The 140,805-nt window shown below is 51.5% G+C and overlaps 4 protein-coding genes, 2 long non-coding RNA genes, 1 other non-coding gene and 1 pseudogene across 22 annotated transcripts; 3 read left to right on the plus strand and 5 right to left on the minus strand.

Annotated features, from left to right (window-relative positions):
• Positions 1-2,709: 2,709 nt before the first annotated feature.
• Positions 2,710-15,359, minus strand: C19h16orf95 (similar to human chromosome 16 open reading frame 95). Of its 6 annotated transcripts, none has more exons than XM_039098137.2 (9): positions 15,240-15,359; positions 14,959-15,078; positions 13,163-13,214; positions 11,414-11,465; positions 10,718-10,858; positions 7,863-8,009; positions 7,175-7,211; positions 3,697-3,916; positions 2,710-2,976 (listed from the first exon to the last, which is right to left on the minus strand). In XM_039098137.2, the coding sequence occupies exons 2-9, from the start codon at positions 14,990-14,992 to the stop codon at positions 2,958-2,960; spliced, it is 702 nt and encodes a 233-aa protein (XP_038954065.1). In that variant the 5' UTR covers positions 14,993-15,078; positions 15,240-15,359; the 3' UTR covers positions 2,710-2,957. The 6 variants fall into 6 exon arrangements, with proteins under 6 accessions (XP_038954065.1, XP_038954064.1, XP_006255790.1 ...); XM_039098136.2 differs by having other exon boundaries at positions 14,959-15,111; positions 15,240-15,343; XM_006255728.5 differs by having other exon boundaries at positions 14,959-15,111; positions 15,236-15,298.
• On the plus strand, positions 15,310-19,775 carry LOC120098534 (uncharacterized). 6 transcript variants are annotated; one of them, XR_005496820.2, is made up of 3 exons: positions 15,310-15,431; positions 15,923-16,124; positions 19,353-19,775. It is a non-coding gene; the product is annotated as an uncharacterized LOC120098534 (long non-coding RNA). The 6 variants fall into 6 exon arrangements; XR_005496822.2 differs by having other exon boundaries at positions 15,347-15,447; XR_005496821.2 differs by having other exon boundaries at positions 15,350-15,517.
• A 988-nt stretch (positions 19,776-20,763) lies between these two features.
• Positions 20,764-20,846, minus strand: LOC120098740 (U4 spliceosomal RNA; annotated as a pseudogene).
• Positions 20,847-21,699: 853 nt separating this feature from the next.
• Positions 21,700-52,937, minus strand: Fbxo31 (F-box protein 31). 2 transcript variants are annotated; one of them, NM_001414926.1, is made up of 10 exons: positions 52,590-52,937; positions 39,278-39,349; positions 37,440-37,526; positions 33,406-33,482; positions 32,838-33,005; positions 31,563-31,637; positions 28,118-28,227; positions 27,347-27,500; positions 26,228-26,574; positions 21,700-24,999 (listed from the first exon to the last, which is right to left on the minus strand). In NM_001414926.1, the coding sequence occupies exons 1-10, from the start codon at positions 52,885-52,887 to the stop codon at positions 24,777-24,779; spliced, it is 1,611 nt and encodes a 536-aa protein (NP_001401855.1). In that variant the 5' UTR covers positions 52,888-52,937; the 3' UTR covers positions 21,700-24,776. The 2 variants fall into 2 exon arrangements, with proteins under 2 accessions (NP_001401855.1, NP_001037724.2); NM_001044259.3 differs by lacking the exon at positions 37,440-37,526.
• Positions 52,938-53,388: 451 nt separating this feature from the next.
• On the minus strand, positions 53,389-53,461 carry Trnam-cau13 (transfer RNA methionine (anticodon CAU) 13). The gene has a single exon. It is a non-coding gene; the product is annotated as a tRNA-Met (tRNA).
• Positions 53,462-59,893: 6,432 nt separating this feature from the next.
• Positions 59,894-70,533, plus strand: Map1lc3b (microtubule-associated protein 1 light chain 3 beta). Of its 3 annotated transcripts, none has more exons than XM_017601351.2 (5): positions 59,894-62,973; positions 66,243-66,298; positions 68,372-68,478; positions 69,064-69,234; positions 70,070-70,533. In XM_017601351.2, the coding sequence occupies exons 1-5, from the start codon at positions 62,934-62,936 to the stop codon at positions 70,122-70,124; spliced, it is 429 nt and encodes a 142-aa protein (XP_017456840.1). In that variant the 5' UTR covers positions 59,894-62,933; the 3' UTR covers positions 70,125-70,533. The 3 variants fall into 3 exon arrangements, with proteins under 3 accessions (XP_017456840.1, NP_074058.2, XP_063134342.1); XM_063278272.1 differs by adding an exon at positions 67,266-67,398 and having other exon boundaries at positions 62,862-62,973; positions 69,064-70,533; NM_022867.2 differs by having other exon boundaries at positions 62,858-62,973; positions 69,064-70,528.
• Positions 70,534-71,062: 529 nt separating this feature from the next.
• On the minus strand, positions 71,063-115,399 carry Zcchc14 (zinc finger CCHC-type containing 14). 3 transcript variants are annotated; one of them, NM_001427306.1, is made up of 13 exons: positions 114,224-115,399; positions 93,900-94,023; positions 88,502-88,575; positions 83,313-83,384; positions 82,025-82,134; positions 81,164-81,258; positions 80,908-80,962; positions 80,177-80,459; positions 78,843-78,934; positions 78,241-78,368; positions 77,216-77,356; positions 75,688-77,133; positions 71,063-74,632 (listed from the first exon to the last, which is right to left on the minus strand). In NM_001427306.1, exons 1-13 carry the CDS (start codon positions 114,809-114,811, stop codon positions 74,577-74,579), a joined length of 3,264 nt encoding a protein of 1,087 aa, NP_001414235.1. In that variant the 5' UTR covers positions 114,812-115,399; the 3' UTR covers positions 71,063-74,576. The 3 variants fall into 3 exon arrangements, with proteins under 3 accessions (NP_001414235.1, XP_006255794.1, XP_038954121.1); XM_006255732.3 differs by having other exon boundaries at positions 71,063-74,550; positions 114,224-114,880; XM_039098193.1 differs by lacking the exon at positions 83,313-83,384 and having other exon boundaries at positions 114,224-114,880.
• A 21,531-nt stretch (positions 115,400-136,930) lies between these two features.
• On the plus strand, positions 136,931-138,106 carry LOC134483656 (uncharacterized). Its single transcript, XR_010060503.1, has 2 exons — positions 136,931-137,335; positions 137,593-138,106. It is a non-coding gene; the product is annotated as an uncharacterized LOC134483656 (long non-coding RNA).
• Positions 138,107-140,805: the final 2,699 nt, after the last annotated feature.

Genomic DNA, 140,805 nt, shown 5'->3' on the forward strand with positions numbered 1-140,805 from the left:
GCCAGGGTGGTGCAGTCACACACTTCCATGAGTCTACTGGTAAGATTGTTAATATGGAATATACAATATATAATTATATATTATATGGAATATATAATATATTACAGAATATATAATTTATATTATGGAATATATAATATTTATGAAATATATAATATATAATGAATATATACTATTATATATTATAAATAATATACATATACATACATGTATACACACATGAATGAATGAATGAATGAATGAATGAATGTATGTTGGAATCCAGGTCCTGTGTAGTCACATTTGATGCGATCTGGAACTAGGAAGTCACCAGCTGTCAACCTTGGGATTCAGACGCTGTTTCTGACTCAGACCAGCTGTGCTCAGAGAACAAGCCAAGATCCTTCTATCTGCAGATTTCCTCCTTCCCTAAAGGAGATGAGGAGTCAGCAAGGCTCAGTGTCCAGGGTCCTCAGCTGTTCTGTCCTTAGCAGCACGGTGCAAGAGGACCTCCGAATGCTCCCAACCCCTCACTAAGGGCAGCCAGGGACCCAGGATTAAGGGTGTTTTCCAGGGGGCTGGAAAGATGGCTCAGTGGTTAAGAACACTGACTGCTCTTCCAGAGGTCCCGAGTTCAATTCCCAGCAACCACATGGTGACTCACAACCATCTGTAATGGGATCTGATGCCCTCTTCTAGTGTGCATGAAGATAGCTACAGTGTACTTATATTCATAAAATAAATTTAAAGATTGTTTTCCATAAGATGTCTGCATATAAATGCACTATTCAGAACTTAGAACATGGGCGACTAGGAGGGAGTACATCCAGAAGAATGATCACTACCATTCCGCAAAGCTGAGGTCGTGGTGACTCTGAGACCCAGGGAAGGTGGCCACTGGGCAAGTCCTGGGGAAGTTGTGGGTGAGCATCAAGCTCTGGGGAGATTCCCCCATGGGGAGCCTGTGGTGGCACTGCTTGCCTTTGAGCAGCAACTCTGCTATGTTGGGAGCTAGGCGCCATCGACTTGTGCAGTCAAGTACAGTCGGGTAGCATCTGGAGTCTGCGGGAGCCCAACAGCTGCAGACTTGGCAGCTCTTGACCGACCCTCTGCAGGAAGACGGCCCCACTCAAAGACTCCTTCAGCTCTTGGCCCGGAGAACTTTGTTGCCTTCAAGCACAAAAGCTGCCATTGACCTCTGGCCCTGCTGTCTCAGGACAGAAGTCTTACAGCTGCTGTGCACAGCACAGGCTTGGAGGCTGATGCTCCAACCAGCTGCCACCTGCTGAGAGGTAAGGCGGGTCCCCCCCACCCCCGCACACCCCTGATACCAGTGGGGCAGTTGTGTGAGGACCACGAGACGCTGGTATGGTGTGGAAATCTCACCCAGCAGGAAGGTTGGGATCTGGGGCCCTGAGGTCAAAGAGGATTGATTTCCCAGACTTCCGGGACTTTGGCTGGAAGGGGTCCTTGGGTTGAGCGTCTCTTGCAGGAAGCTATGGAACGGCCCCAGGGAGATGACTCGGAGAGGAAAGTGCTTGCATGCAAGCGCTGGGACCTAAGTTCAGATCCCAGCTTTCCCACAAACATTGTGGTACACCAGTGCATGATGGTAGCCACAGCGGTGGGGATGGTGATGGGTGGATCCCCAGAGCCAAATCCTGAGTCCGGGTTCAGTGGATGAATGAACTTTGAGATGCTGACTTTCACATCATGCAAATGATGTCCCCATCCAGATTTCTGTTCATGCATGGTCGGGTGTCATTCACCTGTAAATCCAGCACTTGGGAGGGGGAGGCAGGAGGATCAGGGTTTGAAGCCAGCCTGGTCTACATGCAAACTTTGTCTCAAAAACAAAACAAAAACAACAAAAAAAAATCCTCAAGAGGCTGGAGATGTGAGCAGTTAGAGCCCTGTACGACTCTTGCACATATTTTTTTAAATACACCTTTAATCCCAGCACTCAGAAATCAGAGGTTCAAGGCTAGCCTAGTCTACACAGTGAGTAGGACCCCAGGACAGCCAGGGTCATGTAGAAACCCTGTGTCAAAGATAGATAGATTGATAGATAGATAGATAGATAGATAGATAGATAGATAGATAGATAGATAGCTACATACATACATACATACATACATACATACATACATAGGTACATACATAGGTACATACATACATACGATAGCTAGATACATAGATGATAGATAGGTACATACATACATAAGATAGATAGATACATAGATAGATAGATGATAGATAGGTACATACATACATACATACATAAGATAGATAGATACATAGATACATAGATACATAGATAGATACATAGATACATAGATACATAGATACAGATACATAGATACATAGATAGAAAATAGATACGATAGGTGGGTGGATAGATAGATTGATTCAAATTAACAACAATAAAACTAAATAAAACCTTTTTAATCCTTGAGCAGAGAACAGAGATGTAGAAATGAGTCTCCTCCAGGGACACAGAGGGCAAGATCCTCTGAAAACCATGGGTCACCCTTTAAATGTGGCTACTTGGAGAACAGTGGTTAAGAGCACTGACTCCTCTTCCAAGAGGACCCAGGTTCAATTCCTAGCACCCACACGGTGGTTCACGACCATCTGTAACTCCAGTGCTTCTGGCCCCTGTGCAGCCAGGCATGCATACAGCGCACAGCCACGCAGGCAGGGCACAAAAGTGGTTCCGTAAGCGTCTGGTTTAGAGTTTCACAAATAACATTTATTGGCTGCATTCACAACAGACTCGTGCGGACATTCGTACCAGCCCCCCTTCAACTAGCAGTCACGTGACGGTTCCTAGCTCAGATTGGACCATAGGCGCAGATCTTATCTTGTGTGGAAACAGCAAGTGTCACAGATCCTCCCGAGCTGAGGGCTTCCCTTGAGGACCATGATTTGGACTGACGTTCTTGCGGAGGATCTTGACAGTAGCTGAAGACTTCAATTCAGTCCCAGAACAAATGACTAGAAGCCAAGAGGAAGGCAAGGTCTGAGAGCTATGTCCCAGGCTGAGCCCCTGCTGTGCCCCAGGCTGAGCCCTCACTGTCCCTGGCATGGGCTTGCCAGGAGCCTCCACAGTAAGGATGGCATACAGCAGGGTCAGGAGATTGAAGCTAACGGGCAGGAGGAGACCTCAGTCGTGGAGTCTCCCACTACACCCAGGAACTGAGCAAGTGGACCTGGGTCAGGGCTGCGTCCGATTCCCAGCCGTGAGACCTGGTGAGCCTCTGATGTTCAGTCCTCACTCTCAGGAAGGGAGGGAACACCTAGTTCTGTAGAGCTGCCTAGGCAGTGAAACTGGAGCTACACAGGACGCCAAGGCAAGCGCAGGATAATGGGGTTGGGGGAGGGCACTCCATTGCACCATCATCCCAGGGAAGGCTCTGAGCCGGACTCACTGCCAGCAAGTGTCCACTAGCCCAAAGGGGCAGCCAGGCTGTGATGAGAAGGTTCACGGGGCTTCCCACATCCCAGCTGGACATGGGGACTGGGCCAGCACTGCTGACCCAGAGCAAGCACTTCGAAGTCAGGGGCAGCTCTGGGAAGAGTGCTGCCACCATGGTGTCTAGGGCTTAATGGCCTTTCAGTAAAGGACATAAGACAAGTCTAGGGTAAGGTGCTGGTGGCAGGGACTCTAAGGTAATGAGTGAGTGCGGAGTCCAGGCTCCCCCCTCCTCAACTCACCGAATGGCCATGATGGCCCTCAGGACCGCCTGCAGCAGGGTCAGGAGATTGAAGCTAACGGGTAGGAGGAGACCTAAGCGGCCAGCGTGCGGCTCATCCACCTGAAGAGCAGGCAGCTCCTCTTGATAAAGGGCCTGGAGCCGCTGCCACTTGAGGAGCAGGTGCTGGTCCCCACAGACCCGCCAACAGCCATACCATCTGCTTGAGTCCTGGGGGCAATCTGGAAGCAAGAGGAACATTGAGGAGAGGGTGGGACACCAGCTGGCCCCCAGAGGGTTCTGATCAACAATTTCCTTCCTTCCTTCCTTCCTTCCTTCCTTCCTTCCTTCCTTCCTTCCTTCCTTCCTTCCTTTATTTTTGCAGGGGGGGATTTTGCAGGAGGTTCAAGACAGGGTTTCTCTGTGTACCCCCTGGCCGACCTGAAACTCGCTGTGTAGACCAGACTGGCCTCGAACTCACAGAGATCTGCCTGCATCTGCGTCCACACTACCGGGACTAAAGGCTTGGGCCACCGACACCAAACATCATCACCTAGTTTCTGAGTCTTTACTCTTCAAAGTGGATAACTGGGACATGCAGCCTCGTTTGTTTGTTTGTTAGTTAGTATTTGTCTAGAAAAGAGAGTCCAGTGGAGATGGGTCCTAATTGGGATACCCCAGTCGAGTTACGGGAGCATCGCTGAGTTAACGGTCTCCCCTCCTCCAGCATAGTAGTCAAGCATTGCTTAAGGACTTCCCTACCATGGCTGGAGAAGTGCTCAATGGCTGAGAATACTGGCTGTCCTTTGAGAGGACCTGGGTTCGACTCCCAAAGTGCGTGCGCGTGCGCGCGCGCGCGCACACACACACACACACACACACACACACACACACACACACACACACAGAGTAGCTAGCAAACAACCCTCTGTACAGCTCCAGGGTCTACACCTCCCCCTTGTGGCTCTCACAGGCACTGCAAGCACAAGGCAGACATACATGCTGGCAAAGCATCCCTGACACTGACACATGCGTACACACATGTACCCACACTCGGAACACTCACACACGTGTGTGCCACGCTCTGCCAGCAGTCTCCAGCATGCAGTGGAGCTTACTGTGCTCCTCCCCCATGCAGACTCGTCTCCTGATCTTTCTTTCTCCTGCCCTGGGAGCGCCCGCACCCTAGAGTACCACACTGTGGGACCTGAGCGTGCGCGTGGCTGGAACAGTGACTATCATGTAAGCCTACCACGCCACTCAGGCTGACTCTGAGCACCTTCTATAACAAAGGCTCCCAACGGGACTTCCTGAACCCCGTTAGTATCTCTCAGGTAAGCTTCAGTCAATGCTGGATCCCCTTGATGCATTTTCCCCACACTATGGATGCACTATTGAGAGAAATATGAGCCCTAATCATATCAATGTGAAAGACACTTAATACGTAGCATAATAAATACAGTTTCCTTCTGAAAAATCCCACCACCAAAGAATGGAATGGGAAAACATGGAAACATCTTTTGCAAGAAAAATGTAAGATCAAAAATGCGTCTGAGGTTGTAACCGGCATGCAAAAGGTACACTGAGCTGGAAGGGGACAGGGAAGGGGACAGAAGAGGGGACAAGCTGTCCTCCTGACCCTGTCTCTGGCCTCCTAGCACAAAGAGGTGAGAGTCTTGCCCAATGGATTCTGTAAGTCATCTGAATTGAGGGCCACAGTGAAGCACCAGCCGTCCCTACTACAGGGAGGCTGAGGAGGGCACAGTTTGAGCCTGAGAGTTCACGCACAGCCGGAGCAACACAGTAAGGTCTTATCTTGAAAACAAGACAAATAAATCAAATAAAACCTCAACTACAAAGGGGTTGGGGATTTAGCTCAGTGGTAGAGTGCTTGCCTAGCAAGCGCAAGGCCCTGGGTTCGGTCCCCAGCTCCGGGGGGGGGGGGGGAAGAACCAAAAAAAAACAAAAACAAGGGGTTGGGGATTTAGCTCAGTGGTAGAGCGCTTACCTAGGAAGCGCAAGGCCCTGGGTTCGGTCCCCAGCTCCGAAAAAAAGAACCAAAAAAAAAAAAAAAACAAAAAAAAAAAAAAAAAAAAAAAAAAAAACAAAAACCTCAACTACAGAGTATGATTGGAGGGGGTGGAGAGACAGCTCAGAGGCGCAAGAGGACCAGGGTTCGAATCTACACTCCAGGTAACAGTGCTGCTTCTGTGGGAATGGGGCATTTTTACGCATTTAAGAATATGTCCGTTGTTGGCTACCCATTTCCCAAGCACTTCTCATCCTTTCCCAGAAAGCCGTCCCCACAGGGGATTTTCTGTGCAGAGCAGGCACAGTGAGGCCCAGAAGAACCTGACACCAGACCAGAGCCTGGAAGCATCTTCAAGATCAAGCCCAGGACACTGGGTACAAAACCATAAGTAATGTAGGAAGTCTTATTCAGAAAATCTGAGCCACACACAGAGTGTGTGTGTGTGTGTGTGTGTGTGTGTATGTGTGTGTGTTTGTATCTGTGTGTGTGTATGTTTCTGTCTGTGTGTGTATGTGTGTGTGAGTGTGTGTGTGTATGTTTGTGTCTGTGTGTGTGTATGTGTCTCTGAGTGTGTGTGTGTGTGTATGTTTGTGTCTGTGTATGTGTGTGTATGTTTGTATCTGTGTGTGTGTATGTTTCTGTCTGTGTGTGTATGTGTATATGTATGTTTGTATCTGTGTGTGTATGTTTGTGTCTGTGTGTGTGTGTATGTGTATGTTTGTATCTGTGTGTGTGTATGTTTGTGTCTGTGTGTGTATGTGTATGTGTATGTTTGTATCTGTGTGTGTGTATGTTTGTGTCTGTGTGTGTATGTGTATGTGTATGTTTGTATCTGTGTGTGTATGTTTGTGTCTGTGCGTGTATGTGTGTGAGTGTGTGTGTGTCTGTATGTATGTGTGTGAGTGTGTGTGTATGTTTGTATCTGTGTGTGTGTATATTTGTGTCTGTGTGTGTATATTTGTGTATGTGTGTGTATGTGTGTCTGAGTGTGTGTGTGTGTGTGTATGTTTGTATCTGTGTGTGTGTGTGCTGCCTGACACGTATGTGCATACAATAAATACATGTTGTCCACCATGAATACAGGAATGCATACATACCAGGTCACATGCATGAGCATCTCAACATACTGTGCAGCACACACAAACACAGGATTGTATCGTATAATGCGCACACAGCAATCGCGTGTTGCAGGTTTATGATTCAGGAGCCATCACACCAGAAATACACACCAGTTCAGAAGTGAACACCTACGTACACCCCAGACTACAAATAACAGAAGCTCATAGCCTAAATAAAACCACTTTAGGTATCATCGGCCCCGGCTTGCCACTGCTAAGACTGGTGACTGGTCTGTCTGGGTCATTTGTAAAAAGGCAGCAGGCAGCTGGTGATGCCTGGCTGGGGGTGGGAGTGGCTGTGTCACCTGTGTGGCCTTGTCCCACCCCCTTCCCACATGGTGTGGAGTTACCTGGAGTGTCTTTCACATTCTCCAGCCTCTTCGCTACCTAGAAGATGACAAAGTAGGTCAGTATGTCACCTAAAAGATGACAAAGTGGGTCAATATGTCATCTAGTGACCCATGTCTGTCTGTGGTGTGTGTGTCTGTTGGGGAGTAATCAGGACTTGAGACCTCAGGGCAGGGGTGCTGTGGCTCCCAACTCAGGACAGAGTTCTTTGTGCTGGAGACAGCTTGCTGCTCAGGGATGGAGAACCCCAAAGTGGAAGGCAGGAGGAGGGGAAGACAAGACTTCTAACTAGTCCCAAACACTGGAAAGGTCCTCTAGGCTGCAAGAAGGCTGGATATGGACAATCCAGGCCTCCTGGTCTGGAACTACCACTGTGGGGATGCAGGTGGTTCTAGAGGAAGGAAACCCAGAGTCACAGCCCCTCTGAGACATCACTGAAGGACCGGACAGGGGCAGAGGAATGGGTACAGGGCATGAAAGAAAGAGGGAGGGAGGGACAGCAAGGAGGAAAAGATGCAGCACCCTGGGTACCAGATGCCTCTCACCCATCCTCAGAGAATGAGGCCCACACTTCCCAGCAGCCTCTAGGAGATACGACCCTCCACTGCCATCATGGTTGTCAGGGAAAAGGCTCTTGGATTCCTTCCCTCTCATTCAACCCTGTCTCTCACACACACACCCACTTCTTACCTTCTTCTGTGACCTCAGCCCCTGGGGCACCCAGTAGGGCATGACGGCCCTGTCCCTGGGCATTGGAAGGCGGCCCCCAAAGCAGTGGCAGGAACACCGGCACGACCTCATGGCTCTGGGGACATAACACCGCATCATCTTCGAGACCTACCAGTGGACAGTGGGAAAGGGTCGAGGGGGCACCAGGTGTGACAGCCCACACCCGTAGTTACAGGACTCGGAAGGCAGGTGGATCTTCGAGAGTTCAAGGACAACCTGGTCTACAAAGCAAGACTGAGTCTTTAGGTGTGTGGGGAAGGGGCGGCTATAGCCCAGCTATTGCAGTCCTGTCCTCGCACACACAAGGACCTGAGTTCTATCTCCAGCACCATCAGGCGTAGGGGCCAGCAGGATGGCTCAGCTGGTAGGGGCACCTGTTGCCTTGCCTGCATACCTGTGATCAAGCCCTGGGACTCACAGTGGAGAGAGAGAAACGACCCCTGTAAACGTTCCTCTCATTTCCACACATGCCCTTGACCTATGTGTGTGCACGCACACACACGCACACACACACACACACACATACACACATATGCACACATACACATACCCAGAAAGAAAGAAAGAAAGAAAGAAAGAAAGAAAGAAAGAAAGAGAGAGAGAGAGAAAGAGAGAGAGAAAGAAAAGAAAGAGAGAAAGAAAGAGATTTCAAAAGAAGCATGGTATTTGTGGTCGTTTGAATGAGAACAGTCTTTACAGGTTCTTCTGTTTGAATGCTTGGTCTGTAGCTGCTGGAACTCTTTGAGAAGAATTAAGGGATGTGTGATCTTTTCCCTTTCTTTCTTTATATTTTATTTGATTTTTTTTTTTGAGACAGAGTCTCTATGTCTCTATGGCTGGCCTTGACCTGCCTTGGCACATTGTCAGTGGTAGTGAACTGTCTAGGAGCCTGTGGCAAGGGTGACTGCCCTTGTTTGGCTCTTTCTGAGTTCCTGTTGCCTTGGAGGAGGAGGATGTGGGCTGATTCAAGGGTGTCAAGGCCCTGTCACTCGGCCAGCTGCTCCCGGTGACCATGATCCCCACAGGAGAGAGGCAGGTACAAGGGATCTTGGAGAACACTCCAGACTTAGCACACAGATCACATAAGTGAAACTCAAAAGACCTATGCAAGCCAAAGCAATGGTTTAGCAGGTCAGGGTACACAGCCACAAAGCCCGATGACATGAGTTTGAATACCTGGTCCTCATGGGATGGAGGGAGAACCAACCCCAGATGTGGTCTTCTGATGGTCACAACTATACTGTGGTACCGCATGTATACACACACATGTATACACACAAGCACACATGCATGCATTCACACACACATATACACACAGACACACATGCACACATGCACCAAAAAATATGTAGAAGAGGAAGGAGGAGGAGGAGGAGGAGGAAGAGGAGGGCAGGAAGAAGAAGAAGGAGCAGGAAGAGGAGGAGTAAGAGGAAGAGGAGGTGGAGGAAGAAGAAGAGGAAGAAGAGGAGGAGGAGGAGGTGGAGGAGGAAGAAGAGGAAGGAGAGGAGGAGGAGGTGGAGGAGGAGGAAGAGGAAGAGGAGGAGGAGGAAGAGGAAGAGGAGAGAGGAGCTAGGGAGCTGGTGGGTCGGTGGGTGAGAACACCTACTGTGTGCCTCTGAGGACCTGCGTTTGGATCCACAACAACCTCACGAAGACAGGCATGGCTGTCTGACTGTAAGCCCAGCATTGGGGTGGAGACCGGCAGGTCCCAGGAGCTTGCGGACAGCTAGCCTAGCAGGAACAGCAAACATCAGGTTCAGGGAGAGGCTGTCTTAAGGGAACAGGACAGAAGACACCTGACAACATGCTCGGCCTCCAGATCTATCTGTGTGGGTGCATGTGTTCCCCCAACACACACAAACAAGCATACAACACATACACTGTACATGAGCACACACACACTACACACACACACACATACTGCACACACACATACTGCACATACACATACACTGCACGCACACACACATACACACACCCTGCACACACATACTGCACACACACATACTGCACACACACATACTGCACACACACATACACATACTGCACACACATATACTGCACACACACATATACTGCACACACACATACACTGCATACACACATATACTGCACACACACACATACTGCACACACATATATATACTGCACATGCACATACTGCACACACACAAAGTGCACACATATATATATACTGCACATACACATACTGCACACACACAAAATGCACACACATATATATACTGCACATACACATACTGCACACCCACATATACATACTGCACACACACTGCACACACACATACACTGCACATACACACATACTGTACACACACATACACTGCACACACACATACTGCACACACACATACTGCACACACATACACATACTGCACACACACATATACTGCACACACACATACTGCACACACACATACTGCACACACATACTGCACACACACATAATGCGCACATACACACTGCACAAACACATATACACTGCATGCACACGCACGTGTGTGCACACACTTTAAAAGAAACAAAGGGGGGTAGAGAGAAGAGGAAGAACGTGGGCGGGGACTGTCACTCAGAGGAGAACACTTGCCTAGTTTGTTCAAGCCCCAGCATAAAATCAATCAATCAATAAAACCAAAACCATATCCCAGAAACGTGGTCATAGAGTGACTGTGACTTTGATGGGCTCTGGACCAGGCCAGAAACTTCAGTCATAGAGTGCCTGTGACTTCGATGGCTGTGGCTCTGGACTGGGACAAGTGTCCTGGCCCTAAGTGACGGCAGTCAAGTCGCTCACTCACCTGCTTTCGTGGTCTCAGGGACAGAGGCACCCAGTAGGGCAGCAGTGCATCAGCCCGGGGCACAGGCAGGTGGCCCCCAAACTTGGCATAGCATTGGCAGCACACGCACTCCTGGAGAACAGTGCGGAGGCCAGGGTACACCTGAGCAAGACACACAGAGTGCACAACTTAGCGGGGTACACCTGACCGAGACACAGACAGAGCAGAACTAAGCAGGGGCACCCGAGAAAGACAACTGAGTGTGACAGGAGTTGGGGGCAGCACCGAGAGGAAGGGGCAGGCACTCAGATCTGCCTGTGACTCAGACCTGTGGCTACACAGCTGTTTGCAGGCATGAATCTGCAAGCCAGGTTGCGGGCAATCCTGGCCACTCACTGTGAGCAAGTCTGTCTATGGAAGACTGAAGCACCTCGAGGCAGGGGGCATCTCCTCCCTGGCAAACCTGTGGTTTTCTGCACGGACCACGTGTTAGGACCACCACCCCCTCTAGGGGCAGAGGAAGATGCTGATGACCGGGGGCAAGTCACTGAAGGGGCTCCTGGAGGGACTAGTTGGGAAGATGTGAGACTACACAGATATCTGGGGACAGAGAAATGACCCATATAACCACATGCTTCTGGGCGGGACCCAGCCTGAGACTCTCCTCTCCCTCCTCTCACCCATAGGAGGGGCAAGAGGCTGAGGGCATTTCCTCACCGACTGACCCGTGATGCACACATCCTTCCCAAAGGTCTGAAACGAACTCTTCCTAGAAAAGACAAACGCGTGGCTGTGAAGGTTCTGAGCTCCGTGCAAACTGCAGGCTGGGCACTGCTGGCCCTTGGCACTACGCTCAGGGTGGAGAGGTCGTCCTTCTGAGCCCGGGAGGTGTTTCAGGGAGACAGAAGGGCAGGCTCGCACACATTATAACTTTCCAACTGACGTGGGACCCTGTGTTCCCAAGCCAACCTGTTTCTTTTTTTTTTTTTTTTTTTTAGGAGCTGGGGACCGAACCCAGGGCCTTGCGCTTGCTAGGCAAGCGCTCTACCACTGAGCTAAATCCCCAGCCCCTCCAACCTGTTTCAATACACTCCAGCTAGAGCCTGGCTTGGCTCTCAGGAGGGTACAAAGGCCTGAACCTCATTGGGTTCAAGGGCTCAAGCCTCAAGGGCTCCATTGATCCCCGTGAGGCTTTGTTGGTTATAGACAGACTTACTGCATTAAGAGGGAGCTCATGTCAAAACTGTCAAAAAAAAAAAAAAAAAAAAAAAACTCAGTAGACCTGGTGACTCTGCCTCAAGGAGGACAGGGCAAGACACAGGGGCACAGAGAATAGATTGGGGGGAGGGAGCGCAGCAAAATAAAGGGGGGCAGAGAGGGCAGAGTGGAACAAAAGGGGACAGAAACGGGGAGGGGGGGAGACACAGCAGGACAGTGTGCTCAGAGTGGCAGTTACTCTTCCCAGCCACATGCTGCCAGAATATTGGCTGTGTGAGAGTCTCTGACACGCAGATGTCAAATGCTGGGCAAAACAGACTTTCTGCAGCAGGTGCCAGTTTGCTCCACGTCAGAAAGTGCTGCCCCCTAGTGGTTTGATACAATAATCCCAATCATTATTGTCCACTTTGTTATCTTGAGGTAACCACAGCAATCCTCCTGCCTCATCCCCCTATGTGCGGGGATCCCAGGAGCGTGCTTGGTGTGCCTTTGCACTCAGTGCTCATGGCTGATAACTGAACATAAGTCAAGGGGGCTGATCGGCCCAACATCTGGTCTGCCCACAGTAGCCCAGCCTGGAGGTGAGGTCCAGCTGGTCTCCGAGTTTAGTCACTACAGTGTCAGAACCCTTGGAACTGCCTGCTGGGACTAGCGAGCGCAGTTGGTCTCCTTCTTTGCTGAAAGAGCTACCCTAGTTACCACAGGAAGTCTGGGTGGTCACCTGGCCTGGGAGAGAAGCCCCCACAAAGGAAAGGAGAGGGCTGAGGGAAACCCATCAGGGACCGCAGTTCGTGCACACCTGGATACAGCCATGCCTGAAGGCCTGCTCCTGACATTTCCAGGGATGGAAAGTGTAGGTCGCCACTGCGCTACCGCTGGACCTGGCAGCCTCGGGGCTCCGGGCACTCACAGGTGAACTCCGAGGTCACCTGTGCAGACTCTGGGATGACCTGATCTGTCATGATGCACTGTGCTGGGCATGTGCTATCCAGCCAGGTCGGACCAGAGCCAGGCGAGGTCCAAGGTCCTCCCTAAGACCGGAGGGTTGCGCTGCTTCCCAACAGCTTCCCGCTTGACCGGCTGATTGGCCCTCGATCAGCCAATCAGAAGCTGTCATATTTGGGTGTGCACTGAGCTGACAGCTGATTGGTTACTGATGGGGGCAGTAGGACAGAGAGGACATTTGTCTCGCGCTCCCTATCCTCTCATCGCCTGGGTGAACTTGAAGACCAGCCCGAGGGCACTCACCATTTCCTGTGGATGGGTCTGTGCGCGCGTGGGACAACCCGGTCCCGATCCCCTGAAAAGAGACAGAGGGAAGTGGGACAAAGCCTAAGGGGTCCCCATGGGCTAAATTCCTTCTGTGGGTCCCAGATACCACCCAGGATCCCCCAAGCCACTCGTTATCAAGTAAAGTAACAGCTTGGAGAACCTGAACGTTGCGCACACGCCTGTCAGACGTGCATGAGTTGTAACTTTAAAAGAAAGGTTTCCATCCAAGACTTTGGTCAGACTAGACTTAGTGTTTGGGGCCCGGTGAGACGGCTTAGCAGGAGAGTGCTTCTGCTGCCTAGCCTGACAACATGAGTTCGATCCCAGGACCCACATGGTGGAAGGCGAGTACTCCCACATATCTCACCTAGCAGTTCCGGAAACAGCCCTCAGCATGGGAGAAAATCCAGCCATACTTCAGGCAGGGGATTAAATTCCGAATTTACAGAGAACTGTGAAAGTTGACTACCAAGGGAACACAGCTGCCAATCAACAAACGGGCTGGTGAAGGGAACAGACTTCTTTCTGCCTCATCCTGGGACTGCCCTTAGCAGAGGAGGGGGATGTGGATACCTGCCCCTGCCATGGCAACACTCCAGATCACATCCCTAGGGCATACCTTCTCATCTGTTTCCTAAGTCACCTCCCTGTGACTACTTTGGATTCCTGTCTTGGGGTCTGCCCCTGGAGGATCCTAAATTGAGGCAAGTTCTTTCCATCACCCCGCTGACAGTCAACACCCACCAAGGGGAACCCCTCTCCCCAGTCCCTGGACCTCATGCAGTTGCAGCTGTGCATGGACAGCAACGGCTCAGAGACCTGGTGGGCTGGGGCGGGCACACCAGTCCCCCTGCACGCAGGGGTGGTGGCTGATGTGGCAGGGTGCTGGACCCCTACTAATAAACAACAGGAACAACTCAATAAATGGAAAGACGAAGAATTGCCACCATGGCCGTGCTGGGAAGCACAGCAAGCCCGCAGCTGAGGTGTCCGCGCTGCAGGAAAGATGCATTCTGGCTGAGCACGGAAACCATTTCAGAGCATAAGGATTGTCAAGACGTCCAGGCCAGCCTAGACTACAGAGTAACCCTGACTCAAAACGCAAAAATAAAATAAAATAAAAAAATAATAAGGGGCTGGAGAGATGGCTCAGCAGTTAAGAGCACTGGCTGCCCTTCTAGAGGTCATGAGTTCAATTCCCAGCAACCACATGGTGGCTCACAACCATCTGTGATGGGATCTGATGCCCTCTTCTGGTGTGTCCGAAGACAGCTACAGTGTACTTAGATAAATAAATCTTTAAAAGAAATAAAAATATAAAATAAAAAAATCAGGCAGGCAGGGGTGGCACAACGCCTTTAGTCCCAGCACTCAGAGAGGCAGAGGCAGGTGGATCTCTTTGAGTTGGAGGTCAGCCTGGTCTACAGGGTATGGTCCAAGGTGGACCAGGCTACACGGAAAAAACATGTCTTGAACAACAACAAAACACACACACACACACACACACACACACACACACACAAACAAACAAACAAAAAAGGAAATTAAAATGCTAAGAACATATTCCCTCCTGGGGACACTTCCCAGGTCTGTCTATCAGACTGGATGTTGGAGGGTTCTAGGACAAGGTCACCCCAGTTACTCCAACTAGAGCCAGTTACATCTCATTCCCTGATTCCCTGGCTACAGGGCTCTTAGCATCTTGCCCAACGGTGGTATTGTGAGCGTCCCCGGGGTAGGCACTCTGTGTGCTCTACCAACTTAGCCGTTACCTTTTCCTCGTAGGCTCGCCGGTATCATGGCCATCCCTTCCCTCTGCCTCCAATGGTGGCACGCCCCAGTTCTTCCTCAGTGGTTGTGCCTGGTCTTCCTTCACTCTGCCCTCCAGGGTGCTGTGGGAGACGGTGTCACCATCATCATCCTCACTGACATCAGAGCGGGAAAGGGAGAAGGCCCACACGGATTCTAATGGCTTGCTACTCCCCAAACGCCTCTGTCAGCCCGCTTCCCCATGGTCCTAGGGCTCCCTGCAAGGAAGCAGCCACCTACTTGCCTGTGCACCGTCTGTGTCCCCCACAACCATGGTACTCCGTGAGAGCCGGACTTCCAATGGAACTATGGAATGCTGGGAACAGAAGCTCCACGGTGATGGTGGGACAGCCATCCCTCTCAGGCAGCCCTTGTCCCCTGCTGGCTCCAGAAGGGTAGCATAGGCCCAGGAGCTGCAGACATGGACAGAAACGAGGTCCACCGGGCTCAGGGTGTGGGAAGCTCTGTGGTAACTTCCTGAGTGGTTGTCTTCAAATGGCCCAGGAAGCGCAGGATCCCAGTGTATGCAGCAGCTGTCCCGACCTGGTGTCCAGAGTGACCCAGCAGCTCCATGCAGCAGGCTCCAGAGTTTAGCCACAGAGTTTAGACCGGTGGGCCCCAGGCAGCGGTTGCATCAGCCTCACTGGTGCACAGGCAAATGGAGTCAGACCCAACACCCAACTGTTCTCTCAGCTCCGCCCCACCTCTGACCCTCCCTAGCTCCTCATCCGTACCTAGACACCCAGGAACCCACATCTTCAACCCTCACAGCAGCTGTTTCAACGCCCTGTAGGCCATTCTTAGCAAGGCAGCCCAAGTATATCCTTGGTCCCTTCAGGAGCTTCTGTGACACTCAGAGAACCACAGTCCTTATCACGGCCTCTGGGGCAGTACTTAATGTGGGCCTGTGTGTCCTTGTCCAAACAGACACACTGACAGACTCCATCCACTCTGCGAGTCAGCCTCCTTCCCTGACACGATGCTCCTTGCTGCTCCACAGTGCCATGTGCTTCCTTTATTAAGCCACCTGTGCCCTCCACCCATAATGCCCTGCCGTCACCAGCCACCCGTAGGCTTCACTACTTGGGTCCACAGAACAGGCTGTACTAAGCAGACTGAGCAAGGCAAGGTGAGTTTCAGATGACAAGATGATACCAGCTAAGCCAGGGTTTGGCAGTGCCGGACTCATGTACTTTCAGCATTTCTTTCCACAGTCACCTCTTCAGGTGACACTGGGGGACAGAGACTTGTAGTCAGGTACGTGAGCTCTCAGCACTCAGGAAGTCCAGCCAGGGACCCATCTGAGGGACCGAGTTTGTGACCAGGTTACTGGGTACATTCTCTGCAGAATGGCAGGGCAATAACCAGCTCTGGCCAGCCACTGGCCCAGATGGACTCGTCCCCAGTCTCCAGCCCAGGTGTCCCCTCCCCAGACGGCTGCTCGTGTCCTTTCTCCCTCCCACGTTTCTCCCCTGGCATTTTCTGCAGGGACAGTGCAGAGACCTTGCACATCTTGTTGTGCATGGCCAGCATCCCGGCGTGCAGACAGAAAGAGGCCACCCTGGCCATTAAGGAGTGGGCATCACTGTGGCCTGTAAGGATGGATGGCTAGGGTAGATATGCCCCGGGACAATGAGGGGCTTCCAGCATACTCTTCATCCTGCGCAGGGGGGAAAGCAAGACGGGGCAGCCACTGTCAAGCCTAAGCAGGGCTGGGTTTGCGTGTTTATGAGTACACGTGTTTGCCTGCATGCTGGGTTTGTGCAGAACATCTGTACAGCACCCACAGTGCCAGAAGAGGGCTCCGGAGCCCCTGTGACTGGAGTTGTAAGATGGTTGTGAGCTGTCGCATGGGCTCTGGAAACAAAACCCAAGTCCTCTGGAAGAGCAGCCAGTTCTCCTACCCAGTGAGTCGTCTCGCCAGCCCCGGGCAGGTTCTAAAGGCCCAGCACACACACACACACACACACACACACACACACACACACACACACACACACACACACACACGGCGTCTCTCTGTACTCTAAAGACCCCATCCACACACAAGATATGCCAGGGTGTGTAGAACTACTCACAAGGCGCCCAACCGCAAACAATCCAAGATCTAGTAGCAGGAGAGAGACGAGCACTAGCCAGCCAGCCAGCCATGCAGGAGTGTGACTGACAGGTGCTGAGGGGTGGGGGAGCCCCAGCATGGGCAGACACATAGTCTCAACAGGGAAATGACCCCCATGGATGGCTGGCTCTATGTGAGCAGCCCAAGTTTGAAGTATAAAACGCAGACGGAAAACAGCAATGTACTATGAGATTCTTTTTTTTTTTTTTTTTTCCAGAGCTGGGGACCGAACCCAGGGCCTTGCACTTGCTAGGCAAGCGCTCTACCACTGAGCTAAATCCCCAACCCCACTATGAGATTCTTGTAGGGTGTGCAGCTGTAGTACCCCCAGCTTGTAATCCCAACACTTGAGAGCCTGAAGCAGCAGGAGCAGGGGCTTCAAGCCAGCCTCATCTAGTTAGAGATACTCAGTCTCTCTTTCTCTCATGTGTGCATGTGCGTGTGCGTGTGCATAATGTATGATGTGTGTGATACGTGTGTGTTGTGTGTGCTGTGTGTTTGTGTGATATGTATGATATGCATATGTGTGTGATGTGTGCATGTGTGTGATGTGTGTGTCATGTATGATATGTGATGTGTGTGTTTGTGTGTGCTTGTGTGATGCATGTGTCATGTATGTGTGATATGTGTGATGGGTGTGTTTGTGTGATGTGTGTGTCACGTATGGTATGTGTGATATTTGTGATGTGTGAGACATGTGTGTGTTTGTGATGTGTGTGTGATGTATGATATGTTTGTGATGTGTGTGTGATGTATGATATGTTTGTGATGTGTGTGATGTGTGTGTGACATGTGTGTGATGCATGTGTGATGTGTACTTGTGATATGTGTGCGTGATGTGTATATATGTGTGATATGTGTGTGATGAGATGTGTGTATGTTTGTGATGTGTATATGATATGTGTGATGTGTGTATATGTGTGTGATGTGAGTGATGTGTGTATGTGTGAGTGTGTGGGATGTTTGTTTGTGTGTGTGTGTGTGTGTGTGTGTGTGTGTGATGAGTATGGGATGTATGTGAAAAGAAGCATTTGAAAAGAGTCTTGAAAGAGACAGTATGGAAACAAGTTGAGAAATGGTCTGAGCTCCCTACTGTGTGCACAGGCGGAACACTCTGGAAGGGGGAAAGGAGTGAACCGTGGGTCAGTTTAGAAAATCTGGAAGGGTGACATCATTCTGTCCCCACTGTGGGGCTTAAGTGGTCCTCAACCCAAAAAGTCCCATGCAGCCACTGGAAACAATACCTCAATGAGTGCCAAAACAGTTGCCCAGTATATTCAAGATCCTGGGTTCAATCCCCAGCACCGCCTGTAAATAAAGCCATTTCTAGCAGGGCAGAAGTGGTTGCACAATGCTGCACTCAAAAGGCAGCAGCAAGAAAGTAAGGAGTCTGGCTGGATGTGGGGGCCCACCACTTTAATCCTAGCACTTGGAAGGCAGAGGCAGGTGGCTCTCTGAGAGTTCAAGACTAGCCTGGTCTACAGAATGAGTACCAAGACAGTTGGGGTTGTTACACAGAAAAACAAATACAAAAAACAAAAAACCCTGTCTTTAAAACAAAAGTACTCACGAGCATGCAGATAATCTTACTATCCAAAAATGTCTGGTTTGACTTGTCTTTTTCTAAGTGTCTCTATCTCTATGGCCTTGGGCAAATGACTCATCCCCTGGGATTCTGCCTCCTCTTCTACCTATATCCACACCCCGCATTGTTAAAGGGGTTTCCTCTACCAAGGATGGGGCTGCAGGGGGGCCTCTCCCCTGGCCAGAGCAACTTCCAGGAGCCCACTGCTTGGAGGACTGCAGACAGACACACCGAGTTACCGGGCAGGAGGTGACAGCTAAGCCACAGGTTGTACCTTCACTTTCCAGATCAAGGAGAAGCAGGACAAGACAAGAGATCTTCCCTATTGGAAGAGCGTTTATGAAGGAATTGTGGGCTGCAGTAACCCTGAGTACCCACTAGAGGTCACACCACAACCTCTTTAAAAGGAATGGTTGGGTGGTCAGCTTGACAAGACTTGGAGACTGGAGGCTACATTGGGGCCAGGTGACAGATCATGACCCTTCCACCAGGCCCCATCTGTAATCTCAGCTCCAGAAAGCATTCACCCCGCCCTCATGGCTGGCTGGCTGCTGTTTCCCATGGGACGAAAAAAAAAAAAAAAAGCCCAAGTTCAGAAAGGAAAGGGAAAAATCTAGTGGGACCCCCTGATATTTTGCTTTAAAATATTTCAGGCCTGGAGCTGCACCTCAGAAGTACTCATCTGCCTGGTGCTGCCCCCAACCATGTGAAAATGAAACTGTCTCAGAGACCTGTGTGGAGACACATCAGTCCATCAGCAGACACACCTTCCCCCTCTGGACCCCAGTGTCTCAATCTGACAGGAAGCCAATGCGCCGCTGGCCACCCTGGGGGAGGGCAGAAGCCCAATGGCGGCCTCAAAGCCTCAGCGTTAACTGCATGCTTTTTAAGTTTTATGTGCTGCATCTGTGTGTGTGTGTGTGTGTGTGTGTGTGTGTGTGTGTGTGTCCCTGTGATGTATGCATGCATGGCTATACACGTTTGTGGAGGCCTGAGGTTGACACTGTCTTCTTCAATTGCTCCCCACTTTTTTTATTTAATAATATTATTAATAAATATTATTATTTGTAATAGTATTATAAATATTATTTTATTAATATGAGTACACTGCTGCTCTCTTCAGACACACCAGAAGAGGACATCGGATCCCATTACAGATGGTTGTGAGCCACCATGTGGTTGCTGGGAATTGAACTCAGGACCTCTGGAAGAACAGTTGGTGCTCTTAACCGCTGAGCCATCTCTCCAGCCTGCTCTCCACTTTTTAAAAAAAAAAAAAAAAAAAAAAAGATTTTGAAGACTACTTTGTACGTGTCACAACTGACACATGGTTAAAGGGTCAGATGGTCAGACAGCAGGCACCTTGGCTGAGTAGGTTCTTCCTTTCCACTGCACACGTGAGCTTCCGGCCGATTCTCCCATCAGATGCAATGCCGGGATTCGACTCAAACCATGGCATCTGGGTTTTAAGATGGATTCCAGGAATCAGAACTCAGGTCTCTGACTGCACCAGCCCCCCTATCCACTGAGCCGCCTTCCTGACCCTTCCGCATTACTTAAGTCACTTATCTTGTTGAGCTGACTCACTCACCAGAAGGCCCCTGGGACCGACCCTGCTATTGCCTCCCCAGTCCTGGCATTACCGGCACTTGAGTGCCAGGGATCTGAACTTAAGAGTCTCCTGCTTGCAAAGCAAGAAGCTTATGTGTGCATTGATCAAGTATAGCTCTTCTATTCTTACGTTTTACATAAACATAATACTGTACCTCTTCCAGCATCCCATGGTGCAACACTGATTCGTGCACATTGGCCCCGCTTGCCTGTGCCCTCACTGTAGCTGGACTGGGGCCCTCTGGGCTTCGCTGAGACCCCCAGATAGACATCCGAGTTCTCAAATCTGCCACCTTTGCTGTGGACACCTGGCAGAACGCACACCCATTTCTGTCCTATAGCTGCACAATTGCCCTCCAACACATTGCCATTGTCTCTCGGGGGTGCTGGATGGGGACAAGGACACAAGCCAACACTTTCTTGGGCACTAAGGAGTCACCTTGATCCCTCCTCAACATTTGGGAAAAGTTTTCAATTAGCAATAATAGTGCCTTGGATAAACTTCATTGGCTACGATACTGCAACTGCGCAAAGCTCTCATCCACACTGGGAAAAGCTGAAGGTTCTCTTTGGATCATACAAGGAATGGAGAGATTAGCTCTGCAGCTAAGAGTATGGCAGCTCTTGCAAAGGACCCGAATTTGGGTGCATCTGGAACTCCAGTGCCAGGGAATCTGACATCTTTTGAATTCTCCAGGCACTGGGCATATGTATATGATGCACACGTGCAAGCAAACATACATATAACATGTTAGGGGTGTATGTGGGGTGTGTGTGTGTGTGTGTGTGTGTGTGTGTGTGTGTGTGTGTAGTATGTGGTGTGTAGTGTATGTGTGTGTATATGTATGTGTGTATATGTGTATGTGTATGTACATGTATGTATGTGTGTATGTGTGGTGTGTGGGTGTGGTATGTGTGGTGTGTGTATGTGTGGTGTGTAGATGTGTGGGTGTAGTATGTGTGGTGTGTGTGGTGTGTATATGTGTGGTGTGTGGGTGTGTGGGTGTGGTATGTGTGGTGTATGGGTGTGTGGGTGTGTGGATGTGGTATGTGTGTGTGATGTGTTTGTGTGTGTGGTGTGTGTGTATATGTGTGTATGTGTGTGTATGTGTGTATATGTGTGTGTAGTGTGTGGTGTGTATGTGTGTGTATGTGTGTGTGTGTAGTGTGTGTGGTATGTATGTGTGTAGTGTGTGTGGTATGTATGTGTGTATATGTGTACATGTATGTGTGTATGTGTATATGTATATGTATGTGTGTATATGTGTGGTGTGTGTATGTGTGTATGTGTGTGTGCGCGCGTGTGTGTGTGTGAGACACACAGCCCCAGCCACGCATGCTGGGGACCCTATCTTCATCTTAAGAACATCAGAGAAACAAACCAACAACAAGGCTTCAAAAACAGGTTTACTGAGAACTGAAAGGAGAACCACACACGTCCTGGCGAGAGACACAGGTGACGTCAGGCACCAGGCAAACAGCAGCTACAGTTCCAGGGTCCTTCCCTGACCCTTGGGCAAAGCAGAGCTGACCTGAGAGAGCTTCTAAGAGCCACCCTCTTAAGGGGTTGGGGATTTAGCTCAGTGGTAGAGCGTTTGCCTAGGAAGCGCAAGGCCCTGGGTTCGGTCCCCAGCTCCGAAAAAAAGAACCAAAAAAAAAAAAAAAAAAAAAAAGAGCCACCCTCTGTCCAGAGTTGGGGGGTGGGAGGGCATGCTCCAGACAAACCCCATTCTCCCAACAGGCTCCCGAGCACAAGAAACAGGTTAGAAGAGCACATCTTGTCACTTCGTGCTGGTCTCCGTGCAAACGGAGGATCCAGCCACAGAGAAGCACCCAGCAGGTTCCTTCAGTGTCACTACCCCAGCATTAAACCCTTCTTGGGAGCTAGGCCGGGGGCTGCGACCGCCAGTGCCTCACAGAGTTCTAAACCGTGCCCTACTCCCACCCCATTTACAGTTTCTCCAGGGAGCTAGTCCACTCTCCCCCAGAACCAGACTTGGTCTTCCACAGCCAATGGGAGATGGTGACCTGGGGAGGTGGACCAGGTGAGGGTTACACAGGACACTTCCCCGTCAGGACAAAGGCGGGGAGCAGCGCAAGGGGTGCTGCACAGGCAGCTGTTCCGCCCAGCATCCCATTACAGGCCAAGTGCTTGGTGCTGTCTGCACCCCACTGTCTTGAGAAAAAGACAGTCCCAAACTAGGAAGTGTAGCTGTCCTGGGGTTCACGAAGTCCTGACAGCTGAGCGGGATAGGTCCGCGCCACTAATGGCCACAGGTACCGAAAGGTGAACATACACAAAGGCGGTACACCATTCACAGCGAGCCGGGCAGAGAGAACCGCTGGAGGGCTGGGGTAGGAGTCCCAGCTGGCCAGGCCACAGCATGCTCAGCTCCAAGTTCTCAGTGGAGGAAGAAGGCTAACAGGCGAGTGTACCACCACATGATGTGAGGGGGGCCTGACTGGTACAGCATCTGGACAGAAGCCACTGCCAAGCCCCCAGGTAGACATGCGGGGACAGGGAGGTCCCAAGGGGAAATATAAGAAATGTGCAGTGGGAACGGCCCAGAGTCTGAACTCACAACACAAGGAGCCAGACAGCTGATCTCTAAGGGACACAAGGTGAGTCGGGACCAAGACATGGAGTCCAGCTCTCCCACCACTGACAGACCGTTGATGTCTGAGGTCTGGGTAACAGCAGCCAATGGCCTGACGCGGCCAGGCCTAAACAAATCAGGACATAAACAGACATCAGCGATCACTCAAAAGAATTCAGTCCCCGCTAGAAACTTCCTGAGGCTTGCCTCTGACCTTACCCACACCATCTCCGCACACAGGGCAGGCCGAGTGTGCAAAGCCACAAGGCGCCTTCTCTCCAAAAATCCATGGGCTAGCTATGCAGCCTGAGGAGCAAAATGAGGACCAACCAACGGTGCTGACCTGGTGAGGCCCAGGGACAATGACGTCCACTTGCCTCAGTGGAGTAACAGGACCTAGCTGTTCTCTACACGAGGCCGCACTACATCCAACGGCGATGTTGGCCCTCATCAACCTGCGGCAAACGGGCCCCGTGTTTAGGAAAGCCGGTGTGTGTTTGGCTAATACGGAGTGACTGCCCTGACTTAACTGGCAGCGGCCGAGGACACTTAAGAAAACCCTGAACTAGATGGAGCCTCCCCAAAGCAAGGCTCCGCTTCTGAGTAACACATACTTTTGCTTTTCCCCAGTGACACCTGACGAGAGCCACCTGCGTGCCCAACTGCCTGGACTCCACTGGCCCTGTGGCTTCAGTCACACTCACCACTGTCCAAAGCCTCTCCTGACTAACAGGGGAAGTAACACAAGGCCTGGAGCCCAATTCTACAAAAGAAACTAGAAGTCAGGACCTGTCCTGGCAGCTCACAGCAGGTCTGTTACATACAGCTCCTGACAAATCCTAAAGCTTCCTACACCACACCACCTTTCCTGAGTCTACCAGCCCTTCCAGCTATCAGAATATAGCCATCCTCACATGCCTGTCATCTTCCTAAGGTCCCTCACCAGTAGGATGAGTTCTTAAAACCAGGGCTTGCCGAAGCCACAGAGGATGAACAGCCATAGGGAAAGGGCAGCCTAGAAGCCTGCTAACACTGGAAGCGCTGGCAGACACTCCGAAAGGTCTGAGCTCTTAGCCTCTGCCCTTAGAAGACACTAATGCTGGGCTCAGGTTTCCCAAACACAGATGCTAGCATGGCCCAGCCCTCAGGGTCTGCGAACAGGTAAGCCCTCAGTCAGTAATGCTCTGAATTAATAATGCACACAGAAGTGCAACCGTCTACAGGACTGTCTCTCATTCACCTCCGAAGGGCTTCACAGCGTCCTCCGCTGACACCGTCAACACTGTGGAAGGCACCAGCACAGCTATGAAAGAAAAGCATCAGGAACATGGTGTCCAGCAGGGCAGGCCCTCCAGATAAACACAGAGAGAGGACCAAGGGAGAGCATGTGGCTGCTGGGGACAAGCAAGTAGCTGGCCTCACAGCCTGGCTCTACTGCTAGCGGAGGTGTGGCCCAGAGACCACTAGGGGCCAGAGTAGAGACTCCCTTGCAGTCCTTGGTGGCCCCTAGCAACCAGAACCAGGTCATGGTCGAATGCCCTCGTAAAATCTAAGCAAGCCAGTGAGGAGATGGAAACCCATCAGGGTCCCTGAGCCCGACGCCACCATCCCACGCATCCGTTTGATTCTCTGTGCCACAGGCACCAACCATTCAGATTCATCCTTGCTCAACTCCGTTTATTTTCCCACAGTGCTTCACGTTCACCTTCATAGCTACCAACAAATCAAATGTACAAGAGTATGTTACACACTATACAAGGGCGTCTCAGGGCGACCAGGACCCCGGTGAGGAGGTGTGCGTTCATTTCTAAAGTGCATGCTTCCCCCACCCGGGCGCCGGCGCGGCCTCTCCGCCCGCCCACGAGGAGGTCAGGAGGTGAGAGACTGGATGTTCCTGAGCATCTCATCGAAGGCCTGTGGCGATGGTGCGTCGGCGTTCTGGAAGGTGGCCTGGACTCGGCTGTACAGACTGAAGGACTTCAGTTCCAGCCAGAGAAACCCAAAGCGGTCCTCATCGAACAGGACGAAGACGCCGGGGGTACGCTCGGGGCTCGTAAAGCCATGGCCAGCGATGAGGCCTGTGCCATAGAAACTACAGAGAAGAGAGAGAGCGCCATCAGAAGGGGCCCAGACAGACAGTGCAAGCCCACACCGTACAGGGAATACGCAGTGCACACATCCACAGTGCACGCAGCCATTTCTATAGCTCCCAGCCACACCACAGCAATTCGCAGGTAGGCAGCACCCCAGGAGGGCCTCACCTTACAGGGTCAGGGTTAGGCTCCAAGTTCCTGACTGAATTCGCTAACAAGCACACGGGAGCCCTGGACACAGGTCAGGGCCCTGAGCCACTTAGGTAGTCTGTGCACAGAGCCCAAGGGTTGCCTATCTGTGGCCGAGAAGATAATTGTGGCAACTGAGGTAGGCGTGACAGGCAGGCCCACCAGGGACACTCCCAGGACCCTCCCTGCACCCAGTCACGTATTCATCTATGCAGGACAGCCTGAATGTCAAAGGGAATGGCCAACATAGGCTGAAGGCAGTGGCCAGGGCTAAAGAGGCGAAGGTCAAAAGGGCATGAGCTGGCGCTCCGTATGTCTGGTTGCCCTCCACATGCAGGGGTGGACAGGGGAGGCAGATGGCACCTCTCCCTCAGCAGCCCCATGAACCAAACCCACCAGTGTGAGATGTGTACAGTGACGCCACCCACGGGACACCCAGGCACACTGTAGCACTGGAACCCTCCCCTGCTCCCCTTACTTGCCACATCTGTAGGGCAGTTTCCTTGTCTCTCTCTCTCACCTGGCTAACCAGGTGAGTTATCTGCCGAAGCTTTGCCATCTGCGCCACCTGAAGTGGCCAGTGTCCTGGAACTCCTGGAAATCCCACTGTAGGTCCATCTAGGACCGGGTGTTGTGTTTGGTCTGCAATGGTGTGTGCCCCGCCCCACCCACAGGCTCAGGGTTCGAATGCTGCTGGTACTGCTCTGGAAGACCGGAGCCCTTGGCAGGTGGGGCTGTGCAGCAGGAAGGCATTCACTGGGGACAGCCTCTCACGTGTTAGCTGCATCTGCCGCACACTTAAGGCAGGAGCACAGTCCAGCCCCCACCACCACCACAAAGAGCTGAAACCATGAGCCCAAAACAGACCTTGAGGCAGTGAGGTGGCCCAGTGGGTTAGGGTAACAGCTCTGTGACCTGCCGGCCGCCCTGAAACCAGGCCATGCATGCGCCCTCCTCCCTCCAGGGATCCCTCCACCCTCCTGGGAGTGCTGGAAACTGTGCTGGCTTAGAGCTGGTCCCCGCCCCCAGGGTCCTCACCATAACCGGCAGGTGCGGGGGTAATCCTCATTCCTCGAGCTGACACCCGCAGGAAGCACAAACGGCTGTCCCTGCCCAGACGTGGATGACTGCTCAGCGGCCTCAGCTCCAGGGCCGGCCTCTTTGCTGGCCTTAGCAGGTGGCCCTTCAGGGTCCTTGACTGCAGGCTCCCGGTGTGGAGCGGGGCCCTCGCCAGCCTCCTGCTCCTGCCGCACCTGCTCCCGGACCTCCAGGACGATCCTGGAGAGCTCATTGAAGTTTCGGAGGTTCTCCACGTCTGGCAGCTGGATGCGGCGCTGCAGGTCAATCTCCACAGTCTGCTGCCCCGCGGGGATGTTGGGGTCGCCCTGTGGAAAGGGCATTTGGCAAGAGTCAGGAGGGCCGGGAGACCACAGAGGCCCCCGTGGAGCATGCTCAGGTAGCAGCATCTCACAAGACACGAGAGTCTGAAGACTCTCTCCAGCTCCCAGGACTGGCCAGTGAGTGACAGGGGCGGCCGGCTGGAGCGCAGGCGCACACAGGTGCTCCTGTGCCTAGAGGCCCCCATTTGTGAAGTATGTGGGCCTCCCAGGGCCTGGCTGTTAGCAGCCCGGATGCTCAGCCCGTGCTGGTGGGGTGCTAAAACCCCAAGGGAGGGGCTAGGGGCTGTGCGGCCGCCACACAGCTGAGATCCTGATCTGGATCCTACCAGCATTGCGTGTGGAGGCTCTCCCAGAGCAGAGGGACGTGAAGCCCCGACAGAGACCTAAGACCCTCCTCTCAGAACTCAGTGATGGGAATATGGTGGCAAAGAGGCCTTGGCAAGGAGCAGCCACCTGTGTAGCCAGATACCCAGAGCTCGGAAGAGGGGCTTTATCTGAGGCTCGAGCCCAGCCCAGCCCGCAACAGTAGCCACACCATGAGACACTGCACAAGGGCGTTTGCCAGCCTTGGGCCCCTTAACCCATCCGCAGCTCAGCAGAATCTAGGAAGTCTGGGATATCGGCGCTGGAGAGGGCCTAAAAACCAGCACGCCCAGCAGGACAGGGTGGCTATCCGCTGAAGCCTGTGCCTTTGGAGCACGGTGGACTCATGCCTGCCCACCCACCGGGTGGCCACCGAGGGACTGGGATGGCTCACCGTGATCTTGGTGCCCCTGGCACGAGAGCCGTGGAAGCTAAGCATCACGATTTCCAGCCCATGGCTGCCGTAGGTGCCCTTAAAGAGGCCAGGCTTGATGAGGTCATCGGGGTGGCTGGGAGGGAGGTAGATCCGCCGGTAGGTCAGGCAGTTGCTGTGCGGGGAGGCAGAAGCAGCAAGGGGCTCAACCTGGCTGCACAGGCATCTTCCATGGCTGAGCAGGACTTGGCTAAACCGCTTGCCCCAGACCTTGGGCACAGCCCTCCCACACCCATGTGCATCCCCAGGGCCTAGGAGGGCAAGCCCATGAGCGCAGCACGGCTCAGCATGACCCTCAGAAACAGAGCCCGTTCCCATGGCACTGAGGGGGCACGGCTAGGCATGAAGCCAGAGGCTAAGAAGAGGGACACTTGGCTTCAGCACACACTGGCCACTTGATGGCTGTGCTGGGTGACAACTACCACAAGACAACTACCACAGCAGGGGTGAGAGATGGGGCTGTGCACACAGCACCCACAAAGGGGACCCACACCCACAAAACCCACACTTTCAGAAAGGGGGGACTAAGTCCACAGTACCCACACAGGAAAGGAAGAACGGCATCCAAAAAAGGGGCACAACTGTGTTCATGGTACCCAGAGAGGGGAAAACTGTATTCATAGTTCACATCACCCGGAGAATGGGGACAGCATGGTCCCATAGCCAGGCGTCACTCTCCCACAGAGAGGGGCTGTACTCACAGCTACAGTGAGGTGACCACTTGGCACTCACTCGTACTGACTGGTGTAGATGAACTTCATCAGAATCAGCTCCTGCATGTGCTCGTGGAAGATGTCTTCCAGCGTGCGGCCCCACTCCTCCCTCAGCCACGTCCGAAACTCCTTCAGAGAACAAGGGCATGGGAGTCACCAAGATGAAGGGCAGAGGTTGCTGTGCGGCGCTGAACAGACAAACACTTCCAAGCTGAACGAGCTTCCGGGTGGGCAGGCGTGAGCAGGAGCTGTGAGCCCTTGGGGTTTGGGTCTGAGGGCGGCCCAGCTGGGAAAAACCAGTCCCCCCACCAGGGCGCACAGCCTCAGACTCCCAAGAGGGCTTCTGTCAGGCAAGGCCAGGGCCAGAACCTCTGTCCCAGGCTGCAGCAAGTTGGCCTTGCTATGCCCATGTGGGAAGCAGTGATCCACACTGATCCAGCTCCACCCTGCACAGCCTAGGAGACCTCAGGTACCTGGAAGAGCTCAGGCACAGCAGGGCCCTGCCAACCTAGCCAGTGGGGCCAACCCAGCCAGTGGGGCCAACCCAGCCAGTGGGGCCAATGTCTGGGGCTGCCAATGAGGAACATAGTGGGACCTAGCCTGACAGATGGGTGGATCCTCCTTTCCCACAGCACTTACGAAGCCTGCTGAGCCCATTCAAGGAATATATATAGAGGAAGGGCCTTCGTGAACGCTGCATATGTGAGACACAGTAACTCATGTGTCCTATGCTGTCATGTCCTCAAAGTCCTGCTCACTCTGGACAGCCTCTGATCATGGAGAACAGGTTAATCTACTGATCAGGAACCCAGGAGCCATTGTGGGGGCCCAAAGGAAGCCAGAGAGAGTGCAGAGCAGAACGGGACACAAAATCTTGCAGATTTCTGTTTCCAGGAGCCTGAGAACACAGTGTGTACAGGGCCCACTACTGTGCGAGCCACAGAATGACCGGCGCTGGCTCAAGAAAGGGCATGAAGGGCTACAACCACATGAGTGCTCCACTCCGTAAAGACAAAGATCCTCTGCAAACTGACATGGAGGTCCAACGCCTCACACACACGCTCACCACACACCACATGGAGGAGAGCCCATGCTGGAATGCAGAGTCCAGACGTACGGGTGAAATGGGAAGACGCCACGAGCTCTCTCTACCAACCAGACGCGGTCAGACAGCCACGACGGGAGGACCAGCGGGTGGGTCCCTGGAGCCATAAGACGGACAAAACCAAGACCCGGCCCACTTTCAGCAAGGGTGCCCAAGCCCTGACTGAAGAGAGTCTCCAACCAACAGAGCCATCCCTTACTCACACAACACACACAGCCCACAGACATGACCATGAAGCAAAATCTTTTCTACCCCAATACTGAGGGGAGGAGTCAAGGCACTAACAGGAGACCACCACACCTCTGCTTAAAGGGGGAAGGGAAGGCAGTCTGCAAACTGGAGATGAGGCTTTATAAAACACAGAGTGACCCAAAAGAAAAATGTTTTTTTGTTTTAAAATTAGGCTCCAGGGGCTGGAGAGATGGCTCAGTGGTTAAGAGCACTGACTGCTCTTCTAAAGGTCCTGAGTTCAAATCCCAGCAACCACGTGGTGGCTCACAACCATCTGTAATGGGATCAGATGTCCTCTTCTGGTGTGTGACAGAGTGTGTGTGTGTGTATGTATGTATATATATATATATATATACATATATATATATATATATACACACACACACACATATACACACACACATATATATGGCTCACACACATACATATATACACACACACATATATAATCTTTAAAATAAATCTTTAAAAATAAATAAAATAAAATTAGGCTCTACTTATAAACCCCTCATGCTAACAAGATGGTTCAGTGGCTAAGAGTACTGCTCTTCAGATGACCTGAGTTCCATTCCCAGCATCCACATCTAGCAGCTCACAATGACCGTAACTCCAGCTCCAGGTGATTGGACTCCTCTGACAAATACTCACACAAACACACACACACACACACACACACACACACACACACACACGTATGGACGCATGCAAACACACGCGCACACACACACACATGCACACACACAATTTTAAAAAGGCAGAGGCAGGCATATCATCTGTCCTGGGGTCCAGCCTGATCTACACAGTCAGCTCCAGGACAGCAGCCAAGCCGGCCTAGTGAACTCCACCCCACCCTCAAAATTAGACCTTTCCCAACAGTGGCTGTTCTTGTGGAAGAACACAAGAGCATGTTTTTATTTTAAAAGAACATATTTTTATAAGACTCAAATAGGTAACAGGTGAAATGAAACCAATTGAGAGGGAGAAAGGAAGACTTCAGCATCACGCCGCCAAGCTAACTGGAGCTAACATCACCGGGAGGCTGCCCTGGGGGCGGGTATGTCATTAGGAAGTCTCCAGCAGACCCCTCAGAGTCAAGGTCTGAAGCATTGTAATCACCAGGGCGAGTCCCAGCTACATGAGGACAGCATCCTGGCCTGGAACCCAGCTCAGGAGTGACTTTCATGTCCATCCAGGGGACACACTGTGCCTGGCACTGGGCAACCACCATCATGCACTCCCTACAACCCTGGGAGACGGCCAGTGGTGAGGACAGGGCTGTGCTTCCTCTCCCCCCAACTTACTCCTAAGCAGACACCCAGTCCCCATGAAGTACCCGCTCCTCATTTCAGCCAGGAGCATGCTTCGTGTCAAAGCCCGACAGCCAGGAAGAATCCTCTATCACACCAGGCATCTCCGGAAACTGAGCCCAGGGCCTCCGTCTGAGGTCTAACAGCCGAGGGCCACGAAGGAAAGCCATGAGAACCTCACAGGGCACCAAGTGGAGACTGCAGGAAACCTAAGTTAAACGGCAGTGTCAGAGCCGGGACTCTGCCAGTGCAAGCGTTGTTCACCAGGACACTCCTGTGGGTCTCTCTACAGGCCCTGGAAACTGAGAACGTCGCTACAATGGGGCCATCATACGCAGCTCCCACAGACACCCACACTCGACAATTCCAAGTTCTTCTTCAGATGCTCACAAATCAGACCTCAAAGGCAACGTACTTGTGCAAATGGCCGGAGGCTCAGCACACCCTCATCCACTGTGCTGTCCTGTCCTTTCTAGGCCACCCAGGCCACCAGGTCCCCTGAGTGAAGAGAGCAGCTCTGAACACCCCTCAGAGGCCCCTGACTGCACATGGAGAAGCAGCTTCCCGAAGTTGGAGTGGGAAGGCCCCCAGCGGACAGTGCGGGAAAGCACAGTGCACAACGTCAGCCTGGTCGGAGAACTTAAGTGGTGGACGTTTCTGTAAGGTGGACGGCAGGCACACTGCAGAGACAGAGTTGGGGAGACAGTGCAGCGACTCCAAACGCTGGGCCCTCACAGGAGGCCAGGCCGGTGCCCATAAGAAAAGACAACCAGTCACGCAAATGTCTTTCCCCATCCTCCCTCCCAGACTCCGGGACTCACCTCCTGCCTCCCACCAGACATCCTGTGGTGATCTGTCTGGTTACACTTGGTGGAGAACTCATCCCTCTTCACAATCTTCAGTATGACCATGGAGGGAAAAGGACCAGAAGGAACAATGAGTCCCAGTGTCCACCAAACCCACTGAGACCCAAACGTGCCCAGTCTGGTGGTGCAGGCCTGCAATTCCAGCTACCTGGTGAGCCTCCCAGGACACCCCAGGTTCTGCCTGAGTAAGAGGGTGAACTCCAGGCCAGGCTAGGCAACCCAGTGAACTGCCTCAAAATAAAAGGAGGGCTGGGATACAGAACTCGGCCTCAGTGTTGACAGCACTGACATGCTTGTGGTGACCTGTAAGGACCTGAGTGGTAGTGTGGGGACGCAGGCTTGTGATCTCAGAGCTGGGGAAGTAAAGATGGGCAGATTCCTACGGCTCACTGGCCAGCCTAGCCTAACTGGCCAGCCCAGGTCACAGCAAGAGACCCCAACTCAGGACACAAGAGGATCATGGGTAACAAAGAACACCTGAGGCTGGCCCCACCTCCACGTGGATGCACACACAAACCCGCAAGTATCCAGACACAGGTGAATACATGCACACCTGCATCTTCAAGCAAGCATGCTCACACAGTGAATGCTCGCCCACAGGCACCCTCACAGGTGGGGGCACGCACACCTGCCCGCCCAAATAAATTTTTTTTTCTTTTTTCTTTTTTTTGGAGCTGGGGACTAAACCCAGGGCCTTGCGCTTGCTAGGCAAGCGCTCTACCACTGAGCTAAATCCCCAACCCCAATAAATTTTTTAAGGGGCCAGTAAGATGGCTTGGAAGGTTGAGGCACTTGTCACAATCAACCAAGCCTGAAGATGTGAATTTGATCCCCAAACCTGTCCAGCCAACGGGAAGGAAAGAAGCTACCCTGAGGGGAGAGCAGCAAAGCTCCGAGAGAGAGAGAGAGAGACAGAGAGACAGAGAGACAGAGAGAGAGAGAGAGACAGAGAGACAGAGAGACAGAGACAGAGACAGAGACAATGTTCCCGTGGGCTCTGGCAAACCCCATTTTCACACAGCCTCACACAGTGTGGGGAAGACCCTTCCTCCACCCCACTGAGCTGGACAACCCACAGCCTGCAGCCACAGGATCATGGGAGAGCTGTGACAGGCTGCTGCTGACGGTGCCTGGCACCCAGCAGGATGGCACTAGGGCTGTGACAGCCAAAGGGAGGCAGCCCTTCACCACACATGCACGTCACGCCACAGCGACCCAGCTTTCCTCTACCTGGATATGGCCATTGTGGGGCCCTTTGTGGCCGTACATACACTCCACCGTGGCCGACTTCCTCTCCATCAGATGGATCCTAAATAGGGGCTTGAATCGCATGGGGTCGCCAACGTGGGGGTCATGAGGAGGCAGGTACATCCACCCGATGATGAAGAGTCCATCCACCTGCAGCAGGGAGACAGCTGTCAGGTCAGGAAGGGTGCTCTCTCAGTCAACAAGTGTACATCAAAGCCTGTGTCCTCACACATGAGCCTGCAGCTTCTTCATACAGGAGCTGAGGGCCCCGTGGCTCTTAAACAGACCAGGGGCACAGACAGAAGCCCAGAAGCCTGCTTACAATAAATCTCTGTTCACTTGGAAAGTAATATCTGGCCCTGAAAGGAAACCCTGTCTCCACTGTGGGCACTTCCTTCCTACATAAGAACCACCTCGAGGGGTTGGGTATTTAGCTCAGTGGTAGAGCACTTGCCTAGCAAGCGCAAGGCCCTGGGTTCGGTCCCCAGCTCCAAAAAAAAAGAAAAAGAAAAAAAAAAAAAAAAAGAACCACCGTGAGGTTCCCACTCACCACGACGTTCAGCAATCCTCCATACGGCCCAATATCTGGCTGCCACAGCCCCAAAATGTGTCTGTACCGGTGAAGCACTGTTGGGAGAGGAGGGACACAGTTACCCAGCATGCTCCTGGGGCAGAGGAAACACTTCCACCATGAGCCTGACAGTCCAGCCTGTGCCTGTCACCACGGCCACTGTTTCTGTTTACAGAGTGGCAGATAGGTGAAGCAGGGTGCTCCTGAAGGCCGTGGGGTCACAGACAGGGGCTGAGCACAGCTCACACTCAGGTTAACGAGGCAGGACCACAGAGGGATAGGGACCAGAGGCCTAGGCGTGGGATTCAGGCAGAAGGACAGCACAGCCTTTGGAGACCCTTAAAGAACTGCCACCATCACCCCCAGGTCCAGCCAAAGACCATCACAGGGGTTCTAAAGACAAGGCGTGGGTCACCGGCTCAGGCACAGGCTCTCAGACTTTTAGACACAGTGAAACAGCCGTGACTGATGCTCACACCTGAGCTACTGACAAGCAGCTCGGGGACACGCACAGAACTCACACAGACGACAGCGTAGGGGAGGGCCAGGTGCAAGGAACGCTAATGTGGACATCTTACTCTGAATGCATCAGACACCAGTCACTTTCTCACAGCTCCAGTAAGTGTGGAGCTGGTTTAGCCTGTGATGCCACCAGCCGTTTCCAAAGAACTACAAGGACACACACACACACTGTAGGTGCACTGACCTCAGGGACCACAGCTTCTTAATGCCAGCAATTCCGGTTGAAAAATAATGTAAAAGAGAAACACTGGCGAAATCACCCATCTCAGAATCATTTGAGGAAAAAAAAAAAAACTGCAATCACAAACATTAGTGACTGAGTGTTTCGGGAAGAGGGATGACCTGTAGTGGACGACTCCATCTGGTGAGGCATTAAGTTACCCATAAACCCTGGGAGGAAGAAGCCAGCCCCCTCCCTTCAGCTCACACCAGTGAGAGAGCTAGACACCCAGACAAGAAACAAGCCGCTTCTCCCAGCAGTCAGTCTATAGCCTACAAAGTCCACTGAACCAACCTGCCTCCCAGGGCAAGTCCTGTGCTGTCCAGAGTGTCAGCCCGGGCTCACCCGGAACAAGGCCAGTTCAGCAATATTCAGAAAACCAGCACAACTCCAAAACACGGCTCCCACCCGTGATGGAAAAGACATGAGTTGGGCTGGAGGGATGGCTCAGTGGCTAAGAGCACTGACTGCTCTTCCAGAGGTCCTGAGTTCAATTCCCAGTAACCACATGGTGGCTCACAGCCATCTGTAATGAAATCCAGTGCCCTCTTTCTGGTGTGTCTGAAGATGGTTACAGTGTGCTCACGTTTAAAAAAAAAAAAAAGAACTGAGTGAGCTGTCTTCAGGTCTCTCTGCAGACCCTGGGCGAGCCTGGGAGTGGCCCCACGCTTCCCTCCTGTCCAAAGGAAAAATGTAACCAATAGTCCTGCCTTGTCCTAGTCACTGAGTGGCAGCCAGCAGTCCGTGGTGCACAGAGAGCTCACCCTGAGCGTCTGCAGGCGGCAGTGTTAGTGGCTCCTTGGGGGAGGGGAGGGTCTGGAGCTCTGTAGGGGATTCCCACCACACTCCAATGGGCAGCCCAGGGATCTCCGGGGCCATCACGTCCCATTACCGAGTCCCTCCCTGTCCTCCGTCCGGCCCCTGCCTCAGACCTCTGGAGCATCATCTGACACCCACAGTCACCCCAAGTGACCACAAGGAAGGACAGACAACAGCTCCATCCAAAGATAGAGGTGTCCCTGAATACTCTATTACACCGCCATTCCACAGACCTGTCCTACCCTGAGTCTGCCTGGGACACTCCTAACCTCAGGGCACGTCTCAGTTCTTTTCAACCCATCCAGCTCAGAGGTCTGGGGCCCATAGGCCTGTACGCACAAGTCCCACCTCAGGCAGCAGCCCCTGTGTGTGATGAGAACCCAGGTAGGGCCAGGTCCCAAAGCCTTCCTGTGGCAGGCTGGTGAGAGAGCTCACTGAAAGCCCAGATGCTGTGATGTGCCTGGAAGCCAGAGGTGAGAGGGCAAAGGTCAGGTGTGGGCCTTGTTTTCTTCTTTTCTGGCACGCCATGGGCTACCAGAGGCTCACCACCAGGGATGCCCCTACCACGTGCTTCGTGACTCAAATGTACTCAAACCTTGGCTGGACAGCCACTGCCACCCTGCCACTGACAAGTAACAGGGCCCGCCAAACAGGAGGCTGAAAATCCAGGCACTCGGCACACCTCCCAGTAATGAGGGAGAAGGCTCTACGATCTTCACAGACCCCTGAGAGGGCTGGGTGTCCAGGCAGTTCCAGAAGAATCCCGTGTGGCCCTGCGTGGGGCCCATTGTTCATGGGGCTGGCAGGACCTGCTGCTCTCTGCTCAGAAGGGAGAGCTGCTGCGCCCAGGACACGGTGTTCTAGAAACCCTGCCCAACACCGTGTAGGAAGTGCTCCACTCTGCAAACCACCAGCACTCCCAAGCTCAAGCCATGCCCGGGTCTTCCCGTACCCTGTCATGACCTTGGCAGTCAGTCCATCTGTGTGCCAGCCAGTGTAAGCAAAGGTGCGTGTTAGCAGTTACTCAGAGTGCCCACACACCGCCCTGGAGCACACCAGACAAAGGCAACATGTCACAAAGCTGGGACTGTCCCCATGGGGAGCTGAAACCTGGTGTCCAGACCTTGACAGCGCTCTGGGAAATGTCACGAGTTTGTCATTGCTTTTGTTGGACAGATAGGAAAAGGTCACTCACAACTTGTTTGTTTGGGGGTTGTGGGAAACAGGACTCGTCTCACACTTACGATATAGCCAAAGCCGGCCTTGAACGCAATTCTCCTGCCTCCACCAAGAGCTGGGACGGCAGGCAAGGCCATTCCAGCTCTGATCTTTCTTAACAGCTGAAATCCTCTCTCCCATCCTCACGGCATCAAAGAAAGCCTCTCACTGTCAGAGAGGGAAGGCAGGTGGCTTTTTAAAACTCCATTATTTTTTTACTTGTTTGTGTGCACACACGCCACAATCGGAACCTGGAGGGGACATGACTGGATGGAGTCAGTTCAGGTAACCAAGTGAGTGCAGCGTGGTCATCCACCCCTCATCTGACAGGGGGATGGGGAGGGGAGGCACGGCACACCACACAGGAATTTTCTGTGCGCTCACATAATGAACTGGCAAATGTAGAGATTGGTTTACATTTCTTCTGGGGGTCTTTTCTTGGGGGGGGGTAGATCTTTTTTTGTTTTTGACGGTAGTTCTACTCTATTCCTCAAGCTATCCCAGAACTCACAGCAATCCTCCTGCCTCAGCCTCTTGAGTGCTAGGCTGACAGGCACGTGGCACTGAACCCAGTCACGTGTCCTTTTAAATGGAGGAGCCTTAGAGGCCTCTGCACGGCCTTCTGCTCTCTGCTCTACCTGACTTTTACAGCAAATGCGCTGTGGTGAGAGAGAGAGCACCTTGCAGGTGATGTATGGATGCATCACCTGTCAATCAAAAACCCTACGGCCTAAGGCTTAGGCGGGAAATAAAACTGGAACATCCGGGAGGCAGAAAGGATTCTGGGATAGAGCCAGGCTGAGGAGATTTGTCCTGGAAGATGTGAAGAGACAGACACGCAGTACCTGAGCACAGGTAACCGGCCTCATGACAGAACACAGATCAAAATAAATGGGTTACCCTAAGTTATGATTCTAGTCACAGAAAAGCCTAGCTCTATGCCAAGGTATTTGAAAATATACTTTGAGTCTGGGTCTTATTTCTGGGAGCATGGGGCTGGGGGGCAGAAAGAGCCAGGCCTAACTTCTACAGTGTTGCCCAAGATCCTAGAAGCTACTGTGGAAACGCAGCCCACACACAGAGAGCCTAGGCTACCACTCAGCACGACCACCACAGCTGCAGCAGAGTAAAGAAAAGGCTGGGGACAGCACCTCCCAGGGCTGGGAAGCGAGCTTGCGCACGCTCGCCCATGCAGCGACAGCAGCAGCCATGGCGCAGGGCGTGAGGTACGTACGGCAGGTGTACACATCTCTGTACTCCATGTGTTCGTAATCAGGAAGAATTTTCATGAAGCGTCCTGACTTCACACGAGGGTTTATACCTGAATGGACACAGCAGGAAAGGCTGAGGGTCCCCTCACGTGTGAGCGGTTGCCATGTGACCCGCTGTCCTTGTCCTCCTCCTACTTCTGGGGTCAGCCTGCGCCGGACTGACCAAGGTGGCTGCAGAGCACACTGTGGGGCAAGTCTCCCTGTTTACTGCAGCCATAAACTCAGGTGGCCGCTGGGGCTCCCTCATTCCCTTGTCACAGCTCGCTGGGATCCAGAAGTAGGAAGGCAGTGTGGCTGACAGGCCCCTAGGGTCCTGCAGGGTTCTGTCCCTCCAGAGCCACGGCCTCATGATGTCTATTTTAAGGCATCACAGCTGTCACTGCTGACTTCAGATTGGCCGGCTCACCCACCTGTTCAGGGACTAAGGCTGACTCTCCTCGGCCATCAGTCCCAGGTTTAAGAGTGTTTGCAGACTTTCAAAATCTCAGCTCCCATACTTCAACGAGACTCACCACTGAGGTATGCTCTGGCCAATGCAAAACAAACACCCAGGTGCTAAGAAGCAGGTTCTGCAGCCGCAGCAGTCACAGAGCCAAACACAGAACTCCACTGCCCTCACCGGTCTGCCTCTACCACACGACACCGTCCCCAGGCACTGTAACCAGGGCGGTTCTCCCACAGGACGGAGGTGCACTATCCGTGTGTACTCCGTGAGCTGTCGCAGGACACCTGGCCAATGTCCACAGCTATGTCCCTGTGAGGACGAGGCTGCTGGCGCTCCTAAGGGGCAAGCTGTGCTGTTGGCTTGTAATGACAAGGGTCAGGCAGCCACCTGACCACAGGGTGGGACAATATGAGCCCCACAGGTTCTGGAGAGAGGCTAACAGGGACAAGGATTCTGAGTGCTTGGAGGACAAGACTCTGGGAAGTGAAGGAGCTAACGGGAACCAAGACCAGGGTTGACGATCACAGAAGAGGGAATGGGAACTGCAGAAGGATGGGGAGGGTAAGCAGAGGCAGCCACTCTGTGAACTGAGGGAGCTGATGGGAGAATTCAACCAACTTCTCCATTCCTGCAGGCCCAGCTCAACTCCAGAAGGTGGGCGTGTTCCTACCCAGCCCACACTCTCAGCTCGTCTCTGTAACAGGGGCCGGCTGCCAGTGGGCAGGAGTTACAGCACAGCAGACAACTGTTCACACTGACACAGAACCGCAAATGCTCCCAGCAGGATATAAATGTTTGGGGTAATGGATACGCCGTTCACCCTGACCTGGTCAGTGTACGTTGTGTACGTGTACTGAGGTTGTTGTGTCCCACAGATTCACACAATTGTCATATATGTTACAACAGAATATATGGGCTGGGATGTGGGTCACAAAGAGAGCATTTGCCTAGCACCGAATCCCCGGCAGCACCCAAGTAAAACAGAGGTTAAATAGAAATGCAGGCCCTGGATGCCTTTAACCATTATGAACTTAAAAGGAGCTGGAGAGATGGCTCAGTGGTTAAGAGCACTGACTGCTCTTCCAGAGGTCCTGAGTTCAATTCCCAGCAACCACATGGTGGCTCACACCCATCTTGTAATGGGACCCGATGCCCTCTTCTGGCACACAGGTGTACTTGCAGATACTCATATATTAAATTAAAAAGACAAACAAACAAACAAACTTTAAAGAATGAACTTGAAAGGAGTGTGTCCAGGACAGCAGCAAGCATCAGCCTCACCGACAGTCATGGCTGCTGCCACCTGCTGAGCCCTGGTACTAAGGCAAGGGTGCAGAAGACAGAGGACGGACTCACGCTTGGCATAGACGTCCCGGCAAGACACGCCTGTGATCTCCAGCTTCCGCAGGTTCTCACAAACGCCATACTCTGCAACAAGAAACACACTAGATGTACAACCAAGAAGTCACAAAGCAGCAGAGATGACGACTGTGACAGGTGGGGGACTCGCCGGGCTGACACACCCTCATCAGTAGGAGTCTGCCTCCACTGTGTGACCTCTCCGCTGGCTCACAAATGATGCCCCTACTGGGCTTCAGTGAGGGCCGCCCACCGCTCCCGTGCGCTCTGCTGTGGTCCAGCAACCTAACTGTACAATGAGATGAGGACTCGGAACTCTGGAGACGGTGCCCATTCACACCTTTATGAGGTCTGCGACACTGGTGTTAGGTCCCAGATGGCCAGAGGCCTACTTAATACCTAGTATGGCTGGACCTGTCCTTACCACAGACTCTGGAGAGCAGCCCCCAATGTCCCTCGTCCCACTGAGGGAAGTGCAAGTGGAATGCACTGTCCTTTCTGTCAGGGGGTTACAAAGGTCGTCCCATCTTCAGGGAACTCTGTAAAGAGGTATCTGGCAGAAATCCCTCCCCAGTCTGCACTTTGATCAAAGCAGAGCCAAGGCTGCAGAAGGGCCAGGGAAGGGTGTTCTGCTAATAGATGTCCCTTTAAGTTAGCCAATGGTGTGAGAGGGTGAGGCCGAGCTCTGACCACTCAGAGTGAGAGGTAGGATCTTTCTTTGACTTAGGAATAAAAGCCAAGTGCTACCTACAAACACTTCTGCAGAAGGGAATCTTCGTCCATCTCTGGGTACTTTGCACAATATGGTGATTTTCTTGACACTGAAGACCCATTTCTAACACCACATCCACACAAAGGCGCTTAGCACCCTCTTACCTCCTCCACCACCCCCAGCGGTCACCAACCCCCTGGTGCGTGTCACCTTCATCCAGTCACAGCCCCACCCCACACCCAACACACCTCAACCAAGTGCCAGCCAGCCCCCGGCCCCGGGTCTCAGGTTGGGGGAAAGGGGGACAACCAGCAGTTAACTGAAACAGCCCTCACCACTGAGCAGGCTCCATCCACAGTGCCATCCCAAGGGTGAGCCAGGACCCTCGGCCAGGACATCTTGGAAAACCCAAGTCCTCTCTGTTAGCACTGAGGCACAGAGGTCATGTGACCGGAACAAAGGACCATGAGCCAACAGTGGGACCCAGGACCAAAGCGAAGCCGGTGCCCCTTAGTAGTGAGCACAGGGTATAAGAAAGCCATGGAGGGCTGGAGAGATGGCTCAGTGGTTAAGAGCATTGTCTGCTCTTCCAGAGGTCCTGAGTTCAAATCCCAGCAACCACATGGGGGCTCACAACCCTCTGTAATGGGATCTGATGCCCTCTTCTGGTATGTTTGTGGACAGCTATAGTGTACTCATAAAAATAAATCTTTAAAAAAAAAAAAAAAAAAAAAGAAAGCCATGGACCCCGGAGACAGCTCTTGAGAGCTCACACTTCCAGTGTCCCGCCACAGGCAGGTTCATAGCACAACCTTATCAGATGTTCACAGTGACCTACCTCCCTGTCAGGACTCCAGCCTTGCCTTGAGGCAGGAAACTGGCTGCCTAGAACAGGAAGTGGTACAGTGGTGCACCGGAAAGGGGTCTCCAATACCAAACTCTCAGTTCTGAAATCCCGAGACTGGTCTTTCCCCCTCGGTCACAGATGCCCCTAGCCCCATGCTCTGGATGGAGGGATCCTGCTGGGACTCATGGGCTGTCTGAGGCTTGCATCCAGGAGGTTCTCTGGGCAGCTCTGGCGGAGACAGGGGCTCCACAAGCTTCCTCCCTCCACCCCAGGTCCCAGAGTGCAATACCACTAAGCATCCTCTCTCAGCTGTGTCTGGCCGTCCCCTCCAGGGGGAAGATTCAGGCAAGGTCCCAGCACTGGAGGGCGTGTGTGTGAATAAACTTGGAGACTGAGTCACACGGGGGTCACAGTCTGGCTCCAAAGCCACTCACCTTGGCACATGCCACCGGTGAGCTCATCTCTCCAGCACAGCACAGGGATTGGGCCGCTGTCTGTAAGGCCCGGCCTACTCAGCAGTTCCAACTGGAGGGAAGGATGCTTGTAGACCAATGTACAGGAGAGGCAGGAAGTGGCCCTGGGTCAGCAGGGTCAGGACATGGGCATCTCAGCCGTGTGTCTCTGGCTCACCACCTTCCGGACAGCCATCCTACCTCCACAGCCCAATTACAACCTCAGATGTGCTGAGCCAGCAGTCTACCCTTGTGATTGATTGCTGCAGCTGAGTGATTCCTGTTAAGTCAGCTGAGGAGGGAGGGACTGAGACGAAGGTTTCGACGTGGGTCCAGAGAAACCTGGAACTTGACTGCCTTGGAGGCGTCCTTGCCAACCGTGCCAGGAAGAACCGGAACTGACTACCAGACACAGCTGTGCTGGGTCTCGCTGCAAAGCAGGTTCGCACAGTGCGGGCAGCGCCAGTTCTTCACGCTGTCTAACCTGAGCCCCTGAAGCTGCCTGGGCTCAGTTCCTCAGGCCTACAACTTATCTGTAGGAACTGCCTTCCAAAGCCGGAGAGCTCCAATGTCCAAGCTACCCTATATGGGGTAACCACAGGCTGGGGGACATTTAGATGCCCACCTGATTATCACAGAGAAACACTATGTGACTCAGCCCTTTGTAAAGAAACGCCAACAGATTTGATCCAGGCACCAGCCAAACCTCAAAGAGGAAATCTGATCACTACCAACCATGATTTAAGTTTGCGAACTAAACGTAGGAAATCGTTATTGTGGGATGGCAGCAAGACTGTCCTATAAGATTGTGAAGCTCACAGTAATAGTTGAATACCCCTGGGAAAACGACACGAAAGACCTTTCTGCCAATCACCACTAAGCCAGAGCCCCAGGACACCAAACACTGTGACATTTGTTTTACTTTGTCCTTTATTTCTGTGAGATAGCCTCACTCTGTAGTAGACCAGGGCAGCCCCAGACACTTACATCCAGCTCTCTGCTTTTTACTGGTGCTTTCTTTACTCTCAAAAAAGTGTAATTTGTGCTAGGGATGTAGCTCAGTTAGAGGAGCCTGGCATATCCAAGGCCCAGGATTCAATTCCCAGCAGGGCACAAACCAAGCGATGTAGCTATCCCAGCACTTGGAAGACAAAGGCAAAAGGATCAGAAGTTCAAAGTCATCCTGAGCTGCATGCACATGGAGTCAGGGGCCAGCCTGGGCTAAAGAGTGAATTCCAAGCTAGCCTGGGCCACAGTATAAGATGTCTCAAAAATAAAAAGAAGCTAGGCTGAAACAGGAAAGTAGCCATCCCTAACTCAGCAAAAGCTGTAAGGGTAAAAATAACTGCCCATGCAGCCATCCCCCAAGCCTGGGGCAGCCAGACTGGGGGGTTGGGGTCCTGACCAATGGTGGTGGCTGTAGGGACTGGGAGTGGGTTCTGAGGCACACCACGCAGCGAGCAGGGCTGGATCAGAGCAGCATTTAGCAGCATGTGGGTCAGCTGGAGCATATCTAGACGAGAGGGCAGCACGCAGGCGGCCTGATGAATGCTCCCGGGTCTGCCCACCGCAGCGTTGCCTGGGTGACGTCATCTCGCGTGTTCTGAAGTTCTGAGCATGAGCAGCTGCCCCTCAGTAACACTGACTCTCAGACTGGGCCGAGCGTGGTCAAGCCCAGGCGAAGGCTACAACCAGAGCTCCCCATCCACCTTCAGAGACCCCAGGTCTGCTCCAGAGACCAGCGGGCTGGGACTGCTTTCCTCCTGCACCATCTGACTGATGCAGTTCCGCACCGTGCTCCCATCACAAGCAGTCTCTTCGTTCACGTCACTGAAGAGCAGTGACTCAGTCTGATTCTTCCACAGCCTAACCGCGTCAGAACTGAGAGCTGCCGGTCTGTGCTGCGCTACTGGAAGGCACTGAGCCACTGTGGGTTTTTCCTTCTTACCCACCGTCAGTGAAAAAGCGGAGTCATTCTGACCCCACCGCTCCTCCTGTCCACAGAGGGCGAAGAACAACCAATCCCACATCCTGGCACTGTTGTGCAACCTGCCCACAAATCATCAAAACAAGATGCCCTTAGCTTAGCTCCCGTACCAGACCCTGGACAGCAGCTAGGTGGTCCCCTCTCCCGCTTCCAGAAAAGCTAACAAGCGCTCGCTGTCGTTCTGAGTCAAGCTCAGCCAAGAGGGCTGAAGGTAGCACGCCAACCTGGTTTGGGTTTTTGTTTTTGCACGGAGCTAGGGATGGAACCCTGAGCCATCCCAGCCCCGTGCACAGTGCTCCTTAAGGAATGTATTTAGCACTGCAGGTTGGTGGTTTCTCTCGCTGTAGTGAAGTGGTATAAGTAATTCTCTTTGAGCAGCGCCTACCCCACAAATGGCAGCACAGCAAGGGACAAACCCCGAGAGGGTGTGTGCATGAGCGGAGAGCAGGCAAACTACAAACCTGCAGTGTGGCGGGCCCACAGGAAATTCAACTTAGACTCACCCTGGCCCAGCACTCTGCAGCCAGGCTCAGGCCCGGGGAACTGACAGCAGGATCTCCAGAGATGCCATGTTCCTTGTGTATATGCCCCTCACAGCAGCAGAACACTGAGGATCTGGATCTGTGAGAGGTCGGTAAATCCTGGCACAGACATGCAGAGAAATTTCTCTGACCTACACTACGTGGACAGTCTTTGAGGACCTGACACCGTGTAAACCGATGGGCTACAAACACCATGAGATTCTGCTTCTGAACCCTGGAGCATCACTTTCATAGACACGAGCAAAATGAGGGGGGGCTGCGGGGGCAACACTGAACACTCCCCCCCCACTGCCTGTGGTTTGCATTTGCTCCGCCCAGGGAGTGGCACTATTAGGAGGTGTGGCCTTGTTGGGGTGGGCGTGACCTTGTTGGGGTGGGTGTGGCCTTTGGGGTGGGTGTGTCTCTGTGGGCCTAGGCTTTAAGACCCTCCTCCTAGCTGCCTGGAAACCAGTATTCTGCTAGCAGCCTTCAGATGAAGATGTAGAACTCTCAGCTCCTCCTCAACCATACCTTCCCAGATGCTACCATGTTTCCGACAAAAGGCAACACAGCAAGAGACAAACCCTGGGAGGGTGTGTGCATGAGCTCTGGACTGAACCTCTGAACCTGTAAGCCAGTCCCCCATTAAATGTCCTTATAAGAGTTGCCTTGGTCATGGTGTCTGCTCACAGCAGTTAAACCCTAAGACACTGCCTCAGTTTGCAGGGACAGTTCTGGGGAGGACAAGCTGACAAATGTACTTCAAGGATGGGCCTGCCATCCCGGAACTGAGCGCAGACACCCAAGGGAAACTGGACTTAGAGATGAACATGTGTGGGTTTCTGGAGGCATGGCCTTACAATCAGCAGACTGGCCTCAAACCTCCGTCCCCTTAGCGTTCTGATCTCAAGAAGGTGCCTCCATGCCCAAGCTGTTACGTATATTTTTACTCCAATAAATAAAAAGCAAAGCAAAATAAAACCTGTCAGTTCACTTCAAATACTACAGAAAGTTTAAATGGTTAAAAAAAAATAGGGCTGGAGAGATGGCTCAGTGGTTAGGAGCACTGACTGCTCTTCCAGAGGTCCTGAGTTCAAATCCCAGCAACCACATGGTGGCTCACAACCATCGATAATGGGCTCCGATGCCCTCTTCTGGTGTGTGTTGGAAGACAGCTGCAATGTACTCATATAAATAAAATAAATAAATCTTTAAAAAAAGAAAAAGAAAAATTAAAAAAAAACAAAAACAAAAAGGCCAGGCAGTGGTGGCGCACACCTTTAATCCCAGTACTGTGGAGGCAGAGGCAGTCAGAGCTCTGTGAGTTCAAGGCCAGCCTGGTCTACAGAGCTAGGTCCAGGACAGCCAGGAATACACAAAAGAGAAGGCAGGCCAGGCCAGGTGTGATGGTGAACACCTTTGATCCCAGCCCTTGGGACAGAGACCAGAGAACAGAGCTCTATGAGCTTGAGGCCGGGGACAACCAGAAACACATGGCTGAGCCCTATTGGGGGGTGGGGGTAGGGACAGGAAAGAAAAGAGTTGCTAGGCAGGGAGCCAGTGGGTGGGAGAGCACCCTCACAGAAGCAGGGGTGGGGGGAAGGGATAGCGGGTTTCTGGAGGGGAAACTGGGAAAGGGGATAGCATTTGAAATGTAAATAAAAATATCCAATTTAAAAAAAAAAAGAAAAGAAAAGAGAGATGCTAGCACTGCTGTAATCCTAGTATGTTGGCTCTGAGGCAGGAGGATAACCTACAGATCCGAGGTCAACATACGGCTACATAGTGACTTAAGCAAGCCTGGGTTCGCCTACAAGAAAAAAGGGAGATACATCAAAGGGGGCTAGAGGTGTTAAGGGGGAAAAAGATTCCTCATATTTTAACAGGTGTGGCTGCTCACACCTTGGATTCCAGTACTCGGAAGACAGGGGCAAGTGACCCCTGTGAGTTCCAGGCCAGCCTGGTCTACAGAGCGAGTTCCAGGCCAGCCAGGACTACAGGCAATTCACTGGGTTCCACCCGTCACGGTTCTATCGCAGGGCTGTAGCCTCGGGTCACAGACTTCCACCCAGTAAGGCCAGCCTGCAACACAGCTGCTGGCTGCAGATGGCCCCATCTTGCAGCCACTGGGGACTTAGTGTCACTGTCCCCAAATGTCTCTCTCCCTTGATGTGTGTCCCAGAGGAAGTCCCACACAGACAGCAGAGTTGGCCCTGGGCACAGACAAGGGGCCAGCAAGTGAAACTGGACACCCACAAGGGCCTCAGGGGCAGATTCGTAGTCTAGTCACAGGACCAGGCCATGAGCTTGGTGATGACAGATGAACTCTGGACACTCAGGTCACCCCTCCACCCATGCACACGTGGTTTCAGATTCAGGCACAGACGCCTGTCTGTCCAGGCGGGCCCTGGACTCAGCCACTGCGGTGTGGTGACTGCAGGAAACACCTGTCTGCCCAACCCCCCTTTTTAGATTCATTTATTTTAATGTGTACAGTGTCTTGCCTGCATGTAGATCTGTGCACCATGACTGTGCCTGATGAGACCACACATTGGATCCCCTGAGACAGGAGCCGCTGAAGGTGGTGAGGCACCACGCGGGCACTGAGAATCAAGCCTGGGTTCTCAGCAAGAGCGAGCACTGCTCTTAGCTGTTAGGCCAGCTCTTGTTTCTTTTTTAAAACGTTTATTCATCTGCTTTTATGTCATGTTTACCAGTGTTTTGTTTGCTTGCATGTATGTGCATCATAAGCATGCAGTACAATGTGGGGGCCAGAAGAGGACACTGATCCCCTGGAACCGGGGTTACAGTTGGTTGTGCAGACCATGTGACAACAAGGAATTGAACCCAGAGCCTCTGGAAGAGCAGGCAGTTCTCTAACCACTGCGCCATCTCCCCATCCTGGACACTCAATCTCAGACACACCAGCTGAGATGCACGCATGATCGATATGGCGCCTCAAGCAGCCGGCAAGCAATCTTCAACTCCAGGAGTGTCTCTGGAAGCCCGTTCTACCCTCTAGTGAGTACTACTGGTAATCCCCAAGACACCGGCACAGCAGGGGCAGAGCCCCCATTCATCTGCAGTCTGAATCTGAGAGGAGGCTGCCCTGGACCCTTCAGAGGTTTGGGACATGGGACATTCCCGAACACCGGTGCCAGGCTCATGAGTCCCGGCCAGCCCTTCCCTCATCACTGGGGACAGCTGGGCAGCTGTCAGAAGACAGTGACTCACAGTGGCCCAGGCGTCTCTGAAGGGGGTGTGGGGGGAGTGTGAGCTTCAGGAGGCGACAGTCTCCTCTGCATAGCTGTTTACTCTTTGCCCAGAAGGAAGACACACCCAGTTCTTCCAATACCCTGTGGCCGGCTCAGACAGCCAATCGCCCAGGTCCACCCATTCACTGTGGCAAAGCCAGCCTTCCCTTATGCCTACAGAGGCAGACTCACACCCAGCCTGTTCTCCTACGGTGAAGCAGCCCTAAAAAGACCCCAGCGCACGGTCCTCCTGCCTCTGCAGCCAAGTGAAAGGCCACACAGGTTGTGTATGGAAGTTAACTTTTAAATGCCTCAACTGGGCTGTGATGGTTACCCCTGTCATCCCAGTTCAAATGGGGAGGTTCAAATCCAGCCTGGACGACCAAATGAGACCTGTCTCGAAAAATACAAAACAGGTTTAAATCTGACGTACACACAAGCACTGTGGAGGTCAAGGCCAACTAGGGCCACAAACCAAGAATTTGTCTCAAAAAAACAAAAAATAAATAAATAAATAAATAAAAAATCAAAAGCAATCAGTCAGGAAGAACTGGGAACCAAGCCCAAAGCCCGATGGGAGAGAACTCACCTACCAGGTACAAGGTCCGGGTTTGATCCTTAAGCGCCACCCACCAACAAAAACTTGAAGCTGGCCTGGTGGCTCACATCTGTAATCTCAACACCAAGGAAACTGAGGCAGGAGAATCTGTCCAAGTTCGAGGACACCCTAGACTACAGACTTCGTGGGATCATGCCTCACAAGAAACCAACTGAAAATGAAAACAGGAAAAAAAAAAAAAAAACCAACTCTGTGGGCTGGAGAGATGGCTCAGTGGTTAAGAGCACTGGCTGCTCTTCCAGAGGTCCTGAGTTCAATTCCCAGCAACCACACGGTGGGTGACTCACAGCGCTCATTCTGACAGTGAAGTTGGGAAGGGCAGGGGCATTTGCCTCTCTTCAGAGCGTGAGGGGCTCAACAAGCAAACCCATAGTAGACTCCCCAGTCACATGACCTAGAGGAGCTACGGGTGTCACACACCACCCTAGAGGAACTACGGGTGCCACACACCACCCTAGAGGAAGTACAGAACTACCGGTGTCACTGCAGTCAGGGGACAGCCTGCAGGACTCCCGCTGGGTGAGAGCCAGGGAGTGAACTCATCAGGTTTGTGCTATATTGACAGAGCCATCTTACCAGCCCCTCTATGAACAAGCAGTTTGATCTAGAATCAGAACCTGAGATGTCTAAACTCCATAGCCCTGCACTGGCTTTAAGGAAGCACACTCAGAGAACCAGATATGGATGTCTCCTGAGAGGTTCTGCCAGAGCCCAACCGATACAGATGAGGGTTCTTGCAGCTCACCATTGGACTGAACAAGAGGACCCCAATGGAGGAAAAGACTGAAGGAGCTGAAGGGGTTTGCAACCCCATAGGAAGAACAACAATATCAACCAACCAGACCTCACCAGAGCTCCCAGGGACTAAACCACCAACCAATGAGTACACATGGAGGGACCCATGACTCCAGCCACATCTGTGGCAGAGGATGGCATTGTCCAGCAACAATAGGAGGGAAAGCTCTTGGTCCTGTGAAGGCTCGTTTCCCCGATGTAGGGTAATGCCAGGGCAATGAAGTTAGAGAGGGTGGGAGTGGGAGCATCCTCATAGAAATAGGGGGAGGTTGGAGGGGGTATGGGAGAGGGGGGAAAGAGGATAACATTTGAAATGTAAATACATAAAATAACCAAGAAAAATAAAATTATAAAAAAAAAAAGGAAAAAAAGGAAGCACACTCACTCAGCCAGGAGGCACTGGAGCTGACCAGCAGCCAGTAGTAGCTCTGGGCGCAGCATTAACCAGTGTCCGGTCAGGCAAGGGCAGGTACCTGAGGCTCCTGCCCTCGCTGCTCTGGAGGGTAGGATATATTTACAGCCCTTCCTTCCCACAGGACACAAATATAGTTGGCTTTTGGCCAAGGGAGTGATGCATCCAAAAAGAAAAAAGAAAAAGTTTATGCCCAGGTGACTGGGTGCTAGGTCTGTCCCTCTCCTCTGGAGAGAGAATTACCACCTATGGCACAAGCCCCAGAGACAGGTCAGAATCACAGGCAGTCTTTGACCTGCCCAGAGAAAGTCTTCCATCACTGCTCAGCTGCCCCAAGTCCCTCGACATCCTGACCAGCAGAGCAGGGGGACCAAGGCAGCGACCGTCCATCCGCTCATGTCACTATTGGGACGCAGGTTCTGAGACTCTATCGGTAGTTTAACCGCTGATGACACCATCCCAGGGTCCTAGTGACTTCCCAGTCTGAGACCACGCTACCGGGTAGAAAGAACGGGTTTGCTACACCCAGGCTCCTTTCCCTATGAGATAAGAGCTAACCCTGAACTCATTCTATAGCCGGAGCCAGCCTTGAATTTTTAATCCCTCTGCCTCAGCTTCCTGAAAGCTGTATTAGAAACCTGGCCTCCAAGGCCCGCTTACAAACTTAATAAAGTAAAGCTGTCCACACCTTGATGGTCAGTCCTGGCCCAAGTCTCAGCAAGAATAAATCCCAGCGATAAACTCATAAGCACTTAAAGCAGCCTCACCTACTCCCCTAGGACACACCACAAACGGAGCCAACCCAACATCACAGCCCTGCCAGGAAACCGCAGACCGGCTCGAGGGGAGGGGCTGCGTGCTGTTTTTCACATAAATCTTGGAGTCCAAGAAAGAAGATGCGGGGGGGGGGGGGCTCAGAGAAATACGAGTGAGATTGTCTCACACGCAGCAATTCCTCAGGAAGTCAGGCACAAGGAGGCTGCCCCAGTGAGACCCACAAACCCCAGACCCCCAGTCAAGCTGCACCTGGCCCAATTAGAGTTCACACTTCCTGATTAGCCAGGTGGCCCGGCATGGCTGTGACCCAGTGTGAGGGTGGTCAAAACAGGAGAATGAAGAGTTCAAAGCCAGCCTCCTCAACATTGGGAGATCTTGTCTCACCAAGGGCTGCCAGGAACCCAGTCAGCACAGTCAGAGCCATGCTCAGCGTCTTAGGGTGCCCGAGAGAGACCAAGCGAGCACAAACTTCTAAGGCCAGTAACTACCACAAGAGTTCAAAAACAGGGGCTGGAGAGATGGCTCAGCGGTTAAGAGCACTGACTGCTCTTCCAGAGGTCCGGAGTTCAATTCCCAGCAACCACATGGTGGCTCACAACCATCTGTGATGAGATCTGGTGCCCTCTTCTGGCCTGCAGTCACATATGCAGGCAGAATGCTGTATAGAAAATAAATAAATCTTAAAAAAAAAAAAAAAAAAAGAGAGTTCAAAAAAAGGGGTTGGGGCGGTAGAGCACTTGCCTAGCAAGCTCAAGGCCCTGGGTTTGGTCCTCAGCTCCGAAAAAAAGAAAAGAAAAAAAAAAGAGTTCAAAAACAAGTGAGAACAAAAGAAATATCAAATGGAAATTCTTCCAGATTACCTGAATAAAAACCACAGACCAAAGGGAAGAATGCTGAGTGAGGGCTAAAGAGATTGCTCAGCAGTTAAGAGCATGAACTGATCTCTTCGGGGACCGAGTTTGGTTCCCAGCATCCTCGGGGTGGTCCACATGGGGGTGGTTCACAACCATTTGCAACTCTAGTTCTAGAGGATCTTATCCCTTCTTCTGGAGCCAGTAGGTACCTGCAATCACATGTGCGGGCATGCACGCACACACACACACACACACACACACACACACACACACACACACATGCACACATAAAAATAATAATAAATCTTTTCTATGCTAGGTGTGGCGGCTCACACCTATAACACCAATATTTGGCAGACTTGGTTCTTGAGCCTTTAATTTCTCAAAATTGGAATTCTGGTGGTGTTGGCGAGATGATTTACTCTGTACTCATGGCTCTGGAGTCCCACCAAACTGTGCAGATCTGTAGCAGTGGAAGTGGGGGCTAGAAGAGACCCCTTCAAGCTTCCCTCACCACTTTCTACACTGGCAAGGGGACTCTATACATTTCTGTTCACAACTCTGAGTGTGTCCCAAGCTCCAGTTCCGCTAGCATAGCCAGAGCACCCCTTTGAAATCTCTAGTTTCACAAAAGTCTGTGATCCTGGCCTTAGCAATGACCTACCCCGACCTCCCACAATTCCCCCAAGATCAGCACAAGCTCAGCCAGGCAATGGAGAGCACTTCTGGAGTGTCACAAGTGCACACACGAAGCATCGGGTGAACACCAGCCAGCTTGGCAGGTAAAAGAAAGCCCTTGTTGCACAGGCCAACAACCTGGGCTCCATCACCTGAACCCATAGAGGAGATTGAGTGAGCCTTTTACAGGGGATATCAAAGACCACTGGAAAACACAGATATTTACCTTACAATTCATAACAGTAGCAAAGTTACAGTTATGAAGTAGCAACAAAATAATTAATTGTATGGTTGGGATCAGCACAACATGTATTAAAGGGTTGTAGCATTAGGAAGTTTGAGGATCACTGCCATAGAAGAAGCAGATGTCTTCTAACCTCCACAGACATGCATGCCCCCCCCCCCCCCCGCACGCACACATATACACACACACAAGTCACACAGGTCACAGGGCAGTGCTCAGGGAGAAACTGAAACAAACTTCACCTATCCTGTGCGACTAAAGGTTACTTACTACTGAGAATCCTCACAAGAGAAAGTAAGACAAAAGACAAACAGGGCATAACATGGGCCAACAGATATGCCAAACAGCCATGTTCAGGACTGAGGGCTTTGCAAGCTTCTCCTTATAAAAGCCGGGACCCAAGTCGCCCCTCAGGAGGGGCATTGCCATCAAACGCTCCCACTCAGATTTGGGGTAAAATTACCCCAACTTCCCACATTGGCTAAGTGGAGACAAGCCAGATCTCTGATGTCAACCGTGAAATTACACAAGAACCCTGCTGCGGGGAGGACCTGGGAAACCCCACACAGCCTGCCATCCCACAATCCCACTTTGGGAAGTGCAGGACCACGAAGATCAACCACCTGAGATTTTCCAGAAGACGGACGTAAAACCCCTGGATTTCTACAAAATGCACAAAGCAGTCTCCGGTGTACTGTGGCGAGAAGACAGAAAATGCCGAAGTCCACAGTCCGGTCACTAGTCTGTGTGGCATGCAGACAGTGGAATCCCTGAAGTTCCCTTCACCAGCAAGGCTCCAGGACACACACACACACACCAACAAAACACTCAGGCTGAGTACCGTGCTGCGTGTACATGGACTTCCAAATGGGACTGTGACCGCTTTGCGTCCTCATTCTTGCTGCACCGGGAGGGTGGGCTGTAAGTTTGTGGGGTTTGTGGGGTTTGGGGGTGGGGTGGGGGGCTGGGATTTTTAAAGACAGGGTCTCTCACTCTGCAGCCCAAGCCTTTCGACTGGTTTTCTAAGACAGGGTCTCACGCTGCAGCCCAGGCCTGCTGGCTGTCTGGTTTTCTTACTCTGCAGCAGGCCTGGTTTGGAACTCGCACCATGCTCCTGCCTCGGCCGAGTGCCGGCGACATGGGATGCCCCCGCTCACCCTCGCGGCAGCGCCTTCTCCAGATGGTGTCGGTGTGCAGGATGCGACGGAACCTGCTGCAGACCTGCGCCAGGCTGGGCAGGTCGGTGCCGGGCAGCGACGCGAAGATCTCCACTAGCAGCTCGGGAGGCAGCTCCAGCAGGGAGCAACGCGCCGGCCCCGCCTCGATGCGCTCCTCCTCGGGGTCCGTGTCCGCCTCACTGTCCGCCGCCGCAGTCTCGGCCGGGCCGCGGCGCTGCTGGCGGCGGCGGCACCCACGCGCGGGGCCCACGCCGCAGAGCCGAGCACACACCGCCATGCCCGTCACTACCGCGGACGCGCGCACGCGAGCGAGCGCGCACGCACAGCGCTCTGCGCAGGCGGCGAGGCGGCCGCAGTCCGGCTGCAGGAGCCTCAAGCTCCACCCCAAAGCGTAACCACGCCCTCCGACTCCCCCTAGACCCCCACACCCACAAAGATTCCGCCCCAAGAGGAAAGTAGGCCCCGCCCCTAGACGCGCCCACACCCTTCAAGCCCCACCCAGATTCTTCGCACCGCCTCCCACATTAGCCCCGCCCTATGTGTGGGCGCGCCCTCTCTTAGGGCCACGCCCTTGCATGGCGCTGCAGCCTATTTCCAGGCTCCGCCCCTAGAACGTTGGACCGGAAATCTAGGTGTCCAGCTGCTCCCTAAAAGAGGGTTGATGAGTTCGGGTCCGGAAAGCCACGCCGCTAGCATGACCACACCCCTCCCACAAGTCCCACCTCTGACCCCGTTTGCTGCGAATGAAGTTTTGCCCTAAGCAAAAAGTAATGCAGGATGCCCCGTGTGAGGATCGAACTCACGACCTTCAGATTATGAGACTGACGCGCTACCTACTGCGCTAACGAGGCTCCTTAGCAACCACCCCGCGCCAGGGCCTTTGCACAGGTGGTGGCCCCGCCACGAACAAAATCTGGCAAGGGAAACCACAAACCAAAGCTACTGTTGCCTAGCAACACTACATCTAAACTAACTTGCCACGGTTGCTGCCTTGGTTGCAAAGGAAAGGTCTGGTGTTCAGTGAGGTGGGAGTTCTGGTGTCCCCAACCTGCTCTCCAGCTCACGTTTCCGGAGCAACACAAGGCATCTAGAAACTTCCCTCTCAGGAAAGGAGTAGTCTGGTATATTCTCCGCAGCTCTGCGCTTCATGACCCTATATAACAATATCTTTTATTATGATTATGATTATGATTATTCAAATTAGCCGTTTGAGTGCCGGTCTCTAATCTCAACTTGGGGCTGGGGGATCGAAGCAGGGGGATCAGAATTGCAAGGTCACTCTTGGCTACTTAGTGACTTCGTGACCAACCTGGGCTACATGAGACCCTGTGTCCCCTAGAAATCCACTCAGTAAATTCTCCCAACAGGCAAGCAGATATTACCTAATTCATTCGTTGATTGATCAACAATAACATTAAGCAAAGGCTCCACGGTGGCCTGAAATTCTAGACCTTAGGAAGATGAGTCAGGAAGATGGGGACTTTCAGGACAGCCTGAGCTACGCGGCAAGATTTCAAGTTTTTTTTTTTTAAAAAAAGGCTTAAATTACACGATAATATTACCATCCTATAAAAGTGTAGCAGAGCATACGCTGCCTCTTTTTCCCGTGTGTTAAGACGCTGGGGGAGGGTAAGCTCCTTGTGGGCATGCGGCTGTGTCCCTGGGCTGCTGTGCGCTCCAAGCTGAACCCCTCTGGTATGGGCTGTGTGTGTGTGTGTGTGTGTGTGTGTGTGTGTGTGTGTGTGTGTGTGTGTGTGTGTGTGTGTGTGTCTGCTGACGCTGGTCCTTTGCCTGGCAACGTAAACAAAATGCCGGCGAGTTCCTGCTGGAAGGTATCCCCGACCCCCTTGACCTCACTGACTCCTCCTGCCCAGGTCACATTCCTCACATTCTAGCCCTAGCTTCTGCCTCACCTCCATTCTAGTCCATCTCCTCACTGGCTTCCAGGGCGTGGGGAGGGAGTAGGGGTGTCCCCTGGAGTACACAGTTCCCAATCTATGGGGACTCCGCACCTTTCTCCCCAGCATCATAATCATGACCGCCCCTTCTATGCAGAGTCCCATGTTGTCCCTCAGAGGACACACTATTCCAGGGCAAAGGTTATGGTTTATTATTAACACCGTTCGGATGTGGCAAGCAGCACGCGGGGGTGGGGCGGGGTGTGTTTACTCTCCGAGTCTGTGAAATAAAAACAAACAAGGCGTCACGCGGAAGAACGAGGAACTTGAAGCTGAGAGGGAACGCAAGGGACTGGCGGCTGCATCAGCAGCAACCTCGACAGCTGCGGGCTAGGCTGGGCACTACTGCGCATGTTTCCATTCCAGAGAGTGACACTCGCTCTGTTTACATCTTGGTCTATCGCAAATCAAAAACAAAGCCGGCCGTGACCGCATGCTCCTGCAATCTCAGCCGCGGGGATGAAAGGCGGTTAACGCTACACTTAAAGGAGAGGCTTAACTCAGTTTGAAAGACCAAAAAGCAAAACTGTATAAGCCCCCAGCTTGCCCAGGCTCTGTATCCCAGCAGCTCACTTCCCTTAAATCCCCAGACACCGAACACTATTCTTTTTGTTTGGCTGGCCTGTTTGGGTTTTGTGTCAGGGTTTCTGTGGAGCTCCGGGCTGCCTTGGAACTTACTGTGTAGACCAGGCTGACCTGCAAGTCAGAGATCCACCTGCCTCTGACTCCAGAGTGCTGGGATCAAAGGCATGTGCCCCCACTGCCGGGGAAAGAGTATTCTTAAATTGTCTGCTCTTATAAAACATTCCTTTCCAGCAAGATAGTTGGTCATAGCCGGGTGTTGTGGCGCACGCCTTCAATCCCAGCACTCGGGAGGAAGAGGCAGGTGGATCTCTATGAGTTTGAAAATCTGGTCTACACAGTGAGTTACAGGACAGTCAGGGCTCTACACAGGGGGGGAAAAAAACCCTGCCTCAGAAAAATAACAAACAAGGGGGAGGGGGAGGTGATCAGAAAATATCCAATAAAAAAGAAAAAGAAAAAAACAAAAGACGCAAACAACAACAATGAAAACATAGTTGGTCATAATACTTAACAGCTGCTTCTGTTTTTGTAATCAAACTGGCTTACTCTGCTCAAAAGGAAGACTGCAAGACATATATGTTAGATTTACACCCTGTGTACACAAATACATGTAACTTATGGTGTTTGCCTCTATAAGCCTCAGGTTCAGACCCCAATCGGTCCAGATGCCAGAAATAAAAAGCCTCCTCCCATAATTTATTCATGGTTGTGGCTAATCTCTGAGTGACTCCAAACCAAACCAAAAACTTTGGCAACCAATTCCCTGGGATACAGGTCACAGCCTGCCTCAAAAAAGAACAAATCTGCCTGCCCATTGCCAAAATGTTGGGGAGGAAAGGGTTTATTCCGTTTGTACTTCCAGATCATAGTTCCTTATTGGAGGAAGTCAGGACAGGAACTCAAACGGGGTAGGATCCTGCAGGCAAGAGCTGACACAGAGGCCATGGAGAATGATGCTTTGGGCTTGATTTTTTTTTTTTTTTTTTTTTTATAGAATTCAGGACCAGTCATCTAAGGAATGGCATCACCCACTATGGGCTCTGTCCTCCCTCGATGATACTGAGAAAATGCCTTTACAGTTTGATGTCATGGAAACATTTTCTCAACTGAGGTTCTGTCCTCTCTGATGACTCTAGCTTGTATAAAGGTGACACACACAACCGGCCATTACACCCTGTTTTAAAAAGGAGGAGGAAGAGGAGGAAGAAGAGGAAGAGGAGGAGGAGGAGGAGGAAGAGAGAAAAAAAGGAGGAAAAATTACAAGGAAGAAAGAAGAATATATGCATATATAAAGAAGTAAAGTTACGGGGTTGGGGATTTAGCTCAGTGGTAGAGTTCTTGCCTAGGAAGCACAAGGCCCTGGGTTCGGTCCCCAGCTCCGAAAAAAAGAACCAAAAAAAAAAAAAAAAAAAGAAGTGAAGTTACCTAGGAGAAAAACACAGGAGGTAGAATGTCCTGGAAAGAGGAGGCAGGTAATTGCTAAGTACTAACTTAGCAAAATAAGCCGGTAGCAGACAATGGCATACACCAAATTTAGGGCAGCAAAGACCTGCCAGGAAGCAGGGACTGAGCAGGGAGAGAGGCTGGCTCAGGCCAGACGCAGAAGCCAGGAGCAGAAGATGAATCAGGAGACAGAGCCAGGACCTCGGAGGATGACGCAATCCTGAAAGTGGTGTTTTGGGAAGCCGACTCAGGCTTCCAGAGCAGCGTGGGATGCAGTTGAGTATGCACAAACACACTCCGATTAGGCCTAGCATTTGACACACAAAATGAAAACTAAATAGTACATAAAATGTATACATCTCTAGTGCCTGGATACCTCTACATAAAACCAAGTTTTCTCCAAACCTTCAGATAAAAATTGGGGTATTTGAAAGAAATGGTGGCACTCTGCACAGGGCTATTGGAAATGGAAATTAGATGCTATGGGAGTCAGTCTCTGAGTCCCTCAAAAATCTAAAAGCAGAACTATCTGTATGTAGCTACGACACTCCAGGATGCAGACCTGAGGACTCCTGAGTCCACAGGACACAGGGATAGATACTCACACACCACACCGAGTCCGGAACACCTCTGTTCACAACAGCCCCAAGAGGGAAACTGAGAAACAGGTGCAAAAAATGTGCGTGTACACAACGGAATTCTACTTAGCTATAACGAGTAATGGAATTACGGTGTCTGTGGGAAAATGATGGAACTGGAGGAAATTCTATTATGTGACGTAAGCCAGATTCAGAAAGATGAATACCACATATTTTCTCTCACATGTGGACCCTAGGTTTAAGTAGTGTGTGTGTGTGTGTGTGTGTGTGTGTGTGTGTGTGTGTAAGCAGAGAGGGACGCCTGAAAAAGAGACACCGAAAAGGAAAGGAGAGGGAAAAGGGAAAAGTAAGGGAAGTGCGAGCATGGGAAAAGTAGAACGCCGGCATGCAGGGTTGTGTACCAATGGGTCCTGGCTAGGGAGGAGAAGAGTAATGTAGACTCTTGGCACAGACTGTAGGGGGAAGCCAGGAGACCCCACCGGTGGCCACAGGTCCCCTCCAGATTGGTGCGTTGTTCTTACGATACTTTTTCAGCCTTGCACTCCTGCTAAAAGCAGAAAAATTACACGGAAGAGTTAACCAAGCTTACAACAGTGAGGTGTTAGTGACAGGAAATGGGAAAATAGGACTGTATTTTTCAGTGGGTTTCCTCTAAAGCTATCCAGAGCAGTATCAAGTAGTATTGTGTGTGTGTGGTAGCTGCAATCCCAACACTTGGAAGATGGGGACTGATGAATCAGGAGTTCACCCTTGGCTACACTGGAAGTTGAGCCTAGGGTGCTTAAAACCCAGGCTCAAAAACCAAGTAAGTGTTGATTTTGGATAATCGTGGTGGCTGAGGTAGCAGGAGAGAGGCGAGTTCGAGACCAACGTGATCTACAGTATGAGACCTTTGGAATAAAGAAAAACATAGTGAAAAGAAGCGTCTATTTGCCCACTTGTGTCAGATGCACAAGTGGAGTGGCACGAAGTGCGGGAAAGGCCCTGCACAAGGCTCCGGGATGGAATGAAGGTGCAGCCATCTTGCTAGCCTGAGGGGCCCCGCAGGGTGTATGGACCGGACAACGCCGAAGCCCCGACCCAGTGGCCCCGAGGCCGCCGTCCCCACGGGACAAGACGTCCCGCTCCCCACGACATCTTGAGCAATTCTTGTTTACTTGTTCTGAAGAGCAGGTGACGCGGAGATTGCCTGCACAGCTAGCCAATAGTTTCCAAGACAACAAAGCCGACTGTCTGTTTCTTCCAATCAAAAAGAGGCAGGGGCGGGGCGAGTCGTGCGCAGGCCCCCGCAGCCCTGAGCACGTTTGGGGGCCTACGTTCTCCATGTTGAGTGTGGCGCTCCGCTCTGCGCTGTGGCCGGAAGTGCCCGCCCGACTTCCGGCGTCCTGGCTTCCGGCTCTCGGCGTTCCGGAATGCCCAGGTTCCAGCCCGGGCTCTTTCCTGGGAATGAGCGTCGGATTTTAGGAGTCATCGTACGAACTAGCACTGGGGTGGGAACTTTTAAAGTGCCACTGCCTGGGCTCAAGAATGAGCAGTTTGGTTGATGTGCTTGTTTTTACTTGTTATTTACTTTTTAGACACAGGCGCATTATGTAGACCAGGATGGCAAGGAACTCAAAGAAACCCTCCAGCGTCTGCATCCAGAGTGCTTAGATGAACAGTGTGCCCACCACGCCCAGTCAGTAGCTAAATTTAAAAGCACCAGAAATTCTCTGAATAAACAGAATAAGTCTGTAGAAACGCTGCGTTCTCGCATTTCTACTACTGTAGATGAACTATCTAGGGGTGGGAGTGGGAATAATATCACTTACTAAAAAGAAGTTATACTATGGGGCTGAAGCGATGTCTTAGGGGTTATGATTGCCCAGAGGAGCTCGGTTCTGTTCCCAGAACCCCCATGGCAGCTCGTAGTCTGTAACTCCAGTTCCAGAGGACCCAATGTTCGCTTCTGTGGGCACTACACACATGGTGTACAGAAATGCATCCAGCAGAACCTCACAAACCATATTCATAAAACTGCATGTATCATTAAAAACCATGCATCTTTCATTCGGGTTTTGGTTGGGGATGGAGCTCGGGGTCTTTTGGAAACTGGGCAGGCACTCCACTACTGAGGGTGTTGGGACTGTTGATAAGACAGAGAAGCCTGGGATTCTGGGGTTGCCAGGTGAAGGCAAGTCTCCTCCTTCCCTTTCCCTACTTCCACAAAGCATGTCCACAAACACTGCCTTTCCTGCCTTTTGTACAATTCGACAACACAAAAAGCCCATTTATTTATTTATTTATTTATTTATTTATTTATTTATTTATTTATTTATTTATTTATTTTTCCTTTCTTCTTTTTCCTTCCTTTTTCTTTCTTTCCTTTATACTTTTTTCCTTCCTTTCTTTTTCTTTCTCTTCCTCTCTTCTCCTTTCCTCTCTCTCTCTCTCTCTCTCTCTCTCTCTCTCTCTCTCTCTCTCTCTCTCTCTCTCTCTCTCTCTCTCTCTCTCTCTTTTGGTTTGTCCAGACAAGGTTTCTCTGGGTTGCCCTGACTGTCCTGGAACTTACTCTGTAGACCAGGACCAGGCTGGACTTGAATTCAGAAACCATGTGCCTCCGAAGTGCTGGAATTAAAGTCAAATGTGAGACGAAACAAACAAAACAAACCAGAATCCTTGCACAGTAGCAGTTGCTAAGACTGTGAGCAGGCTCATCAGACCACCTGGAACAGCAAGTTGCTCCTTTGACTGTTGTTATAGACTAAAGCTACAACTTGAAAGGCTACACCTTTCTCTTGTTCCTTTTTAGGGCTCAAATCCTGAGTCTTTTTTTTTTTTTTTTTTTTTGGTTCTTTTTTTCCGGAGCTGGGGACCGAACCCAGGGCCTTGCCCTTCCTAGGCAAGCGCTCTACCACTGAGCTAAATCCCCAACCCAAATCCTGAGTCTTGCACAGACCAGGACCCCGCCATACCACTTGGCTACGTTCCCCGGGGGCCCTGAAGATTTTAATTGGCTTTAGTTTTTGTTCTGAGGTCAGGCAACAGTTCATCCCACACATCAGGACCGGGCTTTCCTGAGCCAGGTGCAGGAGGTGCGTACAGGACAGGAGAAAGGCATCAAAACCAAGCAAACATGACACTAGGCCAGCAGTGCTACACAGGACATTTCAAAGTCACTTTCCTTCCCAAGTGGGGACAGACATTAGAAAACCAACTGACAGGCATCAGACTATCTTGGAAACTGTTAAAGGTAAAAGAACCTTCTGTGCTAGCCGGAGCAGCCTGCTGAGTGACGTGGCTCTATACACCCTACTTTTGTCTGCCTGTCTGTCTGCCTGCCTGTCTGTCTGTCTGTCTGTCTGTCTGTCTGTCTGGGGTGGTGTTTTGTTTGAGACCTGTTACATAGGGTAAAACCCTGGCTATCCTGGAATTTACTATTTAGACTGGATCTGCCTGCTTCTGCATCCCAGGTGCTGGATTAAGGGTGTGGGCCACTACACCCAGCTTCTCCCAGTTTTCATTTATGCATGGACCATACATTTGAGAGTATCCATTCTTGGGGTTGGGGATTTGGGTCAGTGGTAGAGCGCGCTTGCCTAGCAACTGCAAGGCCCTGGGTTCGGTCCCCAGCTCCGAAAAAAAAAGAAAAAAAGAAAACGAAAAAAAAGAGAGTATCCATTCTTTTATCTTTTGAGATAAGGTTACAGTGGGTGTGGTGGCTTGGAGTTTTCATTCCAGCACTCTAGAGCCAGAGCAGGTCTACAGAGAGATCCAGGACAGTCCCAAAGAGAGACCCTATCTCAAAAGAAGGAATTATCATGTAGCTGAGGGTGACCTTGGACTTTTGTTGCCTTTTTTTTTTTAAGATTTTTATTTCATGTTTGAGTGTTTGCCTGTATGTGTACATATGTACTATGTGGGTGCCTGAAGGCCAGAAGAGGGTGTCAGATCCCTGGGAGCTAGAGTTCCAGTGGGTTCTGAGAACCAAATCCAGGTCCTCAACTAGAGCAGCCAGTGTTCTTAACCACTGGACCATCCCACCAGCACTTCCCCCCCCTCCCCCCACGACTCACTCCTCCCCTGCTTGAGACAGGTTCTTACAATGTAGGAATGTGCTGTACAGAACAGGCTGCCTCAGACTCAGACCAGACTGCCTCTCCCTTCTGGGCACTGAGATTAAAAGCCTAGGCACCGTGTCCCATTTGGCCTTGGACTTTTGATACTCCTGCTTCAGCCTCCAGTGTGCTAGGCTGACAGCCCTCGTGCGCCACCAGATCTGGCTTCCATTTTGACTTTTAGCCTGGTCTCTCGCCCCTCAGGCCAGAGGCTTCATACAAAACAATAGTCCTCAGGTCAATAAGAAAGCAAAGCAAGCAGGCCCTCTGTGGTTCCCTTCAGTAATATGTTTTGAACGTTTCCTGCTCACATAGGTGTATAAGGAGATAGATCTCTTGGACAAACATCATGTGAAGAATGTTGTTTCCAGTTAAAGGAGGAAGTCTGGGCTGTAGGGACAGTACAGTGTCAGTAAAAACACAAGGCTGGCTCAAATGTGCCATCACAGTGGGGGTGGGGGTGGCTGTTCCATACTGTCGGTTGGCTTGAACTTTAGACCTGTCACCTGCTCTTACAAACGGAAGGTGGGAGGCAGCATGGCCTCACAGGCAGCTTGGGTCTCAGAGAAAGTGTGAAAGGGTGGCTGATGGGACCTTGGTCTTGGCCTTGTCTGATGAGACTGAAACCTGTCCTAGGCTGTAATCAGCTAAGGCTGATGGAGTCGGGGGGCCTGCAGGAGTCAAAGTAGGGACATGCCTGTGGTAAAGCCACCCAGGGGTCAGCTGAGGTAGAAGGATCTGTCTGTGAAGGGACAGCTGAGATAAAGGTCTCCGGACAGAACTGTCCTCTGGGACTTTCCAAGGTGGATCCTGGATGGATCAGGCCTCTGCTGGAGTTCCTGGACAAAGTCTGATTGCCCACCCACCAAAAAATGTATGAGAGGTGGTGGGAAGTTAATGAGAATACATATGGGCTAGCACCCTGGGAAGTCTAGGTGAGCCTTGTCCCTCAGACTCCACAATCAGCAGCTCAGATACACTAAAGGGCTTTTATGGGGAGAGTGACAGGCTAGACACTTAAGTAGGACCCGTCATTGAACTTGCCCTCCGGGTCTGTAGTTCCTCAGACCTTGCTTCTCTTAGGGATACATACTCGTGATAGTGGCTGCACAAGACTCACAAGGAAGGCGCTGCAAGTTCAGATCCAACCATAAGTTTCCAGACGTCTTAGAGTCCATAAACGTAAGGATTTGGCAGACGAGAATCAAGTCAGTTTTTTGCTTTTAGATTTTTTTGGGGGGAAGACCGAGGCCTGAATTTAGGAATGTCAAATACATCAGCAAGGGGGCGGGCACTGGAACACCAGCTGGGCCATGCAAGGATTGAGGGGGAATAAGGTGTGCAGGGCTCCGCTGCACCAACACCCGACCAGGGGAAATGGCTAATAGATGCTCGACCAGCGAGTGCCCAGCGCAGCCGGCGCAGGCGCAGGCGCAGGCGCAGGACCAAGTCTTGGACGCTTGTACGCATGCGGGCCGCCGAGCTTCCGCCACGCCTGTCATGGCCTCTCTCCGGGCCGCTCTCGGCCCCACCCTCGCTGATGCGCCGTGAGTCACCTGACTCGGCTGCGGGTTGAGGAGACACACAAGGGAAGTGATCGTCGCGGGAACCAGATCGTCTGACCCAGGACCCCCGCGCGCCATGCCGTCCGAGAAGACCTTCAAACAGCGCCGGAGCTTCGGTGCGCGCCGCGGGCCCGGGAGTGGGAGATCTGGGTGCCGGGAGGGGTGGAGGAAGGGTCTCCCTGGTGGTGTCGTGCGGGGCTGGGACGCAGCGGGAGCGGGGGTCCGGAGGGGTCTGGGTCCCTGGCGGCTCAGTCCCCGGGGTAGCCCGGGCGCGCAGCGTCGCCCTGGCCGTCGGTCACCAGTGAGCTCGGCATTCCCTGCGGGACTGGAGACCCGACCCCACTGGCGGAGGACACCGCAGGCGGGGCGCGCTCGGCTGTGTCCTTAGTGGGTCCCAGGTCTGGGCGCCCTGCGATCCCCGGGGCAGCACCCAGCCCGCCTCTACTCCCGCAGTCGCCTGGGAACGTGTGTGTGGGAGAGGTGGCCTTTGTCTCATAACGGAAACTTAACAGCTGTTTTGTTTGTTTGTAGTGATCTTAAGTTATTCTGGAACAGTCTTCAAGAGAGGAGTGTGGGTGGGAAAAATAAGGCATGCACATTAGCTAGGACACGGGTCCCCAGAGTGGCCGGGGGTAATCTCTCCAAAGTTCCACCTGGCTTGCGATGTTTTTCCCTAGATTGCCTTTGCTCTCTCCCTACCCCAGCCATTCTGAAGAAAGCACCGGCGTCTGATGGCTGCTGCTTTCCTTGCTTCTGACTTTATTGGTCCTGACGGTGGGCACTGACAGTTTAGAGGTTTGCCACACAGGCGTTGTTTTAGCGGCCTCTTTGAGGAGGCCAAGGCTGGTTTTGCTCTTTTCCAGTGAGTTTGGAGTGATTTAGGTTGGAGCTCTGGAGTTTGCAATATCCAGATCGAGGGGATGCTGACTGGGTGGATGGATTTAGGGCTCACCCCCAAACCGACCCTTTGTAGCTGAAGCACCTGGGTGGGGCCTGGGGCGGTGAAGCTTAGGGTCCGCCTAGTGGCAGAGTCCCATTAGCTTTCTGTCATAAATTCTTATACTTCCAGTAAGTAGCAATCATCCCCAGTGATGGAAGGAGACTGAGGCAGCCAGGAGGCGTGTGGGTTTGCAGATTCTTAGTGCGGACTCTCTTGGCGTGTTTGCTCTCTGGACTCCTGGTTTCCAGAGGTTGAAGTGAAGGCATCTAAGCTCGGACACTGCTGGGCCCCTTCAGCGGGTCCCTGCCGTGTTGTGGCTTCTACTTGGTCGTTTGTCATCTTCTGTACAAGCCTGGGTGGGGGCTCTTGTGGGACGAGGAGATGCTGAAGCTGTCTCAGGTTGCTTGGCCCAGTGTGAGCAGAGAGACGATGAGTAAGTGTGCCATTCAGTTAGAGCTGGGCTTCAGTACAAGCTGTTGGCTCTGCACAGCTGTCTGCCCCGAGTGTCTCAGCTCTTGCAGGCCTCCTCCTGGTTCCCTGTCCCTGCGGCCAGCCAGGGCTGGCAGGTCCTATAGGCCACCAGTTTTGGCCGTTAGCTTTAGTAAAGACGACTATTCCTGCATTTCCCTTTGGGACAAATCAGAATGACATGGTAGTCTGTGGTGGTGGAGCCTTGCGGCCTGCATTTCTCCTCTTACCTGTGTTAACTGTTTCTGCCCTTAAAGCTCTGACCCTGCCCTCATCTCACTGTGTACCTAGGTTAAGGGTTTCTGCTGTCAGTGGTTGGTTGATTTAAACAGGGTCTCATTGTGTAGCCTGGGCTGGCCTTGAACCCTTGTGTCTTTCTCCTGAGCGCTGGGATTCAAGGTATGCTGCTGTGCCTGGCTTTTTGTTTGTCTGTGTTTTAAGACAGGGTTTTTCCATGTAGCCCCGATCAGGCTGGCCTCAGATTTGGATAGGGACCAGCCCGATGTGCAGGGATTAAATAAGGACCTGTGCCACACTGTTGCTCAAGCTGGCCTAGAACTTGCCAAGCGGGGCACCTTTTAAATTTTATTTTATCTGTGTGGGTCTTCGCCTACATATATGTCTGCACCATGTGCATGCCTTGTGCCCGTGGATGTCAGAAAAGGGAGTTACAGATGACTGTGAGTCCCTGAGGGTGGTGGGAGCTGAGCCCAGGTCCTCTTAGGGAGAGGCTGCTCTGAACTACTGAGCCCTCTCTGAAGCCTGAGGCGTAGAGCATGCCAGGTGCGTGCGTAGCTGTTTGTTTGCTAGAGTGAACTCAGTGCAGTGACTAAACCCTGGAGTAGTCAGTAGGCATACAGTGGAGGGTTGGTTCTTATGGAAAGTGGCCGGAAGCCGTGTGAAGAGATGGTGCCATCCCCTCTGTGGGGTGATGGAGAAATGGTGAGGAGAGATCAGCTAGTGCTTCAGAAGGGAGAAGGGCAAGTCCAGCTCCTGTGACATGGCTGGCTCCTTGCACCCTGCAGTGCAGAAAGCTTGGTACAGTGTTGAAAATGAAGATTAGACTGGCTGAAGAGCTCCCGACACGGGAGGAGTTCAAGGTCATCCTTAGCTGCCAAGCCGTGAGACAGGAGAGCCTGTCGCTAACAAGCAGTGGGAAGCAGGCGTTCTCAGAAGAACGCAGTGAGCTTTTTGGTGTTTTTTTTTGTTTGTTTGTTTGTTTGTTTGTTTGTTTTCTTTTCTTTTTTTCAGAGCTGGGGACTGAAACCAGGGCCTTGCGCTTGCTAGGCAAGCGCTCTACCACTGAACCAAATCCCCAACCCGCTTTTTGGTGTTTTGACTGGGGCAGTGTGTGTTTTGAGAGAGCGCCCCACACTAGCCCAGGCGCACGCTATAATTTCGGTACTGGGAAGATTCAGACATGAGGGTCTGAGTTGAGGCCAGCCCGGGACACATCGACCATCTCAGAAAATAAATAAAACCAGTCCTCCCCCCTTTTTAAGATTTACTTATTTATTATATATAAGTACACACCAGAAGAGGGCGTCAGATCCCATTACAGATGGTTGTGAGCCACCATGTGGGTGCTGGGAATTGAACTCAGGACCTCCAGAAGAGCAGTCAGCGCTCTTAACCACTGAGCCATCTCTCCACCCCAATCCTTCTTTTTCTTAGCTGGTGCTCAGCAAAAACTGCATTAGTCCTTGGTTTACCAGGACTGAAAAATTAACAAGACTTAACAGCAAAGGTAGAAATCGTCAGGGGCGACAATGAGATCGAGAGACCCCCACCTTCCCCGGGTGACACGGGAACCCTGTTCTGTGTGGCTGTCCATCTGGGTTTGCAGCCCCTGGCAATGAGGACTTTATCCCTTGGGCCATGTTGGAAGGTTCCACTGACTGCCCTGCCTCAACACAAGACAGTCACAGCAGACCGTGGCAGCATGGCCCCTGAAATCAATGTGTCTCTTTCTTGCAGAACAAAGAGTGGAAGATGTCCGGCTCATCCGGGAGCAGCACCCCACCAAGATCCCAGTAGGTTCTACAGCAATGGTGCTTCTGGGCAGAGGGGACCCCAGCCCCATTAGAGCCCCAGAAGCCCTTGGGCCTACAGACTTTGTGTGCCCACTAACCACTGCCTCTCAACCTGAGCTGCTCTTGGGATGTCAAAGGGGAAAGGGCAGGTGGGCCAGAGCGGTTTGCTTTTCCTCGGTGGTGCCAGGGATTGAACCCAGGGTCTGAGCTTTTGACTGACTGATAGTCTGCACTCCAGCTGTCACTAAGGAAGCAGTCGCACTCAGGGTGGCATGGCAGCCTTATAGGACATAAAGGACTGACTCTCAGCCCCTACTGTATCCCATATGCCCCAGTTCTAGACCTTACACAGTTGCATGCAGAGTCAGGCATGGGCAGGCCACTGCTTAAGATGCCTGTTCTCCAGCTAGTCCGCACATCCTGGGAGGGACTCTGGTATCGGGCCCCTTTCATAGTGGAAGTATGTCGGTTTTCCCAGGGTTAAAAAACCCCAGTGCCAAGTCCTGCACGTGTGTCCCTGTGCAGCCCTCTTCACAGCCTTGGAACCGTTCTGAAAGAGGAGCATTGATAAGGAGAGGCTGAGACTCCTGCATCAGGGTGGGGGTGTGGGCCTGCTGTTCTAGCTGGCTGGACACTTCCCAGGCTCTCCTCACCTAGGGGCCGGGCTTCCTGCGAGCTGTGGTCTCAGCACAGCCAGTGGCTTCTACAGTAGCTAGGGATCTCTGCAGAAACTCAGCTGCCATCTTCTGCGCATGACACCAAGCAAACATGAGAGCAAGGCTCTGTGCTGCCCCATTGAAAACAGGGTGGCCACGGTGGTGACCCCCAGTCCTTCCGGGCTGGAAACCTCAAAGACAGCCCATTTCAGTCCAGCCAATCCTTCTTCCCAAACTCGAGACTAGAGTAGAAGTTGGGGGGTGGGGAGGGAGCCAGGCATGTTCACATGAATGTGGGGCTTCCCAACAAGGGCTGGGACCTGCTCACAGCCTGTCTCAGGACAGCCCTCCAGTGTCCCCATGCTTCTGGTGTTGTGGAAGAATGCCTTGGACCTGCTAGCCTCCTTCTCTACTCCGTTCTCTCGAGAGTCCGCCTCGACCCAGGTGTGTAGTGCCTATAGCTGGCATCTCCTGTGGGTGCTTCAAGCTTCACTTGGAGCTTGGAGTTGCGGTGCTTGGAGACAAGCACTTTCCCTCCAGAAGTAGCACGTGGCGGTGTCCCCCTCTGGCATGCTGTGACTGGGCTTGAATCTCTGGTGTCCGGGTAAACGTCCATGGCGTCTAGACACCATGGTGGACTGTGACTCCAGCCCATCAATGCTCAGATCTTTTAGCAACGTTTCGGTTTGGTTTGATTTTTGAGGCTGGTCTTATCCAGGCTAGCCTTGAAGGCAGTTCACTCCTGAGCCTTCAGATACTGAGATTGTAAATGTGCTCTTATAGCCATGCCTGGCTTAACATTTATTTTGGTTAAGATTTATTTTTGGTGTAGGGTCCCACTATGTAGCTCTGGCTGTCTTGGAACTTGCTATGTAGACAGACTATCCTCAGACACAGATCTGCCTTCCAAGTGGTGGGATTGAAGGCATGCACCACCATACCAAGCTGCTTTTAACATTTCTTATTTTGGGGGCCAGAGAGATGGCTCAGTGGCTTAGAGCACTTGTTGCCCTCACAGAGGACCTGGGTTTGATTTCCAGCACCCACATGGCAGCTCACCACCATGTGGTCCATAAGAAACTTGGGTGGAATATATTGCTGGCTGTGAGGCTCACGTCTGTGATCCTAGCACAGGAGGCTGGTGCAGGTGGAGGGCCCTGATTAAGGACATCCTGGGCTACAGTGAAACAATAGCTGGGTGTGACGTGCATCTTTACTCCTAGCACAGTTCAGACAACAGAGGTGCCTGGTGGCCATGTCACGGTTTTGCCAGGGACAGTGGCAGAGCTGTGAACGAGCACTGGTCACAGCAGCACCGTGGGCAGCCAGGAGGGCTGGGTGAGACGACTGCATGGCATGTGCCAGGCTCAGCGTGGGGAGTGTTGTGTGCTGCTGAGTGTCTGGCCTCTCTCTGCAGGTGATTATAGAGCGATACAAGGGTGAGAAGCAGCTGCCCGTCCTGGACAAGACCAAGTTCCTTGTACCTGATCACGTGAATATGAGCGAACTCATCAAGATAATTAGGTATCTGGCCGCTTCTTGTCCTGTTTCCTTGAGTGTCCTTTAACCATCTCCGTGCCAGCCCTAGGTCCCTCCTGCTTCTTTTGTGTCCTTTTTTTTTTTTTTTTTTTTTTTCCGGAGCTGGGGACCGAACCCAGGGCCTTGCGCTTCCTAGGCAAGCGCTCTACCACTGAGCTAAATCCCCAACCCCTTTTGTGTCCTTCTAAGGCAGGCCGGTCTAGCTTTCAGCTGCGTGTATCTCAGGTCAGCCGTGGATGTGTGCTAGCATGAAGGCATCACATCTGAGGGACTAAGGGGAGGACATACCTCCTGGATGACGACTCTTTTAAGTGTGCTAGACGCAGTAGAGTGCTGCTGGCCCTAGTTCGAGATCCTCCCCTTCTAGTAAACTTAAGTTGCACAGGGGGCGTTCATAAGGTCTCAGCTGCAGCAGCCCAAAGGCCATGAACACTGATGGCCACGTGGATGCTAGTCCCTGATTAGCAGGGGCTGGGGACCAGGGCGTGCTTGGTCTTGTTGGTCAGTGTGCTTTTTCCGGGCCTAAGTTGTGGAGACCTCAACGAGCCCCCTTCTCTCTCCTCTCCACAGAAGGCGCCTGCAGCTCAATGCTAACCAAGCCTTCTTCCTCCTGGTGAATGGGCACAGCATGGTGAGTGTGTCCACACCCATCTCTGAAGTGTACGAGAGCGAGAGAGATGAAGACGGCTTCCTGTACATGGTCTATGCCTCCCAGGAGACGTTCGGGACAGCACTGGCTGTGTAAGACTAGAACAATACCTAATGTTTGTTAAGCCCCTACCAAGGCAAAAAGGGACGTTACCAGCGGAAGCTGGTCAGCTCACCACCCCACAGATCAGAACGTAGGCACCCACGTAGGGGATTAGAAACTATCTCAGCCAGAAACTGAGTGCCATGCAAGTGCATTTGGCTTGGAAACTCATCTAAACTAGACTATCCTGTGTTCAAACTTTAGTTTAAAAATAAAATACTTTGCATCCTAAGTTGCCAATAAAAAGACCAAGTTATTTTGACATTTTCTCCCTAGTAGGGACTTGAAATAGAAGAGCAGTGTCAGGGGCGGCCTCTTCCTGGGACCTGCTGCCTTCTCTAAAAGGGCTTCTACTCAGAGAAGTCCCTGGAAACAGTCCCTCGCCCAGGTTGCCTAGCAGAGGTCTCCAGAGGGCTCTGGCTTTGCCCGAAACAGGTCAGGTGTATAGGACATAGCTCTAAGGACCCACATGGGCCCTGGTCCTGAACCCCAGCCATTTCACCTCAGCAGTGTGGGACGCTCACCCGCTGCTGTGTAGACATTACCACATGCACCACTGCTCAGAGGCCAGTTCCAACCCTGTCCAGGGGTTGCTTGGTCCAGCTTCTTAAGAAACTGCAAGGTGTTTTTCTCCTGGTTTGGACTTCTCTGGTCCATGCCTGCTTCAGGTGTGCAATGCTGGCCTTCCCGTGCAGCTGTCCAGTGGAAGGCTGAAGTCCAAGTGCACTCGCCTTGTACGTGGTTCACACCTACTTGTCAGTGCACACCCACAGTCTTTGTAAGGGCGGTTCTGACAGCTGTTGGGGTTTCCCCATTTCATGCCAGTACATACATGTCAGCTCTGAAGGCAACAGCAACAGGAAGAGAGCCATGCTTGTGACAGACATACAGCCACTTCCAACTAAAGCAAGCCTCTGCTTCCTGCTACCTGCATGGAGCCCACTGTGACACTCAGACCATCCCCGGTCACTCACTCGTGTCTGAGAATCTCAGTGAGAGCTGCCTCTGTCACGGACGGAAGCCAACACAGCCACCTCTCGACCTGGCTCCCCACAGCACCCACCCTCCCTGCATGCAGCTGTCCCTGCTAACCCCCAATGTTATGTTACACTGTGTAAATCCCCACTGCTGCCGTGTGTGGGTTGTGTACGTCGTCATGTCCCTGGTTTATAACTATGGTGCGGTCGGGAAGGATTCCTGTAATGCTGCTCTAAGATGCTGCTCAGGCAGCCATTGTAGGACACCTGTACTCTGATGCACTAAGTCAATAAAGGCACAACTGGACCTGTCCTGAGTGTTCTCTCATGGTGTCAGCATGGGAGCCGCATCCTGCAGTATGCCCACACTGCTCTTGCTGGGGAGGGGAAGACAACCTTTCCTTGGTGAACGGCTTGCCGCCAGCTCCTGCCTTTAATTCTCTGAATAGCTGACTGACCTGCCATCCGTCAGGTGCACAGTGGTGCTGTGGGAACACATGGTGACCTTGCTACCAGAACACACACACCAAAGGACTTACTCCTGGGGACAGCTGCTGGTGCTTGGGGGACATTGTAATCAACTTCAGCTTAGAGCAGACGACAGGCTCTGCAAAGCTGTTGCAAGTCCCCTCAGCCCGGAAGCTGGGTGGTAGACGCCTGTGGGGTACAGCACTGCCTTGGCAGCGCTCAGTGAGAACATCATCCAGGTCCGTCTCCAGCAGTGCTGTTAGCAGGCCCTGTCCTGGAAGGGCGGGTGGGCAAGTAGGCCACATTCTAGAGCTCTAGGTGACAATGTTTACGAAGGACCTGCCTCACTGACAAAAGATCTAAGAAGGTTGAGTACTTTTGAGTTTTTTTAAATTTTTATTTTCCGTACATTAAATTTACTCATAAAAACAGTCTAAAAATGTACAATTTTTCCTTTTAACAAAGTATAATAAAACATAAAAACCCCAAAAACAATACTTGACATTTACAATTCAAAATCAAATTAGCAGAATATTAAATATTTACAAAACTATATCTTTTAAAAATATTTATAAAGTTACATGCAATTTTGTAGAATTGACAAAAGAATGGCTCAAAAATGGGAGAATTGTCCTTCATTCCTAACAAGAAAATATGCCCAATAGAATCTGAAGGTTTCAGTCCTGGTACCAACACCTGTGTGTGTGAGAACTGACCTGGAGGCGGGGCCACTGCCCCCTGTGGCAGCGCAGTGCCCTGGCCCTGGCCCTGGCCCTGCCAGTACAGTATGTGGTTTGCTGAAGTATTGCCAAGTGTAGACTACAGGTGCCTGCCTTTTCAGAGAAACCCTGGGACGGGTCAGCGGTCAGTCCCATCTCTGGACTGATGGTTTCTTGGGCCACCTGATTGGCTCTACAGGAGTCACCTGTACTTTGGAAAGGACAGCTGTCCCCCTGCTCAAGTTCCCCAAGACTCCTTGGGGATGAGGTTGAACAGATAGACCAAGTCCCTGCAACCTTTTAAGACTTCGGCAAGTGATGCCACCCATTAGCCGGCTGTAAAACTAGCTCGTCAGACCAAATGCCAGAAGCAGAGAAACGGGGACGGAGTGAGGAGGGTGAGACCCAATTCCCATTGGGCTGTCCTCACGGGACTGTCATGGCACACGTGCATGTGGTACAAGCGAGGCTGACCTGCAGAAATGACTGGAAGCCTAATGAGTCCCACACGGGAACTGCTGAGTACTGTGTAACAGGCCAGCTGCTGCCATCTTTAGAGATGAGTGTGCCTGCCGCTGGTTTCCGGATACCCAGCCACATACACTCAACAACTTGTCTTCACTGCGAGCGCTAGATCCCATCCCCCGGTGCCCTTCAGCAGTTAGGAGTTTTCAGCATTAAAACACTTTCCAATTTTCACTACTGACCGTGAAATAAAAACTGGAAAGGAAGGTAAAAAACGGAGTATTTTGCTACAACAACAAAAAGGTCACATAGCTGTTTTGTCCCAACATTGTGCCCTCCTTCCTGTCTGAATATCCCACTTTGTACCCGAGATGTTAACACAGGGCTAGAATCCGACATGAGTCTGGGGCCGTCGCACCTGGGCACCACTGCCACCTGACTGAGCAGTTTTAGAGAAATGACAGGAAAGGGCTGGTCTGTTAGGTGTGTAACGATGAAGTCTGGTGAGGAGGTGCCTGCTGGCCAGGCTGCACGCGCTCCTCGCTCCTCCTCACCAGCCGGCTTCACAGAGATGCCACACCACACAAGCGCTTCCAAAGGCAGCCGGCGGCTTCCAGACACAGACATCTGCTGCCTGGACAGCTGCAATGAATGGTGCTGGAGCTCGCTCACCTCCTCAATGCCACAAGGTAACGTGGAATTGCCACAGCAGATCAACAGCCGTAAGACACTGCATTCCCTATACTGACCACAGAACAGAAAACTTAAATATGATTTTTTCTTTTGTTATGAGACAGTTTTCAACAACAACTGTGTTGAAATAGGATTTATTTAAAATATTTCTTTGTTTAAAAAAAACCAAAAAATTTAAAAGTTTGGCTTTCAGCACATACCCAGGCCACTGTGATGGCCTTCAGAAATATTAAAATCGTAAACATCAGTGAACACTCTAGGTCTTCCTTATTAACACAATGCGACCAATCCCAGTCTGGTGCTCTTTAAGGCAAAGTTGTGTCAGTTCTTGTGTTGACATTTGTAGTGTTTCTGAGTGAGAGATCAACAGAGCATCCCCTAGTGCCTCATCACCATCACCTCAGAACAGAGGATACTGTGTGCCATGGACAGAACAGAGGTCTATCGGTCCTGCATTGCATAGAATCCACACCACTCAAGCCTTCCGTGGGTCTCCACAGACACAAAGCCCATCTGAGAGCATGAAGCCTTATGTCACAACGCCTCCAGTTCTAGGGTATTTAGATTTACACTAATTCTGCATAAGGGTGATTGTCCCATCTGAAGAATGGTTTAAGTACTGTGATTCTTCTTCTCTGTAAATAGGAAGCTGGAAAATCCTTGGCAAGATCTTACCATCGATTTTTAATACCGAAGGCTTTAGCATTATAAATAATGTTATCTGAGCATAAAATTCCCTTTAACCTCGGAGGTCTAAGTCCCTTATGCCTCCGCTGTGTGGGTTGAAACGTTCACGCCCTGTTGAGGAGTGAGGACCCACCCCCACCCCTGGTCTGGTAGGTAACTGGTGAGCGGTTTCGAGGAGTCTTGCGTCTCTCTACTGAAGTTTTCCAGGCAATTTTAACGGAATTAACAATCAACACACAGCCTATACAAAAGAAGCCGACAGTTTCCAGTCTTTGTTCATGAAATCACAGAACTGTATTACTGCTGGATGTCTGTGTCAAGTGTGAATTCATCAGCAGTGAGCTCTGGGGCTGGGGTCCTGGGAAAGCCATCTGAGACACACATAGCTTGCTAGCTTCCTGAAGAATGAGGCGCGGCAGTCACACCCAACTCACAAAGCAGAGTCATTCCCATGTCCTTGAGAGTTGGTTCTTGTTTGGAGAGAGCAGGCTCAAAGCCTCCAATGGGAGGGCTGGTCTCAGGCCTCGGTGACTGGATTCCCTGGGACTTGGACCCTTCGGAATGAAGCTGTCGAGAGTGAGCTACGTCTTATTTACTAATATAGTGTAAATCTGTTTACAGAAAAAAAATATTAAAAACCTGGAACTGCTCCAAGTGTCTACAGAACACCCTGCGATCGGTTTCTGGGTGTACCTGGCGGAGCAGCCTGCTGGTGCCAACCCCAATGCCCACCGATGGAGCTCCTACATGGCCCGTCCCAGCAGAGGCTGCCTCCCAGACTGCAGAGGCCCTCGTCAGGTAGTGCAATCCTCAAGAAGCCAGACACGAGGCTCCCACTCTAGGAAACAGCAAAGTCCAGCTGGCTCTTCCTAGCCCAAAAAGGGGTCCTGGATCCGACTGGGGAACTTGAGAGAACTCTGACCTGCAGTCTTGACTCAGGTCGTGCATAGCTGCCCTGGAATTACGTGTGAGCCTAGAAGGACCATCGATCTTCAGGAGACAGGTCTTCATGCTGCAGCAATGGTATGACGGCCATGTTACTGCCAAAGCGATGTCCACTAGGCAATCCTTGGATCAAGCTCCAAAACTAGGAATTTGGCAATGAAATCGAGTTTGACGTACTTGTACGCTAGATTCTCTATCCAGTATAGTGAAGTAAAGCACCTTTGGGTTAAAAATATTAAGCGCCACAGCAACTCGACTTCCGCTCTCTATGTGGTTTTCCTTAGGTCTCCATGGTTCCACAGCAACTTGACTTCAGTTCTCTATGTGATTTTTCATGGCTTAATAAAATGTTCTGTTGCCAAAAAAAAAAAAAAAGGATCAGTCCGTGGAGTCCAGACTTTCTGCTGGAGGGGCGTATTTCAACCTAAAAGTTCCTGGAGAGAAAGAGAGAGAGAGAAGGAGAGAGAGAGAAAGAGAGAGAGAGGAGAGGGTGAAGCCTGAGTCAGTTATAGAAGTGCACACACCACCCACCTGCTCTGAGATGCCACTCAGGACTGACCGCACCCATGCACAGCCGCAGTCATGCGCAAAAGAGCACCACCGCCCATGTCTCAGTGCCTTGGGTCTTTCTCTGGGCATGGGACTTACACTCAAACCGGCTGCACACATGGGCAGGGAAGGCCTGGACTGAGCAGACGCAGGACAGCTCTGGGAAGGGAGGTGGCACCCTGCACACTACTGCCTTTCTCGAGCCACAGGTATTGACTAGGCTTCAAAAAGTTCTGCAGGTGGTGAGGATCAATGGAAACTGCACACCAGAGATGGAGGTGCTGGGGACCCAGAGCTGGATAAAGTGGGACCAATTTTCCTAACAATACTGAAATTTTCCCAAAACAAATAGGAGTGAACCTTGGTGAGCCTGGCATGTGTTAATCATCCCAGCATTCTGGAGGCTGAGAGCAGACAGGACACCAAAAGACTAAACCTGGCATATTGCAGTAGACACTTCGATGTGAAGAACACAGATAACAGGAAATAAACAACGGGGAGGAGGGAGGCAGCTGCCACACAGCTGCACCGAGCAGACAGACCAGCAGAGGGGGCTACGGGGGCAAGGGACTCCTTAAGTGACTGCTCAGTCCTTCATTTTTACAACTCTCCCAGGAGGTGGCAGCAACCCCTGGCTGCACATCCAGCTCATTCTGTTAAGGTAAAAAGGCTCTGAGGTTCTTGTTGCTTTGGGGCAGGGATGTGTGTAGGTGTGTTCATGTGTACAAGTGACAACAGAGGCCAGAAGAGGGGAGTGGACTCCCTAGATCTGAAATCACAGGCAGTTGTGAAGGGCCCAGGAACTAGCCTGGGTTTCATTAAATACACTGCCTCTAAAAACAAGTTTACTGTTTTCAACAAGCCAAGCAGCCATGGGCACTTGTCCCAGGAGCCACAAGCAACAGAGCAAGGAGGCCGAGGCTCCTCCTGGTGTGTTTACCTTGCCGGTTGAAGTCCATGGACGGTTGCTTGCAGTCCTGTGCACGGTGGCCAGTGGCCCCACAGTTGTAACAGGACAAATTCCCACTCTTTTTGTGACTGGAGCCATTGCTGCTGCCCACTAGGCCTTGGGCTTGGTGCACCCCCGCTGTCCCCGTCATGAAGTGCTGCATGGGTGGCACTGCGAACGTGGACTGCCCACCTAGGACAGGGTCTGGAGTCACACTGCCATTGTAGGCTGTGTGTACCACAGGGAAGGCAGAGCCACCACCGTACTGCTGGGTACTGACATAGCCATTGCCACACATGGGACTGAAGGGCAGGAAAGGGAAGGTGAACATGGACGGCCCCGAGAATGGGTGCTGGAAGTAGTTGGCGTAGCTGACCGTCAGGCCGTTGGAGCCACAGCTGCCGCTGCACCCACAGGACGTGCAGACAATGCAGCCAGGTGGGGGGGGTGCGGGGGGCTGCTGATGGTGGTGGTGGTGGTGGTGGCTCTGACTGGAGGCAGGAATGTTTCCTGGGGAGCTGCTGCCAGCACCGCCACTGTAGAAGCTGCTCTCTGGGACAGAAGAGAGGGCAGGGCTGGAGCTGGGGGCTGGGCAGCTGGGTAGAGTGGCCATGCTGGCAAAAGAGGTGGAGGGGTGGCTGCTGGGGGAGGCAGTGTTGCTATTGGCGCAGAAGCTGCCCTGCAGTGGGCCCACGGGCACACTGCTCACTGCAGAGAAGGCAACTTTGGTGTTGGCTGTGTACAGAGCATTCCGGGGGTTCAGTATTGCAGGGGGCACGCTGATCTGCCCGTTGTTGGGACAAGAAGTCTGCCCAGAGATGGCGGTGTCAGCAGGAACAGAAGACGACAGCAGCAGCTTGATGGGCGGCCGGGCCACATGCAGGACGGTGCTCGGTGTCCCTGTGGCGGCTGAGCTGGTCTCCACAGTCAAGGCCGGCTGCTGTGCTGTCTTCAGCACCCTGTCCAGTGTGGCTGCATGCACAACTTTGGCCCGGGGACCAAAGGAGACATTGGGTGACACAGAGGTGTTCTCTACCAGGCCCGAGAGGCCCTGCACTGGCGGGTGAGGTGCTGCTGAGGGCAGTGTGTCCAGCACAGCCCCGCCGAAACTCTTGTCCACTTTCGTGCCACTTCTAGGAGCAGGTCCCTTTCCCCTCTCCTCCAGAGACAGAAGGGAGTGGACAGAAGACGAGAGGAGCTTCACGTCCGTGCTGCCTCTGTCTGACTTGTGCACCGAGTTCAGCATGCGGACAGGCGCCAGGTGTGGAGCTGCAGGCATGAGCTGTGCGGGCAGAGGGTGGTGGCCCGCAGGGCTGGAGCCGGTCTCGTTCTGCACAGGCAGAACCTGGGCTGTGGGTCTTGCTGAGCTGGATGGGAAGTGAGCCAGAAGCATCACGGGCTTCTCCTTCTCAGTACCCTCAACATGGATGTCCACACCTGAGGACGGGGAAGACCATTAGCAGGGTAACTGCAGGCTTGGTAGGTGGGGAGGACACAGATCACAACACAGGAGTCTTACGTCTATCGCTCTCCTCGGCGCTGTCCGAGCTCTCCTCTCGAGCCTGCACACCCATGGGGCTAGAGGAGGAACTGGAATACTCGGAGGAGCTGCCTTCTCGGGGCAGCTGGTGAGCCGGTGGCTCCACCTCCACCCGCAGCTCTGTGGAGAAGGCAGGTAGAGGTCAACAGCTGCGTAGCCCGTGCCCACAGGCAGAAGAATCCCGCCTGCCATGACACCAGGAAGCAGGGCTCCAGCCAAAGTCAGACCAAGCTCCAAGAATCTTGAAAACTGCACCAAGCACTCAAGGCCGTATGTTAGGTGACACATCAAAGGGGGGTAGTGCTTCTTTTTAAATATATTTTCATTTCACTCACATTTGTTTTTCCTACATTTACACCTGTTCAAGGACACTGGATCCTCTGGAGCTGGAGTCACAGGCAGTTGTAAGCTGCCATGTGGGTGCTGGGAATTGAACCTGGGTCCTCTGGAAGAGCAGCCAGTGCTCTAACCATTGAACCATCTCTCCAGCACCAAAGGGGAACTTGTGACTCAGGCTAATACACTCAGTGTGGAGGGCCAGTGTGGGGGCACCCTGTTCCATGCTGTAGAGGAGAGAGCACGGCCCCCCTAGGGTCCAAGGCACTGTCCAGTGCAAACTGACTCCTTCCCAGTTTGCACTGCACTGCTCATCTCACGGCGCTTCCTGCATGGCACTTACGGCTCACGCAAGGTGGGCGCCTGCCCAGTGGAGGGGAGCCATTCCTCTCTCTGGACTGAATCTCGCTCCCCCTACAGGATAAGCGTTCAGATCTAACACTGCTACCCAAATAGCCTTCAGCCAAGCACCGTGTCTGGTGTCCAGGGCCACCTACGCAGTTACTCGCCTGTACTAGACACTACTGAGTCAGAATAAAGAAAGTTACCTTTTGAAACCTGTAAATATAAAACAAGAGTGACCGGAAGCCTAAATTCTTCCAAGGTCAAAACGCACGACATCACGCCTGTACACATGCCACACACCTCAATTACAAGGTCTCACACACCTGAAGCGTGGCTGCTCCGCCCAGGCTGCACAGGCCCCACATGGCTGGTGGGGGTGACTCGAGCCACTCCACTGCTGGTGACCAAGGATGGGGCTGAGGAGTTGAGGCACCGTCTCTCTGACTTCTCCCTGTAAACGACAAGCACAGTGGTGTCCAGACAGGTGCACCCTTGTGATGCTGACTCTCACCCGAGAACTGGGGAAGGAGTAAGGTAACCTGGACACCGATGTTTTAAAACCTGCAGGTGCTAACACCGCTTGGCACACGAGAAACTAAAATGAACACAGTTCGTTCTGTGTTGATTTGATGATTTGAGACACAGTCTCACTATGTAGCCTAGGCTACCTCAAATCCAATCCCCAAGCTCCAGCCTAAGTACTAGGATTGCACTGTGGCCACGCCCAGCAAAGCACACATCAAAGGATTTCTTTCTTTCTTCCTTTTTTTGTTTTTCAAGACAGGGTTTCTCTGTATAGTCCAGGCTATCCTAAAACTCACTCTGTAGACCAGGCTGACCTCAAACAAGAGATCCGCTTCCTCCTGAGTGCTGGGATAAAGGTGTTCACCCCACCCCAACATACGTCAAATGACATCATGCTTACTTCTCCAGCTCCAACTGAGTCTTGAGCTTTTTCTTTGCTCCCATGGTGAGGGACTCAAATTTATTCAGATCTTCTTCAGTAAGGCTCAGAAACTTGCATAAGAGAAACAAAAAGGCAGTTACGGAGATGACCACAAGAACTCTGGAAATGGCGGGAAGCTGAGAGAGTAACAGACTAAAGGGATAGCAAACAGAAGCCTGAGGCCCTGACAGCACTTCCCAAGGCTCTCAGAGTATAGCTAACAGGCACCCTGCAGCCCAGTCACTAGGCAGGGACACACAGCTTTAACCTCTAAACATTTACAACTCAAGGCTGCCCCTGCCCTCTGCAGATGGTCTTGCTGGCATCTAGTCTCTGGGTGGCTGATACACTCGGTGTGGAGGACAGCCAGAGTGGGGCACCCTGCTCCATGCTGCACACTGGAACAGAGTACAGTTACTTGGCCTAAGCTGGAAGATTTTTTTCCCCCAGCAAATCCCAGGATCGTGGTGAGGATCCAAGAAATCTAGAAACAGGGCACTCTCCAGATGAAATGATCTCACAGGCCTGACGCCCTAGGACAAGGCCATACACCTGGCTTACCACATCAGAGCCTGCGTGGGGTCCAGTCCCCTCACAGTAACTCTGAGTAGAAAATCCAAACTGATTCGGACAAATGGTAGGAAAGTCTTCTGTCCTTAAGATTTATGGACCCTCAGCAGCAGCATCACAGGCACAGATGCTGCGCTTTCCACTGTCCACAAAGCTCCATCTCCAGGGTTAACAAGTGGAGTTTGAGACGGGTGGAACTGTTAAGAGTCATCCTGTCCAGCAGGGGGAGTGAGACCTCAAATACCTTGTGCAGGAATCATTTGACTTAGAAAACGTGAAAACGCCAACACACATGCATCCTGACAAAACTGTCCACCACAGCATGGCTCCTGAGCAGCTGCTCTGCCACACCCTCAGGGCCGACCACTAAATGTGGCCTTGGCTGCCTGACCCCACTGTTGTGTCCCTGTAGGCAGGCCACACTGACACGAGCTGTATTGGAGCTGCTTTAAAGAGGTGGGAACGGTATCTGAATGAGCCCTGGCCTACAGCACCTTGAGGGAGGGAGCCATTTCAACTCGGAGTTCCTGGTTTGTCAAGACCTGAAACACCTAGAAAAGCTGCTTGTTTGTTCTGCTTTGCTTTGTTCTGGCTGCAGTCTGGGAGTGAAATGCTGGTCCTCTCTGCCGTCACCTCCATGTCCTTCCATGCTATGGAGTCTAAAGCCTACTTGACCCACTGGGAATAAGGACGGGGCACAGGCTACTAGAGTCACACCACACACATCGGAGTAGCCATCTTACCTTCTCCATGGTGAGCTGTTTAAAGACGGGGTAATACTTGTGCAAACGCAGTTTCCTAAGCCAGTCTAAAATCCCATTCTGCTCCTGGGGCTGGGGGGCCTGCAGACCAGAGGGCATCAGGATGGTGGGCGAGTTGTCCACTTGGGTCCGGTACGCCAGCGCTGGGCCTGCACCTCCTGTGTGGGAGCAGTGGGGCAGGGAAGCGGAAGAACTGGCCGAGTGTTGCAGGTGGTGCTGGGTGCTGCTCTGCGAGGATGGGATGCCAGCCACGCCACACACAGGCCTGCAGGACAGGGAACAGTGGAGTGCAGGCGCTGCTTTACAAAGCTGCCGGGTGGCAACCAGGAGGTTAGAGGACTCCCACACTGGCACCTGGTGTTCAGCTCACAGTACACCCCGGGTCCTGTCCCACCACCACCACCACGACGTCCGTCCCTCCTCACAGCACAGAGCCCACAGGGACACTCCTGTGCCTGTCTGCTGTGTGTGTTTGTGTGCACCAGAGACCCAACTGAGCTACCTGGTTCTGCCACCTCCAAGGAACAAAATGAAATCAGTAGACTGTGAGTTAAAACAAGCTACTTGGTAGGCAATGAGAAAACTGTAAAACCGGGAAGCCAAACACTGGATCCCTGCTACCCAATTCCTCTCCTGGCGTTAATCGAGATGTAGGTCAAGCAGCTCCAGGAGCAGCTGCTCACACACAATGCCGGCTAAAGAGGGCCACTAACCTTCCAGACACGCCCATCATGGCGCCCACTTTAGGAGGGGAGGGGTTGCCAGGACCTACAAAGTAGAAGGAAAGAATCACAGAAACTTACAGACAATAATAATGTAACTTTATTTACTTTTTTTTTTTTTTTTTGGTTCTTTTTTTCGGAGCTGGGGACCGAACCCAGGGCCTTGCGCTTCCTAGGTAAGCGCTCTACCACTGAGCTAAATCCCCAGCCCCGTATTTACTTATTTTTAACCATTCCACAAACTTACTTGGACTTTGGAGCTGTTGGGAGGGAGATGAAGCACTGAAGAACTTCCTGACGTGGTCGTGCTTCAGTGTGTGGGCCGGGATTGAAGCCAAGAACCTGGAGAGCAGCACAGCAGCGTCAGCAATGAAATGACACCCGAAACACCAAACAATCAACACTGAGAGACTGAAAACTTCATGCAAGAGAATGAGATATTACAGAAAGACAAGTCCCACAGCCTGGCACTTCTTGCTTTCATTCAATTTGAAAAGTTCTTCTCGTGTCCCTTTGCTGCCTTCTGTAGTGAGTGACAAGCACTGGAACCTTAGAGTCCCTGAGTCTGCTGGAACCAAGTCACAACATGAAGACATTGGTGACAGAGCCCAGACAGGACCATGGCTACTTAAATACAAGAGAACCAGCCCAGGCCACAGCTGTGACGTGGGTGGCAGAATGTTTATCCAATATACACAGCCCCAGGTTCCACCCTAATACAGCATAAACGAAGTGAGCACACCTGTGACCCCAGCCTTGGGAGACAGAAGCAAGGTTACAAATGCAAGGCCTTCCTCAGTCTCAAAAAACTCCAACGAAACAGAACCAGAGAATCTCAGCACGGCATGTGCCACTGTGTGGGGCATGGTGAAGACCCAGGGAGCCTCTCTTCACTCTGACACAGAACAGCGTTTAACCCTTCAACACAGCTGACTGCATACATCTCACAGAAAGGCTCCACAACATGCACGGCATTTGATTCCGTCACCCCATCCTCAGCTTACTCTAAGGTTGTCCACATCCTTCAAACCCTCATGACAGATAGTCTGGGGTAGGGGACGGGCCCACACCAAAGAGCCGCAGCCGCCTGGCCAAGAGCCTTCTGTACCTTAGGCCTGCTTCCAAATCAACGTGGTTGCGCTCCACATAGAAGGAATCTGGGCCAGCCAAGCAAGGAATGAGTTTGTCCAAGTTCTCTTCAGGGCAGAGTTGGGATAACTGAAAGGAAGGACAAGGGAGGTTAGTTTCTGCAGCACACCAGCAGCAGCCTGCCTTGTTTCAAGAGGCATGGCAATGGGCCTCAGGAACATCTGTAGCAGGACAGTTTGGACCTTTTCAGCTGGTTCTACATGCACCTTAGCATGCACGACACCCATCCCACCACAGGCAAGCGAAGCCCCACAGTCTACTCAACTTCCCCTGAGTCTAACATAATGTGAGTCACAGAGCCAGGTCCTGACCACAGTGTAAATAAGGACCAGGCCCCCAAGGAAAGCACAGGCTCTTCGATGCTGTGGTAGGCATAGACGGAGTAAGACGGATGTGTCCCCTGGGCCATAACGACCACCATACAGAGGCAGAGAGGGTGGCACAAGTACCTGGGGACAGATCTAAATTCCCAGGGCTTTGTCTCCAAGGCAAAGGTCCTTAACCTTTAGGGGAGACTATTCATGGCTCAGTGTATAAAAAAGGCCCCCGATTTCTTAGGCAGGCAATGCTCTGGAAGAGAAGAGTAAACATCTTCTGGCCCAGGAGCAAGGACACGGAACTCCCATGTATGCAGGACCCTTTATCACCAGGAAGGGGCTGGGGTTCTGACAAAGCCTCGTCTCCAAAACCCAGGCCTGACAGCCCTGTGTCTAGGACCACGAGCAGGACAGGATAGTGGAGAACCCTGCTCTGTCCCTTACCAAAAGTCTAGCACCAGGTAATGGGCACTGGTGACCATCAGAGAGGGGGCACAAATAGGAAGAAAGCCCTGTGCTTCCGGTACTGACACTGTTGAGAGCTGCGTGGTAAGCAAGGCTCTGCAAAGACCTCCAGTCGTTAGAGAATCAGGAAACAGCAGCCCTTCAGAGAAGAGGTCTCAGCACCAGCCATGCCTGCCTAGACTGACCCAAGGACCTCACCACTGGCCCAGGGGGAGAGGAGTTCCCACTGTAGACATGACCACCGTTTCCTCAGATTCTATCGCCTTCCAAAGATAATGCCTAAGATCCAATAAACACCTCAAAGACACGAGAAAATACAGGTCAGGGAGACAATTGCCAGTGTTGTGAGGAGACATCTACAGGTGGCTCATGCTTGTGACCCCAGAGCCTCTCTGCTGACAGTCATGGCTAGCAGGAGGGACAACACTGCACTTTTCACTGCTTGAGAGATCTTGATCACCTTACCTTTGAAATAAATTCTGTCACTTCTGAAGAAGACTTAGTTACTGAAGTTACTGAAGAATCAGACCATAAGACCTTAAAGACAAATAAACAAGCCTTAAAAAACAGATGCCACAGATTCAGAGTCTAAGTGTCCAGGGTTCACAGCTAGTACCTACTGCCTGGGGAAGGGTACAGTCACACTCCTGATGTGCTATGAAGACAACGCTCATATAACTCAAGTGGCCCCGGGGGTCACTCCTAGGATGTCACCAGCCATCTGGGTGGATGCCCATGTGCACTGAGTATGTGTTTTCCTCTTCATAGAGCATGTGATGCTGGACACAGCATCAAGTCACAGAAATCAGCCTCTTCATCTGAGCAGGTGTCTGTACCACACAGGTACTGTGTCTACATAAAAACCTGAGCCCAAGGCTGGCTTGGGCCCTCAGAGTCTGGGAGGTGAACAGGACTTAACGGCAGAAGCTGCACATGCCTGTGGACTTGGCACTTGCTCTAAGCCATGGCACTGTGGGCAGCATGGTCTTCTGACGTCATCCAGTTGCTGGCCCTGGCTGAGCTCTCCAGTCAATCCTGACTACAGCATGCCTATGTTCACAACAGTGCTATGCAGCCTGAATGAAGCTACTGCTGCAGGTGTGTGTGGGGTGGCGCTGGGGGTGGTCTGTGTAAAAAACCTGTATCCACTTAGAAAGGCAAGCACAGAAGGTTTGAGGAGCAGGCTGATTGGGAGATACAAAACACAAATTTTGCCTAAAAGCCACAAGTCACTGCCCAAAAGAGACATATCACATTCAACCTGGTACAGAAGCAAGAGCTCAAGATGCCAAGCCTCCAATCCCATCTCCTATGTATTCCTGAGACCTTCACCCCTGACCTAAGAGGGCCACAGTAAATGGAGAGAGACCCAGTGACTTCACAGGTGGAGGACTCCAGTCTGAGACAGTTGCTACCAGAAGCATGGCTTCTATCCTGACTCGTGTGCACTTGGTAGGAAGACCCCTCAGTGTGTCTTGTCCTCTAACAATCTACAAAGCTGGGGTCCCTGAGTGTGGCCCATATCCACCCTGAACATTCCAGATTTGAGGTGAAAACTTGAGCCACCCAAAGTCTTTTTTTTTTTTTTTTTTTTTTTTTTCGGAGCTGGGGACCGAACCCAGGGCCTTGCACTCAATAGGCAAGCGCTCTGCCACTGAGCTACATCCCCAACCCCGAGTCACCCAAAGTCTTAAGTTGAGACGATTGGCGACCTGTTTCTAGCAGGAGTCTTTTCTTCCACATCCATCCCACAGGATGCATCAAACCCGAGGAAAGCACAAAGCCTACAGGCAAACAAGGTCAGCAGGACAGCCATGCTGAAAGCGCACGACAACCTGCTGTGATACTGCTGTGCTGTGTGTGTTCTGGGCTCCTCACTGCAGCCAAGACACAGGCTGGAGTCCCAGGCAGGCCCAGAGACCCACTGGGGTTAATTTCCAAACTGCCCGACTTCAGTTGGCCAAGGACCAACACTGCTCTGGCCCCACACTCACGCTCCACCCACTCAACACAGGGGTTGAGGAAGACAGCCACACAGAGGCAGGAGACGTAAGAGGACCTATATGCAGTTCGCACCCAATCAGAGCTGGCATCTGCCATCCACCTCCTGGAACCCATCCCTCCCAATCCATCAGCAGGCGCTCCAGGAGGGTCGAGGCACACAGCACCGACTACTTCCTCCAAGAGCTGCAGAGTGGTGCTGAGACGGACTTGACTCTTTCGTCACTCAAGAAAGACAAAGCAAGCGACCACACGGGCGCAGGCCAGCCCCACATGCAGCTCCACCTGTCTGGAGCCACCAAAATGCCACGTGCTTCCTTCCATACCAGCAAGGTGCTGTGTGTGTGCTAGGCAGAAGGCCCCGGCCAGCCCACAAGGTACCTGGGAACAGGCACAGCCTAAGACCCCCTACTCTACCAACCTCCCAGACATCTTAATGAAAACGCAGCATGGAGGATGAAGGCTGCAGCCCACACTCTCAGGGGCTGATGCCAAGAGCACAAGGAAGCTGAGGCAATGGGGGCAGGTAATGGTCTGTCACAGAAGAGAGCACAGGCCCCAGTAAACCTCCAGACAGACAAACCAGAAAGCAGAAAAGCTGCGTAGAGACATGACAGCATACTCCTGTAATGCCAGCACGTGGGAGGCAGTGGTAAGAGGACTTCTGTGAGTTTAAGGCCAGCTGGTCTATGCAGAGACTTCCAGGACAGTTGACACAATAGAGACGCTGTCTCAGGAAGCATCAAATGGTACAGCCTGGCTAGCCCGTAAGACCCTGCCGGACACTGTTAAAAATGGATGACTTGCCAGGCACTGGCGGCACACACCAGTACTCACGAGGCAAAGGCAAGTAAGTGATCTCTGAGTTCAAGGCCAGCCTGGTCTAGGATGCAAGTTCCAAGGCTACACAGAGGAATCCTGTCTGGAGGGAGGATAGCACACAATGACAACAACTACAACCCTGGGAGGGCAGACCTGGATGATCCAGGAAGGCAGCCAGCTCAGCACTGGCTGCTGTTGTCAGTCACCCTACGGTCAGGTACAGGCTGCACCACCCTGCCTGGATACTTAGAAATGGCCTCAAGCTGGGACAGTGGTGACAAACACCTTTAACTGTCCTGAGTAAGAGGGGTGCCAAAACATCTGACCACACACTTGTGCGTCGACAGCTGAGCACATCACCTCTAGGCCCTCAGCAGACTCTCATCCTTTCCACAGAAGCTTCTGGTAAGCTCCTTCCCCATGTAGTGGTTTGCATTTTCTAGAGTTGTATGTAGAGTCTGAGCCACTGTGCCTCTCTGCACCCCTCCCTCCCTTGGGTAATGCCGTCAGGTTCCCAGGACAGATGCACATCATTCACCCTGCATCACACCTGAGCATCACAAATCTGCCGTGGAGCATATTAGCAAACAAGGCTCTGTAGCAGGCGTGGACTCAGAAGGTCTCACGGAGGAGTTTCTTTGCCTTTTGAAAGCTGTCAGTTGCTCACTATGCCTAAGTCACTCCCGACTCCCAGGAGCAAATGCACACAGAACTCCAGTTCTACAAAATCAAGTGTGGCCAGCCTTCTTCATAGCAGCTCTTTCCACGGCGAGAGCTCTTTAACACTGTGCACCAGCACTCAGGCTGCCGGCACACCTTTCCTTTCCACACATGCTCGCCGCCAGCCATGCCGCCTTCTTGGTATTGTCTATTCAAATCTTTTGCCCATTTTTTTCTTTTACATACCCCCCACCCTCCCGTTTTATCTGAGACAGTGTCTCACTATAGCCTTGGCTGGCCTGCAACTATGTAGGCCAGGCTAGCCTTGAATTCATATAGATCCACTGCAGCCTCCCCCTGCCCCCGACAAGGCTGGGACTAAAGGCGTGTGTTACTAAGTCTGGTCCTATTGTTGACCAAATGTTCTCATTACTGAGCTCTGAGAGCTCTTTGTAGACTTTGGATGTCAACTCTTCACTCTTTTCAGAGCCCTGGACAGCAGCAATGGTCCTGCCTACAAGCTGCAGCTTGGAGAAAGCACATTTGAGCACTGGACTCAGAAGCCTTTCACTGCTGGCTTCTCAAAGCTTTCTCAGCTCTCTTCTGGAAACCTTTCAGTATCTGACTCCCAGAGAAGTCTCTGGTCCTTTCCAAGTTAACACTTGTGAGCGAGATCTAGGGCAGATGTCTGTTCCCAGACAGCCTATCTTCCTTGATCCTCTGTCCTCTATGGAGCCGACCAGTTCAGTCCTCTGGAGCAGAAAGCATCTCTGTGGTCTTGTCCACTGGTCAGTCACCAACGGACACCAAGCATGTCTGCTCTGCAAGCTGCACTTCACCTCTGGGACCTCAGCTCACAGCAGCAGCTACTCCTGTCCTCTGTGCTGAGAGCTCCTCCTTCCAGAAGAGGTCAGGTGGCCACACTACACGGAGAGCTGTGGGCAGTCCTGGGCACCACGTTACCAAAGCCCAGACCCACTGCCACAGTAGCTGCCCTGAGGACCAGGGTAATCCAGGCCTGTGTCCGACTAGCAGAAGCAAGACCGCCTCCCAAGATGGCTCCACGGGCATTCTTATCTCTGCAAATAGTCCCTGCTGGGCTGAGAACATCTCTCTCAGATGTACCAGAGCAAAACAGGACAGATGGAAGCAATGACACAGATCACCTCTTCAAATACCACAAGACACCCAAGTTTCCAAATAGACTATGACCACAGCATGTCCCGGGTCCCTTAGAACCTGCTGCCCATACCACCTTCAACACTAGGGCTTGGCGGATTCATGGTGCTGCAGTGTTAGCACAGTCAACAGCCTCCAAAACCTGCACCAAGGGCTCTCCCTGGGTTCAGAATAGACCCATCTACAACACAACAGGTTCTACCACACCGCACCTCCTGAAAGATAGGTCTGGCTCACACACGGTCTGAACACTGAACAGGAGTCTCCTGTGTGCTCACCATTACTGCTGGGGCAGAGTCTCATGATCTGCCCACGTCTGAAGACAGGGTCTGAGAAATGTCTACCCTGCCATGCCAGGTAAGTAACAGAATCATGAATACAAGCAAGTGATACATTCCCAGCTTCCCATGCAGCTAAGTAAGACCAAAACACCGAATTCTTGTCAACAAAATGTAAGCAGAACTCTTGCGGTTGCTCCCGAGCACACGCTCCCCAGTAAGGACGGAAGTGCGAGCACTAGAGCCCCGGCTACCATCTCGGACCACAAGGCCATAACTGTACAGCCTGCAGCCACGCAGGGCTCTGACAGAGGCCTGGGCCTGCCTTCTTGAACTCCGTTGACAGGAAATAGAAGGAACTTTTGGACTGTCTCAGCCACGTCCATGGTGCACCACTTTGGAGCACATCCTCAGTGTCAGACCAAGGGCCATGGTCACACAACCCTCTCTCTCCTCCCCGGGAAGAAGGCCAGTTCAGCCACTGTCCCATACATGTGGCCAGGACTAAATTCATGGGCCCTAGAGCTCAGCCTCTCTATGAAAAGGTGGGTATCCTCTAACACCCTAGCCCATCCTAGAGACACCTGCCCCAGCCAGGCTCGAAGCCCACCTCAGCACCACTGCTATCCAGGAAGCATAGCTTTTACTGTGCTATGTGAAGTGACATGTGTGCCTCTAGATACCTCCAACGAGACGGGGAAAACAGCATCTTACCTCAAAGGAGCACTCAACGCCTCTGTCGCTTTTCGTGTGTGACAATCCCTTCAGGTCTATCTTTTCAACACTCACTGTAAAAACAAATACAGAAGTATAAGAAGGAAGGAAGCCTTTGAGATATACATGGGTGCTGGGCATGTAACACGTGGCTATCCCATACAAGACTGCCAGAACCAGGCCTGAGGAGTGCCTCCATCAGCCTTACAAGACCAAGGGATACCAATGAGATCCCAGGAAAGGAAGTGTAGGGGCTTGAGTGGGACCACTCGTTTGTGAGTCCTTTAAGATGGTCATGAACTGGGTCCACCTGGGAAGAGCATGACTGTGTCCTCCATGGTGAATGGGCTGTATGAAAAGCCCAGTGCTCTCTTTTAGAGGGTCTCTCTACAAGCCCGCCCACTGTTACCCAGCTTCGCTGCAAAGGCACACACATGAAAGCTCTGTACAGCAAGGTCTGGGAGGAATCACACTGCTTCCCACACAGCGTGGCATGATTACAAGGCTGGGAACAGACGATGCTTTAAAAAGTCTAAAGGAGACTTTCTGTCACCACAGAGTCCTGAAGTATCACTACTTCCTGTTCCAAATCCTTCTCTTCAGAAATGAAATGATGCTATTAAACTATAAGCACTGTTTCCAGGTAAGTTCAAATACACGCTCACAACCAAGCTTTCTGCCTGGGCACACTCTTCCTCCTCCAGACAAACACACGCTCGCAACCAAGCTGTCTACCTGGGCACACTCCTCCTCCTCCTCCAGACAACAGTCTTGCTGCTGGATCCACCCAGCGACTCAGCCTCTTCCAGGCAATCACTTTCCACAGGCTGACAGTCACACAACCCACTGTGTTAGGTAACCAGGAAGAGCACAGCCACCTCCTCCATATAGTGCAGATTTCAGCACCCCATGAGTCCTAGTAACACGTGGTGGAACTCGGCAGGCTTTATACCCCCTGCAGGTGCAGCCTTCTGGTCAGCAGAGCAGTGCCCTCCAGAATGCCAGTCGTGTATGATGCTGAGGGACAACTCACAAGTCTCACAGACAAAAGACCTAGAGGGGGAAAGGCCTCAGCAGTGAAACCTGCTCTGTGTGGCTGCACTGTGAGCGTTCCTGTCTGGACAGGCGCTGTACCACAGTAGAGCACTCAGCCCCAGGTCAGCTGCAGGGACCCACAGGGAAAAGAGCTGTGCCACTATCCTAATGGCCAGCGTGGTGCCCTGGCCATTCCAGCCCCTCCTTCAGCTAGAGACCGGCAGGAAACAACCCTCGGCACAGACTCGGTAACAGCAGTCTAAACCACCTCCTTCTTTAAGCAACTGCAGGACCCGGGCCTGCCCTACCCAGAGAATCAGTGTGAACCCAGTGTTCCCAGACCAAAGAGCATCAGGGTGCATGAGAAAGGAAAAAGGAAAAGCCCATCTGGACAAGGGAAGTGACTCAGAGCTGGACAGGAAATGGGCAAAGTAGATAAATACAATTTTGCTGTCTGAACATAAACGCATTCTGGAGCCAGCCAAGGACTCAGCCAGTGACTGACCATGAAATACGTTTTAAAGCTAAGTACGAATCTCATGCCCTACTGCTGGCAGCCTCGGCACCCGGCAGCCTCGGCACTATATTAGGGGCACAAAGTGCACAACATTTGAGACTGTGGTACATGTGGCAGCTCTGCACAGGGCATGCAGAGAACCACAGCAACTCTGAGCACTTCACTCGGAGCGTCTGCCACTGCCAGAATCATTAACGCTGCCACCTGAACTTTAGCACTGACCTCCACCTCAAGAGCTGGTAATGCACACACGGGTGTCAATCTTAGATTTATGCTTTTTAAAATTTACTTAATTTTATGTGTATGAATATTTTGTCTGCATTTATATATATATACCACATGTATGCCCGTTGTCCATAAAGGTCAGAGGAGAGCACAGTACTGCCTGCAGTTGGAATTAGGATGGTTTTGAGCCATCATCTGATGGGGGTTCTCCCAAAGAGCAGCCTTGGACTCTGGCCCCTGAGCCATCTTCCTAACCCAGACTCTTACACTGTGAAGTGGTGAGATGTTCGCTCAGAGTGGAGTCCAAAAAGTGAGAGGTGCACACTACCCGCCCTTGCACACGATGTGTACTCCGCTGACTCACCTACCTTCTATAGAAACTCTGAGGGGAGGGGTTGGGGATTTAGCTCAGTGGCAGAGCACTTGCCTAGCAAGCACAAGGCCCTGGGTTCAGTCCCCAGCTCCGAAAAAAAAAAAGAAAAAAGAAAAAGAAAAAAAAAAAAAAAAGAAAAGAAACTCTGAGGGGAATGTCCCTCAATCCCAAATCCCAGCCTCATGTTTTTTAGGGAAACTGAGGAAGCAGCCATTCAATTACTGTCGTATGTCCTATGGTTCAAAGGAGAATTGCTGAGGAAGGCTGAGACCAGCTAGCTCAGCAATGGGACAGCACTGACCTAAGAGACAATGTGCCCAGGGTTTGATCTCCAGCACCGCACAACAACAACTTAAAAGCCAAGCAGTGCAGTGACACAAGCCTGTGGGCCAGGCACAGGCACGCACTGCAAAGCTCTCGACCATGGCCTCTGTCCTCACACTGAGACTGAACACAGAACCAGGAGTGTCTGGAGCACTAAGACTTCTTATCCGTTCCACACTGTGGTCCCAGAGCAACTCAGGAGAGAACACCACTATGTGTCAGGAGTCAGCTTTCACCCTTAACTCCCTGCTTGTTAAAACTCATGCTTTTATTCCGCGTTTCATTTTTATTAAAAGCCCAAGACTCTCCTGGTTGGTTCAGTCTCTTAGCTGCTCTTCACCATGACATTATATAAGGAAGCTGTAAACCGAAGTGGTGCAGAACCAGACACTGCCCAGGCTGGGAGCCTCCTCTCTGTCTAATGGTGTACATTTCCTACAGACCTGATCCATGTAAACAAGCCCATCATTTTTAAGTGTACGAAGAACCTGAGTTCTGAGATATTGCAGATCTGCAGTTTAATCAAGGCAACAGAAGCAGCCTACCTTCACTCTTGTCAGAAACAGATGAGCTGGGGTTGGGGATTTAGCTCAGTGGTAGAGCGCTTGCCTAGCAAGCGCAAGGCCCTGGGTTCGATCCCCAGCTCCGAAAAAAAGAAAAAAAAAAAAAAAAAAAAAAAAAAAAAAAAAAAAAAGAAACAGATGAGCTACTCCTACCCTGTGCAGGTACACAGGCACAGAACCCGCCCCCACTGCCAGAAGTGAATCACCAGGGGTGTCTCCTTTTCCACCTGTACTTGGGTAGGCCCCTAACCCCTTGGTGCTTGTAACAACGGGCACAGGGACTGGGATCTGAGATGAGCTCTCTGTATAATGGTTCCCAACCATAGTCAGTGGGGAAAGAGGAATGGAGCTGGGAGGGAGGGAGGGCAACCACTGGCCAGGCCTGTACCTCTGCTCCTACACAGAAAGGTAAGAAATAGCACTGGGAGAGAGACTGCACTGCTACCATTAACCCTTCCTTCTCTTCATCTCGGCAGGCTCTCAGACACAGCTCATGTCTGTACCCCAGGAGCTTACCCGTGGCTTAAGTCTCATCTGCAAAGTGGGGTGTATTACTGCAGAGATAAGGGCTTCGGTTCCATGCTCCCAGGTTACTGAGAGCACTGAGAGACTGGGAACACAAGATGCTTTAGGAATGCTGCCCAATGCCTGACCATTCCCTGAGTTCCATCATACTGCTCTCAGACTCCTAGACAGCAGAGAAGCCCAGGACAGAGGACAGGACCATGAGAAAGGGACTGAGAACTGAGCTAGCTTGCCTGCCTATGCTGAACAGAAGAAACTCCTGGTGTTGGTTGATGATGGCTGATGCTAGGCTGGCTCCACTCTGGTCTTAGAGGACAGCCCGCAGTGTGCTCCACTCTGGTCTTAGAGGACGGCCCACAGTGTGCTCCACCACTGCTCAGTCTTCTCCTCCTTGGCATTTAAGCATGACAATCAGGGAGAAGTAGGTAACAGCCACATTTTAAATTATACCCAGAGGCTGGAGAGGTTTCTCAGTAGTTAGCACACAGACTGTTCTTCTAGAGGACCTGGGTTCAGTTCCCAGCCCCCCGTGTAAAGGGGTCTACACTCCAGTCCCAGGGTGCCAATGCCCTGTTCTCCACAAGCAGTACACATACACACATCACACAGGCACACATGCTGGCAAAATATGCATATCCATGAAATAAGATAAACCTTAAAGGAGAGAGGGTGAGACAGGGAGAGAGAAGAGAAGAGAGAAATCACACCTCCTTGGTTATGTCTCAAGAAAAAGCACTGTGTGTGGCACAGGTGGATGCCCTGCATGGTCTGGAGGGGACAGCACAGGGGAAGCAGCCTTCATGGCAAGGCAGCCCTGCACTCCAGGTGCAAACTCCATTCTGGGTTAGCAGTGCTGAGAAGACCTTGTGGGACAGAGGAATGCAGTCTCCTGGGAACCTGCACCATGTATACTGTCACCTTGCAGCCAGTGTTGGGTGGGAAAACGGCTTTACAGGACCTGTCACCCACTGCTCTCCACTGTGCCATGGTCTTAAGACACACGTGTGACACAGTGGCAAGAAGGCAAACTGCCCTGAGCTTTGACCGAGCCAAGTCGAGCAGAGACAGCACTGTACAGAGCGCAGGCCATTAGAACTGCAGCACAGGACACAGCTGTGAGATAGGAGACGGTGCCTGGGACACCAGCACTGGACCCTCCCACTCTGAGCTAGGAGTGAGTGAGGCTTCGGCATGGGCAGTCTCCCAGGAGTCTCAAAGTGTATGACCAGTCAGGACAGGCCTCCCTGACTAACTCTGCTAAGGTTTGGTCTCACCAATACTCTCATCCAGTTTAAATTATCCCCGGCTGCCCTGGTGCTTCCTGAGCCGATCTGGACATTAAGTTAGAAGGACCCGCGCCTGTCTGTGGTGAGACTCCGTCAGCTGCAGATCCACACTGAGCAGCCCACGTTCCAATTACGTTTTTTAAAAATGGGTTCAGCAGCATGGGCAGTGTGGGACTTCACTTCAGACGGTGGCAGGCACCGGGAGAGTGAGGACAAGAGTACCTGTCACCACATCAGCATGGAGGAAGACGTAGGAGCCCATTTGGTTGGGAAAGACGTGTTCTACGGCCCAGCTGCTTGTTTTACCTTGTTTTACCTTGTTCTGGTGTGAGGGGCGGAAGATATTTAAACCCTTTTTCCTCCCTTAATAAACACTAGAGTTTAAGTTCACATTGCTGACGTGTGATCACGAGTTCCTTGGGAGAATCAGAAGCACAGCCTGAGTGAGGACACCTGAAGACCCTGTCGCAACAGCGCACACCTTTGTGGAGTGCACGCCCCTGACCCCCCACCTGGGCTTTCCCACTACTGTCCAGCATAACTCACCCACCTTTGCCATGTTTTCCCAAAGGCCTTTTGGGCAGGGCCTCCTCCGTGGAATGTGCTGACGTATGCAATGCGTTCTCCAGACTGTTGCTGATGCTGCTGACGGGGGTCTCAGTTCTGGGAGCCATCTGAAGAGGTAAGAATATCATCTTCTTATTTTTTTTTCCTGAACAATTGTCTCTTGTTGAAAGTCACACACACAAACATGGCTCCAAGTTTCCCTACCATAACACGGCATACTTCCTGAGGAGGACAGGCTTCACAGCCTACTCCTCTCCCCACCCATCACAGATCTTGGGCTTCTGTCTACCTAGAGTCATTAACCATCCAGAATGGCAGTCCTTAGCCACGGTGGCATGCATCGAATGCTTTCATCTAAGGCAAAACCCTGTTTTTACAGCTTCAAATTAAATGTTTCCCTATGACAAATTCCACAGAGCTCTGAAAGCCACAGAAAAGCAGAGAATGGCACATGTGGCCAGATACAATTTGAACAGCTCAAAGAGAATTCCACAATTCCACTTCTAAGGACTGTTCTGTAATATCTTCCTCCTAGACTGAAACATTCCATCCTGAGAGGAAGCTCTTTGAACAGTAAGGTAAACAACTCAAGATAGCTTCAGGAAGTCCCTGAAACTGAGCAGATTTCACTAGACCCAGCCCTCTCTGCCAGAGTAAACAATAAGCTGAAAGTCCTTTTAGAAGGAAGAAAGCCAAGCAGGAAATTCTCTCAAAGGAGCAGACCATAGCAGTGAAGCTGGGCAGGAAAAACCGCTCTCAAGAGAACAAGTTGCAAAGACCCCCTAGACCAAGCTGCCTGGAAGAGGTTTAAACCAACTGAGTCACTTGGAAAGGACACTCCCCAGCCTTCTGAGCTGCCTGCAGGCCATGAAGTGTGCTCCAGGTTCCGAGGTTTGTGAGCTGTCACCTATGCTGGGGTGGGCCTTGGTGATGGAACTGTCTTTGAGTCATTTATGTTTCTGTAAGTGACCCCCAAAAAACTCAAGTTGGACTTGGTGGTATCTGTACTTGGTCTGTCATAAGCTGCCTATCTGGGGTGAGCAAATATGCTCCGCACTCCCCCCCCCCACCACGTTCTGTCATACAGGAGGATTCACCACATCAAAGCTTTACACAGGAAGAGAAACTGACACCGACAACTTCATTATCCCGACTGAGACCGGCCCCATGGCTGAACCTAAGGAGAAGTTTCTCATGTTCCACAAGCCCTGGTCAGCTGACTTGGGAAGGAGATGGACTGCAGTACCCTCAATCCCCCAACCCCCCATCAGTTTTGGAAAACTTTATAGCACAAATAGACTAGATGTAAAATATGAAAATAGCAGTGCTTTCATTCAGTCTTAAGGTCTCAAATTTTCTAATATTAGGAAAAGGCTCAACATTTTAAATCTTGGCAAAAGACTTGTAGGTTCCATGACTGAGTGACTATAGTGTGTGCACCATGGGTGTGTGGTGCCAGGTACTTCTCCTTGTGTGGTGCCAGGTACGGTACGGAGACCCATGCTGAGATAAGGACCACTTCACAAAGTATCAGTGTGCCCCCTGGGGACTCTAGTGACAACAACAGGAAGTACTTCCTGTGTCCATGCAGAGTCAGCCCAGAGCTGAGGGTGCTGTCCCCAGGCCAGCAGCACTTGGCCGGGCTGAGAGCTGCCTGATGAAAACACAGGCAGGGAAAAAATGCTTAAAAGTGAGGACTGGAGGCCAAGTGCCCGTCTGTCTGCCCGCCCTGTCTTCCTCCTCTCACTTCTTGCTTTTCTGTTTATACTGGATGCTGTCTTCCACTGTAATTCCCAGAAATGCTGTTTTAGGTTATTTTTGGTTAGGTTAATTTGTCCACATGACCCACAGTTCGACTCAGATGCTCTCTGACTCACTTCAGCAGAGTTCCAATGGCCCCATGTGCATAGGTCCCCCTCCCATTCTGTGCAAGGCCTGTAGACTAAGCCAAGGTACCCCCTTCTCCACCTCCTCCTGAGTTCAAATCCTCTCTGAGCAAACCTAACTTTACTTTCATGGAAAGGTCAGAGGTTCTGCTGTCTGGCTAACTCCTTTCATCATCATGGTTTAAACCAACAGGGCCTGCGGCACAGCCCAGAGACTCAGGCAGATACCCCAGCCCATTTACCTAGCCCTACTCCTCACCCCAGCCCAGTGGACACAGTCCCTTCTAGAGGACCTGGACTCTGCTCCTTGTCCACACGGCTCCTTCAGTGTCTTACCTCTATGGACCGTTCTGTTCATTGAAGGATCCCCTTCTTCCGCTTAGACATTAGATCTATCTGTATGATATCCAGCTACAGCCAGAGTTCCCATGGCCCCAGCGGCACTGATTTCCAGGTGATGAGCTGTACCCCCATCTTGCCTGGGTGGTATCACTAGCACCTCAGCTGCTCTGCTTGGGTGCCATGGCTACAGGCAGATCTGATGCTCAGCACCTACTCCAAGACCAGGACATACTCCTCTCCAGTGCTGCTGCCTGTTCAGAAGTGCCCTGCTGGAGTGCAGTTTAAGTGCCTGGTCCCAAGCAGCAGCATATCCCACTTCTTGAGGTATAACTTCCGGATATACAGATTCGAGCTAGTGCATCCAGACCAAATATGTAAAGACCTTTAGGTCTCATCTAGGGGCACAGGCATCTAACCTCAGAGAATCAGGAGACTACAAGAGGATGGACGCTTCAAACTAGAGACTAAGTTCAAGGCCAGCCTGGGTGACTTAGTGACAGCCAGCCAGTCTCAAAAAGTGAAAAGGGGCAGAGTGTCCCCAGTTCACTCAGAGCCTCACCTGGAACATGCAAGGCCTAGACTTGATGCCTAGGGCCATGTAAAACAAGACAAGAGTTTCTAGACCATGGTACGTGTGTGTTCTGACTCAGGTCCCAGGTAGACTCTGAGATTCTGCATTTCAAAATAAAGGATTACACTTGGGTCAGACCAAAGGCCTGCCTCATAAGAGGGGACGTGAACAGAAGCCTGGGGCATGTAGACAATCAGACCAATCAGCCATGTAACCCTTCTGGGTAAGTCATGGGGGTCATGTGGCTTCATGACCAATGTGGATTCCATCACAATAACTAATAATTGCTCCTCAGATTGTATGTCTATGAAAAACTTTACACAGGCTTTTTTAAAGCTGCATGTAATTCACTTTTAATAGTCATGGGTCAGGAACACAATTCTTAGAAATTTAATTTTTAAACACAATTCTACCTTCAAGGAGGACATGCTCATATACAATCAGACTTCTGGAAATAGAGCACAGACTGCTACAGACGAACCGACCAGAAGAAGCCTGGGCCTCCCATAGCCCAGCGCCATTGCTCCAAAAGGGAACGGTAGTGAGCTGCCAGAGTAGTCCACCATCAGCCCACAGAACAGATTAAGTTGCCCCCCCACTACAGATAAACCTCAAGCTCCCAACATTGTGTCTAGGGCCACATGCCCAGCTGGGAAGGAAAGAGTGGGACATGGCAGGCGCTGATGGCGAGGGACCAGTGGGCATGGGGCACACACATCTGTGATCCTAGCACTCAAGGAGGCTGAAGCAGGAGAGTCGCAAGTTCTAGGTCAGCCTGGGCTACATAAGGAGACCCTGTCTCAGGAGAGAAGGAAGGGAAGATGGAAGAAAAGAGTGTGCAGAGAACACGGCCATGGGTATAGCGCAGGCCTTGCTCACTGATGAGCCTGCTCAGGAGATTTCATGTTGTTCTATCCCAGCCTCTTTAGTCACAACATGGAAATGATAGCAGGGAGCTCCAGGGGCTTCAGTGGTATTTAAAATGCACTTACTGAGCTTACCAAGCTGGAAGACAGAAACTGGACACTCATGCTAACACTGTGGCACTCAGTGTGGCTGCTGAGGTACCCCAGTGGCCTACAGTGCTGCCATGGTCAGCACAGTGAAAAAACATGGCCACACAGAAAGACTGCACGGCGGGGGTTCTACAGAGCTTCCTGCCCTCTTGGGTATCCCCTTGGCACTGGACAGAATGTCTAACAGCCAGTCAACGTCCACATCCTGTGCTAGAATCCAGAGGATAACCAGGGGGGGTCTCTCCTCCTTCCATCATGACAGGCCATCACCTCTTCTGAAACTAGCAATGACAGTGTAAAAAGTCGTTTCATCATCTGAACTTCAGTAGAACAAAATCATCACTTCAAGACAAGCAGCAATCAGCCTCGGCTGGCAAGTGTCAACTAGTGTCAGTGCTGGACTGCCAGGAGGCAGAGCACAGCTATCCATGACACCTCTGCACCTTCTGAGTGTCTAAAGCTACCTGGAGGACTCAACAGATTCTAAAGCTGTCACCAACCAGTGACAAAGTCAAGGACTTGTATGCAGGAAGACACAACTCACCTTCACAGGGTGAAAACCAATGTCATCAACACACACCAAATTCACAAGTGACACAGACAAGTCACAGCCATCTGACTGAAGACCAAGAGTCCTTTAAACTGAATTGGAGGAAAACAATGTTCCTCCAGTATACAGAATGTTCACAGGTAGTGAAAAGAGGAAAGTGGGTCTACAAGCAGATAGGCACCAGAAAGAGAGAAGAAAAACTCAAAAGGAGTTTAAGGCATTTATATAGGTGACGACTACTACTGTGGCATTTATATAGGTGACGACTACTACTATGGCATTTATATAGGTGATGACTATTTGTTTAGCGAGGTTTAGATAGACTTTAATGTTATAAGGAGACTCCATCCAGCAGAGCCTATAAATGTGGTCTCAGTTGTCACCATGGAGACATCAAGATGTCATGATCCCAGGGAAGGCCAGTCATGACTACAGGAGACAGGATAAGGAAGAGCTGGCAAAGGTGTTCTGGTCACAGGACACTGGGAGAACAGTCCCACCTCTCTCCTGATTCTTGTAATTCTTCAGCCATGACAGGGTACCCAGCTCACAGGCAGGAGGCAACACAGGAGCAGGAAGTGAGCCCTACCTTCCAGGTGCTCCTGCAGCAGCCTGGAATGGAACTAACTGGGCATGAGCACCCCAGCCACAGGGTGGAGCTGGTCAAGCCCCTTAGTAGCAGTAGCATCAGAACAGATGTGACAGTGCGAAGAGGCCAGACTAGTTAAGGGCCTCAAATGCACAGTGAGCCTCCAGCCTCAGGATCCTCTTGAGTACTGAGGTTACAGGCACACACCAACCAACATGTCTGACTTTATTTTCCAGTTTTCCATTTTCCAACTTTTCTTCAAAGAGCAGACATTACTTTTTAGAAGAAGCTGAAGATACAGTAAATACAGATGTACCCCCCTACCAACTATGAGCAGCAGCTCAGGAAGGCACACAGAGCTGCGGTCTTTCTACTTCATCCCTACCCTCCACAAGCGAGGTCCCCAGGGCACTACCCAGAGCTGTGGGAGGGACAGACACCCAATCAAGACCCCAGAAGCCATTCCTCACTGGGAAGTTGACAACTTCAAGGTGATCAAGTGGAAAGGATGAGGTGGTGGTCCAGAAATCACCATGGGCCTAACTGGCTGGAAGAGCTTCCAAATCCTGGGAATGGGCCTTTAGGCATGACAGTGTGTAGAGCCAAAGCAACAAGAGCTGGCACTACAACCCAAACACAGTCTAGTCAGGCACAGCCAGGCCTAGCAGGAAAGAGTAACATCTGCTATATGCTTTCAAGTCAATGTAAAAAAAACAAAAGAAAAAGAAAACTGATTTGTAAGCACTTTACTAAAATAGTCATTATGTGTCTCTAAACCAGAACAAGAAAATAGTTTAATAGTGAAAGCTATTTGCTGACTCAGGCCAAATGAAAGCCAATGCTAACCAAAAACCACTTTCCACACCAAACATTGCTTTTACTAGATAGATAGAGAAAATGGAGACAGAGAGACAGATGAGAGAAAGAAGACACAGTCTGCTTAATTATGGCAGAGGTACTGCGAGGGATTCCTAAGGGGTCAGGAGAGCAGGTTTTTTCCACAGCCAGCAAGGTCTGCTAGGTAGGACATGCAGACACCCATCACAAACTGGTCCCACAGTGCAGCCAGCAAAAACTCCCAGGCCTGCTGGGAGAACCCTGCAGCACCAGACAGAGGCTGAACTGAGAGAGTAGGCTCCTCCTGGTGACCATGCACGGCTTTATGGTGCGCCACAGATGTAGGTGACTGACGACTGAGCTTGGTGCACAGACGATGCCCCTCAAAGTAATAACCTGCTTCTTGTCACCTTGCCTGTCACAGTCTGAGGCAGGTCCAAGGGACACCCCAGCTCTCTTATTGACTGGAGCTGGCTACTGCCTCATTGCTTCTGTGGCAACATCACTGCCCAGCACTCTCTCCCAGGTCTCCACAGTGAGCCCAGGCACTAGAGACAGAGATGAAGAAGGTGGTGGACCCCATCGACCTCCTATAGTCAAGGGCCATGGCCTGCACTCTTGCCCTGGGGAACTCACGCACTGGTTGTGCATTCAGCTGGAGGGCACAGGTAGCCTCTAACATCGTATGAACCTCAAGACTAAAGCTGCTGGCTCTCGGGAGCAGCCCAGAATGGGGCTGTCATACACAGTCCGTGAGCTGCCCTACAGCCCTACCAGAAGACATGGACAGGCACAGGGATTCTGAGTAGTACGCCTCAGTCCCAGGCTCTAGCTTCAGCGTCTGCTCTATGATGGTGGATGGTAAGGGCTGCCTGGCTAGGGTGGTGGAAGTAGGAAGCCGCAGCTGCCAAGAGAAAGAGCCACTGTTAATGAGCAGTGAGGTGATCATGGCCATGAAGGTGAGGGACCCGCAGCGGTCAAGTTTAGTTTTAAACTCTGTGTATGGGTGTGCACACAGAGTGCAGGTGCCTGCAGAGATCAGAGTCAGCTTTCTCCTGGAGTCGGTTACACATGGTTGGTGAACTGCTTGATGTGGGGCACTGCCAATCGAACTCAGATCCTCTGGAAGAACAGTACGTACTCCTAACTCCCGAGTCACCTCTCCAGACCATAAATTTTGTTGGTTATTGTTTGAAGCAAGGTCTCTCTATGTAGCCTTGGCTGGCCTAGAGCCTTCTGTGTGGACCAGACCAGGCCTTGAAATCACAGAGATCTACCTGCCGTTGCCTCCTAAGTGCTGGGATTAAAGGTGTGAATCACCATGCTTAGTGATTTATTATTTTTATTGTATTCATAAGTGTTTCATCTGTGTATAGACCTGTGGATCACATGTGTGCAAGGCCCCCAGAGCACAAGAGGTGTGAGATCTCCTGTAACTGGGATTACAGACATTTTGTGAGCTACTTATAGGTGCTGAAGTTCAAACCCAGGTCCTGGGTTCTCTGGAAGATCAGCCAGTGTTCCTAATTGATGAACCCTGGTACAAGAAGCTCATTCCAGTGCACCAATATCTGCCATCTAAAGTAAAGCAGCAAGCCATTACCTCAGTTCTCTCCCCTCGAAAACCCAATACCTAAACTCAAGCAGCACGTGTTGTCCCTCTGCTGGGCACCACAAGTGGGAGTCAGGTCCACGACCCCTCAACCAAGGGACAGGAGAGAGGCACTAGTTGTGAGTGTTTATGAAGGACTGCTGACATTGAAGACAAACCACACACATTCTGGCTAGGAATGTTTCCTTTAAACATGGGGAGGGGTCTTATAACCTTGTCCAGGCTGTCCCCAAGTCCCCCAAGTCTTGGGCTCAAGCAATGTTCCCACATCAGGCTCCCAGGTGGCTGGCTCAGAAGCATGTTTCCACCTTGGAGTTTTATGAGAAACTGGCTGAATCACAGTAAATCCACTAATGACTCAGCTGCCTAAGATGGACCCCCCGCAACAGACAGAGTGCTAAGGAAACTGCTGTGTAGCCTAGACATGGGCTCCACAGCATTAAAACTATGATCAGTAGCCAGCCCAAACCTTCTACAAACACTGATGAGCCGAACAGTGAGTGCCAAAGGCAGCAGATGAGTGAGACGATCATAGGACGAGGGGTAGGATTTTATCCTGTGAGCTGTGCTCTGTGCTCATCAGGGAAGGCCAGAGGGAACCCATGAGCTGATCCAGGGTGTAGTCTAGTGGTAGAGTTCCAGTACAGGGGACAGAGAACCCCTCCCCCCACACACACTGTAAGAGTCACACCTAAGCCCTACCTATCCATTGTGCCACACTTCAGAAAGAGTTCTGAGAAACCCAGGTATGGGGTTGGTTCTGCTCTGTGTCCTGATGTCAAAGCAAGCCCCTGGGTGTAACCAGCAAAGCCCTAGGGACTGCCAACAACCAAAAGTGGAGACCAAAAAGGCGCTGAAGAGCTCTAAGAACCAAAGCTCACATCAGATCAGAAGACACTGGTCTCCATCAGACCTCAACTCAACACACATGAGCCACGTACACTAGCAACAAGGACCCTTTCAGTGACCACACTGCCACCAGGACCTCCTGCCTCTGGCTTGGCTCTGACTTTAGTGATTATTGAATGTCCAGCACCCTAGGTGACCAGGATCAGCACAACCGAGAGCCTCTGTCACTCTCCGGGAGCACCTTATGCAGAGCCAGCTCCCACTCACCATCCTTTCTCCATAAGAAGATGTAAACAGTGGCTTACTGTGCACTGCTCATTCAGACCTGCGACTGGACCTGCTTGGACCACCTCTACCCAACCACCATGTGTGAACCTCCCTCTGATACTGGGGCCTGACTTAGAACCAGGTTGTCAGGTTATTAGGTTCCTTCCCTATCCCTGGTGAATGAACAACAAACCATGTGCATTTGAAAAAGACCCCTGACTGACAGACAACACAGCAGCAAGAATTGCTGAGATCACAGCTCATCATGGACTAAAAGGAGAAACATGTGGTCCTCCCAGCCACCCTGAGCACCCTCATTCTCCAGAACCAAATCCACAGTTCCTACAGTATCTCCCTCACAGAATTCAAGAAACAACCATAACCAACAGACATCAAGAAAAACAAAAATAGGACCATGGCAGAGTAAAAGGTTCCTGGCAAAGACCACGCTGGCTAAGAGTCTCAGGCAGAAACAGCAGGCAAGCATTACTAAGCAATACAACGGGGGAACAGAGTGAAGAACTACCAGCACCATGAGAAAACGACATAGTGGGAGAGGGTTTGGTTGTTTATTGGTTGGTTGGTTTTTTGAAGCAGGATCTCACTAACTCTAGTTGTCCTAGAACTTACAGAGATCCACTTGCCGCTGCAGTCGGAGTGCTGAGATGAAAGGTGTGTGCTTTGTACCAAACCCCTCAAGAAAAAGAAGCTTTAAAAGTGGAAATTTCATAACCAGAAGATGCTCTTTCTGAACTAAAAATCCATTGGAGGGCTTAGCATCAGGCTGGAGATGGCGACACGCTGTGGCTTTGAACATGGATCCGTGGAAAGTGTCCCCACAGCTGAAGAGGAGAGAGATCTGAGATGACATCTATGGGGAACAACAGGCGGCATGCCTGTGATTGCATCATAGGAAACACACGTGGCTGGAATGTGTTACTAAACCCCCAAATCCAGCAAAAGACATAGATTCACAGCTCCAAAATGTCCAGAGAACACCCAGCAGGCAAGCTCAGGAAAGCACACAGGCATACCATCAATACCACAAGAAAAGCCTGAGCCCAGCCAGAGGGTGACAAAGGAAGTGAGAACAGTCCATATGCTCTGCTTTTCAAAGCCAGAAGAGGAAAAAAGCTATCAGTCGAGGGTGCTGAACTCCGTGACAATGTCCTCTGATGAGACAGGTAAAAGCAAAGCTGTGTGCAGCACAGCACACACTGAAAGAATGTGGCACCAAGCTGGAGCTTCTATGGGAAGGAAAACCACAAAATGGTAAGAACATGGGCAAACGTAAAGGACTGTGCATGCACGCACGCACGCACGCACGCACGCACTCAGATGGTTTTGTTCTGGAGCCGAAGCCAGCCTTGAACTTGGGGCCTTCCTGCTTCAGTCTTCTAAATGTTGGGTTTACTGGTAAGTACCACCACTTCCTGCCTCCTCTTCTCTCCCTCCCCCTGTGTATTTGTATGCTGAACTAAGGTGTGAGGACCTTGTACACACTAGGCAAGCACTCTGCCCCTGAGCTTCAGACCAGCCTCTATCTTCATTTTGATTTTAAAATAGAACAAAAACTCCTCCCACTGAAGCAAACTACTACACTGTACTATGGGACTTCGGCCTCTGTTGTTGATATAAGAACCTGCTCGTGTGTGTGTGTGTGTGTGTGTATGTGTGTGTGTGTGTGTGTGTGTTCATGAAACCCCACAGTGGGAAGAAGACAGAGAAAACAGAAGTCTATGACTGGTTAAAAGAAGTCTTCAGATATACAAAACCAACCAGGGGAAGAAAAGTAGCAGCTAGAACAAAGATGACAGGCAGAAAGACATGAGGAGGTCAGGAGATGAAGGTAGCAATGGAGAAGAAGAGCCCCTATATACCAGGACGGGCTTAGACTGCGTGGGCTCACACAGCTCACACAGTCCAAACAGCACAGGGAAGACCATTGTAAGTTTTGTCTTTAAATCAATCACTGCAAAGTACTGGTGTGAGGGACTGAGAACACTAGGCCTGCAGGTCCCAATGCAGCCCTGGGAGAGGACTATAGATCCCAAGACAGAGCCCTGCAGGTAGCCCCATTCTGCTGAATGGCTCTGCCCACCTCTGCAGCCTCCCAGACCAAAGCTGCCTTCACATCTCATTCTCTGGAAATTCCCTTCATTTCTAACAATGAACTAAAACAAATGTCGTCACTTTGTCTCCACATAATAAAAATAGCCACTAGCTGATGCCACCTTTGCAAACTGCTAAGGCTTACCTATTTTCTTGGTGCCAAAAGAGGAACATAGATCAACTAACTCTGTGGTGACAATTCAACTATCCCTGGGCTGCACTGGAGGCAGTGCTGAGCAAGGCAGGTGTGAGCTACCATCATCGCCTTTCTCAGATCCTTGCTCTCTGTCTCACATCTCACTTGACCCTGAGGGAGAAGCCAGGGTGGTCAGAGCCTCCCTGCCCACCCCTGATGGCTCCCATCACTCCTGCTCTCTCTACAGTCCAGACACCCCCTCCCAACCCCACCACACACTATCAGAGGACTCCCTCCCTGTGTGCTATGCCTACTGCTGGCCTTCGGCACCCTGCACAGAAGCCTCTACCCCACCTCAAAAAGCCTGGCATTTGGCAATACATGGGTGTACCATGTCAACCTTCCCACAGCTGCCATTGACACCTCGAACATCCCTTCCACTTTACCAAACCACGAGGTGGCCCAGCATCATTCCTGAGTATCAGAGCGATAGGGTACAGGGTTAGGCCTCTGTTTCATACACTAAGTCTGAACTGCAACCTGCAGAATCTCGGGTGACTATACTTGGCACACGTAGAACTTCCCACCACACATGCTTTAATGAGGCTCACCTCCGTCAGTACAGGCCGAGGACATACTAATTACAACAACCAGAAAATGATTCCATGGCTTTCCCTTCTGATGGTAACCTATTGTCGCCAGTTAGGCTAAGAGAAGCAGGCTGGCCACTCAGGCCATTAGCATTAGCAACCACAGCACCCAGCCTGCCACACTCAAGCTGCATGAACACGAAGGAACACAGCTCATAGGCCTTTCTCCAGAACAACAGCTATTCTGCAAAACTGTAGAGTGGCATAGGAGAACAGTCTGCTAAAGGGTGACGGCATGCCTCCCAGGGCCCTCACCACTGGGCGCACTTTCTCAGGATCCTGTGGGTTCTATATGTTGGCAGTGAAGGCAGCACAAAGCCAAAGGCCACATCGCAGTGTTTTTCCCTCAGAGATGCACAGCCAGCGTTGGGGGACACCAAGTCAAAGACCATTACGTAGGACACAGAGCATGAAGCTCCCTGGGAAGGGCCCACAGTACTTGAGAAAAACAGTTCCTGCCATGCCCCTGATCACACCAGGAATTGGCCACAGCACCAGCCCCTGCACCTTCCCACAGGCTAGAACAGATGTCTCTTGGAGCTGGCAGTGCTCCAAGACGCTGGGTGATCACCATCTCTGTGCTCCAGCAAGTACCCTTGTTTCCAGTGTCTTCCAACAGAAACACAGAGACACCTATGGTCTTGCCGGGCAGACAAATCTAAGAGCGTAAGGAAAAGGTGAGTGTGTGTGTGAGCCATGAAGTGGCAATGAGGCAGTCACACTGGCACAGGCAAGGTCAGGAGCAGCAGGAATGGCACAAGAAGATGGCATGCAGAGACAGCCACGCCACGCCACACGACACCACACCACGCCACACTGACAACTGTAGGCCAGGCCGAGGAAACCACAGCACCTTTCCAAGACCAAATGAATGCAGGCACCACCACAGTACCTGCCATTAGAAACCAGACCCAGGGCAAGGTCACAAGTCAGGCATTCTGCTGTGATTTCTAAGGAAAGTTAAGGGACAAAACTTTCTAGTGATTTAACTTTAAAAAAAAAAAGTCAAGAAGCTGGGAAGGAGTCCCCTGTTCAGGGTGAACAGTGGATAATGACACCAGGGTGTGAAGAAAGGTGCTGTGTATGTGCCACACACGTGCCTCTTGACGTGTACACACAGCAAACACCCCAGGTGTGCTCTGTGTCCATCTGTGCCCTATGCATAGACATTGTGCTATGTATCTGTCCCTGTAAGTGTTGCTGGGAGCAAGAGGAGATGGGAGGGAGTGAGGAAGAGAGAAGCAGGCTAGGATGCTACACACACTACCCCAGGCTAGGATGCTACACACACTACCCCAGGCTAGGATGCTATACACACTACCCCAGGCTAGGATGCTATACACACTACCCCAGGCTAGGATGCCATGCAGGACTTGCCAAGCAGCCCTCAGCGGGACAAGGACACCTCGAAGGCCTGGGTGACTAGGGACGCCCACTGGGAGCTCCACCCTCTTTGGGGATGGGCTGGGGAGGGGGCTGCACAGTCATCAGTGGGAATGGCAAAATCAAAGAGGAAAATACCATGAATTATACAGAAGAAAGAAAGAAAGAAAGAAAGAAAGAAAGAAAGAAAGAGGAAGGAAGGAAGAAAGGAAGGAAGGAAAGAAGGAAGGAAGCCAGGAAGGAAGGAAGGAAGGAAGGAAAGAAGGAAGGAAAAGCCAGTCTCCACACACAAGTGTGGTGCAGCCAGCTTAGGCCCCACCCCACAAACCACCATGTGGGAACTGCTCAACAGCCATGTTTGCTTAAAACTAAAACCGAAAAGCTGGCATTCCCTGAACAAGGAAGGAGTGGCTGGGGGCCAGAGGCTTAGACTCAACTTAAGGCCACCAGGAGTACACCCTGGGAAGGACAGCACAGGAGCCTGCCTGCTGGTACACAACTCTAGAGTCCTAGCCCTAGGGAGGCTGAAGTAGGGGGATCATGAGTTCCAGGACAGCCTAGGCCATAGAGTCAGACTCCATCTCAAAGTAAGTAAATTAATTAAAAACTGAACAACAACCATGATGACAATACCCTCCCACATACCCACAAAACCATCCAGACAGTTCAGAAGCAAATCCGAACAGTACTGGGTGTGTGACGAGAGAGCAGTTCCACTCAGGGTTTAAGGCCACCATCCAGGAGCTGAGAAAGACACTAGCACATGCATGTCACCCTCATACCAAATCAATTCCGATTGAGGCAAGTCAATAGACAAAAGACTCAGGTTCTGGCCAGAAGATACAGGGAAGCATCCTCACTTAAGTGGTGTCATGCTTAACATGCATGCATCACATATGTGCCCTTCTCAGTACATGTGATCTACTAGACCACAACACCAAAAGTCACATGTGGTATAACCAGTCAACCCTCTTGGAAAGCCAAAGATGGGGGAAAAAAACCACAGCTCCTCCTACATTCAGCGTTCTCAAAGGTCAGCTGCCTCTACATCACAGAGCCCCTTGCCTGATGGGAAAAGCAGTGACAAACTGCTAACGTGGTCACCTGAGGAGATGTGCAACAATGTGACCTAGAGAAAGCCGCAAGGATGGTTCTCTATGAATGTGACCAAGGTCTGCTGCTACACTGGCAGGTCCAGGGAAAGAAGCACCTAGACACACTGCGGCAGCCTTAAAGAGCACAGATATCACACATACACACCCGTGCACACACACACACTGCAGTGCCTGTCAGTACTCAGCAAGATGCATCACGGGGATGGTGAGGCTCAACTCAAGGCAGGTAAACAGCCACGTTCACAAGAGCAAGGTGAACAATTCAGTCATGCTCATATACTAGGGTCACATGAGGAGCAAGGGACAAGTGTATGAGGAAGAAACATGCAAGTACATACAATCTTTCCCAAAAGTTCTAAAACGAACTGTTCTATAAAAGGGATGGGTGGCTGGGGAAAAGGCAAAATTGTGGTTTGGGGGTTTTTTTGAGGGTTTTTTCGTTTGTTTTAAGGCAGACTCTTGCTATGTAGCATTTGCCTCTGGAGTGCTGGCTGGAGGGCCTGTCAGCAAGCACCTTAAATGCAAACCTAAGGGATCCAAGCCCCAGGGAAAGAAGAGAATGCCAGCTGGCCCTTGTGAGGGGACTTCGCATTCAGGGTTCTTTTGTACCATTTTGGCCACCTGTCTGATTATGAAACCAATTTAAAACATCTCTTAATTTAAACAACTACTGAATTCCCATCAAGAAAAACTATCTTAGCTGAAGACAAGAGCTGTCAAAGGGAATGACCACAGGCTGGTGTATCTGAGGATGAGGGCAGACACCATGGGCATGTGGCAGGGTGGCCCGGTTCCTAGTCAACATGCATGTATTTACTGCAATGTGTATGTGTGTCAAGACACACATGGGCAGGTCCAGAAGAAGTGCTGACCTCACCAGAAGGTGGAGCCATGCTCAGGACAAAGAGTAGCTTAGGGGCCAAGCACAGAAACACTGGAGTTTGTCAAAGGTGCTGATGGGGAAGAAGAGAGACAGGAAGCAGTGAAGTTCAGACGCATGGCCCTGTAAAGTCCCCAAGGAAACAAGATGGTTAAAGCCAGGACATCAAGAGAAGCCTGTACCTTTCTATCTGTGGCCAAGGAGAGGCAGGCAAACCGGCTGGTGTAAAACTAGCCAAGTGCCCTGTAGGCTATCAGAGAACCAACCACTGCCAGTGGATGTGTGCTTCCACCCTGGCCTCACGTTAAACAACTTCAAGTCTTTCAACCCACAACAAATCCAGCGTTACTGCTTTACAAATGCTGACAGCTGTTTTGCTTTTTTGTCTAGAACAGATCTCACTGTGAGTTCAACTGTGACCTTGAACAGTGTTCCTTCTTGCCTTGCTAACACTGCCTCAGAAAGTCAAAGCCTACAGCCATCTCACTAGTGAGCTCACCCTCCCAGGTCCCAGCTCTTCTGAAATCTGACCCTGCTAAGGAAGAGGCAAGACTAATGTAAAAATTATTTCTCCCAGGCAAAAAATAATTTATAAAAATGTGGGGTTGGGGCTGGAGAGATGGCTCAGCGGTTAAGAGCACCCGACTACTCTTCCAGAGGTCCTGAGTTCAATTCCCAGCAACCACATGGTGGCTCATAACCATCTGTAAGGAGATCCAATGCCCTCTTCTGGTGTATCTGAAGACAGCTACAGTGTACTTATATATAATAAATGAATAAATTAAAAAAAAATGTGGGGCTCAGCAGTTAAGAGCACTGGCTAATCTTCCAGAAGACCTGGGTTCAATTCCTAGCACCCACATGGTAGTAATTCCAGGCCCATGGACCTGATGTCTTTTTGGTCATCCACTGGCATCAGGTCTGTATGTGGTACAGACATACAGGCAAAATACTCATACACATAACATAAAAATAGATCTTTTTTAAAAAAATTTACTGTGATCTTCACTTAGCCTCCCAGAAGCCACCAGTCATCCAAGTCAACAGACGCACGCAGCACATATAGATAGCACTTCTAGCAGTGTGCACGCCAATGTTCTAGAAACTATATATCTTAAGTGTGCTCTCAACCTAAAGGCAAAGTGGGCATGGTATACAGAACCGAGGCCAATAAACAGAATGAACTTCAGTAAAAATGGCTTCAGAAAAGGAGCAAGACTTGCCTCTGTGTGTTCCTGGTCACTTGCTAGCTACCTGTGCATGCAGTGCACTGTGCTATGCATCAGACCTGCTGTGACAGGTTCCAGGTTCTGAAGCACCACGTTCCAGCACACAGCTCAGATGGCTGCAAATGGTGAAGGAGCAGTGGGCTGGCTATCGTGAAAGCAACAGCCTTAGGGCTCCATGTGTGGGGAAAAGACAGTCCCTTCAGAGCCACATTGTCACACCAGTGGTTCAAAGGGGCCTGCTATAACTCAAGACATGACACGGCGTCTGCTTGCTGTTGGAATATGCCACTAAGAAGGCCATCACACAGAGTCTGAGGGTGCTGCGTTGGAATACCCTCCCTTACACAGAAACACGGAGGAATGACTACAGACAGACAGCAGACTCAGTGCAGGGACTCAGAGGAGCTCCGGTTGCCCTATAGAAAAAAACAGCACCCTCAGTCAGGTCACTGATGACGCTGTAATCTGTTCTAGCTCCTCTGGAACGCTAGGGGCTTTTGACAACTGTGTGCAGGGGTCAGGTTTAAAAGAGAAATCAAGCAAAGACATCTATTCCTCACATGATACCCGCAGGACAAGAATGCCTCAAAACCTGACCTTTGAACTGTAATGACTTGCAAGAGCTTACCAGAGCCACTTACCAGCAGCCAAGTGGAACTGTGGTCCATCTCAGACGAGAGCTTACAAGCAGCTTTATACATAGTCTGTGGACATTGTTGAAAGTCTACACAAGGCTAACCCTAAGGCATACATGGCCAAACTCAGGTGGACAGCTCTGGAACTGTACAGACATCCACCAAAAATAAGACCAGAACCTCAATCTACCCCATAGGCAGCACGCCATTTCAAACCCCCTAAAAGGAAAAAAAAAAAAAAAAAAAAAAAAAAAAAAAAAAACCAACAATAACAACAAAACTAGCCCACACAGGACACTGGACTATGTTCCGGCACATAGAGGACAGAACCACAGCTGGCTCTAGCTGTCACTGTAACCACAGAACCCAGAGGGCCTGACAACTAGGCAGCACCATTAAGCACCCCTAAGGCAGCAGCCCGTCCTAAGAATGAAGCCCCTTAGGACAGCCATTCGCTAATAATGTGCCAAGGAGCATGTGTGCTCCTTGCATTGCCAGGCATTCAGGAGTTCACCATGAAGAATAATCTCAACTAAGCCTCAATCCAAACCTCCACCCCATGGTAAGCAGATAAACTGTGATGAATGAATATTACTCAGCCATAAAAAAAGAGCACAGTGCTGTGCACTCTTACAAGAGAAGCCTGAAAAGCATGCCGAGAGAAAGCAGCCCAGCACAAAAGGGCAAGTATTCATGAATCTGTTTACACCACAGGATCAGAGAAAACAAACTCATGGAGACAGGCAGACATTTGATCCTGAGTGTCTGCTGAGGGGAGGGATTACGCACAGGCACTGGTGTTTTGAAGGACTAACCAAATGATCTGAAATTCAACATCAACCAATGGTCACACAGCTCTGCACAACACCCCTGACCACCACAATTCAGAGTGAGCCCCCTTCTTCAGCCTCCCGAGTGCTGGAGTTGATTACAAGTTGGTACCTCATAGCCAGTTAAAGGTCTTGATTTAGGGTTGGGGATTTAGCTCAGTGGTAGAGCGCTTGCCTAGGAAGCGCAAGGCCCTGGGTTCGGTCCCCAGCTACAAAAAAAAGAACCAAAAAAAAAAGTTCTTGATTTAACCTGCTTCCAAAACCAAGGCTTTCTATTTAAATAAAACACATACACTGTTCACAGCATCCTGAGACACACCTAAGGGACGGGAAGCATTCAGTAGATCAAGCCCCGCAGCCCCTCATGTTCCCCTGCCAGTAGATACAGCACATGGTTTTCTGAAGTAAGCCATGCATAAACTATGTCCATGGCTGGGCTTGGTGCATAACTAACCTCTCGACTCTCCAGAGGTAGGAGGACAGCAACTCCCAGACCAGGGAGAGCCACACAATAAAACCTTGGTCTTTATTTCATTTATTTATATCCCAAACACTGTCCCCTTACAGAGCCCCTCCCCACACTCCCCAAACCTTGGTCTTTAAAACAAATAAGCCACACTTTTCTTTTAACCTTCGGAGCTCCTCTGAACACCGTGCACTTTAAAATGAAAGGGGATGAGGGCTGAGCGAACTGCAATAACAAGCTCTCCAGAAAACTCCGTCAGGAGAAATAAAAACTGGAATCAGACGCCATCCCAACACCTTCACTTCTGAGAGCCAAGTATCAGTCCTAAGTTCAAGACCAAACAAGTGACACCGCTCAGGAAGCGATGCAAGAGTCACCTTCTTCTGAGGATGCAGAGGCCCAAGTCAGCCCAGTGCTGAGCAGGCTCTCAGCTGGGCATCCGCAAGCACAGCACAAATGAGCCCAAGGTCCAGCCTGGGAGTACAGTCCCTTTAGGAGTGACTTAGAGCCAGGCAAAAGCAAGAGACCTGAGCAAATGGGACCCAGCCTTTATTGCTAAGGCCAAGCAATGTCCCTAACTTTCCAAAGAGGACCCCGACCCTGTCAGGCCCACAGGATTCCTGAAAACTGCAACAGCTGCGACACTCAGGGCAGACAGACATTCAAGCCAGACAATGCACGCCTCTACAAAATGCAGACAGCCAACGTGGCCGGGAAGCACATTGAGAGCACAGCTGCCAGCTGTCCTGTCACCTCTGGAGGACTTCCGCCCAGCCTGCTACAGCACAGGAGACAAAGGCTAGTGACCAGTGCCCAGACCCTCAGGACCAGATTAACTCCATCTCTCAATGGGGAGACTTTCGCCTGAGACAAAGGCTATCTGATACAACTTACTGTGAGGGCTGGCTGTAGTGGGGTGGGGCTCAGTGGCAGAGACCTGCCTGGTATGCACTAGGCTCCATCCCTAGTACTGTGTAGGTGGGAGAGGACCCAAGACATTTGTTCTAGGCACTTCTATTCTGAATTCACTGCCCTGCTAAAAGACACAGACTGACACAGACCCCTGACGTGCATAGCTTCACTCAACACAGTGAGTGGTCTGGCCGCACGGGGTGGGAGATAAGCTCCCGGTCTTGGATGAAACTAACTGCAGCTGATGAGACCACAGACAGGTGACAGGTGAGGAACTGAACTCTCCTTGGCCCTGCCTCTCTTTGCTGACAGCTGTCTGACACACGGGGAAGTGAGGTGGGAGAGTATGTATGTACTGAAAAAGAAGAAGGAGCCAAAGAGCAAACCGCAGTTTCAGAGGCCAATGTCGGTGACAAGATAAGATGCCACAGAAACCCATTCAGGAACCACAGCCGCCTCTTAGAGGAAGACATCAAAAAGGAAAAGCCACAACCCAAGGTTCAAAGAGAGCGAAAGAAAAACGACCAAAGCCTGAGCCTGACTCCCTGACGACCTCACCTTGCTCACCTTGGGCAGGGGAAGCGAAGTAAGAGTTTTAACTTCAAAAAACTCAGACTGCAGAGCATCTGGGCAGGAGGCCCAAACGTGGCCTCCTACAACCAAGGACACGGTGTGGGGCCTCAATGGTCCCTGGCACTGGAGAGCCTTTCTCTCACAACAAACCTGCGTGGCGGGCTCCAGGGCTGCTGACTACTGACGACCTCCAAAGGCCCAAATGCACACCGACTGTACCATCCACAACTATGGGCTGCAACTAAGAGGGCTGGCTACCCAGGAGATGAATTCCATCTTCTCTTCACTGTGTGAAGAGCCTTCAGCTTCCACAGAACCACGTGCTTCGCCAGTCCTCAAACATTTCTGAATGGATGGTCAGGTTGCCCTTCCTGCCCAGCAAGCCGACATCATCCTAAGACCAGATCCCACCTCAGTGAGCTTTGGTTCTCCCCGATGGTGGATCACCAGTGACAGCTACACGCAGACCTGCTGAGGCTGCGAAGCCCCCGTCAGGCTCTCCAGACAGACACGCTTACCAGCCTGCACAACCCTCACGAACACACACGCATTCACTCGAACCTGTACATCCGACCCCTGCCATGCACGCCCGGGGACACCTGTATCAGACAGGCAGGGCCCCCACCTAGGTCCAGGTTCCAGCACCACATCTGCTCAGTGCAAGTCGACAAATTGTTGAATGCACTGTCACCTAAGAGCTGAGCCTGACAGGACAAAGGCCTTATCCTGTCTCCAGCCTGGGCTGGGACACAGAACACACAAAGAGGCCGCGCGCTGACGCCAGCCACCTGGTCCCTAGTGGGTCCTCTTCCAGGCTGGCCAGTAAAGGACCCCAGCCGCGCTGTCTCACCGCGCGCGTGCGCTCACCTTGTGACAGGCCGAGCAGGTGGGCAGCGCGCCGCTGGGCCCGGGCGCGCTCTTGCCACCGCCACCACCGCCGCCGCCGCCGCCACCGCCACCGTTCAGGCTGCTCTGGATCTGCGTGAGCTCCTGGCGCAGCACCTGCTTCTGGTGGAAGCTGAAGGCCGGGTGGTTGGAGGCCATGGTGAAGAGCAGAAGGAACTCATCGCCCGTGCGGCCCTCGTTGAGCTGTAGCCCGTAGTTGTGGATGATGGAGTCGGTGTGCGTGAGCGTGCGGTACAACACGCCCGCAGCCTCGCGCTGCTCCGAGCCCAGCAGCGCCAGCGACACCAACAGCTTGCTGCGCACCACCTCGTCCGTCAGGTTGGTGAGGCTGCCCAGGTCCGCCGGATTGTTGGCCTTAATCTCGGAGTCGCGCAGCGAATGGTAGTCCTTGCGTGCCAAGTCCTCCAGGCACGAGCCGAGGAAGCGCAACTCGAGCGGGATGCACAAGTCCAGCAGGCCGCACAGGAACTCCACGCGCTGCGGTGACGGCAGTTCGGAGAACCAGCGGTACACGCCGTCCCTCTGCAGCGGGCAACGCTTCTCCACCATGCTGCCGCCCGCGCCGCGCCCGCCGCCGGGCCCGGGAGCCGCGCGCGGGCGGCCGGGGGGCGCGCAGAGCCGCGGCCGGGCGCCGGGGCCGGGCGAGGCCGCGCGCGCGCGAACCGGGCGCGGGCGCGGGCCGGGCGCGCGCGGGCCGGGGGAGCCGCCCGCCAGGGGCCCCGCGGCGGCCGGAGCCGGGGCCGCGGCCGGGGCGGCCGGGGACGGCGAGCGGCCTCGGGGCCGCCGCTCACGGGGAGGCGCCCTGCCCGCGCCCGTCCCCAGCGGCGGCCGGTGCGCGGCAGTGGCGGCGGCCGCTCCTCGTCGTCGTCGTCGTCGCCCGGGAGGCGGCCGCCCCCATCTCCCCGCGCGCCGCAGGGTCTGTCAGTGTGGGCCGCCCCCCGACGGAGCCGCCCCGGCCATGCCGCCTCCTGCGCTTGCGCCCAGGCCGGCCGTTACCCGCTGCGAGGCTGGGCGCGGCGCCCGGACGGGCCTGGCGCGGCGGAAGGATCCAGCGGGACCCGCGGACGGATCGCGGCCCGGGCCGTCGGAGCTGAGCAGAGCGCGCTCGCGAGCACGGGCGGCCGCGGCCAGCGGAGTGGGCGGGGTGGCCGCCTCTCGCGACAGCCCGGGCTGGCCGGGCCCGCCCCTCCACGCCGATTGGCCAGGCTGCCTGTCCTGCGTGCCGGCTCGTTTCAGCACCTCCGCAGGATTGGTTAAAGCCTAGGCCCCGCCTCTGAAAGGGACTGTCGATCACGCCGGGTCCGCCTGCACCCGCCCCCTACCGACCGGCGCTAGCGGATTGGTCGGTGGGAATCGGCATGGTGGAAAACCCGGGATGGAATTTTGGGCGCTTTTGTTCCCTCAGATTAGCCCGGAGCCTTGTTTTTTGGGCAAAGCCGGGCGTTGGGCCTCGGTGCTTTATTCACAAATGTGACGGCAAGGAGGCGGCGATGGGCCCAGAAGAACTACTGGCGCCGGACTTCCTTCTGATCTGCCCGAGCCGAGCTGTGTGACCTTGGGCGAGTCGCGATTTCTCTCTGAGTCCCTTTTGCCTCCCGGGAAGATGCGGGTAATAATACCCTCCCGGGGGGTTGCTGCTGGAAGGCAGTGAGCTCACAGTGGGCGAGCACCTGCGTTTTTGAGGCGGCGGGCCCGCCTAAAGGCGAGGATGATGGAAGGAGCAAGCCTTCTCCCCAGTATCTGCTAGCCAGGTCTGTCAGCTCGCCCTGTCAGCGGGCACCTCGGGCCCTGGATCCGAGAAAATGCAAACCCGCGGGCAGAGGCAGGGCTCTAGGACTGCCACCACCCTGGCTTTTGGTTGGCACCGGGATGCAGTTGGGGGAGGGGCAGGCGGGCACCTATCCCCTTCCAATGCTTTGGATACAGGGCCCGCCCGGTACAGACAGAGAAACTGAGGTCCGGAACAAGAAGCCCCACTCCCATTCCTAGATGGCGTCCTCTGACATCCTGTAGGTATAGGCTGACTGTCCCTAGGCATCGAGTGTAGGACACCTGGGCTAAACTGAGCTCCCATACAGAGCCTGCAGCCTGGCCTGTGGAGCCAGTAAATAGATCCTTCCAGTCTGGTCCAAGGTGCTGAAAAATCTCTAGGCAGAACATTCCTGGCCTTGGATTTCCCACCCTGAGCGAACATTGCGGCCAAGAGACCAAGAGACTGTTCCCCTGGTCCTACCCACCTTCTTGGGCACATTTCTCTGGCTACACCAGTGTACTGGGTGGCTTAGAGGGAAAGTTCACCAACCCCAACCCCTTTACCCAGAGCAGGCTACTGAATGAACCATAATTATCTGCAGTTTGGGGGAAACATCCATTCCTAAACCTAAGAGCCAGGAAGCAAGGAGCTGACCTGGAACACAGCACACCCCTACTGCCCGCAGGAGTGCCCTAGAACCCACGGACCCTTGGATTCCTTGCCCAGACTTCAACTGGCTGTGACCTGGGCCATCTTCTCAGCCCTTCCGAGCCTCAGTGTTCTCATCTGTAAAGACAGCCTAAAGCCCAGCCAGACACATGCTACTGGTGGTCGTGGGTGTTGCCCAAGGCCCTTTCTAGCTGGGAAGCAGAGGACTGGAACCATAAAAGGCCCCAGGCTGAGCTCCTTCTGCTCTTCCAGCTCTTGCTGGGTGTGGTATTTAAGGCCATCCTGGATTAAATAACAGCCCCTGAATGTTCAAGTCCACCTGGACCCTCTACGCGTAGCCTTGTCTAGAAATAGACGCATGTGCCGGGTTAAGGAGAGGCTCCAAATTCAATGTCCTAATAGAAAAACTGTATCTTCCTTGGAGTCAAGGGCAGAAAGGTCGTGTAAAGACAGACCCTAGGTCAAGCAACGGCACTTCCGAGGAGGCTAGACCGATCCTCCCCCGTGCCCTAGGGACATGGCCACCACAACTTGACTCTAAATGAAGGCCTCCAGTGAGGAGGATCGAAGTCAGTCCTAAGAGCAACCACAGGAAACCAGGGGAAGGTTGTGTCCCCTTTGCTTCGGCTGTAGAACCCTATAGACCAACCTCAATTGGGGTTTGGGGTCATGGAGATGAGAGACACAAGTCCACACACCCAAGCTTTAGAGATCTCTCATCTCTAGCTTGTCTTCCCAGGCTCAGCTCAGTCCTGAGCACGCTCTGTCCCTGTCACTGTTGCCGGACCTCCTTGAGCTCCAGGCCTCCTGTTGGTTTGCAAAGTTCCAGGTGTCTGTGGCAGGTCTAGGACTCCTTCCTTGGCACAGCCTTGGCCGTGGGCTCCTGGGCCTTCCACTCCAGTGCTTGCATAGGTCTGAGGGACTGCAGACTGCATGCCAGTTCCAACCTTCATCCTCTCCTCACCTAGCCTGTCCACTCCTTCCAAAGTATGGGAGCCCAGGATATTAGGAAGGACTGGGGGACACCTAGGGAGTGCTGGGAACCGACCCTGGGGCTCAGGCTGAACCAGAAGGGCTGCTGAGCTTCTGAGGGATCAGTGCAGGAGAAGGCCTGCTGTAGATGGAAATGGCTGTCATTCAGGCCCCGAGGCCCCCTGCCTGGAAGCGCATCTGAGGGGATGCTGCTGATACACACAGACCTGAAGCCATCCAGAGCCTTATCCAGCCTTGGGCAACTCAGCCTGCCCGCCTGCCTGCATTTATGTTTGTTCCAAACGGGCTTCCATTGGGAGTAAGCTGGGAAGAGGGGACTCCCTCCCAGAGAACCGAGCACAGCACAGATTACTTGAGACAGAAATGTGGTAGTCATCCCTCAAGCCCCAGAACAGGCCACCCCAATGATGTGAAGTGCCTGTATTTGTCTCCGGCCATTCTAGTAATCCAGACTCCAGGACTGCACATCACCCTCCTCCCCAAGGGCCCTTCCCACCCAGTGCCAGGGTCCTGCTTTTTCCTCTGCCTCCCCATCCAGCCATGGAGAAGGATTAACACGGAGGGCCCAGTAGCCATGAACCAAGACATGATCAGGACAGGGAACCCCGTGTGAACTGGGTGTTGAGTAGAAGGAGCAATCTCCAGCAGCCCAAGCCCGCTCTCCCAGCATTTAAACCCCTAAGCGGGGCCCAGACCTCAAGCAGACCCTCACCCGCTGGTTCAGTTCTTTATTTTGTTTAACTTTACGTGTGCGAACGCTTTTGTCTGCCTCTCTGCGTGTTCACACATTATCCCCGTGCCTGCAGAACTCAAAAGAGCGCACTGGATCACCTGGAACTGGAGTTACCACAGGTGGGTTGTCAGCCACACGTGTGAGTGTTGGGAATCGAACCCAGGCCTTCTGCCACGGCAGCAAATACTCAATTCTATGCCATCGGTGGGATTCTTACACCAGGCCCAGGTTCCCAGCATCACCACTTCAGCAGTGGGTCCTAAGGCTGTCATCCAAATCACAGTTCCCAGCTGCGGGATCGGTTCAGACAGCAGCCTGGCGGGGCAGCTTGTCTGTGCGGGGAATCAGGGAATCGGGATCTGACATGTTAATCACCTACTGAGGACACCCTGCTCGGGGTAGAACTGTAGGCAGCACAGGTAGTCGACTCGATGTTTTGCCAGCCCAAGGTGACAAGGCTGTCTATTAAACCCTAGCTTCCACCTGAGACTTGGGACTGAGGCCAGCCGTGGCCATAAGCAGGTGTCTGTCCCCAGAACCCCTGGACCTGGTATCTGCACAGCCAAGATTGGTCTAGAGCGGAACTGTTCTCCTAGGGGTCTGACGTGGGGCCACATGTTCTATTAGTCTGAGCACCCCAGAGCAAGATGGGAGGGGGTGGAGATGAGACTCTCCCAGAGGCTCGGAACCGACTGGCCTGGGAATGCACAACACTTCAGAAACATCAAGTGAGGAGTTGGGGATTTAGCTCAGTGGTAGAGCTCTTGCCTAGCAGGCGCCAAAGCCCTGGGTTCAGTCCCCAGCTCCGGAAAAAGAAAAAAAAGAGAAAAAAAGAAAAAAAATGCAAAAACAAGAAACATCAAGAGACCCTGCCTTAAAAAAGGGGGTGGGGGGCTGGCAGGATGGCTCAGTAGGCAGTGGCACCTGATAATCCAGCTGTCCTCTGACCTCTACATGGGTGCCATGAAGCACTCTCCCGCACACGCGCACACACACACACACACACACACACACACACACACACACTGTGGAGGTGTTCCTGGGATGTGGGGTTTCTGCTCCCAGCCCCCTTAGAGGCTTTCCCTTTGGTGTTTGTTTGTTTGTTTGTTTTTTCCAGAGCTGGGGACCAAACCCGGGATCTTGAAGCTTGCTAGGCAAATGCCCTACCACCAAGCTAAATCCCCAACTGTTTTTAATCATTGCTTACAAGATACTTATTTAAAAATAGAAAATAGGGGTTGGGGATTTAGCTCAGTGGTAGAGCGCTTGCTAGGGCCCTGGGTTCAGTCCCCAGCTCAAAAAAAAAAAAAAAGAAAAAAAAGAAAAAAAATAGAAAATATGTTATTTTGATATTTATCCGATACTTTGAAGCAGAGTCAAGCCGAAATGAAGACGTTGTAAAACTCTCTTGTGTGTGCATCCTCACATCATCATAAACTGTTAACCCAAGGGGCAGAAGGAAATGCCGGCGAGATGGTGTAAAAGAAACCTGAGGTGCTGAGATTTCCAAGAAGCCGGGGTTTCAGATATGCCGGGGTTTTAATTTTTTGTTTTTATTTTAAATTTCTGACTTTGTCTTAGTGGCCTTGAAAAGGACATTGAATGTTAGAGAATTATGAATGAAGATTTTCTTTTTCTTTTTTACCATTTACCAAGTACTTTTAAAAACAAAAGTCGCAACTGTTTTTCCCTTCCTAGGGACTTTTCTGCATAAACTCTTTGTTGAGTGGAGTGACTCACACAGGTTATCTCAGCGTTCAGGAGGCTCGGGTGAAAGAATTGCTAGCCTGGGCTACATAGAGAGTTCATCTTCAACCCAGAATACATGGTCTAAAAAGGTCAAAAAGTGCAGCAAAGATGATTGGAGTTTTAAACACACACCACTTGGCAGAGACACGTAGGGGAAAAACTGAGTCTTGAATAGTACATCCCTCAGTCCATGGCTTCAGGGTCCTCTCCTGGATCTGCCCCTCCCCACTCTGTGCGTGTGCGTGTGCGGGTGCGTGTGTGTGTGTGTGTGTGTGTGTGTGGTGTGTTCCTTCTATGTGCTTCAAGGCCAGCAACTGCCTCACTCCCCTCCCAAGGTGCTGGCTCCTGATGTTTTCACTGTATCAGTGGCATTAGGGGGACGTCAAACCGCACAAAGCTGCAGGAGGAATACAGCATCTCCTCACACCTTTACCTTCCAGTTCCACCCGGGATGGATTTGTTCTTAAAGACTTTGGTATAGTAAAAATGGTGTGTGTGTGTGTGTGTGTGTGTGTGTGTGTGTGTGTGTGTGTGGTGCGTGTGCGCATTATTTTATTTTTAGTTATGTTTATGTGAGGAAGTATGTGCACATGAGTGAGGGTGTCCATGGAAGTCAGGCTTCCAATCCTCTGGAGCCAGAGTTATAGGAGGTTGTGAGCACACTATTACATGGATACTGAAAATGAAACACAGGTTCCCTGGAAGAGCAGTAAGCACTCTAACAATTGAGCCCTATACACACACACATATACACGTACATGCATACACACATACATGCACACATACATTCATACATATACCCATTTACACATACATACACATATACACACATACATTCATACATGCACACACATACACATTCATACATACATACATCATACACATATACATACATGTATACTTCATACACATATACATACATGCATAGATCTACATATATATTCATACATACATACACACATACACACATATATTCATTCATACATGCACACATACATGCATGCATGCATACATCATGCACCTATATATACATGCATACATCATACACCTGTACATACATGCATACACATACATATATTCATACATACATACACATATACACACACATACATATATACATTCATACATACACCCATTCACACATACATACATACATGCACATACATACATATATGTATACATTTTGGTTTGGGGTTTTGTTGTTTTTGTTTTTTGTGTTTTTGAGACAGGGTTTCTCTATGTAACCCTAGCTGTCCAGGAACTCTCTGTAGACCAGGCTGGCCTCAAAGTCACAGAGATCTGCCTGCCTCTAGCTCCCAAGTGCTGGTGTAAAGGCGTGCACCACCACTGGCAGGCAATGCTTGGCCCCCTGACATGACCAAGCCAGTGCTGTTGTCAGCCGTGATATAACGGCAGCATGGGGCCTTGCTGCACCTTAACCAGTTGCACACATCTCCCAGTTCTGGGCACTCAAGTCTATGCTAAGGAAACACGGAGGACAGTCTTACCTACCTGGACTTTGTCCCCTCTGGGTTGAGCCGGGGTTCATAGAAGGATCACATTCCAGACAACCTGCCTCCAAGTTAAGCCTTCCTGTGTCCATTGCTGCTGTGTTAGAAGTCTCAGAGGACACACTCAGACTGAAACATAGTAAGGAAGACATTCCACCGGACAAGAAAGCACTGGATGGGTGATGGAGCGTACCCCTGAAAAACTGGAGGAGAGACAGGTGTAGTCTTGCAAACACATTTGCAATCCAAGCACCCAGAAGGCTGAGGCAGGAGGATGAAGAGTTTGAGAGCAGCCTGGAGTAACCGTAACCAGCAAGTTCAAGGCCAGCCTGAGTTTCAAAGGGTGACCTTGCTCAGCAAATAAAGCAAACGGCAAGCAAGATGGCCATCGTGGTAAGGATACTTGCTGTCCAGGGCTGCCACCTGAGTTTGAATTCCTTGGGTCCCAAATAAAGGGGAAAAGGAAAATTGTCCGCAAGCCTCATGTGGCTGTACCATGGACTGTCTGAATCTTCCTATGACAATAAATTAGGCTAAGCGCGAACTCAGTATTTGCCCCAAATGGCTTTGACCTTCTGACCTGCCTGGTGTGTGCCACCGTGCCCAGTTTATGAGGTGCTGGGATTTGAACCAAGGGCTTCATGCGCGCTAGACACTACCAACTGAGCTGAAGCCCCCTAATCAAAAATGCATAAAATCCATTTTTAAATTTATTTTGAAAGCGTTTCTTATTTTAAATTATTTAAACCTACTTTTAAAAATGTCCGTGTATTTGGTTGTCTTGTCTGCATGTGTGTCTGAGCACCATGACTGTCCCCAGTACTGGAGGAGGCCAGAAGAAAGCATCAGATCTCTGGAATTAAGGTTACAGTCGTGAGTTGCCATGGGGGCGCTGGGAACTGAACCCACGTCCTCTGCCAGAACAGCCAGTGCTCTTCACAGCTGAGTCATTTTTCCAGCCTCTTAACACCAGATTTAACCCAGCTTCCTAAGGTGGCTATCAAGGGTCACAAGCTTGGTGGCTACAACATAAAAGAGTGAAATTATACGCCTTGCTGACTCTGTAGGCCAGAGGTCTGCCATTAAATCGGACAAGCTGCTTCCTTCTGCGGCTCTGGGCCCATCAGCTTTTGGTGCCTGAGGGCCTTTCTGTTATCACTTGGCTTGGGAATACACCGTCCCTCCTCCTCTTCCCTTATCAGGACCACTCCACAGCAGTCCAATCCACAGCTAGCAGTTCATCCTGGCCTCAGTCCTGTCTTCCCGCAAAATAGAGAGAAGCAGCCCAGGCCTCCGCTGAGAACTGGGAGGAGCAGGGATAGCAAAGTGTGGTAGCATTTGACAGTAGCTGTGGATTGGCTGCCAGGATTCACAAGCACCTCTCACCTCACCGTGTGTGTGTGTGTGTGTGTGTGTGTGTGTGTGTGTGTGTGTGTGTGTGTGTGTGTAGGCAGACACTCCAACATGAATTGGTAATTCCCTATGGGCTAATGCTATTGCACCACAGTTCTGAGTATCATGAGAGGCCATGTCGCTCAGGGAGGACCCACAGCAAATGGCAGAGCTACGTCTTAAGGCTGGCACCCTTCTTATGCCTCCTGCCAAGCCTACCAGAGTAAAGGTTTTGGCATCCAGGACAGGAAGGAAAGCAGCGCCAGCAGACAGAGCACCTTCACGGCTCATTTCCCCCTTGTGGTACACTTTGAAGTCAGTATATCATCGTCCCCACGTGCAGAGGAAGTCAGGCAGCAGGCACGGCGTGTGGTCCTGAACCCACTGCCCTGTCCCCAAGACGGGCTGTAGACAGAGGCTGGGTCCTGACAGCATCGGTGTGGGAGAGGAGTCCACAGTGGCAGTCAGTCCTCAGCTGCCGTGGAGGAGCCAGGTGGATGCCTCAGCCCTGCTCATGCGACTCATCTCAGTGATGCTTCGATTTATAGTGTTAGCAGTACTCTCTCACCTCTTACAGAGAAACTGAAACTGAGGAGCCAGGAGCCCAGCGTAGACAGGAAGGACAGATCAGTATGCTGGTTACAACGCTGTTCGTTCTCCCTTCTGTGTAATCCCACTGTCTCCTATGTTTGACTCGCAGTGGCTCTGGGAGGTGTGTGCGCGTGCATGCATGTGTGTGTGTGTGTGTGTGTGTGTGTGAGAGAGAGAGAGAGAGAGAGAGAGAGAGAGAGAGAGAGAGAGAGAGAGCTCCAGCTCCAACTCATTTGGGATAGTAGTTTGGGGTCTGTATTTTCTTTTGTGTGTGTTTATATGTTCATGTGCACATGTAACATGTATGTGCACACGGAGACCAGAAGACATTTGCAACCTCGTCTGCCCTTCCCCTGGCAACATCTACTTTGTTTGTTACAACAGTCTGTCTCTTGCCTGGACTCACTCATTAGGCTAGGCTGTCTGGCTGATTAGGGAACCCCACAGATCTACTTGTCTCCAATGTTGCGATGAGAAGCCCAAGTCATCAGGTCTGCTCTTTTTGCATGCACTCAGGGGATTGAACTTGGACTCTCTTGCTTGCAGGACAAGTGCTTTGCTAATGGAGCCATGGGTCCGAATTTCTTTTAAACCTGCATATCCACGTCACCCCCACAGCCCCTTTCAACCCTTTGATCCTCCTTGATATCCCAACAGGTTGTTTTCCCCAGGGATGACTTCTGCGACACCTGTACAGACCGTCAGGATGGACATCAGTGTGATCAAACGCCACATGGCTTGTAGTATCCTGACAGGTCAGCCCCGCCGACACATGACACAGTATCCAACGACGGCAGAAGCTCCTAAAGAGTGTAAACACCACCTAAGACCCCATCACTGCGGACTTCCCGCTCTCGGTGGGTCCTGTGTATACAGTAGGTGCTCATTCAGACTTGTCAGTGGTCGGTCTGACTTCCTGCATAAGTCTTGGCGATGTGTCTTCCAAACAAAGTCCATTTTTGTGCAGATCATGGACTTTGCCCGTTCCTTCCGTTGATGGTCTTATCCGTCAATTAGGGCTAGTCACATGTGTCTCTGGCTTCTCTTGGAATGCTTGCAGAATGGAAGCTTTCCAAAATAGTGTTAGTATTTCCTTATCTTTGGGCAACAATCCCGGGATGGAAAAGATCTGTGCTGGAAGCATATTCCCAGGGCCGCCAAGGTTAACCCGTTAGGAGTCAGCAAATGAGAAAAGTGAATTCCCCCAGATGCAGCTTGGGCTCAGTTGGTAGGGTCCCTGCCCGCTGTGAGAAAAGCCATAGGTTCCACTGTGAGCTCTGCATAAATCAGAAACGGTGGCACAAGGCCCTGGTCCCAGTACTTAGGAGCAGGATGGTTAGAAGTCCAGGGTCATTCTTAGCAAGCAGTGAGCGACTCTCCTCCGTGTTCTCCACACCCTGACAGACTACACTCCTGAAGGATGAGCCCAAATAAATCTATTAAGTCATTTAAGTCACTGTAGCCAAGCATTTTGTCACAATAACAGCCACAATGTTACAATGTCATTGGCTACAATGAATAGTGACATAAACAGGGCGTTTGTTTTCTCAAAGGACTGGAAACCCTGCATCGGTCAGTTACTTCAGGGATAGTGTTCACAAGTCTTTGGATGTTTTCTCACAATACCAATATGGTTGCCATAGCACAAATAAGTTGTGATGTCAGCGCCAGACCAGGGACAAAGTCGTAATGCCTCATTATGGAGGTAAAAACAAACCTATTTTTCTTCTCCTGAGAGACGATCTCACAGATTTCTGCTTAAATCTCATTTGCTGACTGTGAGGGCTAGTATCAGGAGTGTCAACTTGACAGAATCTAGAACCACTTTGGAGGTAGGCCTCTGTGGGATTGTGGCGTACCTGTGTGGGATCATCATGATTATATTAATTAATGTAGGAAGTCCCTTCTTGACTATGGGCAGGACTATTCCCTGAGCAGGGATCCTGGACTGTCTAAGAAGGAAGAAGCCAGCTGAATCAGCATTCACCTCTTTCTTCTTCTGGATGGGGTGGGACCAGCTGCCCCACACCCCTGCTACCTTGTCTTCCGGAATAGCTTGTACACTTTACCTACAAGTCAGGATAAACTCCCTTAGGTTGCTTTGTCAGAGATCAATTACAGCATTAGAAAACCACACACACACACACACACACACACACAGAGAGAGAGAGAGAGAGAGAGAGAGAGAGAGAGAGAGAGAGAAACCACATGCTACAACAAAACCCTAAGACACAGACATTGCACAGATAGACCCCACAGCTGAGGCAGCCCCATCTGGTTCTCCTAGGGGACCCAAGAGACACATAAGCCATAGAGCAGAGGCACCCAAGTCACCAAGTCAGCCTGGAGGTTCATCAAGAAGCTGTCAGAGAGACAAGCAGAGTTCACAGGACTTCAGCCCAGCTGGAGAGGGCCGAGTGTTGTGGGGATCTCTGGCCAGCCCTCTGTGGTAGGGCTGCAGGTGAGGCAGACAGTTCCCTGAGGCTCATGGTGAGTCAGGGGAAGAGCCCTGGAGCCAGCACAGGGGTCACTTGCCGGGCTTCTTTTGAGGATGCTGGCTCTACACTAGGGAGCATAAGGAAATATATTCATGGAGTCAGTGTCCCCCTGGCTTCCGACATCATGCACACACTGTCCCCTCATGCTACAAAAGCTAATATGTGCTAGGCAGGGTAGCATATACCTGTGTGTGTGTGCATGCATGTGTCTGCACATGTGCGTGTGTGCGTGTCTGTGTGTATCTTTGTAGGGAGAGGGTGGAGAGACAGAAAACCCAGCATGGAAAAACTCACAACTACGTGTGTAGTCACTGTTGAGAAAACCCAAATCAAACTGATTGTGGACACTCCTGAGTGACCCGCTGCACTTTGTCACAGCGAGCCATCGTGGCATTCCTACAATAAACTGAAAATGGGCCCAATGCACCGGATCTGCTAGACAGCTGGGCAAACATAGCACATCTAAAATGCTGGCTTCTCCAATTTGGTCCCTGCCCAGGACCACCAGACAGGATCATCCCAGGGTGGTGTGGCACTCCCCTTGGAGAAAGTCAAGGGTAAAATGAGAGGAGCAGCTCCCATGAAGTGGGGCTTGCTCGAGTCACAGTGAGGTGACCTTCCTGTAGGCAGGAGACCCCATTTGCATGCAATGTGTTGTGAGGCAAACAAAGAACACACAGAGGCTGACAGGAGACTCGGAGCTTGGTGTTGGCTTTATTTAGTCTTAGGAGTGCATTTAGGAACACAGCCATGATTCCTTCCCTCGATTATCTCCCCCTTCTGGGCAGTTAGCAGGCATCAAAAGTAGCTGTAGGGATCTTCAGCTTCCAAAATCCAGACACTACTACGCAGCAGGCGTGGCCCCTGCCTCTCCTTAGAATTCTGGTCCTAAATTCGCCATCAGAAAAGGTATGGTTCTGGGTCATTCTAAAGAGAGTGGTGGAAACAAGGTATCTGCTGCATGGCTGTTAGACCGTCGGCCATGCTTTGAATAATCTACTGGCATTTTCTTGCAATAATGGTCACATGTTCTGTATAGTTAACTTGGATAATTTAAGGCCTTGCCCTTTACACACACACACACACACACACACACACACACACACACACACACACATCCCAAGGCATCTGACCTACCAAGACCTACAAAGCACTGTTTTGACCATGGCTCCAAACTCTGCCTTTCCATGGCAAATGAAGAAATGTATTGAGTGTGCTGCATAAAGCCAAAGGCTTTTGGAATTAACAGTTGTTACAGGATACAACTATTAAGAAGCTATTAAAAATGGTTACTATATATTCCCTTGGGTCAGCAGAGAGAAGGGCTATGATCGTACATAAAAACAAAAACTTAATTTGACTTATGACAACAGAAAAGTTTGATCCAAGTTACAGCACAGATTGTCCCTGAGAAGAAGAGGATTTTACACATCTTTTGAGATTCTAAAAATAATGTTTTTAAAAAGATTCACAGGCCCTGGCTGGCCACAGACACAGGACAAGTGAGTGTTAGGGGTTTTTTTTTGTTTGTTTGTTTTTGTTTTGTTTTGTTTTTTGTTTTTGAGTGGATGGGCATTCCTGATGTCCAGACAAAAACCTCTGTGAATATTTATACATCTGCACCCAGTAAAGACCTCTGTTTTGTGTGTGTGTGTGTGTGTGTTTCTGTCTGTCTGTCTGTCTATCTGTCTGTCTTCTGGAGACTACAGGCTAACTATTCCTCAGGCACCTTCCAGACTTTTGTGTTGTTGTTGAGACAGGGATCCATTTATTTCTGCCACCCCCGAGCCCCTCAGTGTTAGGATTACAAGTGTAAGCCACTCTACTCAGCTCGCTCTTTCTCTCTCTCTCTTTCTTTCTTTCTTTCTTTCTTTCTTTCTCTCTTTCTTTCTTTCTTCACTTATTCATTTATTGTGGTTCTGGAAATAAAACTCAGGTACTCAGGCTTGATGGAGAGAGTCACCTAAGCCCCAGCCTGCATGCCTTAGCTCATGGGTCGGTAACCCTCACAAGATGCTGAAGGGCCAGGAGACTTTAAAGAACAAATGTGAGAGTCTGTGTTCACCGTGGTACAAGCTATGGATCCCAGTGGCCCAGCCCCTGAGTCCTCTGTGGTTGGGATGGACCTGCCAGCACGTGGGCTGTGTGTTGCACAGAGCCTAGACTCCAGGAGCCAGCTGCTAGCCACAGAGCCCACAGCCCATAATCCCAGGATCCCAGGAACCACTGACTTCCTCCTACTCCCCAGGGCTGCGCCAGCCTCCCTGACCTCCTGGCCAGCAGTTTCCCAGCAGCCTTTTGTTTATTTGGACAACGTCTGGGGTCTCCTAGAGAAAGAGGCTCAGCTGAGTTCCAGGAAGTGAGTCCACACTGCCTGCTCTTGGAAGGCTCCCAGCTGTCGGTCCATGGCTCCTTTGGGCAAAAGCTGTTCCGCCCGCAGCCCTGGTGTACACTGTACCCACCCCTCCTCTACCTTGCTCTGCCACAGTGCCAGACCTCTGTGTCCAATGCTCCATGCTTGGTGTTTCTGGGGCTCTGCTCAAGTCACAGGGACTGTTTTATGTTACAAAGCACATCACAGCATCATGGCTGACAGCAGGCATGTCAACAGTCTTCTCTGCTCTTAGGAAACAACCTTCTGCCAGGTGGTGATGGTGCACCCCCTTTAGTCCCAGCACTCAGGAAGCAGAGGCAGGCGGATCTCTGTGAGTTCGAGACCGGCCTCGTCTACAGAGTGAGTTCTAGGACAGCAAAGGCTACACAGAGAAACCTTGTCTGGAGACAGAGAGACAGAGACAGAGACAGACAGACAGACAGACAGACAGACACACACACACACACACACACACACACATATATATATACATATATATATATATCCGTTACCCATGGACTTTTCATAGTTTAATATTTACGAGACAAAGATGCGTTTGTTGATAGTTTTTATTTTTTTAAATTAAAACAGATCCTTGTTGTGTAGTCAAGGATGACCTTGAACTCCTGACCTCTGGAGCCCTGTGATTAACAGGCAAGAAACAACCTCGAACTGCTTTGTCATAGGTTTTGGGGGGTCATTGTTTTCATTTGAGAACTGCCTTGGTGCTCACCACATAACCCGGACTAGCCTTGAACTCACCCTCCTCCTGCCTCGTCCCCCAAGTTCTGGGGGCATAAACACGGATGTTTTAAAATGAATCTCAGGAGACACATCCCGGCCATTTATTCTCCTCCCCCTACAATGGGGTTACCAACTCAGTGCATGAATGACATGTGACAGTGTCTAAGATGAGACAAAGAAGAGACCTCCAGAGACTTTGACGTCCTCGAGCTTTGAGTTTCCAACATATATATATATATATATATATATATATATATATATATATATATATATATATATATATATATATATCTCACTTACAGAAGTCTGATTCCCAAGTGTTGAGATTAAAGGTGTGTGCCACCAAGTCTGGCTCTTCTGCTAGTCTTTTTATTTTTTCTAAGTCTAAATTATTTTGTGTGTATTGCACGTTGGCTCTAATTGTACATCTCTGAATTGTGTGTGTGCCATAACTTTGAAGACCAGGAAAGGGCATTGAATTCCCCTAGTACTGGAGTGACTGACAGCTGTGAGCCACGCCGTGTGGGTGCTGGGAATCGAACCCCGTCCTCTGCAAGAGCAGCCAGTGCTGTACCCACTGAGGCATCTCTCCCGTTATTTTCAACGAGGCCAACAAGACATGTGGTCAGAGAGGGTTCCAGGACCAAAGGGTGGGACAGAGGTAGAGGTGTAAGAACTGCAAGCCGTCTGCTTACAGCCAGGCTCCCTCCATCCTCTCTCTCTTGCCAAGGCTGAGCCCAGTGGGATATGGAGGGCCCTGGAGAGAAAAGAGTATCCCTGGAAAGACAGAAGCAGAGCCAGGTGCCTGGACCATAAGTGGAAGCCCGCCGGTGGCTTTCCCTCTGTTTAGAGCAGTGGGTGAAGGCAGGCCCTCAGCTCAGCTCAGCTCCAGGGTGGGCAGCTCATGAATGGCTTGCGCCAAGGCACAAGGGGGAGGCCGTCTCCTCTGGTGGAGTTTGCCTCAGGCCTCCATTTCAGGCAGGCTGCTATTTTTAGGGGGCTGGCACCTTGGATAAACGCTGGGTAGGGCGCAGAGGGGACCTGACGCGCAGAGACTGGGCCTGCTGCAACAGGGTGGGGCGAAGGAAAGGGGCTGCGGGAACAATGGGCTTGGGGGCTGGCAGGCAGGACGGCTGTCACACCCACTGCGACGTTAATCACATCCTGCCTGGCATCTCGGCAGCTCTGACACATGTAGCCCCACCCCGCTCACCAGCACCCTCCCTGCCGACTGCACAGGGTGCTGCCTCCCTTGCAGGATCCCTCCGATGTGGACTTCTTTTGTCTGTACTGGCACCAGAGGAGGAAGGGCCCTTTCTGAGAAGGCCCGATGGCCAAGGGTACCGCCCGCTCCTTTCTTGAACCTTGGCAGTTGTGGACTGGTGAACAGGAGCTTCTACTGATATTCCAGGCAGGACTTTGGGGGTTGTAATAACAGAAGCAGATCCCGGCTAGCCAGGAAGAGGCTTCGACAGTTGCTTCAGGGATATGAGGGTGTTTATCAACGGAACGGTGACCATTAGGTCGCAAGAAAGGGTCGCAAGGAAGTGGCTCTGGAATGGGGGATGGGGCATGCCAGTCTTGGGAGAGGGGGGAATTCTGCTTTCTCCTGGCTTTTCCACTGTACAAGGAACTCAGTCTTATGTATAGACCTCTGTCGTCTAGAGAGGACCAGGTTCCTATCCCTGCATACCCTGATCAGGGCTCCCTCCCAGATCCTGCAACCTCAAACACACATTGTTTCTTTGGATCATGAGACTGAGGACCAGGCAGAAGGGGGGCCAGGCAGGCACGGGGGAGTGTGACTCATTTGTGGCCACCCAGCCAAGAGACCGGCGGGGGGGGGGGGGGGGGAGGGAGGACAGTCTGCAGCCACTCGACCCCAGCTCAGCTGGCTGGGCTGGACTTACCAGAAGCCAAGCCCCTACCCTCCTCACACTGAGCACCCCCTCCCACTGTACCTCCCCACCCACCCCTTGCATTTCTCTCCCCTACCTGCCATTCCCCATGTCCCTTCAGGCTCCCCGGGGCCTGCACATGGCCAGCTTCACAGCTTCTCAGCTGTGGCTCTTGGATATGTCATGCTACTTTTTTTTTTTTTTTTTTTTTTTTTTGGGTTCTTTTTTTTTCCGGAGCTGGGGACCGAACCCAGGGCTTTGCGCTTCCTAGGCAAGCGCTCTACCACTGAGCTAAATCCCCAACCCCATCGTGCTACTTTTGTCTGCCTCTCCGTATTCTGTTTTGTCAGTGATAAATACCATGACCAGAAAGCAGCTTGGGGAGGAAAGGGCTTACATGGGTACCTTCAGCTTACACAGTACAGTTCATCATCAGAAGAGATCAAGGCAAAAACCCAATACGGCAGAAGCTTGAAACAGAGGCCACAGAGGACTGCTGCTTCCTGGCTTGCTCTCTCTGGCCTGCTCAGCTATTTTTTTTCTTTTTTACACAGCTCAGGCCCACCCGCCTAGGGCTCGTATCACCTATAGGGAGCTGAGCTCTCCTAGATCATCAAGAAACCGTCTCACAAATATTTATGCCCACAGGCCAACAAGATAGAGCCAATTCCTCAGTCCAGGGTCCCCATCACAGGCGGACAGCCACGATGATGAGCTATGAGCCGCCACCACCCTGGTTTCTTCCTCGGTGACACAGACTGCTGTCAGTTACCAGGCGGGTGTCAGACATGGGATGGAGGTCAGCCCTGTGAACTTTCTGTTCTTCCCGGCCTAGAGTTGCCCACCCCTGGACCAGGCCACTTCACAGCACCATCCAGGGGCTGTAGATGGATGCTGTGTTGCCCTCAGGAAAAGTAGGGAATGTTCTGGGTACTAAAAACCTAATGAGGGGCTGGAGAAATGGCTCAGTGGTTAAGAGCACCCGACTGCTCTTCCAGAGGTCATGAGTTCAAGTCCCAGCAACCGCATGGTGGCTCACAACCATCTGTAAAGAGATCCAATGCCCTCTTCTGGTGTATCTGAAGACAGCTACAGTGTACTCATAGATAATAAATGAATAAATCTTTGAAAAAAAAAAAAAAACCTAATGAAAGGCTAGCAAGACGGCCCAGCAGGTAAAAGCACTTCCCGCCGAGGTTGACAATCTCAGTTACATTTCTGAAACCTGCATGTGTGGGAGGGAGGAACCGATACCCTCAGGTTGCCCTCTGACCTCCACACGTGCACCATGGCATGTGCGTGCCACTCCCCCCACATAACGGACAAATACATAGGTGAACGAATCAAATAAAAGTGAAACCTGACTGACTGAAAGCTTGTCGCATCCATAGAGAGTGACAGCTCACCCCAGGGAGGCTCCTGCTAGTCAGGGACAGAGGAAAACTGTCCCTTCGAAGCACCAGCTAGTCTAGGCATCTATCTATAATTAGGCAGTTGAGACAGACAGATCACAGGTCGGAGGCCAATCTGGGCTGCATAATGCATTTAAGGCCAACCTGGGCTACAATAAACCTGTCTCAAAAAAAAAATCCACAAATTAAGGGAAGTTTACAGCACTAGACAATGCCCCATATTAACTGGGCACCTCTGTGGTCTTAATCAGGATTCTCCTGGTCTTAATCAGGATTCTCTTCAATGCCAGGGGCAGAAGGTCAGCTGTTACTACTAAGTATGTATGTGCTTGGGCATGTGTGTGTGCACCTGTGTGTGTGTGTGTGTGTGTGTGTGTGTGTGTGTGTGTGTGTGTGTGTAATTTAGGACTAAGGAACTTGTACCATCTACATTAACTCTGCCAGTGAGCTACACCCACAACCCTGAATTCTCTCTCTCTCTCTCTCTCTCTCTCTCTCTCTCTCTCTCTCTCTCTCCTCCCGTGTGTGTGTGTGTGTGTGTGTGTGTGTGTGTGTGTGTGTGTGTGTGTGGTCTCAAGCCCTGGGTGATCTCAAACTCCACATATCTGTGTCTGGAGGAATGGCTTGGTTTTAAGACAGGTCCTCACTGTGTAGCCCTGGCTATCCTGGAACTCTTGTAGACCAGGCTGGCCTTGAATTTGCAGAGATCTGCCTGCCTCTGCCTCCTGAGTGCTGGGATTAAAATAAAAACTATCTATTTTGTGTGTATGGGCATTTCGCCTGCATGTATGTCTGTGTATCACATGGGTACCTGGTGCCATAGAAGGTAGAAGGTGTCAGATCCCCTGGACCTGGAGGAGTCGGTTCTGAGCTGCCATGTGAATTCTGAGCTTCGAACCTGGGTCCTCTGAAGGAATAGTTAGTGCTCTTAACTGCTGGGCCATCTTTCCAGCACTGGGTTCTCTTCCCTAGGACTTGGGTTCTGTTCCTGGCACCCACACGACAGCTCACAACTTCATATAACTCTAGTTCCAGGGAATGAGTTTCCTTTCCTGCTTCTGTGGGTACCAGGCACACACAGTGACCAGACATACATTTAGACAAAGCACCAATGCACACAAAATAAAATAAGAATTAAAAAAAAACCACAACAGTTCTGTGTATCTGAGGATGACCTCAAGCTTCTGAGTCTCCCGTTTCACCTCCTAAGAGTCCTGGGACTGCAGGCATTCACCTTCACACAGTTTCCTGAGCTGTTGGGCACTGAACCCAGGGCATCATGTACCCCAGACAGGTTCTCCATTGATTGACCCACAATAGAAACCCTTCACTGGCTTTTTTTAAATAAAGGTTTATTTATTTTATTTATATGAGTACACTGAATACACTGTAGCTGTCCTCAGACACACCAGAAGAGGGCATCAGATCTCATTACAGATGGTTGTGAGCCACCATGTGGTTGCTGGGAATTGAACTCGGGACCTCTGGAAGAACAGTCAGTGCTCTTAACCTCTGAGCCATCTCTCCAGCCCTTCATTGGCTTTTTAAATGGAAAAGAAACCCATAGATGTGTCAGGACCCAGGGACTAGGATGGAGCGCATACCCTTGCTTTTGCTCTGTGTGTTGGGGTCGTTTCGTAGACAGACATGTCTGTTTGAGAAGGAAAGATGGCGGCCTTACAGTTCATAGAACGTTACATGTTCTGAATTTGGTGTCTAACTTAATGCCTATCCAAACGTCCTTACAATGTGAGCAAGCATCCTTCAGGCCTCTCCTCCTGACCTTGTCTCTGGAATGATAGAATGGACATGTGACCTCCAAGATTGGGTGTGAAAGGGTACCATGACTTCTGCCTAATTCTCTTGCTCTAGTGACAAGTAGCCTTTGGAACCAGCAGTGCTGCCCTGAGACATGGGTGTGGGTCGGGGATAGGGTGTGAGCCCACATTAGGGTCTGCAGTGAGTCCACAGGAGGGGACCTGGTGACTCCCTTGGGCAGCTGGTACCAACTGCAGGGTGCACAGGACACTAACTCAATTTAGACAGTCCCAGCCTTGAGGGCTATGTCCTCCTGTTCCCACCCCTATGTTGCTGAGCAAAAGGTCACAACACTGTTTCATCGTGACTAGGGGTCAGGACTGTCCTAAGTTACAAGGAATTGAGGTAATTTGTCATGCAGCCATCAGGACTGTGACATCTCCCTCGGATGCTCGAAATCTACAGATTGCCTGTAGCCACAAACCAGAGCCTAGTAAAATTTCCTTCTGCCTTACGGCCTTTGATGGTTGATCTTGACTGTGCACGTGGCTGGGCTGAGAAAGACTGAGGAGGGTAGTGTCACACCAGTGTGTCTTAGGAGAGGGTGAGGAGCCCTGAGACATTGGTGGCACCATCCCGTAGACCAAGAGCCTGGACGGAATATGAGAAGAGAGGGAGACCACCAGGAACTGTGGGTGCACACCCTCTCCCTCCCTCTCCCTGTCCCTCTGCTCCCCCTCACCCCTTTCACACACTCTCTCTCATCCACAGTATGAGCCAAACTTACACGACCCTCCCCATCGTGGCAGACTGAAGCCTCTAAGACAAGAAACCAACCCACGTGTCACGTTACAATTACCTGCCCGTGCTGGGTCACAAGTGGCCCTCTGTCCTGACGAAGGGTGGCGACAAAGAGAGGCCACCTCGTTAGGCTTGTGAGGAGCCCCTTGTGGAGCAGCAGGGAGGTCTTGTTAGGCTAAGGGAGGAGGCACTAATTAGTCAAGGCCCATTGCACCATCAGAAGCCATGTCTGGGGCTGCCCATGAATGCTGTCAATCAAAGAGACATGCTATCCACTGGGGACGTAGGTATCGGGAGGGACATCCAGTAGAGTGAGTTTTGCTTTTTCCTGCCATTGCCAGACAGGGTGCTGAAGTCCAGGCTTGAGGCTCAGCCTTGAGTAGGCACTTGATCCACATCTCGGTGGAGTCAGCACGCTGCCCTCAGAAGACAGGGACAGCTCCCAGGGTGGCGTGAGCCAGAAAGGTGTGGGTTGATCAGCAGCGGGAGCAGAGGCCAAACTAACACTGCCTTATAGACAAGAGCAGACTGTTTCCTATGAAACAGCTGAGGATTAAGCGACCCTCTCCAATGCTGGGTCTCGTTTTTGTGCTCATCCTTCTGACTGCCGACCCTGAACATGTGGAGTCTACCCTGAGACCGATGCTGGAGGCTTCTGCTCCAATCAACACATCTACATTCCAAAAACACAAAGGGAAGGGGAAATGAATGGGGAGTTTTCTTCCTTATAAAGCATGATGCTCAGAAGGGCTTCCCCCTCTTCTGATTATTTCCAATTGGTTAGAACCTTATCACGTGGCCACATGTACTGCAAAGGAGGCTGGGACATGTAGTTTTTTTTTACCGAGCGCTCATGTGCCCCACTAAGAATTAAAGGTTCAAATGTTAAAAGAGGGTGGGCAGAAGGGAGCCTTCGAAGCAGTAGCTGGCACTGCCTAAGTCAGTGAGGGCTGGATTGCTGGCAAGCTCCCTGGAAGTATCAACCATGCTGATACACGCAGGTGTAGGGGGTCGTATTAGCTCTCCCTCAGAATTAGCTTCACACTCCTAACCCAGGGCACAGATCTCCTCAACCCTAAGACTGCACTCTAACATCGTGAGAGTTAAGGTGTGTTTACAAGCAATGACATGTTTAAAGGACAGTTTCAGTCATTCTTAAAGAGTCTATACCAGTGCACCTTGCGGATTTCGGTACCTGATATTCAGTGATCTACAATGCAGTCGTTTGGAGAATAACTTCTTTGGTGGAGCTCACATCTCACATGCCGTGATAAAGTTATTGACTCAGAGGCTTAGACAGCTCAGCAGTTAAGAGTGATTCCTCTTCTCGAAGAGGACCTGATTTCAGTGCTTAGCGCCTATATCAGGTGACTCACATGCAAATTAACTCCAACTCAAGGATCAGATGCCCTCTTTTGGCCTCTTAAGGCACTGCACTTATGTGTGCGGATGCACGAATACATTTAAAAAAAAAAAAAAAAAAAAGACAAGGTTTCTCTGTGTAGCAGCCCTGGCTGTCCTGGAATTTGCTCTGTAGACCAGGCTGCCCTCAAACTCAGAAATCTGCCTGCCTCTGCTTTCTGAGATTTTCCAGGATTGAAGATGTGCACCACCACCACCCGGCTTTAAAAATAAGTCTTGAAGGGGTTGGGGATTTAGCTCAGCGGTAGAGCACTTGCCTAGCAAGCGCAAGGCCCTGGGTTCGGTTCCCAGCTCCGAAAGAAAAAAAAAAAGAAGTCTTGAAAAGTTATTAATGCAACAGATAGAATACGGACTGTTTGCATTTGTCTGTGCTCTCTTGGAGAGTGACAGGAGAGCACAAAGAACTCCATGTGTGGGGTTGGGGATTTAGCTCAGTGGTAGAGCGCTTGCCTAGGAAGCGCAAGGCCCTGGGTTCGGTCCCCAGCTCCGGAAAAAAAAAAAAAAAAAAGAACTCCATGTGTGTCATTTATTGTTAACGTCACCAACTATACCTATGGGAGAAAGGAGGAGGCTTAACTTAGCAGGTGCTAATAAGTGCCCAGGTCTCGGAGAGCCCGTGGACTCCCCAAAGGACAGAGAGGCAGGTCGACCCCACCCCCACATTCTGCTCTCACTCTGAAATCAGATTCTGCTCTTGTTGGCTAGATAGAGGGACAGCGTGGAAACGGGACGGGACCGCAAACAGCGCACACATTTCTTCCCTCAGACGCCTTGGGTGAGCTCCCCATGGCTGTCATGACAGATGGCAGGAACCTACAGAGAGGAGGAATCTGACAAGACTGAGCCTCCCCCCACCCGTCTGACAGCTCCAGGCAGAACTTGCCTTGGTTTCCCAGATCCTGTTTGGCTCCTGAAGTCCTTGGCATCCCTTAGCTTTTCCCCGCATGGCTCCAGCCTCTGCCCCTGCATGCCTTTCCCCGTGTGTCCCTCTGTCCTCTGCTCTTCTTACAAAGGCACCCCTGTCATGTTCAGGGTCCCCAGATCCAGCCTGACTTTATCACAGCTAACTCCATCGGCAGAGACCGGGTTACGGGTGCCTGCGGAGTTTGGGAGGACACTGCAGCCCTGAGCCTCCCTTGCCGTGGGACTGGCTCTGTTTGGGTGAAGCCTCCTTTTCCCCACGCTTGCTCCCCCGCCCCCTGGCACATCTGTGGGTTCTGCAAGGCATCTCTGACACCAGCCGTCGTGAACGCTCTGTTCCTCACCAAGGGAAAGGCGGCGCCCAGCCAGCCCTTTCGGGCTGCTGTCACGCGGCTCGAACTGCATGCGCACGTGGCAATTTGTTACCAGACACTGCCTTGGAGCCCCGGCTCTTCCTATTTTAAATTTCCTTCCAGGAAAACAACATTGACAAAACATTCCAGTCAGGCATTTAACTTGTTACGGCACTAAGATTGCCTCAGAAAGACTTTCAGTTTGGGCTATCAGCCTCACCCCTCCCTTCTGAAGGGAAAAGAAAATAAACCAGGCAGACATGTTGCAGCTGGAGGTCACGTGTGAAGATGTGTGGCAAGGGGACTTGTATTGAGTCTTCAAAGGCAGGTGTGACAGTGTTCTTCTGTCACACTCCAGCGTTCAGGGGGTAGAGATGAGGATTGTGGGTTCCAGGCCAACCAAGGCTACCTAGGGACTCCCTGTCTTAAAAAAACAAACACCGGACCAGACATAGTGGCTCATGCCCTTAATCCCAGCACTCAAGAGGCAAAGGCAGGCAGGACCTTATCGAGTTCAAGGCTATCCACAGTGAGACCTGAAAGAAAAGGAAACCCAACAGGAACAGAGTCCTCGGGGCCAGAGACGCTGGTCAGCTGTGAGACTCCATTTGCACTTCCTTAGAGGGACATAAACTTCAAGGACACTGCACACTTTGCTCTATTTAAATCGAGGAAAACATTTTGTTTGTTTGTTTGTTTGGTTGGTTGCTTTGTAGTCCAGTTTCATTATTTTTTGGAGAGCTGGAAAAGACATTACCTATCTCAACAGCTCCTGGAACCACACTGACCCAATGACATTAAAGGTTTGTTTTTTTTTTAAGATTTATTTATTTATTTAATGCGTATGAGTACACTGTAGCTGTCTTCAGACACACCAGAAGAAGGCATCCGATCCCATTACAGATGGCTGTGAGCCACCATGTGGTTGCTGGGATTTGAACTCAGGACCTCTGGAAGAGCAGTCTCTCCAGCCCCAACATCAAAGTTTTTTAAAGATTTTACACTTGCATTTATTTTAGTGTGTGTGTGTGTGTGGGGGGGGGTATGAGGAAGTCAGAGAACAATTTGGGATAGTCAGGTCTCTCCCTCCATCGAGTGGTTCCCAACGACCGAGCTCGGATTGTCAGGCCTTTACCTACAGAACCATGTCATCGGCTCCCGGTCTTTCTCAAAACGTATGTGTATCAATATTTCAGCTACGTGTTTGTCTGAGCGTGCACCATTTGTGTGCGGTGCTGCAGAAGCCAGTAACGGGCACCTGATACCCTGGGACTGGAGTTACAGACATTTGTGAGCCGTCAAAATATGTGGGTGCTGGGAATTGAACATGAATCCTCTGGAGGAGCAACCAGTGTCCTTCACCACTGAGCTACCTCTCTATCCCATTGTCCAATGGCTTTTTAAAAGTTTAAAAAGGTTTTTTTTGTTCGTTTGTTTTTTATTTTTTTGTTTTGGTTTTTTTTGTTCATTTGTTTTTTGTTTTGTTTTGTTTTTGTTTTTTTTGGAGGGGGAGCAGACAGTCCTGCAGGTACACATATTTAATCCCAGCATTTAGGAAGCAGAGGCAGGTGGATCTCTGTGAATTCGAGGCTAGCCTGATCTACATTGTGAGTTCCAGGACAGCCAGGGCTATGTAGAGAAACCTTGACTCAAACAAACACATGATTGATTTGCATTACTTTTTTTTTTTTTCCTTTTCTTTTTTTCGGAGCTGGGGACCAAACCCAGGGCCTTGCCCTTGCTAGGCAAGCACTCTACCACTGAGCTAAATCCCCAACCCCTGATTTGCATTACTTTTAATTACACGTGTGCATCGGTGTGTACATATGTGTGTGATGCCTGGAAGGCCAGAGGTGTGGGATCTCTCGGAAGCTGGAATTACAGGTAGTTTTGAACCACCCACTGTGGGTGCTAGGAACTGAACCTGGGTCCTCTAGAAGAACAGCAAGCGCTCTTAACCAATGAACCATCCCTCTAGTCCTCGCCCCACCCCCGCTTTTAAAAATACTTCAAGATAATGCTTTATTTACTTTGAAATGAAATTCACAGAAAACGTCTGTGGAACTGGAGAGGTGGCCTCTCAGTTAAGAGCACTGGCTGCTCTTCAAAAAGATTCAGGTTTGATTCCCAGCACATAGCCATCTGTAAATCTTCCAGCCTCCAAGGACATGGTGCAGAGACATGCATGCAGGCAAAATACTCATGCACATAAAAATACATATTTTTTAAAAGTCCACTTCACTTGCACACTGAAAACAATGCAGTGCCTCGTGTGTATCTTAATGAAGACCCAGTAACAATGAAATAACAGAAATTTAGAAAAATATTTGAGTCTGACCTCCCGAACAGCATGGCGGATGCTTCAGATCCATTGGACCAGCCTGGTATGTATGCCACAGGGAGACCCAGAGACCATGGCAGGCTTGCTGCTGGACAAGGTCAGTAAATTTCCAGGCAGAAGAAAGGTGCTCCTATGATCACATGGCAGGCACCTTCCTAGGATAGTCAAGCTGTGTGACAACCATGGAAAAAATAGAAACAAAAAGTCAAATCCTTGCAGACCCTTAATTTACAAGCAAGGCTTTGGATTGCTGGAGGGATGTGGCCAAGTGGAGAGACTGCTAGTCTCCAGGATGCCCCAGTGAGGACAACAGGTCTTTGTGGTCTGGAGTGTGTGCCTCTGTGTGTGTGTGTGTGTGTGTGTGTGTGTGTGTGTGTGTGTATGTGTGTGTGTGCACCTATGTATGCATGCATGAGCATGTGTGTGCATGAGTGCATATGTGTGCATGTGTGTACACGTGCATGTGTGCGATGTGTGCATAAGCATGTGTGCATGTGAGTGTGTGAGTGTGCCTGTGTGTGCATTAGTGTGCATGTGCATGAGTGTGTATGCATGTGGGTGCATGTGTATGAGTGTGTGTGTATGTGTGTGTGCATGGTTGTGCCTATGTGTGTGTGCATGTGCATATTG

The sequence above is a fragment of the Rattus norvegicus genome, chromosome 19 (assembly GCF_036323735.1).
Source record: "Rattus norvegicus strain BN/NHsdMcwi chromosome 19, GRCr8, whole genome shotgun sequence".
Classification (NCBI taxonomy): Eukaryota; Metazoa; Chordata; class Mammalia; order Rodentia; family Muridae; genus Rattus; species Rattus norvegicus.

Coding starts and splice junctions, on each gene's coding strand:
- Fbxo31 (NM_001414926.1), bottom strand. CDS start 52,887: ATGGCGGTGTGTGCTCGGCTCTGCGGCGTGGGCCCCGCGCGTGGGTGC. Junction 27,501..28,117: donor ATCTACACCAGTCAGTACGA/GTGAGTGCCAAG, acceptor CTCCCCGCACAG/CAACTGCCTGACCTACCGGC. Junction 26,575..27,346: donor CCAGGGGCACCAAGATCACG/GTGAGCCATCCC, acceptor CCCTTTCCACAG/GGCGACCCCAACATCCCCGC.
- C19h16orf95 (XM_039098137.2), bottom strand. CDS start 14,992: ATGGCCATGATACCGGCGAGCCTACGAGGAAAAG. Junction 13,215..14,958: donor GGCGAGCCTACGAGGAAAAG/GTAACGGCTAAG, acceptor GTCTCTTTTCAG/GGGATCGGGACCGGGTTGTC. Junction 10,859..11,413: donor TGTGCATCACGGGTCAGTCG/GTGAGGAAATGC, acceptor TGTCTTGCTCAG/GTGTACCCTGGCCTCCGCAC.
- Map1lc3b (XM_063278272.1), top strand. CDS start 66,258: ATGTCCGGCTCATCCGGGAGCAGCACCCCACCAAGATCCCA. Junction 67,399..68,371: donor GAGAGTCCGCCTCGACCCAG/GTGTGTAGTGCC, acceptor CTCTCTCTGCAG/GTGATTATAGAGCGATACAA. Junction 68,479..69,063: donor GAACTCATCAAGATAATTAG/GTATCTGGCCGC, acceptor TCCTCTCCACAG/AAGGCGCCTGCAGCTCAATG.
- Zcchc14 (NM_001427306.1), bottom strand. CDS start 114,811: ATGGTGGAGAAGCGTTGCCCGCTGCAGAGGGACGGCGTGTACCGCTGG. Junction 80,963..81,163: donor CCAACAGCTCCAAAGTCCAA/GTAAGTTTGTGG, acceptor TCTACTTTGTAG/GTCCTGGCAACCCCTCCCCT. Junction 77,357..78,240: donor GCGGAGCAGCCACGCTTCAG/GTGTGTGAGACC, acceptor CCTTCTCCACAG/AGCTGCGGGTGGAGGTGGAG.